Below are 144179 nucleotides of genomic sequence, written 5' to 3'. Positions count from 1 at the left end.
AACTTGCATCCACAAACTGGAAGGAATTGGATTTAGCACAGTGAGTGCGCTAAAGGCACATGAAAAAAATGTCTTCCTGAGCCTCAGGTGGCTGTCATGGGAGTCATTAGTAAAGATTCATTAGGTATGCCTTTGCTAGTGTTCAGGAAGAAGGAGGCGGTTACTTGACAGGTGGTAAAATGTAGTCAAACTTATTCCATCCTGTGGCATATGAATGTGATGGGTCCTTGTCTGGCAGCAGTAAGTTAATGTGAGTGCAGTGATTGGTTGGATTGGGCCCATGGCCGCTGGTATGAAAGGATTGTTTGTTGTGCGTGAATGGCGTGTGAATGGACCATAAAGAGGTTGGTGCCTGGACATGGCTTTATGGCCCACCTTCAGAAGGCTTGGTTTCATTATTTCAATACTTTGATAAGTATTCATGCTTTGAAACCATAATAAAGCCAACCAGTGTGAATGGTAAATCAACTTTAACATACTAGCATCAGGGGAGTCCAAGGGAGCAGGACTTGCGTGGTTCTCACCAGTTTTCCCTTCCCCCAGAATCCCCTTGAAATCACAAACTTTGCTTAAAAAAAACTTTTGCCTTGCATTTCAGTGAGGGGAAGTCCTTGAATTTGCAGGGAGTCACACATATTCTACCACCCAGCGTTCCACTAAGTCTCCAGAGAAAAATGTTTCCTCACTTTTGTGGATGGGCAAGTGACCGCAAAAGGGAAGTACCCAAAATGGATTGTGGAAATATCAAAATTAACTACTACAAAACAGCCTGGTTTTGTAAGACAGTCACCTGAGAATTTGGTACTGGCTCGGTGGCCATATAAGGAAACCTACCAAACCCAGACATTTCTAAAAACTAGATATTTGGGGCAGTCCACAAAAGTGTTGTGTGTTTGGATTTCTCAAAGTTTTCTTACCCAGAATACCCTGCAAAAGTGAAAGTTGATTAAAAACACTATTTTTCTTTGCTTTTCCATCACAGAAACTACAGGAGTGTGCAGGGATCCACAAAATTCCCACCACTCAGTGTTACCCCATTTGTCCTGATAAAAGCACAATCCCACTTGTGTGCCTGTGCCTAGTGCCTACATCAAGAATGGATCACTCCAGGGTGAACAGTAGCCCTCATGCAAGGACTACCATTGACCCTTGGGTGATCCATTCCTGTCCCGGGCACTAGCCTACCCACACAAGTGAGGGGCCATTCTATCAGGAGACTTGAGAAAATGCTGGGTGGAAGGAAGTTTGTGGCTCTCCTCAGATTTCAGAACTTTCTATCACTGAAATATGAAGAAAAGGTGTTTTATTTTGCCAAATTTTGATGTTTGCAAAGGATTCTGGGTAACAGAACCTGGTGAGCGCCCCACAAGTTGCCCCATCTTGGGTTCCCCTAGGTGTCTAGTTTAGGAAAATGTGTGGGTTTGGTAGGTTTCCATACATGCTTGCTGAGCTACAGAGAAAAAGCCACAGGTAGGCACTTTCCAAAAAACACAACATTTTTCAATGTAAAAATGTTATGAGTCCATGTTGCGTTTAGGGGTGTTTCCTGTCGTGGGCACTAGGCCTACCCACACAAGTGAGGTACCAGTTTTATTGGGAGACTTTGGGGAATACTGCGTGGAAGGACATTTATGGCTCTTATCAGATTCCAGAACTTTCTATCACCGAAATGTGAGGAAAAAGTGTTTTGTTTTTCCAAATTGTGAGGTTTGCAAAGGATTCTGGGTAACAGAACCTGGTGAGAGCCCCACAAGTCACCCCATCTTTGGTTTCCCTAGGTGAATAGTTTTAAACAATGCATAGCTTTGGTAGGTTCTCCTAAGTGCCTGCTGAACTTCAGCTCAAAATCCACACCTGTCAGTTTTCAATGTAAAAATCTGATGTGTCTATGTTGCGTTTAGGGGTGTTTCCTGTCGCGGGTACATGCCCTACCTACACAAGTGAGGAATCATTTTTATTGGGAGACTTGGGGGAATGCTGGGTGGAAGGATGTTTGTGGCTCCCCTCAGATTGCAAACTTTCCATCACCAATATATGAGGAAAAGGTTTGTTTTTTTTAGAAAGTTTGAGGTTTGCAAAGGATTCTGGGTAATAGAACCTGGTGAGAGCCCCGCAAGTTACCCCATCCTAGGTTCCCCTAGGTGTCTAGTTTTCAAACCTGCATAGGTTTGGTAGGTTTCCCTAAGTGCCATCTGAACTACAGCCCAAAATCTATAGCTAGGCACTTCCCCAAAAAAACAGGTCCGTTTTCATTAGAAAAATGTGATGTATTCACGTTGTATTTTGGGGCGTTTCCTGTTGCAGTACTAGGACTACCTACACAGGTGAGGTACCATTTTTATCAGGATACTAGGGGAAATGGGTGGAAGGAAGTTTGTGGCTCCCCTCCGATACCAGAACTTTCTATCACCGAAATGTGAGGAAATAGCGTTTTTGGTGCCAAATTTTGAGGTTTGTAAAGGATTCTGGGTAATAAAAACCAGTGAGAGACCCACAAGTCACCCCATCCTGGTTCCCCTAGGTTTGTAGTACTTAAACCTGCATACGTTTGGTGGATTTCCCTAAGTGCCAGCTGAGGTTCAACCCAAAATGTACAGCTAGGTTCTTCACAAAAAAAAGGTCAGTTTTCATAAGAAAAATGTGATGTGTTCATGTTATATTTTGGGGGGTTTCCTGTTGCGGGTACTAGGCCTTCCTACACAAGTGAGGTACTATATTTATCAGGAGACTTGGGGGAATACTGGGTGGAAGGAAGTTTGTGGCTCCCCTCAGATTCCAGAACTTTCCATCACTGAAATGTGAGGAAATAGTGTTTTTTTACCCAATTTTTAGTTTTGCAAAGGATTCTGGGTAATAGAACCTGGTGAGAGCCCCACACGTCACCCCATTCTAGGTTACCATAGGTGTCCAGTTTCCAAACATGCATAGGTTTGTTAGATACCCCTAAGTGCCGGCTGATCAACAGCCAAAAATCCACGGCTAGGCACTGCATAAAAAACAAGTCAGTTTTCATTAGAAAAATGTGATGTGTTCATGTTGTATTTTGGGGCGTTTACTGTGTGGGTACTAGGGCTACCTACACAAGGGAGGTACCATTTTTATTGGAAAGCCTGGGGGAATGCTGAGTGGAAGGAAATTTGTGGCTCACCTCACATTCCAGAACTTTCCATCACCGAAATGTGAGGAAATAGTGTTTTTTGGCCAATTCTGAGGTTTGCAATATATTCTGGGTTATAGAACCTGGTGAGAGACCCACAAGTCAACCCATCCTTGATTCCCCTAGGTATCTAGTTTTTAGAAATGCACAGGTTTGCTAGGTTTCCTTAGGTTCTGGCTGAGCTAGAGGCCAAAATTCTCAGCTAGGCTCTTTCCAAAAAACACGTCAGATTTCAATGTAAACGTGATATTTCCATGTTGAGTTTTGGGGCGTTTCCTTTCGCAGGCACTAGGTCTACCCACACAAGTGAGGTACCATTTTTATTGAGAGACTTGGGGGAACACAGAATAGAAGAACAAGTGTTATTTCCCATTGTATTTCTCTACATTTTTTCCTTCCAAATGTAAGACGGTGTGTAAAAATGAAGCCCTGTAATTCACATGCTAGTATGAGGACACCCAAATTCAGAGATGTGCAAATAATCACTGCTTCTCAACACCTTATTTTGTGCCCTATTTTTGAAATGCAAAGGTTTCCTTGATACCTATTTTGCACTCTTTATATTTTACCAAATGAATTGCTGTATACCTGGTATACAATGAAAACAGATTCCATGATGCAGCTCATTTATTGGCTATGGATACCTAGGGTTCTTGATGAACCTACAGGTCCTATATATCCCCGCAACCAGAAGAGCCCAGCAGATGTAGTGGTATATTGCTTTGAAAAATCTGCCATAGCTGGGAAAAGTTAGAGAAGAAAACATAGACAGAAATGGCTGTTTTTTTTAATTGTTTTTAAATATGTTTATTTTTATTATACCAACAATGCAGAGAAAGGAAGTTACAGTATGTACAAGTTTGCTTAATTGCCCAATTATTTCCATGCATCGACATTTATCCCTCTTAGTTTCACATATTAACAGTACAATTACCATTTGTCATTTAGGTAAGGATTTTGGGAACATTATGCACGTAATAATCATTCTTTAACTCGTAACATATGTGAAAAACAAAAAGGATACAAAGAGAATGCAAAAGGCTAAAGATGAGAGGGAAGAAAAAAGAAATTAAGGTAAAGAGAGGTCAAAATGAGTGTGCACGCGAGAGGAGAGGACAAGGGGGGGAGGAGGAGGAGGGCGGCACGCTCGCCGTGCTCGAGCAGACCCCTCGCCATCCTCCGGGCTGGGATGATATGTGTTCTTGGAGTGATATCGGGTCTGGACACGCAGGGGCAGCCCAGCAATCATACAGGCACGAGGGGCAAAGCCAAGAGGTGAGCCTGACTGTGGACCGGGGTCTCCGCGCCCAGGCCGGCACCGATAGGAAGTGCATTAATGTCCTTCCATCCATGCGCTCTAATATATTACGAGATGTGCCTGTGTCACAACGCGTCTGCCAAGATGTTACCTGTGATTCCTGCGGTTACAGTTCTTGCGTTCTGTGTGGCTTCCACCCTGCATTTGCTAGTGTGCTAATTGTGTCGACATTCCAAGTATGTACTATGATTGTTAGTTGTTATCTGTTCGTGACGTCTATTCAGGGGTGTAATTTATCATCTTTGCCTTCCAAAACACCCTTGACCTGGATCCCCATGTCCTGAAGTGATTGCAGTGTGTGTTTTTCTGCCTTTGCCCAGCGTAACAACTCCGTTTGCCATTGGTGTATGCTGGGTGCTTTCCAATGCATAGCTATCAAGCGTCTGTACATCACTAGTGCGAGTGCTGTGCATCTGTGTGTCTGCTTCCGGTTTTTAGATCTTGCCCCTATACCTAGAAGGCATAGCTCGGGGTTAAGGGACATTGGGATATCAGTCCACTCGGACAACAAATTTATTATATCATTCCATGTGCCCTGAATTGGTGGACATTCCCGTGTCATGTGAAAAAAGGAAGCTTCTAGGGCGCCGCACCTGGGGCAACTCTGTGGCATTTGGGGGAACATGCGTGCTAGTGGGTAAGGTGACAAATATTCTTGATGTACATAATTGAACTGGGTGTAGTGGAATCGGGGATTACGTGACACTTCATAAATCATTTTCATAGCCTGGTTCCATGCTTGCGCCTGGAGCGGCTCCGAGAGTACCTGATCCCACTTGTTTTTTGCTTGCTCCTGTCCGTGTTCAGTGTGCGTTGTCAGGATTTTATATATTCTGGATACGTTTAATGGGATTGTTGCACTATCTAACTAATCATGTAGTGGAGGGGCAATTTTTGGTTCATTTTGCCCACAATTCCAGGTTGAGCGAGCTAAGTGTTGTAATGCACTGTATGCTATGAAGCTTCCCTGCCCCAAATTATGGGCATTAGCCAGTGCATCGTATGTTGAGAAGCGTCCTTCGCTGTAGATATCACCCGCTGTTTGTATACCCTTCTCTGGCCATGTACACAGGCCTACCTTTCCTGCTATGTTTCTGATTTTTGGAATGACCAGTAGTGGGATCATGGGGGAGTATTGTGGCTTTTTATCCCCAGCTAGTGCGAAGCGTCCCCATATCCAGTGGGCGATATTTAATGGATGTTTTGTGTGTGTGTTGACCCTTCTCGGTTCATCAAATATTGTAGTATACTAGTGTGCCCTAGATCCGCGAGTATCATCTGCGTTTCAGCATTTGTGGGATTTCCAAGCCATTTAAAACCCATTGTAGCTGGGCAGAAGCATCATATAATTCAAATCTTGGTGCCCCTAGCCCTCCCGCTGTGAGTGGTTGATATATTTTCGTTAGCGCCACACGGTGGCAGCCCTTGCCCCATATTAGGTCTATTAGTATGCTGTTCAATGATTTAAAAAAAAAAGCGGAGAGTACCAGTGGGAGCGCCATGAAAAAGTACAGCAGACGCGGTAGTATTAACATCTTTGCTATAGCAACTCTGCCCATGGGAGAGAGTGGGAGCGAGCACCAGAAAGATAGTGAGCCCCTAACGGAGCGTATCACTTGGCCCAGGTTTCCATCTTTGAGATCCAGTGGATCCCAAGTATTTATTAGTGGTGTAGCATCATTTCAGGTCCCCCGGGCTGGAAGTCAAACGTGTATTTCGGGTACCGGTCGCATAGGCAGGATTTTGACCAATTTACTTTTAACCCAGACACCACACCGAATTTGTGTAGTAACCCCGGCAAGTCAGGTAGAGATTCTGAGTGATTTTGTAAAAATATTAATGCGTCATCTGCGTATAGTGACACTATGCGATGCGTGTGTCCGTCCAGGATGCCCCATGCCGGAGCCAAGGAGTATAGCCGGGCGGCTAGTAGTTCAATGGCGAGGGTGAACAGCAGTGGGGATAGCGGGCAACCCTGTCTGGTGCCCCTTTCTATGGGGAACTTCTCAGATATTATATCGCCTGTCTTGACTCTCGCTGTTGGGCTAGAGTACAAGATCCTAACCCAGCTTATTTATGTCTTACCGAATCCCATGCGGTTTATAGTTTCTATAAGGAAGGGCCATCCCAGAGTGTTGAACGCTTTTTCAATATCTAATGATACTGCTACTTGACTATATTCGCCCTCTGGGGTATTTGCCATTAGTCGCAGTAGATTCCGTATGTTGGTGAAAGTACTGCGGCCTGGTATGAAACTGGATTGATCTTGGAGGACCAGGTTAGACACCCATGGGAGCAGCCGATTTGCCAGGATTTTACCGAGCAACTTACGGTCTGTGTTTAACAGGGATAGTGGTCTATATGAGCGTACATCTAATGGGTCTCTGCCCGACTTGGGTAGTACCGCTATCAGTGCCTCCCTTAAAGTGGCGGGAAGCTGACTGAGTTTTAAGGCCTCAGTCAGCATTCCCAGATATGGGGTTAGTGTTTGTGCAGAGAATGTACTGTAGTATTCTATGGGAATGCCGTCATTGCCTGGCGCTTTACCGTGCGCTAGTTGTTGCAAAGCTAGCTGTATCTCCACCAAATCTATCGTTTTTTCCAAATCCTCCACCTGATCTGGGGTTAAGCGAATTAATTCTATCCCATTGAAGAACTTGTTTAACTGTTCTGTTGATGTAGGGGGTGGGGCCCTGTATAGTGTGCTGTAATACTCTTTAAAAGCGTTATTTATTTCCACTTGGGTGTTTACTATTATCCCCGTATCGGGGCGGATTGCGCCAATTGGGGAATTACGACTTTCATTCTTTAGCAACCATGCCAACAATCTACCAGGTCTATCACCTTCTGCGTGTGCACAAACCAGATAATGACAGTAGTCATACTGCCTTTGGTGCCAATCCGCCTTTCACCATTCTGTTCGGAGTTTATTAAGATCTGCCACTACGGTGGAGTCCTCTGCTTGTTTGCATTCTGCAGTTCTGACATCACGCTCTAGCTGATGGAGCTCCAGCATCAGTGTTTGTCATATTCCCACAGCCATCGATATACATGTGCCCCTTAGGACCACCTTGTGTGCGTCCCATTCATTTTCTCCAGAGCTTGTAGTCCCATGGTTTAGGGTAAAATATGAGGCAATATGAGTAGCTATGTCTTTTCTAAAAGGGGGATCCTGCAGCAATCTTGTCTGGAGACGCCAGGTTGGGATACAAGCATGCGGTCTTCCCCATTTAATGTGAACGACCAATGGGCTATGGTCTGAGATAACCCTTGCAGTGTATTCTGCGCTCATGATTCTATGCGTAAGAACTCGCCCTGTTTGATGTTCGGGACATATATCCCATTAATTACTAGCTTTTCACCATCTAGAGAGCCTACTATTTGTATGAACCTGCCATCTTTATCCGTTGTGGTGTGTTCTGCTTTGCATGGGACCCCTTTGGGCTACCCAAACCAGGATACATATATTAGTCCCGCCCATTGCTTCCCTATGTGTTTAATGTCTTCTGGTGTGAGATGCGTTTCTTGCAATATGGCAATGTGGATGTGATGGCGTTTTAAGTGCGCGTATACTCTATTGCGTTTGGACATAACCGCCATACCCTTCACATTCCAAGTTAGTATGTTATAAATAGACTCCTTGTGCATTGTATATTATAATGTAAACATTGCATATCCACATTGAGCAAGAAGCCCCCGATCCATGCCCGGCATCCACGCCGCAAGCCCCCCGCGGAAGCCCGCCCTCGTAGTCCCCCCCATACCAATCCCTGTGCAAGATGATATTGACCTTAAGGAGGTGGGATAGACCCCGAGATAGAAAAAAAGAGGTGAATAAACCAACATAAAAGGATATTTGGGCTGATGCCCAACTTTGAACAGAATGGCACAACTGGTGCCTAAACTTATGTCTGTACAGTTCAGTTCCATTCGGGTACCGTCCAGGTGGTGGGGACGTGGATTAACTGGCATCAGGCACTTGCCAGCCCACCCTCGCGATGCTTATTTCCACTGCGATAACCCTGGATGTGTTCGTGTCATCTGGTTTTGGTTTCTTGCGACTTGTAAAATCTGCACCTGGACTGGTCACGTTGTAGGATGCCCATGTGTGTCCGCTCACGCATGTTGGATGGGAGCGGGTGCGGCTCCTATTGTCCTAGGGGTTGGCGAGTTCTTTCCATACGCCTTCTGCGAGTCTTTAGATTTCGTCCGCCAGGTGTGGGGTGAGATCAGGGCCACCCACTAACTGGGAGAGGGAGGAGCTGGAGCCACTGCACAATGAACCACTTTCGTTTAAATCTGTTTCATCTTTAGTGTCTGGTGGTAGGCGCGTAAATATGCTGGTGTCACTCATGATTTTTGCTTGATCAGCCGCCATTTGTGATTTGGTTGGACGCACTGCGGTGCTTTTCCTTTTCTTTTCTTAGAGCTGGGAGTGATCCATTCATCTTTTGCTGTATCCTCGTTGGATGGTTCGGCTAGGCCTTTAGCATGTAACCATGTCCACGCGTCTTCAGGGGTTGGGAACATAAGAGTTTTTTCATACATTGTTATTCGGAGGCGAGCTGGGAACATAAGTGAGTAAGTGATTTTGTGCTCAAGCAATATTTGTTTGATTTTGATGTAGGATGCTCTTTTACGTTGTACTTCCACTGTGTAATCTGGGTAAGCGGTGACTTTGCTATTCTCCAGGCTGACTGTGCCTGTAGTTCAAAAATGTTGGAGTACAAGGTCTCTGTCTCTGTAATTTAGGAAATGCGCTATCAGAGGGCGAGGTGGAGCGCCTGGCCGCGTAGGTCTGCCGGGAATTCTGTGCGCTCTTTCTATCACTGGTATTTTAGTGGAGTCTTGTGTGTCCATTATGTTTTTCAGCCAGTTCTCTAGGAATTCCTCAGCGTTGGGTGTTTCTTTTCGTTCTGGTACACCGAGGAATCTAATGTTATTACTCCTGAAGCGGCCCTCGGTCTTGCGTTGTAGTAGCGTCATTTCCATTTCCATTTGTTGAATTTTAGTTCTCATGTCTGCGATCTTGGGTTGGACAGTTTTTAATGCTAGTTCTGTGTTGTTGGCATGGGCAGTGCAGGGGCCCCAAGGGGCCCAATGACACCCGCCAAGAACCGCCAGGAACAGGATGGCGGGAAGGGGGTCGGAATCCCCATGGCGGCGCTGCTTGCAGCGCCGCCATGGAGGATTCCTATGGCCAGGGGAAAACCGGCGGGAAACCGCCGGTTTCCCTTTTCTGACCGCGGCTTTACCGCCACGGTCAGAATTGGCCAGGAAGCACCGCCAGCCTGTTGGCGGTCCTTCCGCGGTCGATGACCGCCAGGGTCAGAATGACCCCCTTAGTGTCCATTATTGCCTGCAAGAGTTTGTCAAATTACAGAGAATGGGTACGCAGTGTTTCGTTCACCTGGTGAAGTGTTGCAGTTTGTGCGTCGGATTCACTTGGAGGGAGGGTGGGTTACCACCGTCCATGTGGCTCCCCGGTTTGGGAGGTTTTGGCTTGACCATTGTTGTCAGCGGCAGCGGTCACTGCTGGATTGCTCGTTGAGGCTGGTGTCGGTTAAATTTGCCTGTAGAATGCAGGGTATGCTGGTGTCTTACTCAGATTAATTTCGTAGGTGGGGACTATCTTGCAGGTTATACGAGCCACCTTGATTATGTTCCTCTTGTGAATTCCAAAGAGCTTGTTCCTCTATGATGCTTGTTTGTTTTCTTTCTTCTTTATATAATTATCTTATTATTGTGCTTATGGGGCCGCCTCCCAGCCCGCTCCACTCCTCTGCCCCTCCAAGGGCGGTGCGTCCGCAGCTCTCCACCTGGGGGCGAGCCGCCGACTCCGCATCACTAGGCTCGCACGCGGGCACTGCTCCCCCGGCGGCTCCCTTAGGGGGGCCCAGGCTTGGGCGCCCGCGACCCGAGGGACCTGATCCCGGTCACCGCCGCGGTGGGAGCAGGCCCAGATGGGGGGCCGGAAGGCGGCGCCAGGGACCGATGGCGTCTGCTCCCGCTCCGAGCAGCGTGGACCAGGCTCCCCCGGCTCCGGAGAGTTCAGGTAGGCCGCAGCATGAACGGCATATCACCTTGGGGAGCTCCGCGCCGGATGCGCACAGCTTGTCGGCCCAACCCGGCCCACCCAGGTAGCGAGGGCGGGCACGGGGAGGGACTCTGGGGGTTCGCGCACAGCGATGATCCGCGCTTACCACCCAGACGGGGCCCGCGGCCCAGGCCCCTTCAGCACTCGCGTCGGCCGCGTCGAACCCGCGCGGTCGGCGTTATTTTTCAGCGAAGCTTGCAGCGGCCCTACTTGTGTAGGGGTCTTCACCCATTGCGTGGATTAGTATCGGGCATCGCAGGGAACAGGAGTACGGCAGATTTTGGTAGGCCGAGAGCAGAGCTCTTAGTTCAAGCGTCCGCTCCGGCCGCCATCTTGGCCACGCCCCCCGAAATGGCTGTTTTTGAAACTCAATTTCAATATTATTTTATTTCAGCTGTTACTTTTTGTAGGAAAACCTTGAAGGATCTACACAAATTACCCCTTGCTGAATTCAAAATTTTGTCTACTTTTCAGAAATGTTTATCTGTCTGGGATCCACCATTGGTTTCACACACATTTCTGTCACTAACCTGAAAGAGGCTGAAAGCACAACAAGTAGTAAATGTGGGGTATGTCTCAGTAAAATGCCGAACCTGTGTTGAAAAATTTGGTTTTCTGATTCTAGTCTACCTGTTCCTTAAAGCTGGGAAGATGGTGATTTTTGCACCACAAACGCTTTGTTGATGTAATTTGCAGGAAAAAAACAGATGCTTACTTCTGCAGCACTTTTTCCCATTTAAAAAAAAAAAAAAATGTTATCTTTATTTGGGCTAATTTTTTGGTCTCCTCCAGAGGAACCCACAAACTCTAGGCACCTTTACAATTTCCAGAATGTTAGAAAAAAAGGATGCAAATTTGGGATGGATAGCTTATGTGGACAAAAGGTTATGCAGTCCTTAGTACAAACTACCCCAAATAGCAAAAACAAAAGGGCTCAGCACTGGGGTGAGGGGGGCGAAAGGCCCAGCAGCTAAGGTGTTAAAAAGACCCCACAAGAGTGAGATAAAGTTGGAGTGGCAGTGGCAGTTGGCAGTGTTGGATGGTGGAAGTTAGAGTCATGCAGTGGAATCATGACCAGAAAACAGTCGTGATATTTGAAACTCCCCAGCGTTTAAGAGCACATATGGTGGACTTAAGAAAAACAACCCTGCACGTTTTATTATTTATTTTTATTATTATTCGTAGTAGTCGTAGTAGTAGTAATATTGTTATTATTATTATCATCATCATCATTATTATTATTGTTGTTGTTATTATTATTTTTATTATTATTATTATTAGCGATAATAATAATAACAATAATAATATTGTTAAAAATAATAATAATAATAATAATAACAACGATGAAAATAATAATAATAATAATAATAATAATAGTAGTAGTAGAAGTAGTAATAGTAACATTTGTATTTTTTTTTTTTAACCATTTAAACAGATTGAAAGTGCATAAAATTACTGAACTCCTAGAATTTGTTTTAGGAAGTGCTATGTACCTTTACGACATTTTGAGCTGATTTACGGTTTGGCAAAGGGATTACTCGTCTCAAACGTAACGATTATCCCGTCCTCCATATTACAAATTCCATAGGCTAAGTGAATTTATAATATGGTGAACAGGATATCTGTTATGTTTGTGATGGAGTAATTCCCTGCGCCAAACCCTAAATAAGGCCGTTTGTCTTCTATCAAGCAGGGAGGTCTGCCAAATTATCATGGAAAGAATATTGTGAGATAAAATATCCTGTGTTAAATATCCGAATGTCAAAAATATTGTGGGTTAGAATATCGGAGAAATAAAAGCTTTTATTTCTCGAATAATTAAAATCATTGCAAACATGATATGACCAATTAAACTACAAGCTAATGTCATCAGCTCCTGCATGTGGGGTTATATCGTAATTGCAATGGGAATCTTTGTGGGGTTCTGAAGTTCAGCAATCCAAGCCTTCTGAATGCTTCTCAGTGCCACACCTACCCAGTTCTTCAATGGGCGATTTCATAAACGTAAAAAATCTGTAAGGCAATTTAGGTATGTTGTCCACATTGAGCTTCCTTTCTTTATTCGGGTCCATATAATGACCCTATCAAGCTTATTGCAGTAAGAAAGAAATATAGATTGAAGCATCAGTTTACAGCAAACGAGGTTCAACTTTAATCACAGATGGCCTTGGAAGTATGCATCTGGTAAACAAACAAGGGAGCGATAGATGTTAACCTAGAGTTTGTCAAACCAGGCAGCCAAACTGTGTCTAAATGTAATCATTCCATAAAGCAACACAGGCATAAGTTTGCATTCAAGGACTTTGAAAAGTTTAGTTGTATCTGGCCCAGTTATGTTTAGGTCAAGCCTAAGCTGCGAGCAAGTGCTGTCTGGAAGACTTGTTGTATTGAATAAAGGACTTTGCTCCCACCTGCTGCTTACCATTGTTTTAGTCCAGTATCGCTCTTCTTTGCTGCCTCCTAAGTAGTTCATGCAGTGATACCTCACTTCTGTTTTTTGCAGAGAAGCACAGCTCAACTACAGTTTCCTTCCACTTGCATTCTTAATCTAGTGCTGTAGCAAACTTTTTTGTAATTGGTGCAGAGCAGCATGCCACACTTTATCTTCAAGTATGGTTGCTGTGCTCACCACCATCTCCCGCCATAGAAAAAGCATTTTTTGACTTGCCTATATCCTTAGCAAAGTTTGACGCATCTTCACAAAATTTTCCCAAAAAAGTGTGGTGGTTATTCTTGTAATGCACAGCAAGTTTCCGGGTTATCTGTCAAGGGAGGGCTGAGAAAAAGGTGGTGGGGGTAAAAAAACGTGCGCTTCCCATGTTAATTCCCTCAGGAGTTTTGAACAGAACTACAGCCCAAACTGCTGGACGGGATTACACCAAATCTGGGAGAAAGCTAGCTTTTGGTGTGCAAATTGTGCTTTTCAGTATTTGGTGTAAATCTGTCCAGTTGTTGTTTAGCTATTAAATGGAAAACAAATTTGTTTATCTGTGGTCGTGATGTCTTTGTGAATAATAATGAGCTCGTGCAGGGAAATGCAGAGCTCTGTTTGGCTGTCAACACTTCAACCAGGTGTCATCTTGGAACTCAGCTTCAGGCAAGTCCCAGAAAAAAGTGAAATAAAAATACAAGTGCCCAGGGTAGTGACAGCCTGACCCCTTAGCTCTGGCACTGGTGTCCCAAAGGAACCCCACTGGAGCAAAAAACAATTTTAAAAAAAATGTTACTGAAAATTTGTGATTACAATAAAAAAAAAAAACAAGCCCGGTCTGCCGCGCTTGTTAGCTTAAAGCCCCTGGGTGGGCCAGGTCCCGGGGGCATGTTTAAAATAAGGAGGTGGGTGCATGGGCTCCCCCATGAGGCCTCTTCCTGTCCCAGAGACCGCCACCTTCCATGGGCAAAATGTGTTTTGTGTACTGGGGGACTGCCACATTCCTGGGCCTAACATAGACTTACGTGGGGGGACTACGCAGCCCCCCCATCAGCCCTGGGGACCACCTCCCCAGAGCAATTTATTTATAAGAAAGGGGGCTGCATGCCCACGCTGTAGCTCCAAGGACCACCATCTGCCCGGGGCTGGTTCAAAAAATGATGAAGGGTGTTCATTATGGACCCCACCCCCGGGATCCACTACCTACTCATGCTATTTTAACATTACGGGGGGCGCAGGACTAGCTCCTGCTATGTCCTGGGGTGCCCATCCACAGGACATAGCTGTTTGCTGTGACTTGGAAGGAACTTTGACAGTTCACAGCAAATACCCTGGTTCCAGCATCTGAAAGCTGTCAAACAGCTCTCGCTTGCTGGAAATGGAGGTTTCCTCTTAACTCATATCTGTGAGCAGGGTAACATAGGAAATAATTACTTTTACCACCAGGGAGCTGCATCTTTAGCAGCTCTCTCTCTTCAAAATCATTGGCGGCTACTGCAGGAGGCAGGGAGCGGGCTGGGACCGCGGGGAATTTCAGGTTCCCCCCGCAGTCCCCATCGCACACTGGGTGCCCTGCGAGGCACCCAGGATTGATGGCTGGGGGATGTGATCCCTGGGGCCGAAATTGGCTGAGGAAGTGGGCCCACCTCCAGCAAAAAGAAAAAAAGTACATGGTGACGCCGGAGCCTGGGTGATTGGGTGCCCGGGGCTGAAATCAGCCAAGGGAACGGGGGCCACATAGCCCCCTCTCCGAAAAAAAAATAATTTAATGACTGAGGGATGGGGTCCCCAGGGCAAAAAGTGGCCCCCTTTCCCCCCAAAAAAGAAGAAGACTGGGCAGTTCTGGCCATGATGCTCATTTCACAGAAATTGAACTTCAACAGAAAGCACTTATAAATATCTAGGTCGCAGGTGCCCCAGTTAAAGCTCCACTTCTGTGATGAACAAATGATCCTAACTCCTGGGCTTGGTGAAGGCAAAGCAGGTAAAGAAAGTCTGTTTATTCTGCAATTCTATATTATATAATAATCTGAAACCCTTCATAGAGGTGTATGGATCCTTTATCTATTAGAACATAATCAGACACTCTCACACCGAGACAGACACTCTCACATCCAGTCTCATGCCCAGAACACCCTTTCACACCTATTCTCACACCCAGAGAGACAGGTCCTGTGGCCAACCCTCGCCGCGTACAGCTGAAGGCCGTGCTTGCCGCATAGTTGGGTGGTTATAGGGGGTTGGTGCAGGGCCTGGCTGCAACCTCTGTTGCTCACCACCGACAGCCATGTACAGCAATTGTTGGATTAACATAGAGTAGTGTAAATTACTTTATGTTAAAAAAACATATTTATTCACTTAAAAAACAAAGGTTACAGGGACGTTAAAGTTAGAAAATAGAATTTAAAAAACCTTAGATATTCAGGTCAAAAAACAAAGGTTACAGGGACCTTATAGTAAGGTTCTGAATTTACTCACACAACACCTTAGAAATTCAGCAGTTATAGTTAGAGTTATTTCATGTAACTATCACTCGCAGCCTAAGGTAACCAGAACTCGTGCTCTTGCCATGCACTGCTAATTACCCCAGGTATTACAGCACTCATGGCAACTTTTATAACATCAACAAAAGCATCAATGCAACATTAGCAGTCCAATTATTGAAGAAGAAATTGTGGGAGGGCTAGGGCGCGAGGTATAGTTACCGTAGGCCATGAGTTATAGTTACTTGAAATAACTCTAACTAAAACTGCTGAGTTGCTATGGTTTTGTGAGAGTAAATTCAGAACCTAACTATAATGTACCTGTAGTTTTTTAAGTGAATATATATATACGTAAAGATATAAATGTATATATGTACATAGCTTTCAGCCACAATAAAAATTAAAAATGTCACAATAACTCAGTCATTCCATAAGGAAGAGGGTCACATTTTGCACCACTATGACACCGTTTTGAAAGCTGCTATTACAAAACTGTTTTTAGGAATCGGCATATTAATAACGAGGACTGTGAATTGGAATGGTGCTTTTTACCATAATTTTTTAACCAATATTGTTTTACAACTGGGGGCCTATTTAGAATCTCTGAAGCTCCTATATCACTTATCAATTTAGGAACCTGTGATTTTAAATGTGGGGACAGTTAAACTGAAGGAGGGCAGATAAATATTTTCCAGCACATGCACATTAGTACTGGCCATATTCAGTGCCAGACCTGAGACAATACAGAGATGCCATACTGGTTAGCGCTCTAGCCTTCCAGATTGAGCTCGTAATTTAATGAGCACTAGGACGTGGAGGTCCCATCTGCTAGGTAGCGTTTTACACAGTTGTATAACCATTTTGAAAGTAGCTATTAAGACACTGGCCCTCATTACAACTTTGGTGTTCTTTCAAAAGACCACAGTGGGGGCAATAATCCCCCTGCCCTATTAAGGTAAAAAAATTAAAAAGATGGCAAAATACAGCCATAAATCCAACACTGCCAGGCTGAATGACGGCAGCAGAGTGGCAGACCAACCACCCACACCACCATACCAGAAAAAGACCACCCTCCTTAGTACGACCCACAAATCATCATAGCGGTCTTAGCGCACCAGTAATCCATTGGCTGTCCGGACTGCGGCGGTTGAAATAGAACCTCCAATACAACACAACATCACATTGGGCCATTTGAATACCCCACACCTGATACACATACACACACCATACCCCTCCACACACACCACTATAAAAAACACACACACAACCCACAATCCTTTGCTATGGCAAACAACTACCATACATTGCATGACCACTCGGAAGATCGCACTGCGCACAGACATCACAGACACCTTCAAATAAGTTTCATTCACACAAGGTGAACTCAGTGGGAAACCATCCATGCACAACGGAGGACATAAGGAAGAGGTGGAATGACCTGAGGAGGAAGGTCCGGTCCATGGCATCCAGATACCAAATCACCGTCATGAAGATTGACGGTGGGTCCCCACCTCTCCTGGAGATTACATCATGGGAGAAGAAGTTGTTGGTGATCCTGCACCCTGAGGGTCTCAGTGGAATCCCCAGAGGACTGGAGACTGGTAAGTCACCTGTAATGCATGCATCCTCATTTCTTGCATGCCTACCCTACCCCACCAACACCAATCCCAAAGTCCACAATCCCAAATGCACCTAATGAATTTACAGCATGAAGCACTACAACTCCCACAATGCATCAGCCTTTAGCCACATAACAATGCACATTCCCCTTTTAGTACTACATCTGAGTACTGAAGCATGACATATAGCACTTACCTAGCTGCCTCTGTAAAGTACATCAGGTAGGTGAGTAACAATCTCTGTCATACACAGGTTCCACTGAGAATGTAATCAGTCAACCAGTGCTATGTAGAGCCAGTCCTCCACCAGATGAAGACCTCAGTGATGACAGCTACACAGGATGTCTGGAACTGGAAGACCTATGTGGTCCATCCGATCTCTCTGGGCAGTCCACCTCCACCAGCTTCACCCAGGACACTATAGAGCCCCCCACACGTTCAGCCACCACAACACCTGTCGACCAAGGCCCCCAAACCAGTGTTTCCAGGCCATGTCAATCCATAGTGTGACCACCTATACAGGCACCTGAGTCAGCACCCACAACACAAGACGATGAAGGTCCTGGTGTAAGAGGGAGTAGGCACACTGTGTCGAAGACACAGACACAGGGTGTTAGGGCCAGTGGGGGGACATGTAGGGGACACAAGATGGGACACCAAGAGAGCCATCTGCCCATGAGGAAATAGGACAAGTCCTGGGAGCACACAAGCAATCACAGGACAAGATGGGCCAGATTTTAGACATGTTTGGGGAACACCAGAGGCTGCAGAGGGAGTACCACTAGGAGGCCATGTAGCAGTGTCATTCCCTCAATGCCACCATGGCCTCCATGAAAAGCTTGATGCAGGAGCCCACCACAGTCCTGAGTGAGTCCTCCACCCACCACCAGGCCCCTTCCACTAGCCACACTACTGACCAGCCCTCTATATCTGGTGCAGCTAGTGGGATGGTGGCCATGCCTGAGGACTCACAAGCCACTACTGAGCCACCATCTGTAGCTGAGGAACCCCCCACACAAATGTGGTCACAGAGCCAGACATCCTGCAAGGACTGAAGCCAAGATCAACCCCACTGCTAGGAAATGAGCCTCTCCACAACTGTCTCCTTGTGTGCCACTGAGACATCTTGTTGACTCTCTACTGCCATAGTCCTATTTTCAAATGCCACTTTGATTCTGGACCTGTGCTACCTTCTGCTTGGCCTAACAGACTGATGTTTTCAAATATCAAGATCCCACTTCTTTGCACCCTATCCTTCCCTTTGTTATTCACAAGAAATACACTTTCACACAAGTTATGGTGTTTTGTGTTTATTGAACTAGTGCAACAAAATTGTGACATGTTAAAGAAAGTGACTATTAATACACAGTGAAGGTTTGAATGTATCATCCTGATATTCGGTTGTCTGCTGCAAAGTCAGGGGCATATTTATACTCTGTTTGCGCTGAATTAGCATAATTTTTTACGCTAATTCAGCGCAAACTCAATGCCATATTTATATTTTGATGCTAGACTCGTCTAGCGTCAAAATATTGGTGTTAACGTCATTTTTCGGATGCATGAAACCTCCTTGCATCAATGAGATGCAAGGTAGGCGATCCCGTCCAAAGAAATGACTCAAAAACCCTACCGCTATATTTATCAACTCGGGCAAAAAGATGCATGGGTGGGAGGCAGACCCAAAAAATGACATTAACACCGATTTGCATCAAAATGTAATGCCTGGGTCAGGACAGGCTTTAAAATGAGGCAAACACACCACTACTTAAGGAGAACACACAGAGGCAACATTATCAACCCACACGAGAAGATGGAGGTGATAATGATCCAGCTTGCAAGGCAGCACTGAGGACAGAAACAACTCCAGCAATCACCCCCAAAACAACGCGGCCCACAAAGGCAACGCAGAAGACAGGAGAGGGTCTTCAGAAACAGGACAACCCTCCTTGGCCTCAGGGACCTGGACATTCTTAGGACATACAGACTGAACTGGCAAGCCTTACTACACCTGCTGCACCACATTGAGCCACAAATTATGGCCAGCCTGCGGACCCCACACAACATACCACCTGTGACAAGGCTGCTAGCTGTCCTGCATGCTGACAAGTTGTTCCTTCCAAACAATCGGTGCACTGGTTGCTGGTGTCTCACAGCTGTCGACCTCTGCATTCCTGCCAAAGGTGTTAGACGCTATCATCTCCTTGATGCCCCACCAAATCAGCTTCCCCAACACCCAGGAAAGGCAGCAGGAGAACAAACAGGGGTTCTATCAAATCCATGGCTTCCCATATGTACTCGCCGCAATTGACTGCACCCATTTCCGGCTCGTACCACCTGCAGCAACAGAGCATTTATACCGGAATCGCAAGCACATGCATTCCATTAATGTGCACAGCATAGTGGAACACCGGGGAATATTCATAAACATTTTGGTCAAGTATCCTGTTAGTGTCCTTGATGCCTACATATTCCGGCACAGCAGGATCAATGAATAATTCCAGGAAGGGCAATTTGGAAATGGCCTACTTGTGGATAAGTCTACAAATCTAGCAATTTACACACAACACACCAACCCTGTTGGACACACAAGACATACACTACTACATTAACACGTGGCCGGCGTAACAACCATGTGCACATATGCACCATGCTGCATTACAGCACAATAAATGTGCACCACAAACACATACACCCACATTTATGTAACACACCTACAACTTGACAGGCACACCACGGGAAGGATAGGTGCAGACATGTACCCTTTGCTAACAGTAGAACTACACAGACCACTACAAGTGCCCACAGGTTGCCTACCTCATACACTTCACACACACTACACCAAACAAACGATAGCACAGACATGTCAATGGCATACACCATGCCCATGTCATGTAAGTTCCATATAGGCACAGATCCCTCAAGGCATGCCTTGCAAATCACTGCCAGAACAAATATCAAATACCAGACAACTTGCGCCTATACCAACTATATCTCATCAACACATACCTGACTTACCTGTAGTTTGCAGAGACATCTGCCTGACACATTGGTTCACACACATAGGAATACAAGATCAATGGCAATCACATACCATGTGCCAGATGTGTGATAAGTGGTACCACACCAGCTGTAGTGCCGCCTCACATGCAACACTCACTGACTCACAACACCATCATGTCTGTACCAGATAAAATAAATGGCCCAACATGGGGCAGAGTCACTGTCAGACAGTGCAGATCATGGATGCCATAGTGGGACTCAGTAGGAGAAAACAGGACATCACTGACCTCACATGCACTGTGCCAAGGGACACATTTGCTAAGTAGCTGAGCTGTATCCCATAGCCTGCACTGTGCATGTGTCGACAGTATAAATGCTGATTAATATTTTGGAATATAGGAGAGACACTGGTAGCTATGTTGATCATCCTGTAACAATGGGAAACACACCCTTGGACACCTCATGGCTATCACAAACATTAGCTGCCACTGTGGATCAGCAAGGGACCTATGTAATAACCCACAGTACCATTGTCACGGCCTGCACTGTATGTACAATTTGGCAGATGATCATTTCATATTGTCTTGAAGCCACATTGTAAATCAGCCACCCTCCCATGCTGTATGTAGTGTGGAAGGGGTGTGCAATGTGTGGCACTGCAGGTCTTTCACCACAAGATACATAGCAGGATGATGCTGACCCAGATGTAGCTGTCACCTAAAATCTGAGGAAGTGCCAACAACAAACACCACCCAAGGCGTTATGTATGCAGGTTGCAATAAGAAAGTAGACTGTGCTTTGAACTCAGATGATTGTGCCACCAATGCATGCTGCATATTGCTGCACACGGAGAAAGAGCCAATTGGTGACCAAAACGGCATATGTATAGGACGGTGTCCCTTCCTCCACAGATACATCCACCTCCACAAGGCAGCTAGCCAAGTACCCTGGTGCAAGGTAGGTAGTGTTGGTGCACAGCTGCAAATGAGCAACTGGCACAGGGGACAACAAAGGGTTGCCAAGTAACATGTCACACATGGGGCATTCTTGCATAGTCTAAATGTTGCAGGACAGTGCAGCCAATTTTGGAGACGTGTTGTGCATTCTCACTTACCAATTTCAAAGGCCCTAAGTGCCACACATCATACGCAATGACACATGTCAAAATGGATGGGATGTCCAGGCTCTGTAGTGCTACCATGTTGCCACCACATCTGATTTGATTGTGTTGTGAGGCTGTGTCATGTCCCCTCTGGTGATAGCACACTGAGACAAAGGTGCACTACACAATGCAAGGTACATACATTATGACCATCAGTTGGGAATTTAAATCATATGTCACAGGTCCTTGAGCCAAACACAAGATTGTCATGTCCAACAACCCAGTGCTGAGGAGACATTACACAGGGATATTACCTCACAACATACAACAAATACATATGAGTCACAACCAGCTCCAAATATCAACTGTCAAATACATGACATACCTGTTGCAAGCCCTAACAACAACTTACTCCATTAATCTTTTGCAGTGGATCCGGGTTATATCATACAGCCATGGATAATGACCCCATTTAACAACCCAAGCACAGCAGCAGAGCATGCATATAATAAGGGACATCGGAGGACACAGACTATTGTGGAGAGGACATTTGGCATCCTGAAGTCCAGATTCAGGTGCCTGGACATCACAGAAGGCAGCCTCCTACATGCCACACATATCGTCTGCAAGATAATTATGACATGTGCCATCCTGCACAATACATGTGTGCGGATGAATGTCCCTTTATTTGAGCACGTTGATGACCTGCATGAGGAGGAGGAGGATGGTGGAGAAGAAAATGAGGGGGGGACAGCACAACACAGCTGCTGGGATACGCCGCAGACTGCACATCATTGAAAACGTCTTCACTTAATAATCATGTAACTCACCTTGTACATTTTGTCAATAAACACCTCACTTATTCACAAAATCCGGCTTTGATCTTTTCAATCTACACAACATATACCACAGGATTGTGAGTCTAACCTAAGGGAGCATGTCACAAACACTAATCTGATGAGTACAGTAGCAACATCACATGTGATGCTTAAGATTGAACTGCTACCATCACACATATCACAAATAGCCTCATCACTTTAATGTGACAACTGGACACAATCTATGGACCACAACATATTATTTACATCCATGTTGACAACTTGTACAACAATAGCTCATCACACACAACTACAACATGTCCAAATAGGAGGTAAACAAGGAGCCCACACATGAGGCAGTGGATGTCAAAATGAGAGTGTAATGTTTGAACAGACCACTGACACAACTCATTGTGAGAACTGCAATGGTTATATGGAGCTTGTGTGACAAGAGGGGGACATCAATGGTGACAATGGTCATCATGATTAGCCCAGGTATGACAAGCAATGGAAGAAATTGAGCCTGCGCAGTGCATCCATGGAAATTAGTCCTGCCACTGCCGTGGGGCCCAATCATGACACAGGGTACACATGACCTCACACTTAGCACAGACACGTCTGTGGAAAGCACATCAGAATGGATGAGAACATATGCAGCTAGGGCTGCAGATCCACCACACAAAAATTAATATAACACTTCTAAATGTAATGACTTTGATCTGACTATTATGTTCAAAACATGATATGGGTGGAATGTAGACAGTGTGTCGATCAGAGTATGTACCAAATATGAACACATGTCAGACATATGTGTAGTCCACACACAATTCACCATATACTCAAGATCAACATATGGAGACAGTAGTCAGGTAACGTTTGCTAAATAGCATTCGTCAGCCATCATCAACAATGCCCGAGCTGAGTGACACAGGCCAGGAGGAGAACCTGGCGGGCTGTGTAGAGGAAGCATCGCGGTAGGACGCCTACCTGCTTCTTGGGTGGCGAAGGACAGAGGTGACGGCGCCGCTTGGGGGCGAGACCCCAGATGTGCAGGCCGGCGACGACATGGGATGGCAGTGAGGCGCTGCGTTCGGCTGAGAGACGGAAGGCGGCTGGTGCTGGTTTTGGGCACTGAAATCGTGCAGCGCTGGAGCTTCGCCACACATGCCGGGGAGTGGCACATATTTCCCTCCGGAGAACAACAGCAGCGGCAGCACAAGCAAGGCTGACGGCGAGAAGAGAGAGGAGCTGGGAGTGCAGCGAGGAGGAGCGCAAAAGGGGCTGCAGTAGCAGGAGTGGAGGAAGGGACAGCTGGAGGAACGCTAAGGCAGAGCCACCCCTAAACTTTTGAAAGCAGGGGGATTCAGGCAGAAGGAGCCGGGTAAGGGGTGGAAGGGGCACTTTGTGGCTGAAGAAATAAGGGACATAAGTAAAAATAAAGAGACTGAAGGAAGGAGAAACTGGGCGAGGAAGGGAGGCGAGAATAGACATAAATTAAAAAGTAAGCTTACGCCCTCCTTGAGAGCCTACTTTAGGGTTAGACCCGAGGTTATTGCACTTGTTACGGGGCAAGCAAAGTCTCACGATACCCAGGTGATGGAAGATCCCGGCCCACATATAATGGAACAGCTTGGCGTTGTTAGCGGATTGTTTGAAAACAGCGTCCTCTCCTCTCCCCAAGCTAATGGAGGTCTTAATGAGGGGCAGGCAAGAGGTGAGATACCCTCCCCTGCGCAGTACAGTAATGAAGAGTCTACTCTTCAGCAAGTAGGAACCCCAGTACTGGTGGTCTCCCGGTCACCTAGGTCTCAGGTTTTGTCAGAAGCTGCAGCTTCTACAGCTCCTATTGCCTCCTGCCTCACCCAAGGCTCCTCTATTGAGACAGTAATTCTTTCTGTTTCTGAAGATATAAAAAAAAGGTTTTGCAAATTCTGAGATGAACTAAGGGGAGATTAGGGAAGCATGCAAGGTATTAGAAAGGAAGTTTGATAGTGAGAACTCAAGCTCTAGAAGAAACGGTGGGTGGAATGCAGGAGGAATTGAGACTACATAAAGAAAAGATTTAAGTATTAAAAGGGAAAGAGTCACAAAACAGATTAGAGCAATTGGAGAACTATTCACGAAGGAATAACGTCAGGCTTTTGAAGATACCGGAAGCTGTGGAAGGGGGGAATTTGAAATCCTACGTGGTCTTCCTTATTAAATCTGCAGTCGGGCTTGAAGAGTTGAGAAAGACTTTCAGAGAGTGCATCGTGACCCCGTTATGAGGCAGCCGAACAGTAGTAAACCTCAATGAATTTTGATAAATTTGATAACTTATGAATTGAAAGAAAAGATCTTGTCTAGAGCATTAAAACAAAAAACTTTAAGAGTAGATGATGTTATATTTGAGATTAGGTCTGATTTGTCTAAGTTTACCATGGATAGGCAGTGGGAATTGGGGAAGAGTTTGGAGGAATTTATGAGCTGAGGGGCCTTGGCGCAGTTGAAATTTCCTGCGTCTCTCTGAGTTTTGTACGATAATAAAATGCATAATATGAAGGATGTAAATGAAGCGAATGAACTGTTGGCAGCTATTAAGAGTGGGCAGGCCGATCACCAGTCAAGGTGTTGCTTTTTCCTTTTTTGTTATCTCAGGTATACCCAGGAATGCAGGGGCGTTCTAAAAATGGAGCCAACATTAGCCTATATATTGGGGGAGTTCTCCACAGGAGGGGTGGGGGAGGTGGGGGAAGGGGGGTCACTGGGTGGGGAGCATTTGGGAGAAAAGATAAAAGATCTGTGTTCACCCAGGTTAAGTCTCACACCTTATTCTAAAGATAGCTAGTAGGGGTAGGGGTCAGGGACAAGAGGAGCAATATCGTACATCCTTTCTTGGAATGTTAATGGTTTGAGAACTAGAGGACGAAGAGACAGAATTCTGCAGTACTTAAGAGAGTCAACAGCACAAATGTTGGTTTTGCAAGAGACCCACTTGGCAAAAGATGAGTGTATGATGTTATTTAGGGCACAGAGGTGGGTCCAAACGCTTATTTGTACTGAGCACAATTTTTCATACGAAAGGTGTGGTTATTTCTTTTTAAACGGTGACAACAAGTTAACGTAGTATTGGATGTAAGATCAGACCCAGCAGGGCGCTGGATTATAGTTAGAGTACAGGTTGGTGGGAGAAATATTGTTTTGTTTGGGTACTATGGCCCTAATTGTGATGACATAGAACCCCTTAATCGGTTGTTTTCCCAGCTTGTTGAATTTTCAGATCGGGTTATCATGATGGAGATTTTAATGTTGTGTTAGACAATAAACTGGATAGGACGGATATCTGCAAGTCATTAGGAACTCCGAAATCTCAGCAATATTTGAGGAGGATGATGAGGGAATTGGGCTTGTGCGACATATGGAGACAGAGAGTTAAGAAAAAAAAGGATTTTTCTTTTTTTAACAAGAAATATAGACGTGCTTCCCGTATAGACTATTTCCTGTTAGATATATGGTTGAGAGAGGGGGTGGAGGATGTAGTATACCTGCCGTCTCATCTATCCGACCATGCATCAATGTTGTTGGATATTGTTTTAACTCAGAGGACAACTAGTAATAGATGGACATTAGACCGTTCATTATTATTAGACGATGAGATTGTATTTCAACTACGTAAGGAAACAGAGGTTTTTTTTAGTATTAATGTAGGGTCTGCTTCGCCATCAGTAGTGTGGGACACCTTTAAGGCAGTTATAGGAGGGAGGATTATGAATATTTCTAGTTACAAACGTAAGTTGTTTAGGAATTAAATAAAATCTCTAGAACAGGAAATGTTAAGGAAAAGGGATAAACTGGTGGGGATGGGGGAAACGGGTGAGATAGAGGATTTGAGGATAAAATTGGACGAATTGAGACAACAGTTGGAAAATGTATCACAAGGGAGAATTATAAAAAGATGGGAGGCAAGTAAACTGGTGCATTTTGAGTCTGGGGAAAGTGCGGGGAAGTTACTAGCTTAGGAGACCAGATTAGATCAAGTAAGAAATTACATCAAGGAAATTGAAGTAGACCAGTCAGGGGAGAGAGTGACTAATAGTAAGGATATCGAGTTTGTCTTTCAGAATTTTTTTGCTCGACTTTACAAAGAGGAGTTAGAGGTGGGAGAGGATGTGGTTGATAATTGGTTGGGTCCTGATATACTTCCTGGTATTTCACAGCAGGAACAGGAATTACTTAATAGTCCAATAACAGCAGAAGAAATAATGAGGGTTTTGATTGGGAGTAAGGGTGGGAAGGCCCCAGGGCTGGATGGTATCCCAGTGGAACAATATAGGGCATTAAGGGATGCTATTCTTCCAGCTTTAACTGAATTATTTGACGAGATTTTTGAAAATGGAATTGGTAATCCAAGTTCGTGGAATGAGGCGATTATTACACTAATTTTGAAACCAGATAAAAACTCTGCAAAATGTGCATTGTATAGGCCTATATCATTGTTGAACATTGATTATAAATTATTTGGTAAAATATTAGCTGATAGGCTGAATAGGGTAGTGAATAGTTTGATACACCCTGATCAGAAAGGGTTCTCTAGGGGAAGATATTTGCATGAGTTGACTTTCAATTTGATTGGAGCTATAGATTTGGCCACTTCCTTTGAGACACCCCTGGCGATTAGTATTATAGATGCGATTGGATCAGGTAATAGGAGTTATTTAAAATTGATTTTAAGATGGGTTTATTTGGGGGACAAGTTGTGTGGGATTATTGATCAGATTTATAGGGCCCTTTCGGCTAAAGTTTTGGTTAATGGGAACCTTACAGGATCTATTGCAACTACAAGAGGCACTAGACAGGGAAGCCTACTGTCTCCTGTACTGTTTAATTTCTACATTGAGCCATTAGCTAGGAAGATAAGGCAGAGTTTGTCAATCTCTCCTTTTAGTTGTAAAGGTTGGGAAAAAAGGTAGCTTTATATGCGGATGACCTCCTTGTATATGCAGATAATTTATCAACAGCTCTCCCCGCAGTCTTAAAATTGGCTGAGGGATTTGGCAGTATATCAGGATATCGAGTGAATGTTGAAAAAACTGATAGTAAGGCCCTCATTATGACCCTGGCGGATGGGGGAGAAGTGGCGGTAAAACCGCCAACAGGCCGGCGAAAAAAAAAATGGAATTATGACCATGGCGGTTACCGCCATGGTCATCCACCACTTCACCACTCCAACCGCCAGGGCGGTGACGACGGCTGGACTGGAGACTTCGGTCTCCAGCCCAGTGGCTGTCACCAGACCGCCGGCGGTATCAGGACCCTGCATAACACCATAGATTTTGGGTGGTTTGGAACCGCCACAAAATCCATGGCGGTAGGCACTATCAGTGCCAGGGAATTCCTTCCCTGGCACTAATAGGGGTCTCCCCCACCCCCTCCACCACCCTGAGTCTACCCCCACACCCCCCACCCCCCTGCCACCCCTCAAAGATGGCAGGATCCCTCTACCCCCAAAATGCACAGACACACACCCCTACACGCACACATACACTACAACAACACATACCCGCACACATACAAACAGACATGCACACAGACCGACCCGCACACATTTCCCATACACACAACACACCCCCTGCATGCATACACGCACTCACATACCTCCTCTACATACTCACACCCCCATGCACGCACACAACACCCCCTCCCCTAACGGACGATCAACTTACCTTGTCCGTTGATCCTCCGGGAGGGGACAGGATCCATGGGGGCTGCTCCGCCACCAGCTCCCCGTCACCAGAACACCGCCACACCGAATCACGTTCCGTGATTCGGTGGGCGGTGCTCTGATGACGGGGCGGTGGAGGTGGAGCAGCCTCCACTTCCCCGCCGACCGCCAGTATGGCTGCTGGCGGCTCTCAGTCCGAAAAAGGATGGAGGGCTGCCAGCAGTCATAATACGCCGCGCGGAAAACTGCCCGCACTGGCGGTCTTCAGCACTGCGGTACCTCAGCGGTCTTTGCAAAAGACCGCTGAGGTTGAAATGAGGGCCTATGTCTTGGAATATGGAGGGAGGTTCAACATATTGTAAGAAGGAAGTAAGGTATCTAGGTATATTGGTGACTCTAAATCTCGAGCAACTAGTAGAAAAGAACCAACAAAATTGTTAGTAGAATGTAAAGGTATAATGTAAAGATGGGCACACCTTCCATTGACAATACTTGGGAGAGTCAATTTGGTTAAAATGTCTATCTTGCCTAAGTGGAATTTTTTGTTTGCAGCTATTATAAACGATTTCATATGGAGGTCAAAGGGGCCAAGAATATCTTGGTAAACATTGCGTAGAAGGAGAGAAAAGGGAAGTCTGGCATCCCCAGATTTGAGGTATTATGCTTGGGCTTTTTTACTTATGAACTCAAGGATGTTATTTTTTTGTCCAGACACTACAGCAACGGGTCTTATGTTTAAGGCTATGATTTCAACTATTAAGGGGGCTTCAAGACACTTTTTATTCAAATTTGGAGACCCCAAGTTCTTTAAAAAGGTTGAAAACATTGCAGGGTCTTGCAAAATGTTGGTATCAGTTAAGTTCAGCAGCAAAGGCAACCTATTATAGTTGCAATGCGCCCATTTGGGACTCTCCGGGCACACCAGACTGTTTTAAAGATGTTCTGGCTTTACCAATTAAAAAGGCGGGAATGGAAGTTTGGGGAGATCTTTTTCATGAAGGTATCTTGCTTTCATGGGAAGAGTTGACGAAGGAAACTAGAGAATCCCTGTCTAGACTGAAGTTTTTGCAGATAAGGGAATGGGCAAAGAGGGTTAAGGGGGGGTGTGGGTGTTGCTAACACATTGGAAGACTCTCTCCAGTTGTTCTCCCCAGCTTCAAGAAAGGTTGCGGTTTGGTATTGGGAAATTTTAGAAGGATTAGATGGGGATTTTAAATTGCCTATAGATCTTTGGGGCAATTTTATTCCTAAGGAGATGGTTCACAGGTGGTGGAAGAAGTCTTTGGCGCTTTTGTTTGAGGTAGTAAAACCAGCCTCATTAAGGAAGAATCATCTTTACACTATACATAGAGCCTATATTTCGCTGGATAAGATGTCTATAATTAAAAAAGGAGAGGTGGTTAAATGTTTAAAATGTGGTCTTGAAGAGGCAACAGATATTCATATGTTTTGGGAATGCCAGGTCATTTGTTTATTTTGGGAGGAAGTATGTAGGGCGGCCTCGAGCATATTCGGTTGGGATATTATAGCATCTCTCCCTTTGATAATATTTGGGCAACCACAGGAACAGGAATTATGGAGTAGAAGGGGAAGAAATGAAGGGCTTAAACTTTTGTTTTATGTGATTTTGTTGGGCAGAAGAGAAATATGTAAGAAATGGTTGTCTGTTTTCCCTCCGACACTCTCGGAGTAGCTTAATGCTGTGTTTCATAACTCAGAACTGGACTTGAATTTAAGAAATATAAGGAGGACAAGGGTGAACTTTTGGGCCCCTTTGTTAGATTGGAGAGAATCTATTTGAAGCTTGTTTTAATGGGTGGGTAGTAGGTATTTTAATGACAATTGTTCTTTCGGTTGTCCAATGATTATACACCTCTCTCTAGGATCTCCTGCCAGACAGCGGTTTCCCCCCTTCGGCAGAAGATTGCATGAGAGTTAAACGGAGTCCTCTGGCACAGACCATTCTCTTGTCGAGAGGGTGAGAACGGCGTTTTGGAGGAGAGTTGGTTCAGGGGCCGTGGTGAATGAGGACATTAAAAAAACATTTTTTTAAAAACCAATGCCCGAGCTGTGTATGTCGTCTGAAATGTAATGCTCTGTAAGACAACTACACACATCACATAAGTAAACACAATTCACATCACATTCCATAACTGTTGCATAGTACTGACTGCCATACATATGTGGATATACTGTTGTCACACATGCATACATATGCATGATGTAAATACATTTGCATGCTGTTGATTCTGTAACAAACACTTTGGAGTAACAGACCAATGACACCCAAATCACATTGTTGTATGGACGACTACCACATGTGGCCATACACAAAATGCCACACTGCAGCCCAGCCCATTCAATATGTATGTTGATACAGGACACATCCATAGACAATTGACAAAATCATGAATAGAGTAAAAATTACGCAAATGAGTTAAAAACATCCGCAAACGCAAAGTATATAACCCATGGGCCATTGGTGTGAATCCCACCTTCGCACTCATCTCAATGCTGATTTACTGTTAAATCGATGCATAAAGGTACTGCATCAATAAGAAAATACGCACATAGGTCATGTGTCAAAAATACTCACGCAAATATCAGATGCGTCAAATAAATACACGCATTACCGAAAATGTGACTCACTGGCTCAGGAAGTGATGTAATAGGAAATCCTGTTTACAGGCATGGTACAGTGGGTGTACGTTCACTTTCTCTTTACAGTTTGTGCCTCTTTTGACTGTGTGGTTGTGTCTTGGAGTTGGTGGTGTTTCCTTGCTCTGTATTGTATCTTGTGGTGTCCCTTCTGTTGTGTTTTTTTGTGGAATTTGACTGTACTTTGTCCCAGTGTTAGTACATTTGTGTATTCTTTGCATCTTTCATTTTGCTTGTATTGTGGGGGTGTCTGTCAGGGATAGTGTCAGGGAGACCAGATCCTCGGGCCTGTGCACGCTCCCAACATGTCCACCACTAGACAGCTCCAAAACTCTGATAGGAATATCACAGAGCCTGAGAGAGTCCAAGGGGGGGAAAAGGGGATTAGGTAGGGAACAGCTGGGAAGGAGACCTGTAGGAAGCAAAAGGTTAAAAAACACAATATCAAGATATAATCACAGTTACTTTCACTAGACTATGGTTCTAAGTGTTCTCATAATGTAATCAAGGATAACCTAAGAAATTACTATCACTAGACCTCAAGAACTCTGGGTACCTGGAAAAAAATCAAGAATGGTTAATACAATGTTTTTTATGGACTTTTCATGAAATGTCACATACTGTCTAGGGATGCAAGAACCTTCTAGAATAATGTTTCAGAACAAACATTGCATTTCAAACATGAGGACAAAGGCAATCTGAAACATTCCCAGGAAAACATTAGGAATTGTATTAGGAACTTAATTCGCACAAAGAATGTCACATTTTGAGTTTAGCGTCTTTGCAGAAAATCCAGAAGCCCAGGATAAATGTGTGCACTTCAACAAACACTTCACCTCAAAGTTTTAATTGCCATGAAATGATCGCGCACACTGTTGCCTGATTTGAACATCAAGTTTTATATGTTGGAAATTAAGTGCACACACTGTCAATTCTAACAAGGATATGCAAATACCAAGAAATGATGGCGCAAGCTTTTGCCGATCTGAACACCAAGGTTTACATGCGGGAAATGAATTGCGCACACTGACGATTCTAACAAGAATATGCAAATACCATGTAATGATCGCGCAAGCTTTTGCCAATCTGAACACCAAGGTTTACATGCGGGAAATGAATCGCGCACACTGCCGATTCTAACAAGAATATGCAAATGCCATGAAATGATTGCACAAGCTTTTGCCGATCTGAACCCCAAGGTTTACATGCGGGAAATTAATCGTGCACACTGCCGATTCTAACAAGAATATGCAAATGGCATGAAATGATCGCGCGTGCCGCCGCCAATCTGAAAATCAAGTTTCATATGCGGGAAATGAATTGCCCACACTGCCGATTCGAACAAGAACATACAAATGCCATGAAGTGATCACGCGTGCCGCCGCCAATCTGAACATCAAGTTTCATATGCGGGAAAGGAATCGCGCACACTGCCGATTCGAACAAGAATATGCAAATGTCATGAAATGATTGCGCGTGCCGCCGCCGATCTGAACATCATGTTTCACATGAGAGCAATGACTCGCGTATTCTGAAAGTTACATGAGTAGGCCCAAAAACTCAAGAGTCTTTTGAGTTCTGCACCAGGACCTCTGAATAGTGAGCACGTGGAGCTGGGCTGGCTCCCTTATATAGAGTATGACCCAGCCCACAAACCACACCCAGTCATGCCGCAGGGAAAGCTTCTAGAAGGTCCTAGAAAGTGACCACACCTTAACACACTCAGTAAGCCTGCAGCAATACATTGCAAATGAACAGTTACTGCAAACATTATTAATAGTGTTTTTCAAGGTCAAAGTCTGCAATGCAAAAGGTTAACATTCTGCATATAAATACAATGCATGAATTATGCTCTTACATAAAGGCTGGGTCTTTCCATTTTTGTCGCCCGTAGAGCGCACACTGTCCTGATGTTGACAGATAGTTGTTAAGTTGGGTTAGTTGGGATTGTTATATTTAAGTTTCCTTTACTTAATTTTTGTTTAGAATCATAATGTTTGTCAACCTGTACCTCAGAGGTATGTCTGGTAGGGGGAGGATGACTAGGATAGTGGAGGAGAAGCTGGGAGGCTTCATGTGGCTGGTAGCCCACTACCACCCATTAATGTTGGAGATGGGGGGTGTGTGTTCCAGGGCTACCAGATGAAGGCGAGGTGGCTGCAGTGGGGCAAGGTGCTCTACCACCTGAAGAGGATGTGCTGCAGCAGCTGCAACGAGCCTCAGCTGACGCATCGCTGGGCAGATCGGGTGGCCAGGGAGCCGGATCTGCTTGACCATCTTGGTGAGGTGATTAGTGGTTCTTTTGTGAGTCTCCCATTAGCAAACTATTTACTGTTCACCGCACTTGAATGACAGTAGCAGATGTGTTGGCGTGCTGCATACAATGCTTGGGACAGGTTACATGCAAACAGAATGATGTGTAACTGCGTCAGTATAGACATGGAGTTCACATATCCTACTAATATACCAATGCAAGTCAGATGTTTGGTGAGTCATGCACAACCATCACTAAGTCACACATTTCAGGGGCTAATGCAACACCTGTGCCCCAGCATAGTGTCATTGATGATAAGTCAAGATACCACCAGCATACAACATGTAACTGGATTGTGATAACAAAGTAGGGCAATTCATGCATGGTGATACATTGTCATAATTTTACACACATCATCCCTGCCATTATGTTAGCATAGGGGGCATACCTGCCTTAGGGGTCACTGGCAATGGGGCATTTGATACCATCAGACAACTTTGACACATCAGCCATGGATTACTCAGTGCATGAACATTGCAGACAAAAAATTGAGCCGCTTGTCCTTCACAAAGTGCCTCTGTGTGCCTTGCAGGACAAGCCAGAGTACCTGAGTAAGTTGTCTTGCAGAGCACCAGGGTACTGCAATGTATCTGTCACCTAACTCCCCCTCATACCATGGAGTTCCATCTTCTATAGATTGCCCACATATGGTTGTTTGCAAGGAGTAGCACTACATGAGTCTCAAACCCAGTGTAACTGTGCAGATGTGTGGTTCTCACTCACCTGAGTGTCAGTGTCATCGTGAGTTTGCAATGGTGTGTCTGTTGCACTGCCTCAACCTGGATAATTAGCTCACTCCTCTAAAATAGTACACACTGTAATATGTTGTCCACTAGTAGTGACAGTGATATGATTCTAACCATGGTTTTCCATCCATATCTTACAGGTGGACCTCCCCCTACACCATAGGCGAAGTGACAAGATTTAAGGACCCAGATGTATCCAGTAAGTGTGATTGTGTTGGTCCTGTGTAGTGATTAAGGCTTTTGTGTGAGTGAGTCATGTGTGTTGCACGCAATGATAGAAGTGATGAGCTGTCAAATGATCAGATATCAAATTAGGCTGGATGGTGACACTGTATCCCATTTAACGGTTCCCCATGCACGAGCAGAGAGTCATATCTTGTGAGGCTTGTTGTGCTCAATGGGCAGCATCATATAAACAAGGTGCACTTTTCCCTCAATTTAATCACCCTTTTTTAACCGTTTGAGCATTCGCGTTTTACTTTGTATACATGCCGGCTTCACAAGGCCTTTACGCCTTATTCGATTCACATTTACGTTAGCATTCCGTTTTCCCCTTCACTTTCTCTTTTACAGTTATCTCCATTTCAAGTCTTCCGGTGCCAGCCATCCTGCTCTTTCATTATACTCTACTTTTTCTTCCCTGCTAATACTTTAGGTCACTTTTCAGGCTTATCAGGGCCTTCCCAATCTTCATTACCAAACAAGCCTTTTACCTATGCACCTGTAGCTGCTTGGCGCAGCCATTCTAATTACAGTTCTGTACCATCTAACTCAGGTATGTTCTCACTAACCATTTTTATTTCATATCTATTTATATAGTTTTTTCTTTTCTCTCCAATCTAACTTTTCTCACCATTTTCTCCTCCGGACTTGCTTATCTTTACTTTCTATTTTTGTCTTTTTCTACGCTTTTGTCCAACTGTCCTGTTACACACTATTACCTATCCCTTCCGTCTATTCCATTACTCTTTCTCTCTTTGTCTTATCACATTTACTTTTTTACAGCCCATTTCAGTGATCACAGAGATACTTCGCTACTATACGCCACCACTTACTTACTTAAACCAGCGGCCCCAGGTATGAACCTTACCCTTCCATTATGCCCTTCGAGACACACCTACCTCATTACTCCTTCTAGTTCTTATCATGCACCTAGCCGTATCTCCCCCCTTTTGTTGTCTCTACTTACTTTATCTCCCTGCTTTCTCTTACTCTTGCAATACTCTCCCATTTGCATACCTATTGCGTGCTTATATCACTACATAGTGCCTACAATTTTAACTTTCCAACACTTATGTCTTTTAGACATTTTCCACATGACCATGGGGATTTACCTAGTAATTTCATGTTGCCTAATTGGGTTCCCATCACTACTCACCTTTATAGCCATGTTTATCTATTGCTCACCTACACGAACTCGCACCTAGTATTTACGTTCTCTGGTTTTCACACCAGAGTCCAATACACAGATATGTATCCAATATTTGTTGTCATTACTGTATTACAGCCTTGATGAAGTCACCTGTGTGACAAAACACGTGTTGGCTGTATCTCCACGATGATCTAATGCTTTCTAAGCACCTACAAATAAAGACACCATCTACAAACAGGATTTGAGACTCGTTTCAACACAATTCTTCTCCCAACCTACAAAACCACACCAGCAATATCTTTGCTTGCTTCATTGTTGGACATTACTCTCTGTGTGCTGTGGCCATTTTGTCCCATTTTGTTCTAGGGTACTCCCAGTACCCACTTTGGTGCCTACCGGGCAGTAAGGCACCTGGCCGATTTGCACCGGACTTTACTCGTATTCAATTTATTTAAACTATCTGTTTACTGCCTAGAAGTGCGGCGCCTCTCACCCTTACTGCCCTTATTTCTCTTCTCCTTGTTATGTTCTTTCTGAACAGGGTGAGCCGCACTCTAGCCACACGTACTATCTAAATTATATTATCTGTGTTTCTTTGGATCGAAAGGGACACCCTTTCTCTAGGTTACTCAACATGGCTTCCTTTGACGATAACCGGGACACCCTGGCTGCAGAGCTTTTTTCCAAAAAAACCCTAGCTCCCCGCGCCACAGATCCCACACCTTCCACAGAAGGACTCAGACAGAAATTCATCAAACTAGAGAGGCTAAGAAAACAGGAACTAGCCCGTTGGTGGGACATTACCACCCTTAAACGTTATCTGGAAATAAAACAAGTACCCAGAGGCCTACGAGTGATTATATTCCCATCATTTGAAGATCTTGACCCTGACTTACTTGGGGAATGGGAACACCTTATCTCCTCCACCTCTGTTAGTATGATTAACATACTAATTAAACATTCGGACAGGAAACGTACCAAACTACTTCTAGACATCACATCCCTGGAGGAGGAGATTAAAAATCTCAACCTCCCAGAAGCAACTGACAAGGACTACACTATTATGAGGGAGATACTCACTGGTTACCAGCTATACATAAAAGATAAGAAAATGCGAAAACTTGTCAGAGATGACAATGATTACAACAATGGCAGGATCTACACTTTTGCACGGAATTCGATCAGGTTAACAAGGATGCTAGCACTAGACCCACCAATACCTATAAGCCTGCTGTGTCTATTACGGGTAGCCTATCAGACATTTCTAATATATCCAGTGATTGCTCAGACCCACCTAGGGAAGGGTCCTCTACCAATATGACCCCACAGAACACAACCCAACAGTCAAATTCTTTTTTAGAGGAGCTTGGCCGATACAGGAAGGGACTTCGACAGAATTACATCAGATCAGGCACAAACATAGACCCACCCGCAGGGGGGGCAGGAAACACCACAACAAACACCAGGGAGGGTATGACAACGCGTTCCACCACGAAAACTCAGAGACCATGAGTGATCCCACCTTGCAACCTACCCCCAACATTTTGGAAGAAACAGTTCAGGTTATGAATCTTTCCAGTCTAAAACTTTCTATGCATGAAATAAATGTCTTAAAAAAGGGTCTGGGCTTCTGTCCTTCTTCTAAACCTGACTACACTAACATACACATAGATCTCTTTAAATTCATACGTAACCTCAAACTGAAAAAATTCTTCCACAACAAACCTGACACCCACAAAACTGCTCACACAACACTACCCACTTGCAATCAAACCATTGGGGACCTTCAGGATATCCACACGGTTCTCTCTCTGTATAACACATCTTCACCACCACCCAGTTTTGATGAGTTATTGGTTGAACTCAATATTATACCCAACTTAGATGTCAACAGTGGGCTCAAACCTAACTCCATGTTTGTCCCAACGTTACCTCCAGACAATCACATTAACGTCTTCTACCAAGCCGTCAGTACGGAACTCTACAACTTAGAGGACAAAAAGCGCATAAGTACCCACAGACCTTCCAATAATCTCAACTCTGATGAACTCCGTGCGCTGCATAAACTCTCCACGTGTCCGGATATAGTTATCAGGGAGGCTGACAAAGGCGGCAATGTTGTTGTCATGAACAGGAGTGACTATGTTGCAGAAATAGACAGACAACTCAATGACACCCAGGTCTACTCTCTACTACCGAGTAATCCTCTTCCCAACATTACCAACATGATCAGAAAGAAATTGGCATTTTGGAAAAATGATTGTCTCCTGACTGATTTAGAACACAGATTTTTGTACATCGAGGCGCCCCGGGCTCCTTGTATATACATCTTACCAAAAGTCCACAAACCAAGGGGTTTTCCTCCTGGCAGACCCATCATCTCAGGAATTGGCTCACCTACGGAACATATCTCCGAGTACATTGATTCCTTTCTCCAACCCTTGGTACACAACCTTCCGTCCTACATACAGGACACCCGTGATCTGTTGTGCCAATTGGAAGACATCGATTGGTCAGAAGACTTTATGTTTGTATGCCTCGACGTCAGTTCCCTCTACACATCCATCCCCCTGGAAAGGGGACTGGAAATGCTCCAACTTACACTTAGTACCCGAGATGCCACATTATATGATCACACACGCATGCTACTTGACCTCACACGGTTAGTACTTGAGAACAATGTATTCTTACATGATGGCAGATGGTTTCGACAGTGTCAGGGTGTAGCCATGGGAGCTAAGTTCTCCCCCTCATATGCCAATCTATACATGGGTCAATTCGAGAAAATACACTTATGGTCCAACTGCCCGTCACACCTCACTGAACACATCCTGTACTGGGGTAGATATATCGATGATATTCTGGCTATCTGGACTGGCAACGCTTCGGACCTCAAATCACTCGTTGAGCACCTTAACACTAACGATTTCAACTTAGTTTTCACTCACAAAGTAGACACTACTAAAATTGAGTTCCTAGATTTACTTCTGTACATCACCAACAACAAGATCATGTCAAGACTGTACAGGAAACCTACTGCCTGTAACTCTGTCCTACATGCTCATAGCGCCCATCCCCTTTCACAGATTAGAGCCATCCCATACGGTGAAATGGTCAGAATTCGACGCAACTGTACTGACAATGATGTTTTCAAACAGGAGCTCAAAAACCTGACTTATCGCTTTCAAGCTAGAGGGTATACCAACAAACTCATCTCGGTTGTCAGTAAACGCATACTAAATAAAAACCAACACGATTCACTGATCAAGAGCCGCAGAGAACCATTCGCCAAGGATATTTCTAATATCAGACCGGTCTCCTTCATTACTCAATACGGCCCTGCTAGTAAGGATGTGCTACGTATTCTCAAGAAACACTGGCATCTGTTAATGTTGGACACATGCCTCAAGGACTCAATAGGCGTGTCTCCAACCATCGTACATAGCAGGGGGCGGACCCTTAGGAACATTCTGTGCCCTAGCTTTCTCTGTCCCTCACCTCTGACATCATCTACAGGATGGATTCCTGTAAAACCGAATGGTTTTTACAAATGTGGCTGTTGCATTTCCTGCCAACTAGCCCTTAATAAAACCATTTCCTTTTCCTACAACACCGTTACCACGCACCACATCAAGACTTTCATGAATTGCAACACTAAGTTTACTGTCTACTGCCTGATATGTGTATGTGGTCTGATCTATGTTGGCAGCTCGATACGCCCACTCAAGGAACGTATTCAGGAACATGTCAGGGCCATCAGAAACGCTAACACCAACTATCCTATGGCTGTCCATTTCAACACCTCACATGGGGAACAGGATCTCCTGAGCCTTAAGTTCCATGGCATCACTCAGGTCCCTAATTCACCGAGATGGGGAGACAGAACCAGAGATCCACGTAGATGTGAATCTAAATGGATCATTAAACTGCGCGCAGTAGAACTAGGCCTAAACACGGACCGTGAACTTCACTTCTTTCTCGCATGAGTCGCCATTCCCCCTGTCTGCAACATTGTACATACTAATATTTTCTAACCTCAATAAGACTGTGTACCACTGTTTATCCCAGTAATGCACGTTTACCTGTATACAAATGTATTAACGATTGCACCTAACCCAATATTGACTAAATTCTATTAATACTATGAACTACTGTATATCCCACTAATGCGCTTATGTTCATTTAAAAATGTGTTAACTGTTGCTTTTATTTACTGTACTTCACGGTCTTCACCTGTATATGTTTTACTTGCCATCACAATGGTACAGTGCACCCATATATATTGCTTTGATTGTTGTATCCTCTCACTGTAACACATGCTAATGGCTCATATATATCTCTTCTTTCGCCTCCTGCTGTCCCTGTCTTGCAATATCTGTGGACACCCTTACGCTATCACGTTCCTTAGTCTCGATTCTACCTTTCTCACTGGCTATCTAGACACTCTCTCGGTACCTAGCACCAACCTAGTCTTTGTGGCATCCTTACTTATTACTCTACTGCCTTTGCTTTTTCCCATTATCATTATTGCATGTCATCTCGGAGTCACACTTAAGATGGCCGCCGTCTTAACCTTCATAGCCCTGCTACACCCACGTTGGTCGCCGTCTTAGCCTTTTTAGACTAGTCCCTCTTTCATATCCATTACACGACCACCCTCTACTTAACCAGGTAGCTACTCCTCTCGCAGAACAATACACGTTCGTGCGACTACCGGACAGCTCACCGCTACGCTTCTTCCTGGTAAGTTTTCAACTCGCCCCACTACGTATCTCGCTGCGTTGGCTTCACCGCTAACAGTCCATCTATTATGCATTATGACTGTTCTAGATCAATACTCGCCTCTATAAATGTTTACATAGCGTTTTTCATACCGCAATTACCATCTCGTACGTTCTTTGTCATTACCACTATTCAATTTTTGATCCCTCAACTGCCGCCCACCACGATTCGGACCTTCTCTATTCCTCTAAACTTGTTGTATTTAATTTGGGGCCACATGCCCAGCACAGTATCACCGCGCGCCCCTACTCGGTTTTTATACAAACTGGTCGTAAATTTAACCTTTGGCGCACTTTTCCCTCAATTTAATCACCCTTTTTTAACCGTTCGAGCATTCGCGTTTTACTTTGTATACATGCCGGCTTCACAAGGCCTTTACGCCTTATTCGATTCACATTTACGTTAGCATTCCGTTTTCCCCTTCACCTTCTCTTTTACAGTTATCTCCATTTCAAGTCTTCCGGTGCCAGCCATCCTGCTCTTTCATTATACTCTACTTTTTCTTCCCTGCTAATACTTTAGGTCACTTTTCAGGCTTATCAGGGCCTTCCCAATCTTCATTACCAAACAAGCCTTTTACCTACGCACCTGTAGCTGCTTGGCGCAGCCATTCTAATTACAGTTCTGTACCATCTAACTCAGGTATGTTCTCACTAACCATTTTAATTTCATATCTATCTATATAGTTTTTTCTTTTCTCTCCAATCTAACTTTTCTCACCATTTTATCCTCCGGACTTGCTTATCTTTACTTTCTATTTTTTTCTTTTTCTACGCTTTTGTCCAACTGTCCTGTTACACACTATTACCTATCCCCTCCGTCTATTCCATTACTCTTTCTCTCTTTGTCTTATCACATTTACTTTTTTACAGCCCATTTCAGTGATCACAGAGATACTTCGCTACTATACGCCACCACTTACTTACTTAAACCAGCGGCCCCAGGTATGAACCTTACCCTTCCATTATGCCCTTCGAGACACACCTACCTCATTACTCCTTCTAGTTCTTATCATGCACCTAGCCGTATCTCCCCCCTTTTGTTGTCTCTACTTACTTTATCTCCCTGCTTTCTCTTACTCTTGCAATACTCTCCCATTTGCATACCTATTGCGTGCTTATATCACTACATAGTGCCTACAATTTTAACTTTCCAACACTTATGTCTTTTAGACATTTTCCACATGACCACGGGGATTTACCTAGTAATTTCATGTTGCCTAATTGGGTTCCCATCACTACTCACCTTTATAGCCATGTTTATCTATTGCTCACCTACACGAACTCGCACCTAGTATTTACGTTCTCTGGTTTTCACACCAGAGTCCAATACACAGATATGTATCCAATATTTGTTGTCATTACTGTATTACAGCCTTGATGAAGTCACCTGTGTGACGAAACACGTGTTGGCTGTATCTCCACGATGATCTAATGCTTTCTAAGCACCTACAAATAAAGACACCATCTACAAACAGGATTTGAGACTCGTTTCAACACAATTCTTCTCCCAACCTACAGAACCACACCAGCAATATCTTTGCTTGCTTCATTGTTGGACATTACTCTCTGTGTGCTGTGGCCATTTTGTCCCATAAACAAGGTGATGACAAGCCAAATGTAGGCCCATATGTGACTTGGATGTGCACCGTTGTGAAAATATTGCCACTGGGACACACTGTCATTTGCACAACACTATGATGCACCATTTTGTATACAAAGTGGTGCATTCCTGTATTGTAATGTACATGTAGGACTAGGTGGGCAATTGTCCTCTGGCATCGTGCCACATATATTATTATCCACTTATGTGACACTTATAAGGAATGTAATAGGTGTGCATGCAGGTCAAGTCCAAACGCATGCTGGCATGGATATGGGTGTGTAAGGAATGGTGTTGGCTGATCAGGTATTGATGGGTGTCTGCATCTAAACACATGAATGCAGGTGTGAAATACATATGGATACCAGCTTCCTTATTGTCAGCCGTCCTAACATATGGTCCACTCCCTGACTCCATGTATGAGTGGGCATGCCTTGGTGGATGACCTGGACAGTTGCAATGATGAAATACACAGCCATCCCCCCTGAGGCACAGGGGTTGAGAAACAACAAATTTGTAGGTAGATGTGATGCTCACAGTGTAGGTGACAGTCATTTTGACAAGGCTTGCATGTGTACCTATCAACACTGATCCCTTATGGTTACCAACTGCATCCCATACTCACAATAACAGATTTAAGTTACTGGTGATGTATGGTTGAAATTGGCACAGATGATGAGGAATAGTGGCCCTGATCTATGTGAAGTTGATGCTGCCTTTGCATTGTTACACATGGCACAAACTCAATGCACATCTAATTTTGCTTGTTTCCTAATCTTGTTGTGAGTGTTTTCGGTGTCAATGAAATGATGCAAAGGCAGCATTGTCATTTCATTCATCAGGGCCATTGTATTATCCAGAATGAGAGTTGGAGTGCATGTGCAATTCGATATGGAGTGTAAGCAAATAATCTGTACATACGCCACACAATGCTGACACTGATGGTTGCCTGTCTCAATTTAACAGCTGCCAACATGAACAAAGAGGAACTGCAGGCTCTTTTCAGAAGAGGGCAGTCTGCTATAGGCACATACTGACAGTGGAATCTGGGTTCTAGAGGAGGGCACGCCGTTATCGCACAGAGTGATCCACCAGGAAGTGTGGGCATTCACCCAAGGGGAATCCACACTGCCCACAAAGGGAGGACTGAGCACCACAGCTGTGCAGGGGGCCATATCTGCCACCATCACAAAAGCCCCAGCGGCTGCACCCTCAAAGTCTGTGCCACAGCCAGCCCAACCTGCTGCCATGGACATGACTGTTATTAGGGACCAACAGATGGATGTCACACTGGTCCTCAAAAATTAAAATTCATTGGGTACTCCCTTACTTCATGTTTCTTATGCTTGGGTCTCAGGGTCTTCCAGGGGTGTACAGTGAAAATTGTGTGTTGGCCTAGGGAATTCCGTCCTGCCTCCAGATCCCTCTCTTGACATGTTCATCACCTTCTTACAACTGAGCTGTCACATTGGCAGCTACAACACATCTACTTGTCTGTGCATCTGCCACCCAGTGTACCCACCACTCAAGGTGACTATGTTGACTAGGTATAGAACACGTAGGTGTGGTAATTCAGCTGTCATTGTTTGGGTCCTGTGTCAGAATTTTGGGCACAGTGGGACTTCTGACAGCAGCTTACATTTCATATATATCCTGCCAAACTGACCAATGGCAATTGCAGATAAGGTTGAGTCCCTCTCTTTTATACCTATGTGCTCTACTGGTACTCCCAGCTCACGATATTGCCTGAGAACTGTTTCACAGCCATTGCTGTCGTACGTAGTGGGTGTAGTATACATGTGTTCAACATTTTTCACATACTCAGTGAATTGCTTGTAGGGGATCAGACCAGCAGCGACATTCATCATGTGGGTACCATGTGCGTAGGTATGTGCCGGCATATTCATGCACTCTTGTACTGACACTCTGTGACTAAACACATGTTACAAACATCACAATTCATAAGCATTGTAGATGTGTCACAACACACAAAGAGATGCTGGTTGTGTAGGTGGTATTTAATTACAAGTGTCACAGTGCAATATTTACAATGTCCAGGTTTGTGACCCCATTCGTGGAATCCATTCCAGTTGTGACACAACATAAGTCCAGGTTTAATGGACATGTCATGGGACATGCTTGGGTAAAGTGTCTTTCAGTGCAGGGGAACATAAATTGCCAATTTAAATGTTAGAGACATTTGCAGTCCATAGCAGAAAGGTCAACAGTGTGTCGTGTAGAGTGCATATCTGCAACAGTGCTAACACTTGCATGATGTCAAGCACAGGACAAAGGAAAACACTGCCCATGTGGCATGGGCTGGTGATACCGGGAACTCCTACAAGTGAAGATGATCTGTTCCACGTCTTCATCCTCCGATGTGTGTGGTGTCTCCTCTACCCTTGATGGTGGGAGGGGGCCACACACACTTCAGTGGTTGGAGATGTGGACTCCTAACTCCTGGCAGCTGCCATCTGTGGAACTACATATGGCATCACTGCAGCAAGGAGGCGCTGTTGATTTTTCAGTATAGCATCAACATCCCTGTGGTAGGCAGCCATGTCTTCCCTGAGGGCGACCATTTTCCAGTGCATTGAGTCCATCTTGTCCTCAAGCACGCTGATGCCAGTTTGCGAGGACAGTTGTTGTGGCCTCTCCCTCATGGCAGCAGCTATGTCCTTCAGACACTCCTGGACTCCACGCATTGGGGCGTGTGTGCGTCGGTTGGCTGCAGTCTTTTCAGTAGCCGTAACCATGCACATGCGCATTCCCTCCAGGCTGGCTGCCATAGTTTGCATCCCCACCTAAACCTCCTTGGTCAGATCCCACTGGACTCTTACCACTGTCCTCTCAAAGCTGGTCCCTGGGTCCTCCGAGTCCTCAGCTGTGTCAGTCCGGGCAGGTCATGCTATTTGGGTGCTACGTGGGGACTGTGGGATGTCTGCTACATCATTACTCCTCCTTGCAACTGGAGGTGCTGTCTAGAGGTTTACAAGGACTTCTTGGAGTGTCTCTTGGCTGATGGTTGCCAGCTAGTCATCCAGGTCATCAGGGTACTCCAGGACAGGCAGATCTGCAGGAGAGCCATCATTCTCTGCAATGAGATGGTGTAAAATCAGTCTGTCTGTGTTGTTGCAGTTGATATGTCACTTCACTGATTTGATATTTGAGGCTCATTGTCATCTTAGTGCCAGATTTATGGAAAATTGGTGCAGCACGGTGCTGTACCACTTCAGTAATGCAGGGATGCACTTTATGTAAGTGAATGTGGCATACCCCCGTGCTGGTGCAAAATTCAGCTGCTGTGCCAACGCAGGCATCCTTGCACCATCGTGCAAGGATGTATGCATTGAGGGGTGTGATTGTTTATGTGCGTGAAGGTGTCCCTTCCTGCATATTTACAATCACTAATGGCACTTTGACACTTCTGAGTGAGCTGTAGAATGCAGCACACACAGAAGTGCCAAAGCATAATTTTCAAACGATTGTTTATGTGCAGGAAGGGACACCTTCATGCACATAAACAATTATTTCTGGCATTTTGCTCTTGCAATGCATGCTGCAAACTGCAGCACACATCGGAAAAGCAAAAAGCGAGGCGGTATAAACGTATTCCTCCTTGTTGCACCCCGTTAACGCCACCCCTTGGGGTGGTGTAAGATTTTGGCGCTGCCTCAGGTTTACAAAATTCCATTAATTTGAGGCAGCATCAAAATGCAATGGGTGCTGCTGTGGCATGCCCACAGCAACACCAATTGCAAGCCCCTTCCACACACAGTGATGCATGGGAAGGGGCTGTATTTACAAGGTGACAAACCACAAAAAGTGGCTTAACATCACCTTGTCAATAAGGCATAGTGCTTAGCACCACAGAGGCGTCACTAAAAGTGACGCCTCTGTGGTGCTACGGACCTATGATGCGCCCCTAAGTAAGTACCAAAGGATTGTTTCTGTACATAAATGCTGCAATCTACAGCCCTATGCCCCACCTGCATGTCAAATGAAGGGAAGTCCAGTTGGCACAATTTGCTGCATCATATCTTCTAAGTGTGATGTCTATCCTTTTTATGGTTTGACACCATCTTTTTTGTCATATACCCTTTCTATGCATCAATTTGCATGGTGAGGTCTTGCAGTTGGTGTTGCTGTGCTCATGCCACAGCACCACACATGGCAATTTGTTAGAGTAGTTGTGGGCTCAGTCTGTGACTGTTGTGACCTCCTGTTTTCTCTCTGTGGTACATATTTTCTGTAGTGGCACATTTCAGTTCAGCATCAAGATGTGTGGTTCAACACTACTTCAGTTTAGTTGGTCTGGATAGTGGCATGTTACCAATGATACAGGTCCAGCCTGCTATTCCCCCAGTGCCTGCCTAGTTCATTGTTTCATGCATCCAGGGGACACCCTGACTGCATGATGGACCAGTGGCTGCCTCATGTGGATGTGTAGTGTATGTGCGGTGTGGTGGTGCTACTGGCACATGCCTGGGTACGGTTGGGACAGTTCCAATGACTTGTGTGCTGTGAGATGCACACACATGCGTTGGGCAATGAGGCAAGGCAGTTGCAAGATGTTACTGCAAGGGACACCACCATGACGTAACCCTAGGAATGGTATTGACTGACTACCTGGTCTCTGCGGTCTTGGTTGTGTTGGTGGTGTTGATATGACTAAATGCAAGGGATGTTGTGATGACACAACCAGTGGCACAATTATTATACATGCCATCCATCCCATGTGCTGCATATGTACATGTAGGTATTTAGGCCTGGTGTTCAACGAATGTCTAGGTCGTGTATGTGTCATGGTGCATGGCACTACCAAGGCATAGGAACATGTGTAGCTTACGACGGCATGGTGCAACTTGCTTAATGTGCCTTGTGTCACTCTACGCTCCCTTGACATGCATTGTGTGAGTCCTATGTGCTTTCCCCTTCTTGCACTTAACATTTTAGGATAACTTTCCTCCATGCAACTTACCCTGCATTTGTGATGTTTCCTGGTAGTCTGCACTGTCCTGTCCTGCGATTCCTGTGATGATTTCATCCAGGATGACTGCTGCAATTATCTCATCCATCTCGTCCAAGTCCTCTTTTGGTGCTGGACTCCCACCTCCAGTTTGCAGTGCTGCCTTCCTGTTCCTTGCCAATTTTTCCTTTGTCCTTCGCTTGCAGTCATGCCAGCATTTCATGCACTCAGTTACAGTTCTCCTAACCTCTGCCACACTGTTAATCTTATTCACTATCTGCTGCCAGATTGCCTCTCTCCTTCCAATTGGCAATTTTGAGGTGACAAAGAGTTGATTTTGATGCTCACTACCTTTCGCACCAGTATTTCGTGCTCCTCTGCACTGAAACAACACTTTCTCTTTTTCTTCTCCCTCCCCTGGGTCTTGTCTGTGTCCTCCTGGTTGGTTCCTGGTTGAATGGAATCTCCCTGGGGTCTCTCCTGGCTTTCTGCCTCCATTTTGCCTCTCCTTTGCACTGTTTCCTCCATTTGCTTCTGTATTTGACACTATTGCGGGCAAAAATGGTGCATTTTGGTTTTGCGACATGTTTACATGTCGTAAACCTGATTAGAGTCATTTTTCCTCTGTTAACGTCATTTTGCCTTATTACAAGGCACAATGGTTAACGTCTGAATAAATGACTTTAACCTATTTTTAGAGCCACCCAGCATCATTGTGTAAATATGATGGCCAGATGCCATTAAAAAATGGTGCTAGTCGGCGCAAACCTTTTTGACGTAAAACTGCGTTAGTGCAGTTTTGGTCAAAAAGTATACATTTGGCCCTCAGTGTCCACACATCCCCAGATCCACAAGTAGCAGAGTGAAGAGTAGTCAAAAACCATCCACAGCACTTCAGGAATAGATAGCAAGGAAGGTACATCACATTTCAATAGCACAGTTGTCAACATTATGTACCTGCATATTATAATAGTTAAGGCGATTACAAAGTAGATTTACATATAGAGAGACAATCCAATGCCATTGAACACATGACCTCAATCCTGCTCAGGTTATATGAAACAAGATTATTGATGCATCTTACAGTAATTAACTGAGTAATACACACTCATTGTAGTTGTATTACCCAGCTCACATCTTTGGGTGCCAAGTTTATACATCAATTGAAGATGCAATAAGTAGCAACCAATGCACATGATAATGTGATATCAAAATATAATAGCCACAAATGTGTAAATAAGTAGACAGAATGTCTGAAGTATGTGCAACACAGACATGAACTAGATCACATCACAGTGGGACTGTTGACCTATTTGACAGACCTTTCTTGTATACACTCATCGGATACCCAAATGAGCCCAAAACCTACTCATATCAGAGATGGATAACAGGGTTCACACAACCTTTAATCCAACATGAGACATGGTATATGTAGATATGTACCTACCACAATGTTAGCTGAAGTACTGCTGGATGAGCTGTGTCCGTGTGATTACATCTTCCTCATCACCATCTTCGTCACTCAGATTTTCTCCCCCTTCTGCCATCAGATGCCCCTAACTCCTTCCTCCTCCAGCAATGGGATATTCCTCCTTAGTGCCTGATTGTGGGAAATGCAGCAGGCCACCACAATCTGGCACACCTTCTGTTGTGGGTACTGCAGGTAACCCTCAAAGCTGTGCAGACGTCTGAACCTTGCCTTCAACAGACCGAATGTCCTTTCTATCACCCTTCTTGTCCTCCCAAGAGCCTCATTGTACTGTTCTTCAACCCTGGTCCTTGGATTCCTCACTGTGTCAGTAGCCAGGAGAGATTGGGATAACCTGAATCACCTGTGGACAGTGGAAACAAACATTTACAATCCAATGTGATACATACAGACTGAGTAGGAAGGCTGGGGTAACAGTAATTTCACAAACACTCATCATACTCACCGATGAGGTAGTGTGAGAAACTGGGGCTGATTGCAGAGGCCCCATAACTTTTTGCCCCCATTTTCCACTTTATGCTGGTGTTTTCCTGACTCTGATGGTGCCCTGGGTACTGCTAACCAGTCCCAGGGCCTGTGCTCTGTGTAAAATGGATATGCAAATTAGGCTAATTATAATTGGCTAAGTAAACCTACCAATAAGTCCCTAGTATATGGTAGGGCATGTAGGTTTAGGGACCACAGCATAGGTGGTGCACACCTAGGTGCATTGCTGAGGTGCCCAGTGTCATTTTAAAAGCAAGCCTGCCTTGCTGGCTGCTTTTAAATTAAAGTTATATGCAAATTCGACTTTGGAATTAAAGGTACTTCCAAAGTCTTAAACTACCTTATTTTTACATATAAGTCACCCCTAAGGTGTGCCCTATGTGCCCCTAGGGCTGGTTGCCATGTAACTATAAGCAGGGACTTTATAAAAATAGATTTATAAGCCCTGGTGAGGTAAAAACAGCCAAATTCGTTTTTCCCTCATTGAAGTAAATGGCCTTCATAGGCTAGAATGGGCAGACTTTATTTAAAATTTTAAAGTCTCCTTAAGTGTTACATACCAAGAATTTGGTATCAAATTGATTGTTATAATAAATCCCACAACTTCCAGTTGTTGGATTTAATATAACTAGTGCAGGTAAAAAGTTTAGACTTTACCTAAAAAGTTGCCAATTTCAGCTCTGCATTGTTTTTGCTGCTGTGCTCTGATTGGCCAGCCTGCAGCAGCTTCTGCCAGGCTACTTTAATGAGGTGTGAAGTGGCCTGACTTCACACAAAGGAATGTGCTTGGGGGAGAGAATCTCCCCTCAGCAGATGGGGAAGCAGGAAGGGGGAGGGCTGCCAAACTGGTCTTCAAAGGCAGAGAAGGACATCTGGAGCACCCAGCAACACCCCCACATCCTGCAACCCCAGACAGCTAGGTGCCCCCTTGATTAGATTAGGAGAGGGCAGGAGAGGGGTGTGTTTATGATTTTTAGCCACACCAGTGGGTGGGCTCAGCCAGATCTCTCCTCTAAAAATCAGATTCATCCATTTTGGATTTTTAGAGACTGTTGCCTTCTGGGATGGATTTTTGCCACACTTCCCAGGAAGTGGTCATCACAGGGGGACGACCCTGTCCCTGATTGGAGGACCAGGGCCCCCCTGCTTTTCACCCAGGAGCAAGGATAAAACTGGCAGACCTGCACCCACGCCTCAGATCCCCACCAAATTTCAAGAAGAAAGAACTACAAGGAGAAGAAGGACTGCCCTGCTGGACCCCTGTCCTGCACCTGGACCCTGCACTCAGAAAGACTGCACCAGCTGCACACTTGGGCTTCACCACAAGAAGGACTTTGCCTGGCTTCCACTGGTTCAAGGAGGGACTCCCTGTTTGCTACAGGTGAAAAATTGCTAACCAGAGTCCCCTGCACCAACTCCTGAAAAAGTGACCAGCTGACCACTGTCCAGTGGCCAAAAAGGAGTTTGCGCCAGGTGCATTCTGGGAGTTGAAGTCCGCACTTCCCAAGGACCATCACAGAACTTCTGGACCCTTGGGGTGAGCTGTGGACCCCAAAAGAACTTTAAAAGAACATCTGGGTGAAGCCCCAGAAGTTTGGAAAAGATTGGAGAATTTTTGGAAAAAAGCTCCATAAAGTGACCGACCCGACGCGGAAATTCTAGCCGGCTTGCCTCAACCGCGACCCGGCCTGACTTCGTGGTTCGTCCCGGTAAAGAAAAACATCCAAAAAAGAGACTAAGTCCGAACGTAAAAAGTTGACCGGGACCTCCCAGCCATCGTATCCGAGAAGGGCTCCATGGACGTCGGATCAAGATCCAGGTTTACCCCGGTCGAAGGATTTTCATCTCGAAAAAAACGACTAAGTCCGAAGGTAAAAATCACCACCGAGGAAACCGACTTCGCGTATCCGGACAAGGGCTCCAGGAGGTCGGATTCAACTGGCAGGTTCGTCCCGGTGAAGAAAAACTTCAAAATAAAGACTAAGTCAGAAGGTAACTTTTTAACCAAGGCCTCCCGCGACTTGTAGCCGAGCAGGGCTCCATCGCGGTCGGCCTGAAAGTTTGACTTTGCCCCGGTCCTGGTGCAACCAGATGACCCGATTGGCGCTTTTTGTTTCTAAGCGCTAGAAAATAATAATACTTTAAAAATTCATATCTCCGGTTCCCCTGAACCGATTTTAATCGTTTTTGTGTCATTTTAAAGATAAAAATATAAGCTATTTTTATAAATTGGTTTTGGATTTTTAAACTGTTTCCTGTGTTTTATTTAATTACTGTTTTGTGATATTTGAATGCTTTACACTTTGTCTCCTAAGTTAAGCCTTGACGCTCGATGCCAAGCTACCAAGGGTAGAGCTGGGATTAATTTACTGAGACCTAACTGTACTTTTGTGGAGGTTTGTGGCTTGTTGCTAGGTGTAGGTACCTACCTGCCCTACCAATAACCCATTTTCCAACATAATTGGAAGCAGCGACGGGATCCTGTACTTGTGTTCAATATCACGTTACAGTTTTAGGTAAAACAAATTAAAAATCCTTTAAATTGTCCTAGTGCAAAAATTGTTTTTAATTTTTAATTTGGATTAATTTCAATTATTGAATTTTTGTAATTTTTTCTAAATTCTTGTTTCCAATTTTTGCAAAAAGTTTTTGTTGACACAAAACTAGGGAACCATGGAGCTTGATCTGGCTAGCCTACCCACACTGACAGTAGTCCAGCTTAGGGGGTTGTGTATTGAGAGGGGGTTGCCTGCAACCCCTGATCTCAGGAAGCAAATCCTGATTAAATCCCTGACAGCATGGGCTGAGGCACAAGAGGTAGAGACAGAGGAAGCTCCAGAGGAGGAAGAAAAAGAGGAAGATGCTAACTCTAACCACTCAGGGGAGGGAAGGCATCAGACCCCAAGTGAGGAAGAGGAGGAACGGTCCTCAATGGATACAGTCACTAGGGGCAGACCCAAAGCTAGTGGTAGGAAGAGGGTCCTTTCAGGAGGAGAGAACCCATCCATCAGGGAAAGAGAGCTGGAAGCCCAGCTAGCCTACATAGCTTTGGAAGCAGAGAAGCTGGCCCTAGAAAAGAAAAAGTGGGCATACAAAGAGAAAAGAGATGGAAGCAGCGATAAAGAAGCTGAGGTGTCCATGGGTGGGGGAGTTTGCCCCAGATTACCCAAGGGGGTGGTTCCTGCTTATGTAGAGGGGGATGACATAGATAAGTGGCTAGGGGCCTTTGAGAGGGCACTCCAAATGAGAAGGGTTAGGCCTCAATACTGGGGTTCCCTTTTGTGGGAGTTGGTCCCCAACTCAGGGAGGGATAGGCTTCTGACCTTAAGGGGGGAGGAGGCAGATTCATACCCTAGTATGAAGAGGTGCTTAGTCAAGAAGTTTGGTCTGACCCCAGAGCAATATAGAATGAAGTTCAGGGACACCCAGAAGGTCAGTACCCAGTCTTGGGTTGACTTTGTGGACACCTCACTAAAGGCACTAGAGGGCTGGATTATTGGCAACAAAGTAAATACTTATGAGGGGTTATACAATCTGATCATGAGAGAGCACATCTTGACCAATTGTATCCAAGAGAGGTTACGCCAGCATCTAGTGGACTCTAAGCTGACCAACCCTAGAGAGCTAGGGGAGGCAGCTGATGAGTGGTTGAGAACCAGGGTGGTTGTCAAGTCCCAGGGGGGAGACTCCAAGAAGGGGGGGATAGGTCCCCAAAAACCTAAGGAGGGAGGTGGTAAGCCCACCACAGAGACTCCCTCTGTACCCCAGAACCCTAAGAAGGAGGAGAGTAAATCCCACTCCCAATCTGACATGCAGAGACAGGGAGACCCAGGGTTAAAAAAGCTCTTGGACAGTAGGGCTTGCTTTGACTGTCAGCAGACAGGTCACTTCAGAGGAGATGCAGCCTGTCCAAAGAAAGTGGTTAGCACTGGGCTGTCCAGTGTAGCCATAGAGGAGGATTCCTCAGATGATGAAGTCCTCCTAGCATTGTGCTGGGAGACAGGACCAGATGGTAAGCTGGTGATCCCTGAGGGTGGGAGTAGGCACTTCCACCACATTCAAGTGAATGGGATCCCTACCACTGGCCTGAGAGACACCTGTGCCAGTCACACTGTAGTGAGTGACCGGTTAGTGACCCCAGACATGTATGTCCCAGGAAAGACAAAGAAAGTCAGGATAGCCACAGGGGAGGTCTCCTCCAAACCTGTAGCCATAGTGCCCCTAGAGAGGGAGGGTATCCTTGACTGGATTAGGGTGGTAGTCAGTGCTGACCTTCCCCTAGATTGTATCCTGGGCAATGACCTCCCAGAGGTGAGTCTGGTCACAGATGGGGTGGTCGCCCATGGCGCCCCCCTAACCCAAAGTCCTGGGGAGTCAGTCCCTACAGTTAGGAGACAGGGGTCCCCAAGAAAAGGAAAGAAGAAAAGGAAGGGTAGGCCACTCTTAAAGAGAGTTCCAGGGAGCCAAAGGCCTTCTGCCCCAGTAGGGGGGGAGCCCAGAGTTGGCACTGGTGAGGCCTCACCTGACCCCAAGGAAGTCCTGAGTAGTCAGGCAGCTGTCCAGATGCAAGGTGTTGCCCCTGCACTGACAGAAGGGAGAGAGGAAGGAGGGTGTCTGCCACAGGAGGTGGTAGCCCCCCACTCTAGACAGCAAGAGGGGTGCCAGGACCCCAAAGATGCCCCTAAAGCAGCTCAGCCACCTGTCAGTGGAGAGCTTAGGGTGTGGTTCTGGGTACTGACAGCTGTCAGTAGCCTCTGCTGGGTGCTAGCCTTCCTGGCAGCACTGTACTTGGCCTGGGAGGCAGACCCCAGAGCCAATAGCAAAGTAGGCCCCCTGACCCTATTGGTCATGGTGGGGTTGCTCAAGTGTTGGGTGACCTCTTTGGGTAAGCTAGGTGTTGCCCTAGCAAAGTTTGGAGTAGGGGAGGTGGGCACCTCACTACCCAAGTTGGCAGAGAGAGAGGAGGAAGACCCCCCTAGAGGGAAGTTTCAGTTTGAGTTGGGTCCTTTTACTGTTGGGATGGCTTCACTACCCAGAGGGAGTGACCCTGACAGGGGGATGTAAGGCAGAGTAGGCCCTGCAAAGGGACAGCCAGTTTTCTTCACTGTCTTCCTCGCCTAACAAGCCAGGAAGACTCTCCCAGGGTTGGGCTGAGTCTCCTGGGCGTGTGGGCTGGGGGGGGGTTGTGTGAGAAACTGGGGCTGATTGCAGAGGCCCCATAACTTTTTGCCCCCATTTTCCACTTTATGCTGGTGTTTTCCTGACTCTGATGGTGCCCTGGGTACTGCTAACCAGTCCCAGGGCCTGTGCTCTGTGTAAAATGGATATGCAAATTAGGCTAATTATAATTGGCTAAGTAAACCTACCAATAAGTCCCTAGTATATGGTAGGGCATGTAGGTTTAGGGACCACAGCATAGGTGGTGCACACCTAGGTGCATTGCTGAGGTGCCCAGTGTCATTTTAAAAGCAAACCTGCCTTGCTGGCTGCTTTTAAATTAAAGTTATATGCAAATTCGACTTTGGAATTAAAGGTACTTCCAAAGTCTTAAACTACCTTATTTTTACATATAAGTCACCCCTAAGGTGTGCCCTATGTGCCCCTAGGGCTGGGTGCCATGTAACTATAAGCAGGGACTTTATAAAAATAGATTTATAAGCCCTGGTGAGGTAAAAACAGCCAAATTCGTTTTTCCCTCATTGAAGTAAATGGCCTTCATAGCCTAGAATGGGCAGACTTTATTTACAATTTTAAAGTCTCCTTAAGTGTTACATACCAAGAATTTGGTATCAAATTGATTGTTATAATAAATCCCACAACTTCCAGTTGTTGGATTTAATATAACTAGTGCAGGTAAAAAGTTTAGACTTTACCTAAAAAGTTGCCAATTTCAGCTCTGCATTGTTTTTGCTGCTGTGCTCTGATTGGCCAGCCTGCAGCAGCTTCTGCCAGGCTACTTTAATGAGGTGTGAAGTGGCCTGACTTCACACAAAGGAATGTGCTTGGGGGAGAGAATCTCCCCTCAGCAGATGGGGAAGCAGGAAGGGGGAGGGCTGCCAAACTGGTCTTCAAAGGCAGAGAAGGACATCTGGAGCACCCAGCAACACCCCCACATCCTGCAACCCCAGACAGCTAGGTGCCCCCTTGATTAGATTAGGAGAGGGCAGGAGAGGGGTGTGTTTATGATTTTTAGCCACACCAGTGGGTGGGCTCAGCCAGATCTCTCCTCTAAAAATCAGATTCATCCATTTTGGATTTTTAGAGACTGTTGCCTTCTGGGATGGATTTTTGCCACACTTCCCAGGAAGTGGTCATCACAGGGGGACGACCCTGTCCCTGATTGGAGGACCAGGGCCCCCCTGCTTTTCACCCAGGAGCAAGGATAAAACTGGCAGACCTGCACCCACGCCTCAGATCCCCACCAAATTTCAAGAAGAAAGAACTACAAGGAGAAGAAGGACTGCCCTGCTGGACCCCTGTCCTGCACCTGGACCCTGCACTCAGAAAGACTGCACCAGCTGCACACTTGGGCTTCACCACAAGAAGGACTTTGCCTGGCTTCCACTGGTTCAAGGAGGGACTCCCTGTTTGCTACAGGTGAAAAATTGCTAACCAGAGTCCCCTGCACCAACTCCTGAAAAAGTGACCAGCTGACCACTGTCCAGTGGCCAAAAAGGAGTTTGCGCCAGGTGCATTCTGGGAGTTGAAGTCCGCACTTCCCAAGGACCATCACAGAACTTCTGGACCCTTGGGGTGAGCTGTGGACCCCAAAAGAACTTTAAAAGAACATCTGGGTGAAGCCCCAGAAGTTTGGAAAAGATTGGAGAATTTTTGGAAAAAAGCTCCATAAAGTGACCGACCCGACGCGGAAATTCTAGCCGGCTTGCCTCAACCGCGACCCGGCCTGACTTCGTGGTTCGTCCCGGTAAAGAAAAACATCCAAAAAAGAGACTAAGTCCGAACGTAAAAAGTTGACCGGGACCTCCCAGCCATCGTATCCGAGAAGGGCTCCATGGACGTCGGATCAAGATCCAGGTTTACCCCGGTCGAAGGATTTTCATCTCGAAAAAAACGACTAAGTCCGAAGGCAAAAATCACCACCGAGGAAACCGACTTCGCGTATCCGGACAAGGGCTCCAGGAGGTCGGATTCAACTGGCAGGTTCGTCCCGGTGAAGAAAAACTTCAAAATAAAGACTAAGTCAGAAGGTAACTTTTTAACCGAGGCCTCCCGCGACTTGTAGCCGAGCAGGGCTCCATCGCGGTCGGCCTGAAAGTTTGACTTTGCCCCGGTCCTGGTGCAACCAGATGACCCGTTTGGCGCTTTTTGTTTCTAAGCGCTAGAAAATAATAATACTTTAAAAATTCATATCTCCGGTTCCCCTGAACCGATTTTAATCGTTTTTGTGTCATTTTAAAGATAAAAATATAAGCTATTTTTATAAATTGGTTTTGGATTTTTAAACTGTTTCCTGTGTTTTATTTAATTACTGTTTTGTGATATTTGAATGCTTTACACTTTGTCTCCTAAGTTAAGCCTTGACGCTCGATGCCAAGCTACCAAGGGTAGAGCTGGGATTAATTTACTGAGACCTAACTGTACTTTTGTGGAGGTTTGTGGCTTGTTGCTAGGTGTAGGTACCTACCTGCCCTACCAATAACCCATTTTCCAACAGGTAGGCTCTTACTTTTTGTAGAAGCACCATGAACCGTGGGACACTGCTATTCCTGAGGATGTAGGAATCATGTACAGACTCAGAACATTTAGCAGTCACCTGGGAGATGTACTGGTCTGCTAAGCAGACCATATGTGTTTTAATAGAGTAAAAGCTCTAACAGTTTCTATACACTTGCTCATCATCCCTGGGTGGTATAAATGCAATGTGGTTGCCATCAATGGCCCCCTATCAAATGAGGGATATGTCCCATTGCATAGAATCCAGCCTTCACACTGGCTATACGTAGTATGGGAAATTTTAAAGTAGCTTTCCACATGTTTTAGTAAGGCAGACATGACATTCTTCAACACATTGGACATTGGTTGAGACATACCTGTTGCTATTCCCGCTAACCCCTGGAAGGAGCCAGTGGCCAAGAAGTGGAGGACCGAAAGCACCTGCACAGTTGGAGGAATGCCTGTAGGTTGTTGAATGGCTGGCAACAGATCACACTCCAACTGCATACAGAGGTCCCTGATTGTAGCACAGTTCAGATGAAAGTTGGAGATGATGTGGCATACTTCCATCATTGGTAAGTCAACTAGGGTCCAGTAAACAGGTGCATGTCTCACTCTCCACAGTGGTCCGTATCTACACATGGCAAACAACACAAGAGTGACAATGATTACACTTCATTAATCCTACTTCATGGTCACAAAAGGAGGATGAACATCACATCTGCTACCACTTTTTGCATACAAAGCAGACGTCGAAGTGCAGAGCTGCTGTTATAATACTTATGTATCTTGCACATACATCTGGGTTTTACATAGGATTACATCAGAAAGATGGTTATCTGTCAAAGCTGGTGTACAGTCAACATCATTATGTTTTTTTTTAAATCTGTCATAATGTCATCATCTGATTCTGTGCACTGTTAAAGCTTATACTGCCTGATTGTTTTGTACACAGTCCTAGACCTTAAGTTATCACATGTCCATGATGATAATGATTAGTGACGCATTTTTATTAGGTTTTGTAACACTAACAGTGTAAAATGTCTGCTGCCTGTCCTGCATGCAGGGGACAGATGACAGTGAGCTGATTCTGCCAGCGTATGCCGTCATGGTGGTAGGGGGTCAGAACCGCAGTGCAACTCCTCATTTGTTAACATTGATGTCTATGGCATACAGGGACCAATTACGATTACCGCTGGCGGTGACGGTGCAGACCACTGCGGCTGTGACCGCCAATTTTTACATTGTGTCTCACTTGACTCCTGACTCTCCAGCCATCAAGACCTGCACTAAGTGTGATGTTGTGTCATGTTCCTGGGAGCCACGATGGCGCGTGTCACAGAGGATAGGGCCCCTGCCTTCACTACAGAAGAACTCCAGAAACTTGTGGATGGGTCCTACCACTGTACACAAAGCTGTATGGGGCTCCAGAACAGCACGTAGGTCGCATTATGGTATATTTGTTGCTACGTGTGTATATAAGGGAGTTAGAATGTGTTTGCAGGACTTTCCAGTGGAGAGTGTAGCTTCGGATGTGACTGCTGGGAATGCTGTGCAAGTGTGAAGTCATCTACAATCATGATTTGTTAGCAGTTTGTAGGCCAAACAATGTAGTAGGTTGTTGGGTCTACATATATGTGCCTTTCCTTCTGTGTCTCCCATGCAGGTCAGCGACCATCAAAAGATAGGATTGTGGAAAGCCATCGCGAAGGAAGTGCGTACCCTGCAGGAAGCAGTGGGAGAACCTGAGATGCTGGGCCCAGAACACTGCAGAGGCCCAGTTGGGGATGGCCTCCCAAAGGGGAAGGGGTGTCCGTCAGATCCTGACCCCCCGAATGGCCTGCATACTGGGTTGGCCTACCCTTAGTTGGATGGACGCTTGAGGGAACACAGCAATAAGGCAGTGAGTTACAGAGTTTATTTCCTGTGCTGTTTGCTTTAGAATGGAAAGGATGTGTTAACCATAGGATAAAGTATGTCTAGTGTAACTATGACAGATAATGTAGGTAGGATACAGTTGTGATGTAAATATTAGTTGCTGTGATAGGTAAGTATCTGTGCAACAAGTTGTCATGGCTTTTGTAAGGTGCCAATTTGTAAGATATGACAGAGATATTCAGAATCTTAAGTTGGTTACAATACCTATCTTTTCATGTCCACTAAGGGTGATACAGGTAGGTATGACACTGTACAAATGTCACTTATGGACTGATTTTTCACAGTAATAATCCTGTATGCAAGAGCCATGACAGTGTAGAGTAGTACCCGAGTGTTATTGTAGAGGTTTTATTATGGAGTATATACCTTAGAGAGTATCACAGTAGGTGTGTAGATATGTCTATTGACGTTGTAGTGGGTACATTCAGGAATTTCAAATGATTTATGTTGTTGATTTGTTCAAATGTGCAAAGGGTATTTGTATTTACCCCATGCTCCCATCATTTTCACCCCTCCCCTTCTTTTTGTTATATCCTAACTTTGTGTGTATTATCATTAGCAGGTGAAGGAGTAGGGGTACCGGTGAGAGGGGAGGCTGTAGCCCACGGGACCCAGGAGGCAGAGACCACTGAAGCCAAGGAGAGCAGTGGGTTGGAGGGCGAGGGGTGCACCACGGGGGAGACTAGAGCAGATACAACAGATACATATTCCTCCTCAGATGGAAGCTCCCTGGTGGTGTCAGAACCTTCAGGGACCATCCCAGCACCATCCTTGTCCTCCACCCCTCTTACCAGCACTGCCCTTCCAGTTGCCCGTGCCCGCTCACCCAAGAGGTTGGGCATTTCCTGCGCCACAGGCACCTCAGCCTCTGCCCCAGTCAGCCCTGCTGCTCTCAATGCTGAGGCTATTAACCTCCTGAGGTCCAACTCTGTCGGGCAGTCAACCTTTGTGGATGCCATCCAGGGCCTGGCACCCCAGATACAGCAGAGTAATGCCTACATGGAATGCATTCACAGGGCCTTGACTAGCCAACAGAGATAATTTCAAGCTCTGGCCTCTTCATTGACAGCAGCCAGTGTCCCTAGTACTTCCGTCCTCTCTCCTGCTACCTGTGCCCCATCTCAGACGTCTCTCCCTCTCCCGGTCAAGCCACACATACAGACAAGCACTCACCCATAGCAACAAACAAGGTAACAAAGACAAACAGAGGCACCACAAATCAGATCACAAGCACTTAACACACAAAAGCAGACACAACATCAGCTGCTACATCCCCTGTCTCCCCTAGCACTTCCTCCCTAACAGTCACATCACCATTCACACCTGCTAGCACTGCATCCTCACTCCCAGTTCCTGTCACCACTTATGTTTTGCCCTCAGTCACCACAATGGCAAACACTCATACATGCACCCCATGCACCACATCCGAACTCACCACAGTCACAATCACTGATACATGCAGCACACCCACCTTACATGCAAACACCATCTTAACATACATCTACATGACCTGTCTATCCTCTTCCAGCCTCTTTTCCCCATCCCAAAACACATAAATGCCCCAACTCAGACACTCAACATTCCTTCACCTCACACAGACATACTTTGCATACATCTGCACCCATATCCAGCATACCTACATGTCCTTCAATCACTCCCTCTACCTCCACTCCCAAACCAGTTTCCCAATCCATCCCCTGTGTTCCTAAGAAGTTTTTCCTTGCCCGCCTTGACCTGTTCCTGTCGCACCCCGTGTTGCTCCTCGCCGTCATGGTTCCCTCCCCAGGACAAGTCCAAGTCCTCCCAGGACCCACCTTCTACCTCTGCTGCCCCTTCATCTGCCAAAAAGCCTCCTGCTGTCCCCAAAAAATCACCTGCCCCCAAACATAAGTCCAAAGCCCCTCCATCCAAATCAAAGGTAAAACCCCCACCACCTCCCAAACCAAAGCCAAAGGACCACCCTCCCAAGCCAAAGCCCAAGGACCCGCGCCCAAACCCAAACCCCCACCCACAGACCCTTGAGGTGCTTGCCTGCCCCATTGATGGCCATTAGGCTGTCAGGAGTCAAGTTGGGGCTTTTTTAAGGCACACTGTGCCTTAAAGACTTTTGTACATTGGTCTGGCCTAAGGACCTTACTTGGTGTTTTCATTCACAATATACATCATTTTTTTGATTTCTATAAATCTGGCCATCAGAATTCCTGTTGGTATTCTTACATTACATTTGTCGAGTCTTTTTGTTTCAAGTAAGATTCCACTCGTCTATTATGTACTGTACAATGTGCATTTCTATGCATTTTTTCATTCAAGATCACTGTTGTTGCTTGTATTTGGCCACTGTATGTTTTCTTGTGTATTTGCATTGGTTTGTGTGTCTCAGCTTGTTAGTGATATTGGAGTGGTTGTGTAGTTTTGATCCTGGGTGTGTGTATGTGTGTGTATGTGGTGTGTGTGTTTGGAGTGGCTGTGTTTTGTGTGTGTGTGTGTGTCTCAGAACGGGTGTTGAGTAGCGTGTGTGAGCATGGGTGCACGTTGGAGTCCATGCATGGTGTATATGTTGTGTGTGTGTGTAACTCGGCCCTTTCCCTCTTATGCGCTCTGCAGGTGTACTCTCTGATGGCGTCTTCGTTAGTGGTCATGGAGGAGGAAGGCAAAAAAGAGCGCTGGAAAGACTTCAAGGTGGCGTTCCATGGCTTCTGCGGAGTCGTCTGTGTTCCAGGAGGTCTGGGTCCTTTTTTACTTGCTGTTTCCACCAGGCTTTGGGTGGTAGTCGTACCATTCTGGAAACCATGGCAGTCTGCAGAGTCATAATAGGGTGGGCAGTGGAGTGGTTGCCGCTGGGCTGGAGAGGGCAACCGCCGGCGGCGGTGGTCAGACCGCACTGGCGGTACTGGTGGCAAACTGGCTATGTTTCAGTAGGAAGACCGCCGTGGTCATAATATGGCGGTCTGCATCGCCCACCTGATGGTGGTCCAAACGTCATCGCCGGCATGGTGGTACCGTGACTGCCAAAGTCGTAATGAGGGCCACTGATTTTAGTAATACCCATATTATTAGTGAAGACTGTGAATTGGAAGGGTGCATTTATTAACCTCATTCAAAGCTAGTCTAAACCACGTAGTGACAGCTTGGAATTGTTTTTTTTAACTTCACTCCCAGGAAGAGAGAGATAGCAGAAATGGACTCCACATTTGAAGACTGGATAGAAAACTCACTTGAGCATCTAATCCCTTTGGAAACAGAGTAAGATAGCCACTCCCAAGTCCATATTCCATGGTTTTCAAACAATCTCATCATCTTAAAAAAGGAATGTAAGAGAAAAAAAGAATGCAGAGAAAACATTATGATACATCAAATAAACAAGTCTATAGGTACACAGTGAAGAAATATCATTATGCCATTAGCAAGGCAAGAGTCTCCTTCTTACTGCCAAGACTGACAATGCCCCCAACTCTGCAAAGGAGCTTTTCAAAATTGTTAATTCATTCATGAAGCCAACTACAGAACAATCGGGTCCAACAGCTTCTGAGGCTAGATGCAATATGTTAGCAGATTACTTTCAGGAAAAAGGAAAAAGTCAGTACAATCTGTGTCTTCTTGTATAAGGATCCAAGTGCTGCTGTCAAAACAAGGCACCAGCAAGGGAAATCTAAGGCGGACCTATTAGACTTCCCGAACATTAGTTTCCAAAACATTGAAAACATTCTTATCTCAATTAAAACGTGATCCCCTTTGGACCCAACCCCACCCCCATAGTCTCATGAAAGGTGGAAAGGCCATCTTTTCATCTTAACGTACTTTGCTTAACCACTGTCCATAAAGTGGAACAATGTCCCCTGCATGTGAAACATGACATGTTGAAACCACTCTTGAAAAAACCATTGTTAAACCCTACATTAGCCGAAAACTTCAGACCTATCTCCCTGCTCCCAGTTGTCAGCAAAATTGTGGAGAAATTTGTTATTAAGACTCTCTTCTCATTTTTGAGGAACTAGAAATGTTTCAACCCACCCAAACTTATTTCAGAGCAGATAACAGCATGGAAACTGCCTTATTAGCCGTAATAGAAAAGCTTAAAAGGATTTTGGATGGAGACAGATCAGCAGCTGTTATATATCTGGATTTAAGTGCTGTTTTGTATACTGTATCCCATCAAACACTTATCAAAAGATTGGAAGACGTAGGAATTCAGGGTACAGCTATTAAATGGCTTGCCTCATTCCTAAGTAACAGGAGATTCCAAGTATGTTAGGAAAATGTTGTGTTCAGACCTTCGGGCTTTGGAATATGGATACCACAGGGATCATCATTAAGTTAAGACCATCCTTCTTTAATGTCTATGTTTGACTGTTGGCTGATATTATAACAGAGCACGAATTCTCAATGGTGTCATATGTGGATGATGCTCAAATTAACATCTCAATAACTCCAGAAACTGCAGGTCTCCCCATTCAACTAAATGCCTGTCTAGGCAGAGTAACTGACTGGATGTTGAAAAGCAGTTTGAAACTTAACAGCAATAAAACAGTGGTCTTGGTATTGGCAACAATCCGTCTCGCTGGGCAGAACTAAGCTGACCCAAATTCTGGAAACACCCCCCATAGAAAAACTGAAATAAAAAGAATTGGCTTCTGAATTTATAGAAATCTGACCATGGAGATTCAGGTGAGGAATCTAGTAGCCTGTTGTTTAAGCTTACTCAGGACTTTGAGGAAGGTTCTGAGTTGGTTTCCTCCTGCCACAGGTAGAACAGTTGATCAGGGTTTCGTGTTGTCCCGTCTTGACCATGGCAACTCAGTCTATCTGGGTAGTCACTTATGTGTGGTTAAGCAACTTTGAGTGGTTCAGAATGCTGCTGCACGCATTCTACTAAAGATACCAAAACACTACCTTGCTGCTTCCTATAATATGTCCCTCCACTGGCTGCCAGTATTCAAGAGAATTAAGTTCACATCTCTCTGCGTAGCCTATAAGGCTATGCATAATAAGAGTCCTCCTCTACTAGAGAGGCCACGAATGCCTTACAATCCTAAATGGCCTCTAAGGTCTGCAGAACAGATGCTTTTCAGTGTGACTTTAAGAAAGGTAGAAGCATTGGATGCTCATTTGCGTTTCTGGCCTTAAAGCTTTGGAGCACTCTTGCATTGCCTCTCAGAATGATAAATGAAAAACTCATTTTTAGAAAACATCTCAAGACCCACTTATTTAGGTAATTTACTTATCTAATATATGCTTTGTGACAGACATGACATTTAGCACTGGGAGGCGTGGCTGGGTAGCCATACGTTTTATAAATGCCTAATATAGTATAGAGGATTAATATGCCTGCTTCAAAGAAAAGATCTGTATTATATGTGGACACCTGAGTAGATTAGTGACACCAGCCTTTACTAGCACTCTAAAACAAATTAAATGTATGTGAGAGTGGGGTTACAGAGAGATCAGGGGCACTTTTGCTGGGTGGTATTGAGGGAATCCAAGGAGGGTCATGCAGTGCACTAAAAGTGAATGTTGGACTGGGCGCCACCAGTGCTTAAGTCTGTGATGATGGGTATGTGGCAAGGTGAAGTAATACTGTGTTATTTTTTGTCTTTTTTTAGTGTCTTTGGAGACCTTGTAGATTTAGGAAAGAAGATAAGGTAAGTTGACTTTGTCTTTATTTACTGTTGCACACGTCTATTATGCACACACCCACTGACTGTTTTAGAACAACAAATCTGCCTTCTTTGTAGGATAGTGTTTTAGAAGGATGGTTTTAGCCAGTAGCAGAGATGGTATCTTGGTGGATGGCTGCTGCCCAAGCCCTAACTCAGATTATGGAGATCAACTCTGAGGCCAGATCAGAGACTGAGACAGCAGACACTGAAACAGCATCTGAGGGAGAGGAAAATGGAGCAGACTCTGGAAGTGATTTTTCAGTCGGCAGAGTCTCAACCAACTACTCATCTTCCAGTGATTCTGAGGGATATGATGACTGCAGTTGTGCTGTCCCTTCGCAATCACAGTCTGTGCAACAAGGAGACCATAACAGGTTAGATCGAGCCAGAGAGCAGGCACATTCAGTGGCAAGCAGACCCCCTATTTAGTTGAGACCCAAATTCTATCTTTCACTTGCAATGCTGTATATAAAGTCAATGTGGCCAATTTTTGCCCATTGACTATGTCCATCTCTTTTTGGATGTTGACTTCCTTGAGCAATTAAGCAGAAGACAAATCTGTGTGCTAAACAATTTCTAGGGTAGCATGGAAGCACTTTGGGGCCTCGTTCTAGAGCACTCCAGTGGACTCCCACTTCACCTGAGGAATTGAAGATATTTATGGGCCTTACGCTCAAAATGAGACAGTGCAGAAACCAACATTGCAGTCCTGGTGGTCTACTGGCACGGTTTGGGTAACTCTCATCTTTGCATGGTAAATGAGAAGAGATAATCTCTTGCTATTGCAGCACGTGCTAAATATCAATGACAATTCTGCTGCATTGCACTGGGACCACCCAGATAATGACAGATTGTTTAGAATTTGGCCTATTGTGGAACATTTGTCTGCCAGGTTTCCAGAGATTCATACTCCTGGAACAAATATAACCATTGATGGAGCCTTGATTCGGTTCAAAGGGCAGCTGCTGTTCAGGCAACACATTGCAAGAAAAAGATCTCACCATGGCATCAAGCTGTATATGCTGTGTACAGTTTGAGAATGTATACACGGAAGGACTGCACTCTGAACCATGTAGGGTGTCCTCCCATGCTAGGACTCACAGGAAAGTTTGGATGGGAGATTGTCCAGCCATTCATTCACAAAGGGCTTAAACATTATGTATACAATTTCTATATGAGAGAAGAGCTCTTCTGTGAGCTGTATAAAACTGGCACTGTGCCTGCAGTACAGTTTGTTGTAGCCACAAAGGATTCACACAGGAGCTTCTTTGTAAGAAGCTCCAGCAATCCCAGAGAACTGCATTACATTCCAACAAACTGCTTGCAGTGAAGTTCTTGGATAAGCATGATGCGTACATGCTCACTACAATTCATAATGAGAGCACTTCCCCACCGTCACGGTTTGGGGTCAGATGGTCAAAGTTCACAAGCCCACCAGTATACTTGATTACAACAAGTACATTGTGCAGAGTGGATAAGAATGACCAGGTTCTTCAGCCATGCAATACAAGTTGCAAAATGTGCAATTGGCACAAGAGACTGTTTACCCACCTGATCCTGATGCCAAAATATAATGTGTATGTTGTTTATCATCAGGCAACCACAGGAAGACTCATGTCGCTCTGTGAATTTCAGATGTCCGTCACTGAAAGTCTTACTGCTATAGAAGCAGCAGCCTCCACTCCATATGTTCTGGAGGACGTGGCAAGGCTACAGGAACTACACTGATCACATTCCTTAAACAACGAAAAGGCTTGACCATGCTGTTGTTGTAATGTCTCCTTCAAGCAGGGAACCAGGCAGGAGAGTTGTATTTACTGTCCCCAATGCCCACCTCAGCCAGCCCAGTATTTTCCTACTTGCTTTATGCTGTATCATACAACAGTAAAATACTGGAAAATTGTCTTAGGTGAAGCTGCCGTTAGGGAAATACAGCTTTCAATCGCTGTGAGTGGATACCTACCATTGGGCCACTACTTCACTAGGCAAACAGTCGCAGAATTTTAGTTCCTCTACTTGAGAAAATCATAGACTTCCCTATGACGTGCTCAACACCTTTATCCACCATCAACACATGGCAGGTGTTCTGTTTGCTGATTAACAAGGGCATTTTAGCCGTCACTCTGCACATAATGTTGTACATAACATATGCCATGTTGTTGGGGAGTACCCTGTGTGGCTGACTTGACTTAGCTTTTGAAGTGGCTTTTAGGGGACTTGTGTATACTGCACAAGGACCACCCTGGTTGCCCACCAGAACCACAGAAAGTGTAATATGTCAAACAAATGTCCAACATTTCTACTTTCTTTGAAAGTGTGAAAACTCAGTTTGTAACTTGAATCATAAACGATGGTATTGAAAAAAGGGTACAGGGCACAATATCTTGTGTGATGATTGTTTTCACATCTTTGGAATAAATTGTGAAACCAATCATTATACAAGATATTGGGCCAGATGTATCAAACATTTTTGCGATTGCAAAATTGTATTTTGGGATGTATCAAGTCAAATTTGCGATTCGGTAACGTGTTACCAAATCGCAAATTGGATTTGCAACTACATACTGATTCGGTATTACGAAGGGGCGTGTCAAGGGCGCCCCTTCCTAATACCAAATTGCAGACATGGTGATCTGCTGAGCCCAGCAGGCCACCATCCCTGTGATGTAGCCATTCGCAATGGGTCACAAATTGCGACCTACCTCATAAATTTTAATGAGGTAGGTCCATTTGTGAGCCCTTGCATTCCAATAGCGATTAGTTAATTGTGATTCACAGAAAATCGCAATTTGGTAATCGCTATTGGAATTAATGATACATCTAGCCCATTGTGTCCTGTACCCTTTTCAATAACATTGGGAATGATGCAAGTTAGTAATTGAATTTTCACACTTTCTATGCAAAAACAGAAGTGTTGGTGAATGAAACCCACAGGACATTTGTTTGGCTTTTTACTTTTGGGAACTTAGGCAGTATTTCCCAGCATGCTTGTTTGAGTTTCAATGGTAGGTATACGTGATCAGTTTGTGCAATGAGTCCTCAGAAGGCATACTCATACACTCTCAACTTGCATCCAGAAACAGTAGGAAGCTGGATTTAGCACAGTAAATGAACTGATGGCTCTTGAGCGTGAAGTAGCTAGAGACGGAAGGCATTAGTATAGGTTCACTTGGCAAGAATACAGGATTAGCCAGGACTCTGATGAGGACATAGACATGAACGGGTAAGAAAATCTTGCAGTATGTATTCTTCACAGGGATATTGCATAGGTGGAAAGCAGGTAGTAAAGGTGGTACAGATACACATGCCATGACTTAATTTTCATCTACTGATTCAAACTCATTGGTGCTGCACTCGCCCTGATTCTGAATTACTATGGCACATAAGGATACATTCTTAAACTGCTTGCCATGTTCAGCCTCCATCAGAACTTAGGAGATGTTCACCATACTGTATAATACGGTCATTATAGTCACAGAACTGCACATAACGGTGTATGGGTCATTTGCTATGTTCTCATGGAGTACCCTGTGTGTCAAAAACTACAGTTTTTCATAGTTTATGACATTCACTTTAGGGAAGTTCTGCAGTAATCCCCAGCATGTTTGTCTTAGTTTCAAAGGTAGATATGCTTGCTCAGTTTGAAGAATGAGGGCCTCGGAAGGCATACTCCGACACCCACAACTTACATCCACAAACTGGAAGGAGTTGGATTTAGCACAGTGTGTGCACTAAAGGCACATGAAAGGCATGTCTTCCTGAGCCTCATGTGGCTGTCATGGGTGCCATTAGTAAAGGTTAACTAGGCATGCGTTCGGTAATGTTCAGAAAGAAGTAGGTGGTTACTTGACAGGTTGTAAAATGTAGTCAAACTGATTCTATCCTGTGGCAAATAAATGTGATAAGCCCTTGCATGGAGGCGGTGTATTGATGTGAGTGCACTGATTGGTTGGATTGAGCCTGTGGCTGGGGGTATGAAACTCTTGTGTGTGGTGTATGAATGGTATGTGAATGGACCATAAAGAGGTTGGTCCCTTGACGTGGCTTTATGGCGTACCTTCAGAAGTCTTGGTTTCCATATCCAGATACTTTGATAAGTATTCATGCTTTGAAGTCATCATTTGTGGAGGTGCTAAAACTAACCAATGTAACTAGTGGATTAACTTTAAAGAATTAATACCAGATTTATATATGTTGTAGTAAAATAGCTCGTCCTAAGAACTCCTTTTTTTCTCATTATTGGTACATGTGGATTTTGGGCCCTAGCTCAGCTGGCACCTAGGCACACCTGGACATTTTTTAAATCAAGACAGCCATGGGAATCTAGGGGTGCATGACTTGCGTGGCTCTCACCAGGTTATATTACCTAGAAGCCCTTGCAAATGCCAAACTTTGCTAAGAAACATAGAGTTTCATCACATTTGAGTGATGGAAAGGCATAAAATCTGCTTGGAGGTACAAGTTTCCTACCGCCTTGAGACTCAGGATAAGAATTGTAGTCCACTTGTGTGGTTTTCCCAAGTGATAAGGACACGAAAGGCCCTATATGTCTATGTTTGGCGATAAGAGATAGGGGTAGGTGCAGTATGTAGGGCCATGCTGTGGCGCCACCTATGCAAACCTACAAACCACAGACTTATCTGAAAACTAGATAACCAAGGCAGTCTGGGGAGATGTGTCCTGCATGGATCCCACAAGCTTTTCTTACCCACAATGTTCTGCAACCCTCAAAGTCTGATTAAAATCACATATTTACCTTCCATTTCTGTGATGGAAAGTTATGGAATCCACAATAATTCACAAAATTCCTATCACTATCCATTACCCCACTAGTGCTGATAAAATATGTTGCCCCACTTGTGTGGCTGGGCCTGTTGCCCACTTCAGGAATGGCTCAAACCAAGGTCAACAGTAGCCAGCCCTTGGGGACTTCCATTAGCCTTGGTTTTATCTGTTTCTGTCTCGGGCACTAAGCCTACCCACACAGATGAGGTGCCATTTTTATTGGGGGACTTACGGAAATGCCAGATGGAAGGACATTTGTGGCTTCCCACAAATTCCAAAACTATCCATCACAGAAATGTGAGGAAAATGTTTTATTTTAGTCAACGTTTGAGGTTTGCATGGAGCTCTTGGTAAAAGAAGACGTGGGTGAGACTCAGTCATCAGTCCACCATGGAAACTCAGAGGTATCTAGGGGCATATATATACTCTGTTTGCGCCACATTTGTATAATTTTTTATGCAAATTCTGCACATTGTTGCTCAATGAACAACCATTTTTGTTGGCTCTGGGTGCTTTAGGGTCTTGGTGAGCCTACAAACCCTGTATATCTCCACAGCCAGAATGGTCTAGCAGATCTAATGGTATATTGCCTTTGTATATCAGCCATCGTGCCAAAAAGGTACAGATGAAAATGTTGTACAAATGCCCATATTTTCCTATTCCTTTGAAATATTTATTTATTTCAACAGTTATTTTCTTTGAGAAAACCTTGGAGGATCTACACATATGACTCCTTGCTGAATTTTTTGTCTAATATTCAGAAATCTAATGCTTTTCTGGATCATCAATGGGTTTCACACTGGTTTCCACAAAAACTGAAAGTAGGTTATAAGCACAAAAATGGGGAAAATAGGCTACCTCTTAGAAAAATGCCCAAACTGTGGTACAAAATTAGGTTTTTTGATTCAGCTGTGCATGTTCCCGGAAACTTGGAAGATGATGACTTTAATACAGCAAACAGTTCATGGATGCCGTTTTTAGGAATAAAAACAGGCATTTTTATCTGAGGTACTTTTCCCCTATTTTCCCAAAATTAACTCAAAAGTTTGCTATATTTTGCCTATTTTTCTCAGCCCCCTCAAGGGGAATCCACAAACCCTGGGTACCTTTAAAATCCCCAGGATATTGGAAAAAGAGCACAAATTTGCTGTGAATACCTTATGTGGAAAAAAGTTATGGAGCCGTAAGTTCAAACTACCCCAAATAGCAAAAAAGGACTCAGTACTGGGGGGGAAGGCACAACAGACAATGGGTTAAAGAAGGTGGCAGGAATTCCATTGGGGCCAGGGGCTCAATTCCTCCAAAATGATTTAATGGCTAGCTCGCCTTCAGTCCTCTCAGTCTTCGACTTTGCAAAAGCCGTGGCCATCAGCTGACAGTTTTTTACTGAGAGCTTCCAAGTTTGATCTACTCAGGTGGCAGAGTGTTATCCAACATGTAGACATATAGGGGGTCATTCCGACCCTGGTGGTCCAAGACCGCCAGGGCCGGGGACCACGGAAGCACCGCCAACAGGCTGGCGGTGCTTCCCAGCCCATTCTGACCGCGGCGGTAAAGCCGCGGTCAGAAAAGGGGATCCAGCGGTTTCCCGCCGGATTTCCCCTGCATGGGCTGATTCCGACCCCCTTCCCGCCATCCTGTTTCTGACGGTTTTTATCGCCAGGAACAGGATGGCGGGAACGGGTGTCGTGGGGCCCCTGGGGGCCCCTGCACTGCCCATGCCACTGGCATGGGCAGTGCAGGGGCCCCCTAACAGGGCCCCATAAAGATTTTCACTGTCTGCTTAGCAGACAGTGAAAATCGCAACGGGTGCAACTGCACCCGTCGCACCCCTGCAACTCCGCTGGCTCCATTCGGAGCCGGCTTCCTTGTTGCAGGGCCTTTCCCGCTGGGCCGGCGGGCGCTCTTTTGGCGGTCGCCCGCCGGCCCAGCGGGAAAGCCAGAATGGCATCCGCGGTCTTCTGACCACGGAGCGGCCATTTGGCGGTTCCCGCCAGGCGGGCGGCTCCTGCCGCCCGCCAGGGTCAGAATGACCCTCATAGACTGCTGATGTAAGTGATCAAGGTAGCTGGCTGTTTCAATGACATGCCAGTTTATTTTCCAAATTCTTTTGATTTTCGCTTGCGATCCTCGCAGAGCGTGTGGGTTGTAGACCACTCGGTTATTAAACGATACAGCGATTTTCTGTTTGAGGTTTTCACTTTGTAGATTGGGGACAATTGTGTAGCCCATGATGTCATGAAAATCCTTGATGGTTATCGTTGTGCTGTCGATGGTAGCCAATCGTAGTGAGATATGGATGTTGCAGTGGGTTAATTGGATGTTCAGGAGCACAAGGTCAGCTGCTTACGCCAAATGTTTTTATTATTACGAGAACATGTTATGCAATGCAGTTGATAGCCCATCCCAGTTTACCGCATGGGGAATTTTTGAATGGACCGCACTTCCTAAAGCCTTTTATTTCAGAAGTGGTGACCATTAGGTTTACATCCAATAAGTCGTTCTCCTTGCAGTCTTTAGCAGTATTGAATAGTTAGATAACGACTCTCTGTGTGTAAATAAACAAGACTTGTAATGACGAAAACAGTTGGGCATTTCAGTGGTAATTGTTGAACTATTTTAATGCCCCTTTCCACAAGCTATTTCGTGTTATCTCGTAAATGAGTGTTGATTTTTTGGCAAACGTGGCAAACATACATTTTTGTTGATTTCCCCCTTCTGTGGTGGAATAAAGGTATTTATTTCAATGTCTTTAGAGAAGACTATATTGATGCGTGGGAGGGCTTCGCAGAGTTTTTAAAATGTTACTTCTATTTAGAATGTACACTTGACTTCAGGAGCGTCATTCTGGATATGTGATTACATCCATTTTGTTGTTGTCGTTGACGCAGTTTGCTGTTGTACCCCGCTTTGATGCCCTAGGAATTGCATTGGATGATGGCCGATTAAGCATGTTTCTATTGTTCTACTGTTCTGTTTTGGATAGTTGGTAGCCACCTCTGTAGAGACCTCTTATTTTCCAAAGTATTTGTTTGTGTTGGAAGTTTGGGTAATGGATCTACTTTATGAGGAGTGTTGGTATAGACTATACTGACTGATATTTGAGGTAGAATAAATGATCATGTTCCTTCATGAGGTAATCGTTTGTGTTGCTAGTGCTGAAGAATGATGTGGTGCTTTTCTAGCCATGAGAAGATTGCCTCGGAGCATCTAGATTTAATTGGAGACATCGGCCACATCCTTCAAACTTTTTAATAGTGTAAATTGCTGAAGAAATTAGTTGATTTGGTTTTGTCTTTAGGGTTCTCTACATAAGTGCACTTGTTCTGTATTACAATTTAATGAGAGAGGTGTCTCCCAGCCCGTGGTGAGCAGTGAGAAGAGCTGGATATGTGTTGGGAACGAGTTGAAGATTAAAAAATCTTTAAAACTTTTTGACCAGTTGGCAGGCAATTTTTAAACCTATTTCAGGCTTTTATTGGCCTTTTAAAAAAATTCAGCCAGTTCTGATTCTTGTTGGACAGAGTGCATTTTTCCTGCTTTGTCTTCTGGCCCAAAGCAGGAAAGCGAAGGAGAGCGCTCCACTCGGCTGCTTCGGGCAGGATGAGTAAAGGTTATTTTTAACTTTTTGAACTCTTGTTAACTTTGACTTTTTAATCCTTTTTAATCTTTTAAATATATTTTTAAATATATTTATATCAGGGTTGGGGAAACATTGCCTGGGGGAACGATGTTCTGATTTTTTTTCTTAAGGGGGCTTGTCTTACCTTTTTCATCGTCTCTGCAGTCAGGCTTCGTTCCAGAGCCTGCACCGGAAGTGAGGGTCAGTTAGATCCCTCCTTCCGGCCTTTCAGAGACTTTGCACCGCGATCTTAGCGGTCTAGTCGACGTCGGGCTCTTGGCCCGGCGCCATAAATGAACCAAGCTGAGCGGCCTGGCCGCTGGCGCACCAAAGGCGCGTCTAAGGCAAGCCCGTCTGCACCCGTCCGCGCACAAACAGGCCCAGGGGCCAGAGATGCTGCCCTTTTTTCTAAATGTGTGTCCCCTCAGGGGTATAGTGGCGATAACATGATTAAGAACAGCCCTTGTAAGTATAAGGCGCCATCCGAGTACGGGATCACTTGGACTTGTGAGGAATGTAATTGGAAAGCACAAGCTCCTTTAACCTTGTACGAGGCCAGAGCTCAGTACAAGCGGCCTATGATGTCTGGAATGGCAGCTCAGGAAAAGACGGCAGCTTGCGACCGGCCATTTCGGTATGCCTTGTTAAATGTCTGCTCACTCCCAAAGCATAAATTGGAAATCTGTGAAATTATTGATACCTGGCATATCGATTGTTTGTTTTTAACTGAAACCTGGGGCAAAACAGAATCAGATCCTGATTTTGTTGCAGCATCTCCCCCAGGGTATACTTGCTACAGATTAGATAGGCCCCACAATAGGGGCGGGGGCCTGGCTATCATCTGCAGGGCGACTCTAGTGTGTGTCTGGTCTGGCCTCTCCGCTAAAAACATGCAAGATAATGGCTTCTCCAGAGTGTCCCTGGGTTTTGCCATCTTGGATTCCAAGCTGGTGGGGCCCTCTGGGAGCATCTGAGCGGCCAGTGCCAGCAGGTGATGTCATAGCCCTGCCCTGATAGGTGCTTACCTGGTTAGGTGACCAATCCCCCTTTCAGGGCTATTTAGAGTTTCTCCTATGGGTGTTCTTCAGATTCAGATTGCAAGACTCCAGCAGGAATCCTCTGCATCCTTTACTTCATCTTCTACTGACGGAACCGCATCTGAAGTCTCCACGAACTCCACAAACTGCAATAAAGAAGCAAGGACGACTTCTGCAACATTGTAACTTCAGCTCCTGTCAGCAACTCCAACAGTTTCCAGGTCATGCCTCCTCCGCGGACTGCCTGTCTTCAGCCTGCACCGGAAGAACCAAAGGAATCTCCCGTGGAGTGATGGAGTCACTTCCCTGCTTCAGCAGGCATCTCTCTCCAGCGACGACTAGTGGCGTGGGTCCCCTCTCCAGACAACGAGCATGGATCCAGCAACATGGGTGGTGGACTAAAGTGACCCCAACAGTCTCAAAGTCCAGCTGTCCAACTTTGGTGGAGGTGAGTTCACCACATGACTTGCAGTTGCCAAACCTTGTGTGCGATCTTCCAAGAAGTTCTTTATGCAGAGCACAGCTTAGGCCCCCAGCACTCCATTCTGCGACGCACGGCTTTCTGAGTGGTTCACCGGCGGCGTGGGATCCCTTTGTGTTGTGCTGCATGGGCCTATATTTTTGCACCTTATTTGTTCTCGTGCTGTAGGAATCTTGCATGTGATGCCTGGTCCTCTGAGGGCTCTCTGAGTTGCTGAGAGCTCCCTCTGTCTCCCTCTCTTGGGTAGAGGCCACCATGTCCCTCCTGGTCCCGGGCCATATTCTGCCAACCGCAAGTTTTGAATGTGCAATGGCTTGTTGGTGGAATCCAGCAACACAAACCAGACTGCAATCATCCATCCGGTGTGGGATATCTTCTGAACCAACCAGGAACCTGCATCTGTCTTCTTGGTGCATAACTGACTTTGTCTTCTCACTGGTAGTCCTTCTTTTGCACCTTCATTCAGGTTAGCAGGGGCTCCTGTTCTCCCTGGACTCTTCAGTTCTTCTTGGACTTAGTCCCTTTTTCCACAGGTCTTCAGGTCCAGGAATCCATCATTGGTGTCGTGCAGTCTCTTCTGGTTCTTGTATTATCTTCTATCACAACTTCTTGTGTGTTTCAGGAAACTTACAGTGATTTACTCCTGCTTTCCTGGGCTCTGGGGTGGGTTCTATTACTTACCTTTGGTGTTTTCTTACACTCCCAGCACCACTCTACACACTACACTTGCCTAGGTGGGAAGCCGACTTTCGCATTCCACTATTTTACTATATGGTTTGTGTTCCCCCTAGGCCCATTGCAACCTATTGTTCCACCTATAGATTTTCACTATTTGCACTGTTTACTGACTGTGTACTTACCTGTTATTGGTTACTAGTGTATATTACTTACCTCATAAGGGAGTATAATCTCTGAGGTATTTTGGGCATTCGTGTCACCAAAATAAAGTACCTTCATTTTTGTAACACTGAGTATTTTCTTTCATGTGTGTGAATACTGAGTGACTACATTGTTATTGCAAGGGTTTTGCATGTCTCCTAGTTCAGCCTTGGCTGCTCTGCCTACAGCTACCTATAGACAGCCTGGCTTCTAGACACTGACTAAATTTCACTAATAAGGGATAACTGGGCCTGGTATAAGGTGTAAGTACCTTTGGTACCCTCCACAAACCAGGCCAGCCTCCTACACAATGTCTGATGCATATCAACATCCTGCAAGAGTCTGGGGTGTGAATTGTGAAGCAAGTGTTCAGTGGGTTAGCTGGATTAGGCTTCACAGCCCTTGTGATGCCATTCTTTCCAGGGTTATCGTGTTACTGTTGCAGACAAGGGTTTCAAAGTTTTTTTTTTTTTAACTCAAACTTTATTTTGTTTTAAGCACATTCAACAAGTTTACACAGGAGTATATGCTTCCATGTGCATGTACTGTACATCTCAGTTACCTCGTTGTCATGCTTAGGGTGTTCCTAGTCTATTATTTTTAAACCGTCCACATAATATTGTTGAGCAAGTTTCCTTCTCCCTCTCCCAAATTCCTCCGTCTCAAAAAGAGAAGAGAAAAGAAAGAACAAAACAAAAAAAGACAACAAAATATTGGCTGTCATACTGTGTGACCAGTGACTTTGGTGCGGGTAATCCTCTTGTTCTGTGTGTTGTCCTAAAGCTTAAGTCTTGTGTCCATGGTCTACTGACTAATCGGGGCTCGGTATTAGCAGACATCAAAGGGTTCGGTTCAATCTTTGTTCTGTTAGGGGGTCATGTTGTGTGCCTTAAAAATTCCTAATAGCAGATTCCACTCCATAGAGATCAGGATTTAAAAAAGGAGCTCTCTGTATTCCTCCCATCTAACAGCTGAATTATCTGCTTGGCAATAGTTTTTCATTTCTGCTCTCCAGTGCCCTGGTCGAGGGGGAATTGCTGTCTTCTACTTCCTAATAAGTTGTTTCTATGCTAGCAATAGTGCTAGGTCTTGGAATTTCTCCTTTACTTTACCTCCGTGTGGTTGTATTGGTATGCCCAGCAGAAAGCATTCTACTGTATGTGTTTCAGACTGGTTACGTCCACTAAGTCAGAAAATGTCTGTGTTATCTCTGCCCAGTAGGATGCCCGCTTGGGGCATGTCCATAACATATGTAGTAAGTCAGCCTGTTAGAAATGGGGTCTTTGGTTGCCAGTCAGGTTATTCCCTGTCCAAGCAAGGAATCTCACTCTAGTCAGAGTGAAGGAGAATCACTCTTAGCTAATCCCCGGTCACCCCCTTGGAAGCTTGGCAGGAGCAGCAGGCTTAACTTCAGAAGCAATGTATAAAGTATTTGCACCAACACATATAGTAATAGAGTGAAACATTACAAAATAGGCACCACACCAGATTAGAAAAATAGGTAATATTTATCTAAGTCAAAAAAGACAAAAATGACAAAAATTAATCATACGCAAGATATGAATTTTTCACAAGAATAAGAGTCTTAGGCCCATATTTATACTTTTTTAGCGCCGCATCTGCGCTGCTTTTTGACACAAAAACGGCGCAAACTTACAAAATACAATTGTATTTTGAAAGTTTGAGCCGCTTTTGCGTCAAAAAGTGACGCAGATGCGGAACTAAAACAGTATAAATACAGGCCATAATCTTTAGAAAACAGTGCAAATGCTGTTGTTACCAAAAGTACCTGTTTAGCGTCAAAAATAAAGCAGCACGGATGAGCATGCGTCAGAAAAGTCAGCGATGCGTTGATTCCTTACCAGCAAAAGTGACCGTGCATCATTTCCTTCTCCGGTCGGGTCGGCGATGCGTAGTTTTTTTTCCTCGCAAGAGAGCGATGCATCAATTTCCGAACAGGACACCTCAGATCCGCGCATTCGGGTTGACTTTGACGCCGAAAAACGATGCGTGGAAAATCCGGTTGCACGGTATCAGAACTACGCTGCGTGTGGTTTGCGTTGTTATCAGCCTCCGTAAGCAAGTGTTGCATGTCGTTTCTCCAGCCTCAATGCAACAATCCACCAGCCGCGATGCAGGTGGATCATCGATTTTAGCGGCGAAGCCGGCGGCTTGTCGTTTTTAAACCGCTTTGTGGAAGGTCCATCATAAATCTGTGCGTGGATTTTCAGTTCTTACCTGCCAATTTCACCTTTCAAGGGCCCAAGGACTGGATAGGGCACCACTTGGCAGGACAAGAGTCCTAGCAGAAAGTCCAGGTGCTGGCAGGGGAAGTCTTTCATGGCTCTGAGACTTCAACAACAGGAGGCAAGCTCAGTTCAAGCCCTTGGAGAACCTTCTCAAGCAGGAAGTCCAGTCTTTGTCCACTTTCACAGGCAAAAGCAGCAACTGCAGGATAGCCAAACATAGCACAGTCACAGGCAGGGGCAGCACTTCTCCTCAGCTCTTCTCCTTGGCACATGTTTCTCTTGAATCCAGAAGTGATCTAAAGTTCAGGGGTTTGGGGTCCAATACTTATACTCCTTTCTGCTTTTGAAGTAGGCATACTTTGAAGGAAAGTCTCTGTTGTTCACAAGATCCTGCCTTGCCAGGCCAGGCCCCAGACACACCAGGGGGTCAGATTCATTGTGAGAGGGCAGGCACTGCCCCTTCAGGTGTAGGTGACCACTCCTCCCTTTACTGTAGCACAGATGGCTCATCAGGATATCCAGGCTATACCCCAGCACCCTTTGTCTCACTGTATAGAGGAGAGGTGCAAACAGCCCAACTGTCAAAATGACCCAGACAGGGAATCCACAAACAGACAGAGTCACAGAATGGTTTAAGCAAGAAAATGCCTACTGTCTAAATGTGGCATTTTCAAACACACAATCTAAAAACAAACTTTACTAAAGCATGTATTTTTAAATTGTGAGTTCATGGACCCTAAACTCCATATTTCTATTGGCTCCCAAAGGGAATCTGCACTTTAATAATATTTAAAGGCACCCCTCATGTTACCCTATGGAGAGATAGGCCTTGCCCAGTGAAAACTGAATTTGGCAGTATTTCACTGTCAGGACATATAAAACACATTAGTATATGTCCTACCTTAAACTTACACTCCACCCTGCCAATGGGGCTACCTAGGGCCTACCTTAGGGGTGTCTTACATGTAAAAAAGGGAAGGTTTAGTCCTGGCAAGTGGGTACACTTGCCAAGTCGAATAGGCAGTTTAAAACTGCACACACAGACACTGCAGTGACAGGTCTGAGCCAAGTTTACAGGCCTACCCATGTGGGTGGCACAATAAGTGTTGCAGGCCCACTAGTAACATTTGATTTACAGGCCCTGGGCACCTCTAGTGCACTGTACTAGGTACTTACTAGTAAATCAAATATGCAATCATGGAAAGCCAATTACACATACATTTTACATAGGAGTTCTTGCACTTTAGCACTGGATAGCAGTGGTAAAGTGCCCATAGTATTAAAAACAGCAAAAACAGAGTCCAGCACACATCAACAACCTGGGAAAGAGAGGCAAAAAGTTAGGGGAGACCATGCCAAGGATGCCAAGTCTAATACAGCCCCTTCTTCTTGGTATCAAGGGCTTTTTGCTGCTGTTGTGGGGTATATCTTATTGATCACTTGTGATGTTTGCAGTATTGGAAATTGAATAAATTTAAATCTGGTATTATGAGTATTTCTCCCAGGGAATTCTAAAGCTTTTGCCCATTCTTTATCCGTAATTTCTCTGACTAGGTTAGTTTCCAGTTCCTCTTTAACTGTGACAGGGAGACTCCAAAGTGCATTTTAAGGCCTCTATAGAGCCATTTCACTACTTGTCGACCTTCACCCATCAGCGTTATCAACTTCACTAATTTATATGTTTCATGTTGTTGTCCCTTGGGTGCCCTCTGCATTGGTATCAGTCTGACAATATTAGCATGTACAAGAATCCGGAGGTTATGTGCATTTATAAAGTCATAGTGAGTCATTAATATCCCCTGCATTAATAAGCTTCCCAATGTGGTAACACCTTTTTACCCATCCCTCCAGTCTATGTTTTGGTAAGGTTCCTATTGCTGTAGGAAGGCTCGCAGGGAAATGTTAGGGGCATAGGGAGCCTGGGTTGCTGTAGATTTTTTTTCCAATCGCCAATACCGTAGAGCTACACGCAGTAGCAGTGGGTGGGGATGGTCTGGGTTAGTCTCAAAATAGAGGTGTTGGTGGAGGCAGCCTTGGTTAATATGTGTCAGTGTAGTTAATCTTGAATCAATTGTGGCCCGCCAGGCAAAAGGACAGCCATTGTTGTTGTGCTGCATAACAGTAGGCCTTGAAATCTGGCACTCCCAACTCCCCCTGTTCTATCCTCAGTTGCAGCTAAGCCAAACTAATTCTATGGCAGTTTTTCCCCCAGATATGTTCAATCAGTAACGTACTGAGATAGCGGAATGTTGCAATGGGTACTACAACGTGGAGCTTTACAAAGTAGTATAAGAGGCGCAGGAGTATCACAATTTTGGCCAGTGCTATCCTGACGATCGTTGACAGTGGAGGGGGATAGACCAGAATGATATTTGCGATTTTAGTGCCGTAATTGTTCATATTAAGTTCCTGTTCAATGTATCCTCATTCATTCGGTATACCTGTATTCCAAGCTAGCAGAAGGTAGTCGGTCCTACTTGAATGTCCTGGTGTCTGAAATGAATTTGTTATGGCCATGTCAATGAAGGGGTATACTTGAGATTTGACAGTATTAATATGGAGGCCAGATAGTTTACTAAAGGTGGATAAGAGTTGTGCCAGGTCCATATCGATAGCATGAAGATCTTTAAAGTATGTCAGCATATTATCTGCATATAGGGATAGTATATGGACGGTTCCTCCCAGGAGGATACCCTTATGCACCATTTCCCATCTAAGAATCTGGGCGATTGGCTCCATCACCAGTACAAATAGGATCAGGGACGGGGGCATCCCTGTCGTGTTCCTCTCCCTGTTGGGTACGCCTGTGGTATATAGGGGCCTGTGCATGCTCTAGCTATTGGGGTTTCATGTAATAATTTAACCCAGTCCGCATAGCTGTGTGGTATTCCATAAGCAAGGAGTACCCCCACCATGTAATTCCAGTGAATAGTGTTGAAGGCCCATTGTATATCGAGAGTTAAACAGCCTGCGCATGGGTAGATGATCTTGCTGGCATCCTATCTGAAAAAGGTGGCGAATATTGAAGGAGGTGCTGGGGCATGGAACAAAACTGCTCTGATCTACATGGATCAGTCAGGGAAGCAAGGGCAAGAACCTATTGGCTAGGAGTTTGCTGAGAACCTTGTAGTCCGTATTAGGAATAGATAGGGGGGCAAAAGGTTGACAGATCCATGCTGGGTCTATTCGATTTTAGGATTGATGTCACCAGCGCTTCCCAGTAGTGGAAGGATGCAGAGCTTTTTCTCATGACGCATTGTATAAGTGCAGTAGTTGCTGACCTAATTGTGTAGTATATGTATTATAGAACTCTACTGGCAAGCCACTGGACCCTGGGTTTTGTTACGCGTGAAGGTTTTAAGGGTTACCTTAACGTCTGTCATTGTGAGTGAAGCTGCTAGCAGTTCATTGTCTCTGGGTTGTGTTGTGGGTAGATGTGCTCCGACTAAGAATCTTAGTAATGAGTCTCTCTGGGTCTGTGGGGGTGCAGCGTACAACTGCAGATAGTAATCTCAAAAGGTAATATTGATTCCTCTCTGCATGGTGGCTGGGTTCTGCAAAGGGTTGTCTACCCTCATGAATGGCATGGGGTTCAGTGGTGGATGTATTGGTCTTGCCAGTAGCGTGCCTGGCCTGTCCACTTCGGTGTGTATTTTTTTAGTGTAGTGGTTATAGTTTACTACTCTGAGGTGATCTAGTAGTTCTGCTTATTGAATGTGGGTGTCCTGCAGTTACTGGGCTTTTTTTTCGGTCTTGTACTGCCGCTTGTTCCAGGGGTCCTTGTGAGTCTCCTATATCCTTTAATTCCTATTGTATCACATTAGTGGCCCCAACGGTCATACCAATGATTGCACCATGTACCACCACCTTGAAGGCTTCCCATTCCACTATGAGGGTGGAAGTGGTATTCGTATTTTCCGCAAAATACGTGGTGGTAGCATTGCTACTTTTTCTAGTACTACTTGACCTTCGAGTAGTGAGCACTTCAATCTCCACATGGGAATCTGGGCAGGAACCTGGCCCCATTGCATTATATTCTCTAGAGGTTTATGGTCAGATATGGCCTTACCTAAGTAAGAGGCACTTGTAATTTGTGTTTGCATCTGGTTGTGGCATACAAAGCTATCTATCCTAGAATGTAAAGCATGGGGGTACAAGTAGAATGAGTATTCCCTTAATCGCTCATTGCTGCCCCGCCAAATATCGCAGAGATCCTAATCATTTAACCATTGTTTTGGGATATGGGCATGGTGAGCCGGTATCGTCCCCGAAAGGGGGGTGATGTGATCTATCCAAAGTAGTGTCCAAAACTGCATTTAGATCTCCACCTAGTAACCAAGGATATTAGGCCCAGTCTGCTAATATTGTGGATAAATGGGCATAAAAGGCTTTTTGCTTTGTATGAGGGGTATAGATACTTCCAAGGACAATCGAGTCTTTGACCAGAGATCCCAATACTATAACATATCTCCCTGGGGTATGTGTTTGTGTACCTAGAACCTTGAATGGTACTCCCACCCTAATCCATATTGCAGAGCCCCTTGCATCAACAGAGTATGAAGTGTGAACTAGCTGGCTTCTACCTATTTCAGACCTTATCGGCCTCCTGTGAAAGCAGGTGTGTTTCCTGTAAGAAGGCGACATGTGCCTGCTGTCTATGGAGTTGTGCTAGAACCTGTGACGTTTTTGAATGTTTCCTCTTCCCCTTATGTTCCAGGTCTTAAACTTATATTCATTTACTACTGATGTCATGGTCTGTTAGTGTAGCTATAGGACAATCCCCAGTCAAATCTATGTGAGCATCGTGCCCTCCCTTTATTTACTAAGAAACAGCCATGTAATCTAAAACCTTTACTGAATTCAGGGTCTAGCAAGAAAACATTGCTCGATCAAACATGTAGCCTTAGTTGGAACTTAAAAAACATCATAGCGAACCAATAGCACTTGCATAGGGGTCATCTGTGGCTTAAAAGACAAGTCACGTTCATCTTGTTGTGGTCAGTTCGGTGCAATTTGTACCTCATTGGGAAGCCTGGTGCCCGGACCCCTGCCATAGTATGGCGTTCCTTGCCCCAAAGATAGTTTTTCCAAATTCAGTGAGGGCTCTTTTGTTGTGGAGTGTGGGTCTCCTCATTTCCTTTGTTTTTTTGTTCTCCTTCAAGTGTTCATGAAGGTGGAGTTCTAAGTAATGACAATGGTTGCAGCTGTCTCAAAGGCAGTCAGTTGATTGTGTTCCTGTATGCTCGCTGTCGCCCTTTTTATTATTGATGTTCCTCATTAAAGTGTCTCTGCTGTTTGGGGTGTGACCTCGCTGCCATTTGTTTCCGATTCAGAGATGCTTTCTTGAGAGGTACTTGTACTACCTAGAGGCACAGCGTCCCAAGGGTGGTCGCCAATTTCAATTCTCCTTGTCTGCTTTCCATAATCTGTAAGGCTATTGGGGCTCCTCTGATTTGCAACTGGTGGATCCTGTTGGGTTGGTGCTGCCAGCGCCTGGCGGTCCATCGAGCAGCAGGAGGGTCTCTTCTGTCCTGAGCAGTTACCTCTGGGTAGGCTTGTTCTAGCCGTTGCAGTGCTTCTTCAGGAGAATCATAAAAGAATACCTGTTCTTTATGGCAGATTTTCAACTTTGCTGGAAAAAGGAGGGCATATGTGATATTTGTTTTTTGAAGCAGTTGTTGACCATTTGGTAAGAGGCCCTTTATAATCTGGGAAAGACAAGACTTTCACATTCTCCACAGTTATAGGAGCGCACATCCGCACTTCCTGTAGTAGTAGGTCCTGATCTCTATCATTCAATATCTTGGCGTCTATCAGGTGTGGGGGTGCTCCCGGGATCAGTTTCCGAGTCGGTACACTGAGCCAGCTCCACTGTGAAGTGTGATGATAGGCCTGTGGAGGCTAATACTGTTTGTAGCCAGTCCTCAATAAAGTGTGTTGCATTCAGTCCCTTAAAGCCTTCTGGAAGCCGGACGATTCACACAATATTGTGGCAGGACCTACCCTCAGCATCTTTGGCACTTTCCTGTAATTGCTCCACTTGCAGTTGCAGTTGCTTGACCGTTTTCATCAGATCTTCTTGTCTAGATGTCAATATGGCAAGTGATCCCTCTGTGATCTTGACTCAGGCAATTTGCGGTGATCATATCTGAGCAAACTTACTTCTGTTGTGATCGCGCCTAGTTTTAGCTCCATTAGCACTCGGCTGTCTCTTATCTCCTACAGGATAAAGTCTAGTTTATCCTCCTGTAGGGGCTTTATCCCAGTGGAAATCATGAGGGAGGGCATTGCGATCGTCGAATTGTCAGACTGCGATGACTGCATTATCTGCTGTTGCGATACCTGTTTCTGTTTGGCTTTTGTCCACCCGATTCTTATTTTAGATGTCTCCATTTTCCGCAACCGAGCAAAGCTGTACCATTGTGTGACTTTCTGGGCTGTCTGTAACCCCTGATCAATTATCGTTTCCCCTTCTCTCAAGTCCAAATGTAGATAGTAATGACGTTCTAAGGTCTGTGGAGGGGGGACCTGGTTATGATCTGTTCATTGGTGGCCAGCCATTCAGAGCCTCCCTTCGCTTTGCAATTAGGTTTGCATCGCAGCCCACCTCCCAGCACTGAACATCCAACAGGGTACTCAGGAAAGCAAATTTATCATGTGGGTCTTCTATAGTCTATTAGTCAGAGCTATTAAACAGAAGCTCGCGATATGTGCTCACATGTCTACCGCTCATATTTTATTCTGTTGAGGCCTCCTATCTTCTCTTGCAATCACCGCACCTCCACCCACCACTGGGCATCACAATGCCCCATCTCAAGGTAGTACCAGCAATCCCGGGGGTCATCCGTATCTCAGGGGACTCTCTCCTTCCATTCGGTTCCTTCTGCTGCACGGCCCAAGTGGAGTTCGACAGGCCGAAGGGTCTCCTGGTCTCGGCCCCATTCCCAGCTGACAGGCCATCTGTGAAGGGTTCTCACGTCAAAACACCCCCGTGCTCTCTTGTGAACTTGTGGCCGTTGATGGTTCCGAGTGGTTTGTGGGGCAGCGGCGTCATGGGTTCCATCTGTGTGTCAGCATTCCCTGGGTCTCCGCGCCCCGGTCCCCAGTTCCAGGCCTAGGACGCCAGGACCACTCACACCATTCCACAGCTGCAGCAGATGACTTATGGAGGAGGGAGTGGTAAGCCCGCCAGTGGCAATTCACTCACCTACCTCCTCAGTGTGGATGCGTTGTCCATCTTGGTTCCTTATTGCATCCAGCTTAGCCACTGCTCCCATCGGCTGCTATCTTAGGAATCTCTTGGGGCTGTCTGCATGAGGCCATCCATGCTGTTAAGGCACCGTAGGGACCCCCAATTTAGATATTATTAATTGCTTGAGGGACAATCTGCATTAATGGCACTCACAATGAGCTCTTTCGTTGGTTGAGGCCACAGTTTGACTTCGATTCTTGGGTCCAGCCCGCAAGCACTGCCCTGACATGTCCGCTATCTTCAACAGTTAGCTGTGCCCCCAAGTCTTTCAGATATAGTTATCTCTTTATAAAGAGACTCAGCTTCTAGAGAATAGCGCGAATTGAACCACAAATCATTGCTCTTTCAATCGGGCCACACTGAAGGTTAACAGAGGAGTTCGGCCTTGTATTCTTTATTCTCCTTATGTTCCAGCTTCTTTCCTTCAGATTTAGCCATGTCTACTTCATTGCTTACATGAGCAGTCAACTTATATTTGTTTGATTCCGGATTCTGCAGTTTGCCAGTGAGGGGGTCCCACCCGAGTTGCTCAGTAGTATGGCAGTTCCTGTAAATGCAAGAGATGACTGCTAGGCCAACAGAGATCTCTAAATTTAGCAGGCAGAGTACCCTCACCATATTGGTAGTAAAGTACTCCCCATGGCGATGATACATACACTGTTCGCCAAACTCTAAATCAGGCCCTAAGTTTTTATTGGGAATTGTAAATGCAATATCCCTAAAAAAGGGCTGGAATTTGTTTTGTTTTATTGCTGCATACATTAGAAAATGTTAGTAGCTTGTAGTAGAAATTATTTGATTATTAATATATTTTCTGTAAAATATAACTTTTTAGGCTGTATTGTTATATACATTTTCTAAACATCTCATTTAATATAATACCGTGTTTTACTCTGTATTATTTTTTAATAATTACAACACGTTTTTTGATATTTTTATTTGGAAGAAAAAAAAATCCCTTCTGAATAATTGTAATTACACAGATGATACAGTTGTACCGTAAATATTTTATCAGTCTTTTTCAAAACATATTTCTATACAAAATATTTGTGTACATTTTTAACACAGAAATCTTGTTGTTTACTATGGAATAAAGTGCCATTTGTTATATTGATTTCGAATGGATGGAAGCCTTTTTTTAATTTACATTTTCTGCCATTTTTTCAGTCTCTTTGAATTTGTAGTTTTTTTTGCCATTTTAGGCTTTTCATAGAGTTTGCTGTCCTGATTCTTCATTGCTATTCTTCGGCACTCTGTAAGACTATTTAAACTTATTTTCTTTGGTTTGAGTTTCGAGAGAGGTGTTTAGACTAAGTTAGGCCAGCTAGGAAGCTAGAAGTTCATGCATTTGCTTAGTTTGTTTGTGGATTTTTAGTTTGAGTAGGGGAAGAGATCGTTAATTTCTTAGCTCGTCTAGCTTTGTTTTTTTAAAAGTATTTCTAAGAATCTTTAGAGTCTATGGTGGCTTCTTCCAAGTATTCCTTGGAAATAATTGTGCCACCCTTACCCTGCATTATTTGTCTTTGTGTTTTTGGACATGACCTTGTCATAGACAGTCAACCAAATTTAGTTGGCATCTGTGACAGGATCAGTGCAAGCAATCAAACAATGGATCTTGAAAATAACCCATTAGTGGAGCTAGTTTTGATTCATGATGTTGGTAGTGGACGGATTCAATTAGCATATTTTAATATTTAGTGACTTTTGTCACAGGGACCCATATTAAAACTATTAGCGTTTTATTATATGTGCTAATTCTAGGTTAGTTACATATTCTACACTCAGAGTGGAATTCTTAGATGCCTCCAAATTAAATCTAAATTTACAGTTAATTTGTTTTCTACATTCATGGTGAATGATAACTTGGGTTTTCTTCACATATATGTGTTTAATGCATATATTTTTTATTGCAATCTATTTTTTTTTTTTATACATACCTAATTTAATATTGTTTGTTTTATTTACAAATATGCTGACATTCTGGTGTCCGATACTATGGATTTTGTGATTTTTGTTGTGTTTACTTAGTTTTAATGCATAGACAATATTTTTTATTATCAATTTTTGTTTTCTTATTTATTTGTATTTCAGGCATTTTTTCCGCAAAGTATTTGTGATCAATATTTGTGTCTTTAACGTTTAATAAAGGTTTCGCTATATTTATGCTTTTTAAATTTTTGTTCAATGTTTGAGTATGTCAATATTGCTTTTCTTAATATAATAATCAGACAATATCAGAATAAAATAATATATGGCACAGCAGTGAAAATAAATTTTGTCCAATACCAGATGATATTTACTGCAACTATCAAAATATAAACACATTCACACACAATTATTAGTACACTGAAAAGGATGAATTTCAGTTTATCACTGCAGTTGAGCAATATTGACTAGAGAAAAAACACTGTTTCCTGCCTCTCAGATGCCATAGTACCATCACTTTATACAGGAAAACAACTCTTCTAGGAGTCTGGAGGTCTCTTCAATGTAATTTTACCTTAGTAAATTTAGCGTTTTGCATCCTGGTGTCATTTGGCACAAACAAAATATTCTCTCTGCTGGTGTAATCCTATGTCATTTGCAGCATTTCACATTACCCTTGTTGAGTAAAATGTCTGGAAATATGACATTATGCTATGTCACATAATTTCAAGCCATTTCAAACGAAATTGGAAGAGGGGAACAACCCTAAGGAATAGAGGCAGAGCGACTGTTGTTCACTGCACTTGTGTTTTGGGGCATTTGTTTTAGCGTGCAATCAGTCCACGAGCCCAAAAAGGACATAAGGATGCATTTCATGCTGAAATATTGCGATTAATTCCAGATTGGTGATTCATATAGTTTTGATAAAATACCAGTTTTCTTTTTTTCTTTTTAAATCAGTGAACAAGAAGTTATGCATTGACATAAATGTTATATGCAGATGCGCAGAGTGTTTATTTACATTTTTGAGGGAAAGAAGGGACATCATGACACACTCAAAGCTTCGCATCTAGTGAGTCCAGACACTGAACAATGGTAACAAAGAGTACATTACACTCTGCGCGTCTTCATATATACTATTTACCGAATGAGACACAATATATAGCATTTTAGTTAACTCGTGGCAATTAAACAACGTGAGCAAGGTAACAACGAGCTCAATAGAACTACAGAAATGGAAGAATTGTTGTGGATGATGGTAACATTACATTTCTCATCATTGAAGCACATAAACCTAATTCATATGCACAATCAGTTCCCCGTCCAGCTGAGAGCGAGCATCTGCACTTGACAGAGCTCTTCTCACGATCCCTCCCGTCCTTCGTCTTAATTGGCATATCGTATCTATCTGTTACTCACAAATAACACAAGCTTACAATCAATAACAGCTTGTCTGGGAAGAGAGCCAGCAAGATTCTCCAGGAATCTAAAGTGAAAATAATGGGACTCCCCAAAGACTCACCAAACCTCAAGTGGTCAAGCTATGCCAGATCAAAATATTAGAAACAAACCACTGGAATCTTCCAACAAGGAACCATGCATTATTGATAAATCATCATGCCAGCTGTCATAATTGTGCCAAGAGGAATTGCCTTCCCAAATCCCAACAATACTCATTTAGCTTTACCAGCTTTTACTTCTGAAAGATATGTTTAAGGAGGACAGGCAAGAGATGGCTTTTTGCTGTGAACTGTTCCTTTGGCAGATGCTGGACTCACTTGGCTTTAATTAAACTTTTTGTATGTAGGTTATCTCTTATCATCCTACATAACTTTATTGTCATGTTTTGTACATTCCATCTCTCCAATATCAGAGGCCACTAGCTTAGCAGAAGGCTGGCTTTTTAACTCTTTGAAGAATTATAGTTGTTTGAGTTGATTGCCTCATAATCCTTTCACGTGGATGTTCTTTATAGAGAGTGTGTGGGCCCATCACTTTTTGATTAAAGTTTGAATTCACAATTTCCTACATTTATTATCCATGCATCACAAACACTGTCCTTCCCTTTTATTTTCTATTACCATGACCATGACAAATTTTTGCAGAGTACTATTTACAGAAAGGAAAACATCCTGCCCAAAATGGTATCACCTCTGTATAATCCAGAGGAACAGTTTGTGGATAATCATGTGCATACACTATGTACATTTTGCTTTTTATGTGGCTAATCAGTGCAGAATGTGCACAATATGGCTTTCAATAAAAGAACAGGACAAATAGTTGTAACATTTATGGCTTAGGATGCCAATGTCAGCTTTAACCCTGGGCAAATATTTATATTTCTGTCTTGCAGTAATTTTCAAAGAAATTCCCTCAGGTGGGCTGCACCGCACCAGAAGCCAGGACATCAGCAGGCTGAAAATAAAAACCTGCAAAAATGAAAAACCAGATGACAAGACTTCTCCATGTATCCTCCCAGGATCTGGAACAACACGTGCACCAACATCAGAACTGCCACAACATCCCCTGTAATTCAGGAAGGTACTTGAGACCAACGTATTTAGAGAAATCTAGGGGCCTGATTTATAATTTTCTAGCTCCGTATTTGCGCTATTTTTTTTACGCAAAAGCGGCACAAACGTACAAAATATTATAGAATTTTGTAAGTTTGTGCCGCTTTTGCATCGAAAAGCGGCGCAAATGCGGTGCTCAAAAAGTATAAATATGGGCCTAAGAAACAATAAATAAGGCCCCTAGGTCTCCATAAAATAGAATTCACCTCTGTGCTTCATTGTAAACTAGATGAATCGTACCGTGGATCCCCTATCTTTGTTAAGCTCTCCATTGCTCTCTAGCTAGGTCTCCACTCTACAAACACCTATATATATATATATATATACATATATATATATATATATATATATATATATATATATATAAATAACATGGATGTGCACATGAAAATAAAGTATGTATTACAATCTAAGGGTCAGATGTAGCAACATTTAGAATTGCGACCAGCAAATTGCGAGTCAGAGCAAATCGCAATTTGCGAGTCGCAATTCTGAATGTTGGATCGTGTCCCTGACACCATCTGCGATTCGCAACGAGGTCGCGAATGCCCACCTCATGAATAATCATGAGGTGGGTTACAATTTGCGACCCCCTTGCGAATGGCGGCCCTCACAGGGATGGTGGCCTGCTGCGGACAGCATACCACCATGTGTGCGACTGCTTTTCAATAAAGCAGTTTTTTTTTTGTAATGCATCCCGTTTTCCTTAAAGGAAAACGAGATTCATTACAAAAACTAAAACATTTTTGCTTCATTTTTTCAGAGCAGGCGGTGGTCCGTAGGATTACTGCCTGCTCTGAAAAAATGTTTGCAATGCCTTTCCCTTTTTCAAAAGGGTGCAAAATGCAATTGGTTTGCGATCGCGTTCGCAGTCACAAACCAATCCTGCATTGCACTGCGACTCGCAATTAGGAAGGGAACACCCCTTCCTAATTGCGACTCGCAAACCCATTTTGTGATTCAGTAATCAGGTTACCGAATCGCAAAACAGGGTTTGTGCATTGCAATTTGCACGTCGCAAACAGCGAAATTTGCTGTTTGCGACGTGCAAAAAGCTTCGTACATGTGGCCCTAAGAAACGTCCAGCGATCGAGAAGAGCTGCCACATGTAACCTGAACACAGGCCAAGAGGGTAGCTTGTGGAAAGGTTGGCAAATCATCCCAAGAAATGTGCAAGATCTCGGAGGATGGGAAGTTGTCTTGTCCAGTGACATTGAATAAGCAACCTTCTCCTAATCCTCCCTCTGTCTAAGCAGTTTGAAAACTCTTGGAGACCACCGAATCGAAGGATGACACAACTGGGGAGAAACTGATTAAAGACCAGTAAAAGGGTGCACGAAAGAATACCACAGAGGAACTTCATATTCATCGAGGTGTCCTGTTTCCAAATGCACTGGGAGGAGCATTGTTGATGATTATTATGGAGAATGGCAATGGAGCCAAAAGTTCACACCCACAGGTACTTACAATTAACACTTGCTGAGCGACTCAGTCTGTCTATTTATCAGTGCTTAAATGCCTTTAGTGTAGGAGAGCTATAAGGAACCCTGAATTTAAAAAAACTCACTGTGCTGTACCCCAAATGTATGGGTACTTGTTCGCATCTTTTTTTCTTTTTCATCGTTTTAAAAATGTGCGTATGTAAATTGACATTCTCTAGAGGTGATGTATTGTGATCTTCTGTGCTACATTAGTCTAGCTTAGAAAATATGAATATCAATAGGTTGGCTGCATTTCACTTCAAAACACAGTGCTAGATGTGAGATGAGTCAAATGTATTTTAGAGCTCATTTGCAATTTTAATAGGTATAATTTTCTACGTATGCGCATTGTTCTGCTTACATTTGTATAAACTGATTTGTATGTGTATGCAGAGTGTGAATAATTTTTATAGTAATATTATTTTTTAATTTCTTTATTGTGTTTTAAATATGTGTTTTAATATTTGTACAGTGCTATCTAAAAGGGTTTAATATGGTATATTTAGTTTGGCAGCTCCTCGGACTAAAACCTCTTGAAAAGTGGATATATCATCTAGCGGAGAGACACATACTGGTGGAATGTCCGATAAGGTTAGTGATTAGTCTCTTGTTTAAGAAGAGAAATGAACGTGGGACCACTGCCTGGTCATAAAAATTATTTTGTTAAACAACCTCAAAGGGGAAGGGACCCCATGGGGACACCCTCCTGTTTGCAAATGGTTACCATTACCGTGAGAAATTGTGTTTTTGGTTGTGGAGGTTGTGAGCCCTTCTCAAGCAACAACCACAGTCCTCATTAGGGTGAATAACTAAAGTTGCTAATTTAACCTGTGGTTAACCTTCCTGTAGCTTGGCACAAAGCCATCCAGCTTAACTTAAAAGCAATCTGTACAGTATTTATTCAGCCCACAAACAGCAATAAATTGAAAGCACAACATAAGACAAAATACAAAACAATTTAGAAAAAAATAGAGTAACTTTATATAAATGATTTGACACCAAAATGACAAAAAATCTAGTTACTAGAACTGGAGTTATGCAATTGTAGAGATTTAAGTAAAACAAAATAGTGTGTAAAAGTACAAAGCGCCAACTGTAGTTATAGGTTTGCGCAGGACCAGAATAAAGACACAAGTTCAGGCGACCGCAATTGAGTGAAGGCAGGGTACAAGGACCAAGGCCCATATTTATACTTTAATTACACAGAATGTGCGTCATTTTATTTTACGCAAATTTGGCGCAAATCTAACTCCATATTTATATTTTGATGTTAGACACGTCTAACGTCAAAATATAGGAGTTTGCACCATTTTTTGGATGCGTGCAATACCTTGCGTCAATGAGATACAAGGTAGGCATTCCCATCTAAAAAATGGTGCTATCTTCATATTTCCCCCCGTGCTAAACTGACGCACGGGTGGGAGGAGAGGCTAAATAAAGGTGCAAAGCTTGCTTTGCATCATTATTTAATGCCTGGGTCAGACCAGGCGTTAGGGGACCTGCAGACCCATGTCCATGGTGAAACACCATGGAATGGGTCTACAGGTGCCCTCCCCAAGCCCCAGGAACACCCCCACCCGCACCATAGGGACACCAGAGGATGTGGGACCTCTTCCCAGGTAAGTAGGGTAAGTATTGTTAAGTATAATTGTCATTTTTTTTAAGTGCCATTGGGGACACTAACTTGGGGCTCCCTGCATGGCACAGGGTGCAATGACCATGCTCAGGGGACACTTGTCCCCTGTGCTGGCCACTGGGGTGGTGGCCATGACTCCTGTCTTTCCTAAGAAAGGAGTCCTGTATTTGGTGGTTGTGCGTCAGGAAATGGCACTAGTCTGGTTAGATGCATTTTATTTTGCCTCTAACCAGGCTAGCATCAATTTTTGAGGCACAACCTCCTCTTTACCTACCGCCACCCCACCTGGGTAGCGTTGTTTCTCAGGACACTAGCTGGGTCTTACCACTGGCTTGCTCCATTCTATATATATGACTTCCGGCATGTGTCTGAGAATGATGCAAGCCGGCAATAAGGTTTTTGACGCAAAACTGGGCTATGGCAGTTTTGCACCAAAAACTATAAATATGGGCCCAAGTTAGTCCAGCTCAGAAATGCTTAATTCCAGTTGGGGAGCATTGTCCCGAGCACCACGATTCCTGTGAAGCAATGCAGGCTTGTTTAGAGGCTGCATCATGCTGCATCCATTCCAATGAGAAATTGTGAGGTCTGCATCAAGGATGTTTTGCACTGTAGTGGTTCTGATGAGCTAGGCAGGTTCTCAAGAAGAGATGCGAGGTCCACATAGAATATTCATGGCACCGGTGGTACCAATGAGGTGTGTAGGCTGTGATGCAGCTTGAGTCAGGACTGCATTTGTTTTGTTGAGGTACTGCATACGGCTGTGTAAATTTTGCAACACGCTGATCCAAATCTCATTACACCATTGGGCTAGCAGAGCACCTTTAACGCCACTTCAAAGTGTGCAGGACTGCAGGGGCACCACTTGGGGGGGGAGGTTAAGACTCATAAAAGACAGAGTGCATATGCAGGGTTCAAGATAGTTGAATTCTTTTCTGTCCCTAAGGCTCTGATCAGGAGGCCAGATAACTAGCCCTTGGAGTCACTCTGGTGAGCTTGGGTTCAAGATGGAGTCCAGTCCTTCTCACTCACACAGCAGGGCAGCCGAGTACAAGGGCAGCACAGCATTCTTCTTACAGCAGAGCAGCACTCCCATTCTTCTTCTGAGTTTTCCACTGGTACAGAAATGTACTGAAGATTTGAGTCCGAAGGCCCATTATTTATACACTTTGCCCACTTTGAAGTGGGATAAGCTTCTAGAGTCCTTCCACTTCAGAGGTGTCTGGAATTTCCTGCTGCACTGCCCGTGCCCTAGCTTGTCTGGGGGTGAATAAATACTAGGGAAAAACCTTTTGAGAGTACGCTCAGTGAGTCTTTGGTAGGTGACAGCTTCAACACCCTTCAAGTCAGAGATGGCCTACCTTTCCAACACCTATTCCCCCTTTGTCTCACTGTCTAGGAGTAATAAACAAAGACTATCTGCCAGCTACACCTAGTCATGTGACCCATGATAAAGGCCGCAGGTATCAACTGGTTGGGACAAGAACATTGCCACTTTCTAAAAGTGTCATTTTCAGAATTGTCACTTAAAATCTGACTTTGCTGTTAAAGAGGGTTTTAAATTGCTATTCTTAGACACCAAACTCGACATTTCCACCTATTCCCAATGAGGCTACATAAGTGGGTGGCACAAGGGGAGCTAAAGGCCCACTAGTAGCGTTTACTTTACAGGCATCAGCTACATGGGGTTCCACTTTACTAGGGACTTACAAGTAAATTAAGTGTGCCATTTAATTGTAGGCCAATTTTATTATGTTTAAATGAGGAAAGAGCATTAGCACGTTATCACTGGTCAGTAGTGGTAAAGTGGCCAGAGTCCTGAGGCAAACAAGAACAAAAGTAGAAAAAATACGAGGATGAAGGTAAAAGGTTTGGGGATGACCTTGCAGAAAGGGCCACGTCCAACAACTGCCTTCCAGTAGTCGGTAAAAAAAAACAGGGCCTCATTTACAAGGAATGATGCATCGCTGCATGAAGGCAGAGGTGCGTCACATTCACTTGCACTGCACTACAACAGTTCACAATGCCTTGAGCGCACCGTATCTGCAAGACAGCACACCATATCACAAGCCCCCACAGTGAGTCAGTAAAACTGATGTATCAGTGGGAAGGCGCACGCAGCACAACAGGGCCCAAGGTGATGCACGACTGAATATGGACCTACGATAAGTGCAAATTCAGCAATGCGTCCCGCAACAGAGGCGATGAGTGACCTCAGAGTGACGCAACTGCCCTATCATGTGGGGACAAATATAAGTGCAATAGGTTGAGGAATACTCACATTGAACACACTTCTAATGGGCCACGATGCATAGCAGGCAAGTCTACATTATGCCTATGTGTGACATTACATTGGCCATAGTCTGCTTATGTCTAACTTTCAACAGAGTTGGTGTGACAAACCCATGCTGCTTTAGTTGATGATATATATATAGTCCTATGGCCTCATGCTGCTCTAGGGTTCCAATATTTACATAGGGACATACATATGGCCACTGACAATGGAGGTAATGTGTTTAGTACATTAAATGGGAAGTACAAAGTTACTTCAGCTGGTCACTTTTCCATGTACAAGCCACTGTGTCAGTTCCTATGCCTGGGTTACAGTGGCATAGGTATTCAGACGCATTGCAGACTTAGAGTAATGCAGAAAGATGCCATTGCCAAACTTGTAGATACCGATGCATCAGTTTTCTGATGACTTATACGTGGGAAGGCCTATCTTGTATATATTAATATCTGCATGGCACAGGTGGTTGTGTCGCAGGTATTTTCCAATGCATCCATTGGAAAACTGAAGCACTGGCCCAAATGCATAGCCTTGTAGATGTGGTGATCTTCCCTGCCAGAGCATCAAAAACAAATTATGCAACTGCAGCAAAAGCTTCTTGTAAATATGCCCCTCAATGTTTTGTAACCGTAATTTTTTACAAAAACCATTGACGTATCACTGTGAAACAGTAGTTGGAAGGAACACCCTAAATACTCCCCATCCAAATATGAAATTGCAAACCCAATGTGTGATTCAGTAACAAGTTTATGAATTGCCATTGGGCTTTTGTACATTTAAAAATGCTTTTTTGCAGGCACAAATGGTTCAGTTCTGCGAATTGGGCTGCTTATGACCTCCAGCAAAGCTTTCTACATACTGCCCTAGGATCTTTAGTTTAAAAGTCCCAAAAAATATTCCTAGAAAAGTTGTTAAATATTTTAACTGTAGTTCTCCAAACCATTTCTGCCAGGCGGACACCTTCAGCAGTGTCTGTAAATACATTTTCTCCAGACCAGAGATTTGCCATAAAAGTGTGTACTATCGGCCTAGTGTATAATTACCCTTGTGATGCAGCCTCCCTGAAGTGCACTATTATCAAGCTAGTGAAAATATAATTCTAGGAGTTCCTACTCTAAAGAAACAACTACCTATTCATATCTGATGGTTGTGAGGGGAAGGAGGGAAGCTGAGGCAGCTGTCCTGCTCAAGAACAGGTAGATCTTTCTATGATTTCAATCCCCATGTCAAAGGCAGGACATGGTGAGAATCAATTTTGGAGATGGTTATCCCTTGGGTGCATTAAGGAGAGGACAAGTTTGAGAACCTTTTCCGCTGGTAAGGAGTGGATGGTATTTGATTTTAATGGACAAGCCCATGAGCAGGCTTGTTTTTTGAGACAAGTTAGAAATTAGGTCTCTGGGAGGTAGAGGTATGTACCATGTGCAAGTAGAGACCACAATCCTAGACAGGGTAAGTCAGGTATACTCTCTAAATTAAACTGTGCTCACCCTTTGGTAGCTTGGCACAGAGCAGTCAGGCTTAACTTAAGAGGCAATGTGTGAATTATTTGTGCAACAACTTAGTTACAGTAACACAGGGATAACACAACAGAAAGACTCCACACCAGTATATGAAAATAAAGTATCTTTATGTGGTTACAATAAGACCAAAACAACAAATATCCAATCTATATTTCTCAAGTTATACTTCATTAAAGCAGGTGAAGAATCATAGTGCTTTAGAAAACTTGCACTTCTCTTAGGGTTATTATGGCAATTCTAGTCCAAATACATTGCTCTTCGTCAGGGGATCGGAAAGCAGGACTGTCAGGTAGGGGAGTGGGAAAACAGGGTCTTGACAGTCCTGGGAGTTAGTGTGTTGTTGCAAGAAAGGGGGAAACTGTGTTTCAAAGGCCCTCCCAGCTGCCTGCGATACTCTGATTGACAGCAAGGACCACATAACCTCACAGTACCTGAGCTCTGGCTGGAGCAACAGGAGTGTCAGTCTTCTGGGTCAAGGCTGGTCACACAACAATCTCCTTGAGCTGGGAGGCAGCCTGATGACAGTCAGAGTGGCTGATGGACTCAAGGCAGATTAACCTGGCGTCCCAAGTGGACCACTGGCATTACCCTTCTGAGCGTGGCTAGGGCTGGCACTAAATCAAGTAAGGAGTACCTAGTTGTCAAGGTGATGCTGGGGCCCGCACACAAAGGCTTTCCTCAGCACGTCAGCATTGGCTCACACACTGAGTGTACAATTACAATTGGTGCAGAGCACAAATTGCTGTAGTTTGTACTTGGCGGACAGACAGCAAATGATGGATCTTTGCAGAGTGTAATGCATGATCTAGTGAAAACAAAGACTTTGACAGTCCTGAGATTTCGACAACAGGAGGCAAGCCAACAAGCTTTAGGAGTTCTTAGGTAACAAAGAGATGGCAGAGGGCAGTTTCAATCCTCCCTCACTGCCAGAGGTAGCAGGACAACACAGCAAAGCAAGTAGCAATGTGGCATTCCCTCCTGGCAGCGCAGCTCCTCTTCTTGGCAGATTATCCTCAGGACTCCAAAGTGAACTGATTTGGTGGGGTTTGGGACCCAGTGATTATACCCAACTGTGCCTTTGAAGTGGGGGACACTTCAAAAGAGGCCTTGGAAGATCACAAGGTCCCTGCCCTTTCTTCCCTGGCTCCAGACACTCTAGAGGGGGTGTGCAGACCTTTATATGAGGAGAGATACAGCCCTATTCAGCCCAGGAAGACCCATCCCCTGGTAATGAGCCATCGGGATGCAAATGTCACAACCAAGCTCCCTGTATATGTGACTGTCTAGAGGGAACGCACAAAGCCTAGCTGTCATTTACCCCAGACTTGTATTGAGAGACAGGCAGAAGCACAGAATGATTAAAGTAAGAAAATGCCAACTTTCTAAAAGTGGCATTTTCAGACTTACAATTTGAAATCTGACTTCACCACAAATTGTGATTTTAAACTGTGAGTCCAGAGACCCCAAACTCCATATTTCTATTGTGTCTAAATTGGAAATTATACTTAAAAGATGTTTTGAGGGAATACAAATGGTAACCCATGGGAGAGATAGGCCTCTCAGAAGTGTAAAATGAATTTAAGAGTTTTTCACTAGTTGGACATGTTAAAGTTCGTTCAAAGTACATATCCAACTTTTCCACTACATTGCACTCTGCCTTTGGGGCTAACCAGGGCTACATTTGGGGTGACATACGTAATATAAAGGAAGGTTTGGGCCTGGCAAATTGGTGTACTTGCCAGGTCACTATGACAGTGGCAGGTCTGAGACAAGTTTGCAGGGCTGCTGTAGTGGGTAGCACAATCAGTGCTACAGGACCACTAGTAGCATTTAATTTACAGGCCTTGGGAACATATAGTGCACTTTACTAGGGACTTACAAGTAAATTAAATATGCCAATTGTGGATAAGTCAATGTTACCTGGTTTAAAGTACAGAGCATATGCACTTTAGCACTGGTTAGCAGTAGTAAAGTGTCCAGAGACCTTAAACCAACAAAAACATGATCAGAAAAAGAGGAGGACAAAGGCAAAATATTTGGTGATGACCCTGCAGAAAGCGCCTTTTCCAACATCCTTCAACCACATTTGAAACCTGGAGAATGGTCCTTTCTGGTGACTCTTTTGTCATTTGTCAGAAGAAGTACTGAAAGGCTCCAGAATGGGAAAACTGACATCACTGCATCCACAATTGTCATATTTTGTTACCTCTTTACACTGGGGCTCCTAAAACTCGAAATCAGGCTGCTTTTTGAACATGAAGAAACCAAAACAAAATGTGAAATAAATGTCCCAGTCACCTGAGAAGGACTCATGGAAATATGATTTCTCTTGAATCTACACAACTCAAAAAGCAAAACTAATGGGCCACAGATGTTTACCTTGTGCCAACTCACAGGAAGAAGAGGTTTCAAGTACTGATCCTGCAGATGCCACTGGTGTTGACTGACTCGCCGTTAGGCTGGAAGGAGGTGGAAGGCTTAAGGACAGAGGGCCTCATTATGACCCTGGCGGGCGGCGGAGGCCACCCGCCAGGATGCCGCCCTCCAAAATACCGCGCCGCGGTCAAAAGACCGCGGCGGGTATTACAAGTTTTCCCCTGGGCTGGCGGGCGGTTGCTGAAAAACCGCCCGCCAGCCCAGGGGAAAACGACCTTCCCACGAGGATGCCGGCTCGTAATCGAGCCGGCGGAGTGGGAAGGTGCGACGGGTGCAGTGGCACCCGTCGCGTATTTCAGTGTCTGCAAGGCAGACACTGAAATACTTTGCGGGGCCCTCTTACGGGGGCCCCTGCCGTGCCATTGGCATGGGCACGGCAGGGGCCCCCAGGGGCCCCGCGACCCCCCCCTACCGCCATCCTGTTCATGGCGGCTTTCCCGCCATGAACAGGATGGCGGTAGGGGGGGGTCAGAATCCTCATGGCTGCGGAGCGCGCTCCGGAGCCATGGAGGATTCACACGAGCAGCGGAAAGTCAGCGGGAGACCGCTGACTTTCCGCTTCTGACCGCGGCTGAACCGCCGCGGTCAGAATGCTCGTTGGAGCACCGGCAGCCTGTTGGCGGTGCTCCCGTGGTCGGTGGCCCTGGCGGCCACCGGCCGCCAGGGTCAGAATGACCCTCAGAGTGTGCTGTGCTGCCTTGGAGGGAGCCAGAAGACTTTTATGAAAGTGGACTTTTGGATTTAATCCTGAAGAGAGAGACTGTAAAAAAAAAACTTGACTTTTCACGATCGCAACATCGCTTTTCATTGCGCTGACACTTGCATGACTAGTGTGCTTGGAGCAGTCATGCGCATTGTTACTAAGCGCTTTCCTTTGTCCTTCGCCAGTATTTTTTTTGTTTTAATGCTGCTTATTTATGTGCTGACTCTTGCATGATCAGCATTTTTGGGGCGGTCATGCGCGTTGTTGCTCAGTCTGCCCAGGGCCGGCTTTTGGGCAGTGCGCTGACCTCTGGGGGGGCACTGTGTTTAAGAATAACTTCCGAAACTTGCGATTTAAAAGCACCTGCCGAAAAGTTGATTGTGCGTTTAGCCTTCAAGAAACAATAAAAATGTCAAGACACCTCTTGTGATTAATGTTCCTGCTAGAGAGAGAGAGAGATGGGAGTTTTACCTAGTGGCAGCCTTAAACATAAAGAAGCATAGAGGGTTAATATGCTTGCTGCAAAAAACAGAACTCTGGGGCATATTAAAGAAAAGTGGCGCTGCACACAGTGCAGCACAACTTTTCTTGCACCCCTTAGCGCCCCCCTAACACCACCATGTGTGCGTCATATTTAAAATACGGTACACCATGGCGGTAGTTAGGGACTAGCGTCAGAACTTTTTATGCTAGTCCGGCTCTTTGCAGGATTAGCATAAAAAAATGTTACGCTAATCTTGCAAAGTACCCAGAGGCCAATTGTAACCAATGAAAGGCTCCATTAAATGCCTGCTCTGAGCAGGCATTAAAAGTGTTGGAAAAAAATGACGCTTCATTTAGTTTTTGGCCCCCCTAATGGGGGGGAGGTCCCCTTTGCATACATTATGCCTGGCATAATGTAACGCAAAGGGTTACATAGTGGCGCAATGCATGCATTGCAACTCTTTGTAAATATGGCGCAGCGTTTTTGGCCTTCGAATGCCACATTAGTGTAAACTAATGACACTGTTGTGGCGTTAGAATGGCACTAGGGGCTCTTAACTACGCCCCTGTGGCAGTGCTTAATTTGTGCTTGTTGTTTCCGGTGTGGAGCACTGGCACTTATTTTTGAGGGCCGGCGCTTATTTTTCTGCCTCAAGCATTTACTGCGAGAAAAAGACACATATGGGAAAGATGGAGGAAGAGAAAAACTAAAAAGCGTCACAATGGGAAAAAACAGAAATCCGCAAGAGTTAGCTGAAGGGTCAGGGAGTGCCTGTAAATGGATTGAAGAGGTCCTAGATGGCTTCAGGATTATGCTGCCTCTGTATTCTGTGTTCACACATTTAATTGTAGCAGCCATGTGTTTAAGAGGAGGGCTTTTTTGGGCACCGGCAGTTTTTATTTACAAATTAAGCACTGCCCTATGGGCCATATTTGAAAAAAGTGGCGCTGCACACAGTGCTGCACCACTTTTGTTGCGCCCCTTAGCGCCCCCTTAACGCCACCATGTGTGCTTCATATTTAAAATACGGTACACCATGGCGGTAGTTAGGGACTAGCGTCAGAATTATTTTATGCTAGTCCGGCGCTTTGCAGGATTAGCATCAAAAAATGTTACGCTAATCTTGCAAAGCACCCAGAGGCCAATTGTAAGAAATGAAAGCCTCCTTTTAATGCCTACTCTGAGCAGGCATTAAAATTGCTGGAAAGAAAAGGACGCTTCATTTAGTTTTTGGCCCCCCTAATGGGGGGGAGGTCCCCTTTGCATACATTATGCCTGGCATAATGTAGCGCAAAGGGTTACATAGTGGTGCAATGCATGCATTGCAACTCTTTGTAAATATGGCGCAGTGTTTTTGGCCTTCGAACGCCACATTAGTGTAAAATAATGACACTGTTGTGGCGTTAGAATGGCACTAGGGGCTCTTAACTACGCCCCTGTGGCAGTGCTTAACTTGTGCTTGTTGTTTCCGGTGTGGAGCACTGGCACTTATTTTTGATGGCCGGCGCTTATTTTTCTGCCTCAAGCATTTACTGCGAGAAAAAGACACATATGGGAAAGATGGAGGAAGAGAAAAACTAAAAAGCGTCACAATGGGAAAAAGCAGAAATCCGCAAGAGTTAGCTGAAGGGTCAGGGAGTGCCTGTAAATGGATTGAAGAGGTCCTAGATGGCTTCAGGATTACGCTGCCTCTGTATTCCGTGTTCACACATTTAATTGTAGCAGCCATGTGTTTAAGAGGAGGGCTTTGGGCACCGGCAGTTTTTATTTACAAATTAAGCCCTGCCCTATGGGGCATATTTGAAAAAAGTGGCACTGCACGCAGTGCTGCACCACTTTTGATGCGCCCCTTAGCACTCCCTTAATGCCACCATGTGTGCGCTGTATTCAAAATATGGTGCAACGTGGCGGTAGTTAGGGGACAAGTGTCAGACTTTTTGACGCAAGTCCAACACTTTGCAGGATTACCGTAAAAAAAAGTGATGCTAATCCTGCAAAGCACTCAGAGGCCCATTGTAACCAACAGAAGCCTCCTTTTAATGCCTGCTCTGAGCAGTGCTGGGAAAAAATGATGCAAAGAAATATGTCAGATTTCTTTGCACCATTTTTTTGCCCCCCCCTTAACGGGGAATGCCACCTTTGCATACATTATTTCAGGGGCAGGCATAATGTAGCGCAAAGGGATACAAAGTGGTGCAATGCATGTATTGTGCCACTTTGTAAATATGGCACAGAGATTTTGGCCTTCTAACGCCACAATAGCTTAAAAAAATGACACTAACGTGGCGTTAGAATGGCGCTAGGGGCTCTTAAATTTGCCCCTATATTTTAAGTGGCTAGCTGAGTGGATTAGTAAAGCCAGGCTTCGCAAGTGCTTTAAAACACATGAATGTATGTGAAAGGGGAGCGATGAGGGACACATTTGTCAGGTGATAGTGAGTGAAACCGAGGAGGAGGTGTGAGAATAGGTAGGGATTCTAGCAATTAGAATGTTAGGCACGTGCGGGCAGGAACGGGCGGACGGTTGGAGGCGGTGATGGCGCTGTCTGTCGGTGCCGCTTGCTTTGCTTAACTTGAATAAACATCCATGTTGACCCCGCCTATGCCTCACCGTTTCCTGGATTTCTCTTCAACATTGGTGACGAGGATGGGATCCGTCAGCGGCACCGAAGGCACCGTTACGATTGAAAAGACGCATCTGTTGCCATGACCTGACCTTCGTCAGACCAGCATTTAAGGACGTTATTCAACGATTTCATCGGACTGCCATTTATCTTCCTGTAGTCGTGGATGACGATGTATTCATTTAGATGCTTATTGGCAACTGTGAGGCTAGGGGTGTGTACATCTAAAATCTAGAGCGCGTTTTTCAACAAAAATAGGAAATAGGAACAACGGCGGCCATCTTGAGGTAAAATTTGTACATTGAACTTGTGCTTATCATCTGGTACATGTCCAAGGAAGCAGCGGCGACCATCTTGACTTAATTCTCCAGTTTTACTTTACTGCTCAGCCATTGCGTGCTAATCCACAGTGGATATTGTTATGCATGTGCAACTTTTATGATGCTGGGTTATAACGCATCATTGTTTTTACTTGCTTGCTAGTTTTGTTTCTATGTTTTTATTTCTTTTCTTCTTTGCCATTTTGGAATTTTTGATTTTTAGTATGTCGAACATCCATCCTCCACCATTTTTTCTTGCTGAACCTGGTGAACCTCCTATTCAATGGGAACTATGGATAGACTTATTTGAAGCTTATGTGGAAGTTTTGGAAGAGCAGGAATGCCCTCCTGAAAGACATTTGGCGTTATTGAAGCATAGATTGGGCGCTATCGGATTGAGAGAATTCAAGAACTTGCCACCAGTTGAGAACGCTGGAAATATTAATGTCTATGAACTTGCTTAGAAGCAACTTCAGGAACGGAATGGTAGAAAGATAAATGTAGTATTGGAACGCTACAAATTTTATTCCAGATCACAACAGGATGAAGAATCTATTGATCAATTTGTAGCTGCTCTTAGAGGTTTAGCTGTTACTTGTAAGTTTGAACAAATGTCGTATGACCAAGTTTTGCGGGATCAGATTCTGATGAAAACTAAATCTCGCAAAATTCAAGAGAAGTTGTGGTTGTGTGGTAGCGGCTTGTCCCTGAACCATGCAATTGATGTAGCGCGAACAATGGAAGTGTCTGAAAAATGTATTCAAACAGTAAGGAAGAATATGAATGATACTGAACATGGTGTGGTTGATGTTAGCGCTATTACTAAAGACTCGAAAGGTGTTGAAAAGAGAATTGAATGGAAGAAGAGTACTACAAGGAATTGTTACAGATGTGGTGCTGCTGACCACTTAGCAAATTCTAAGAAGTGTCCAGCAACTAACAAGTGTTGCAATCTATGTAAGAAAATAGGACACTTTAGCAAAGTGTGTAAGAGTATGAAAGGGGTCAGTTATATTTCTAGGCAAGAAGATCACGATTGTGTAGGGGTGCATGAAGTGGTTTTGAGTGTGTTACCTAATGATGATCGAATGTCTCAGGATCGGTCGGCTGGTTTACCCACTTGTGACTTGCGCATAGATGGCGTGATGGTCACTACCATGGTTGACTCATGTGCGTGGTTTACGATCATGTGTTTGAGTAAATTTAAGAGTTTGTGGCCTGGTAGGAAGTTAATATCTTCAGATGTGAATCCTGGGAGTTACACAGGGCACAAAATTCCTATTGTTGATTATGTCAACGTGCACATGGAGTTTGGGAAAAGACAGCGTGCAGGTAAGCTATACGTAGCTGAAAGGGGTCAAGCAATTTTAGGATGGCCACACATAAAGAAATTAGGAATTAAGATTGATCCTACGAAATCTCATCCCGTGTATGCAGTGTTGAAGCATGATTTTCTGGGAGAGCTGCAATATGGCAAATTAGAAGAATGGTATCCTACAGTGTTTTCGAAGTCTTTAGGTAAATTGGAAGGATTTAAACATACAATTATATTACATGAAAACACCAGTCCTGTGAGGCACAAAGTACGCAATGTTCCGGTAAATTATAGACCTAAGTTAAAAGAATTGTTGAAGGATTTGTGCGACAAAAATATTATCAAACCGATTGAGAGCTCTGATTGGATATCACCAGTGGTTTTATCTCTTAAGAGAAATGGGGATCTCAGATTGTGCGTCGACTTAAGATCTTTAAATGAAGTGATCTGGGTTGATACATTTCCATTACCAAATCTGTAAGAATTGGTTTCTTCTGTGTGCCAAGCTTCAATCTTTTCTACTATTGATTTATCCAGTGCATATCATCAGATAAAACTGGATCAAAAAAAGCATTACACTGCATTTGTAACGACGGAAGGTGCGTTTCAGTATATAAGAATGCCCTTTGGTCTTGCCAGTGCATCTGCAGTATTCCAAAGGGAGATGAGCAAGATCTTTTGTGACGTGAGTAATGCGAGGGTGTTCCAGGACGACATATTGATATATGGCAAGAATAAGGTGGAACATGACAAAATTCTCAAGCATGTTTTAACATTGCTTGACAAAAATGGCTTAACTGTAAGGAAAGATAAATGTAGATTTGGCCAATCCCAAGTGGAATATTAAGGACATGTCATTTCATCTGAAGGTATCCGTCCCAAAGTGAGTCATGTAAAAGGTATAGTGGACGCACCTATACCAGAATGTAAGGAACAATTAATGTAATTTTTGGGTCTCACTTAATTTTATTCTCGGTTCATAGAGAATTATGCAACCAAGGTGGAGAATTTGAGAAAGATTTTAAAGAAAAATGTTCAATTTGTGTGGGAGCAAGAACAGTCAGAATGTTTTGACTGTATCAAACGAGAAATTGTGAATTCACCATGTCTGAAACCATTTGTAACGAATGCTGATTGTATAATTGCAGTTGATGCAAGTAATTATGGCATTGGGGCTGTTTTACCGCAGAAAAATAATGGTGAGAATTGGATTGTAACTTATGCCTCACGCACTTTATCTCAATCTGAAAGAAATTACTCAGTGATTGAGAAAGAACTGTTAGCAGCTTCATGGGCTGTAGAAAGATTTTGAATGTATGTGTGGGGAAGAAAATGTAAATTGCGTACAGATCACAAACCTTTAGTAAATATTCTACAACTGGGCGGTGGACGGAATTTGTCTCCAAGATGAGCAAGACTTGCTTCCAAATTGCAAATGTATTTCTTTGAAATAGAGTATATACCTGGTAGAGATAATTTTATTGCTGATGGATTGTCCAGGTTACCTATTCAAGAAGCACATGAAGATGCGGAATGTGATGTTGCAGTACGTATGCTGATGTAATTTCTGGTTCTGAGATGAATTGTGGGACAGAACAAACAGTATTAACTGAACAAGTATGGGAACGAGAAATGATGAAAGATAATGAAATGCAATTGATTAAAAAATATATAAGCGATGGGTGGCCTAGTGAGAGATCTCTGAGAGGTGAGAGTGCAGTGTTATGGAAATTGCAGAGTGAACTTAGTTTAGAAAATGGTATAATCATGCGTGGTGACAGAATAATTCCTCCGAAGGGAGTACGTGATGTGATTGTGCAAAGAAGTCATGTTGGTCACAGCGGAATGTCTCGGAATAAACGACAAGTAAAGGAATTTTTCTGGTGGCCAGGTGTGGATGCAATGGTTGACAGATTTGTGCGAAATTGTGCTGCTTGTGCCCAAAGTGACAACAGTGCCAAACCTTGTTCTGCACCGATATTGCCAGTTGAACTACCTGATAGGCCTTGGAGGAAATTGGCTATTGATTTAATTGGTCCGTTCTCCACTTTACCAGCAAGAGAAGCTTACGCTGTTGTTTTGATGGATTATTTTTCCAAATGGCCTGAGGTTGAGTTTGTGAGCAAAATTTCCACTGAGGTTGTCATAGAGTTTTTGGAAAATGTTTTTGCTAGAGAAGGGGTTCCAGAGACATTAGTATCTGATAATGGTGTGCAGTTTACTTCTACAAAAATGGCAGCATTTTTGGAAAGAAACGGCATTAAGCATGTCAGGGTAGCTTTGTATAATCCTTCTTCTAATGGATTGGTTGAACGATTTAACAGAGTTGTTAAGGAAACTATTCAACTAGCTTTAAAGTCTGGAATTCCGTGGAAGGAAGCAGTAAGAAAGATGCTTTCTTCCTACAGGGCATCGCCGCATTCTGTGACAGGGAAAATGCCTTTTGAACTGTTAAGAGGAAGGAAGCCTTCTACCGGTTTGGTTCCTTGGTGGTTGATGGAAAGAAATCATGGGAAATTCAAGGTAGTTTGTGATGAGGAGATGAGGAGCAGGGTGCTAGAGTTCCAATCTCAGGTTAAGTTGTGCCATAATATCAGATCCAGTATTGGTGGACTGAAAGTGGTACAAAGTGTCCGAGTCAAGTTACCTGGATTTGTGGAAAAAGGGAAATCTCAATGGTCCGAACCAAGGAAGATTGTGAGAGTCTTGAAGAATGCGGTAAAATTGGATGATGGCAAAGTTTGGAATGTAAGGCGTGTGTCTATATGTAGGCGAGAGCCTAATGTTGTGATGCGGGATGCAGAGTGTAGAGAGGAATGCAGTAGATATCTATTTGGAAGCGATTCTACTGGCGTGGTTGAGTCTGGGTGTCATGATGATCATGTCAATGAGTGTAAAGTGCCACGCCGTAGCGAGAGGGACAGAAAGATGCCCACATACTTAAAGGACTATGTAATCCACAAGTGAAATGTTGTTCTTTGTTTTTGCCTTATTATGCGGCATTCATTGTATGCTATATATTTCAAATGTATTGGGGTTGGGTATTGTTAGGGTTAGTTTTGTTGTGTAGTTATTTATATTTTTGTTGTTGTTGTATTTTTCTTTGTTGAGAGGGGAATGTGTGAGAATAGGTAGGGATTCTAGCAATTAGAATGTTAGGCGCGTGCCTGCAGGAACGGGCAGACGGTTGGAGGGGGTGATGGCGCTGTCTGTCCGTGCCGCTTGCTTTGCTTAACTTGAATAAACATCCATGTTAACCCCGCGTATGCCTCACCGTTTCCTGGATTTCTCTTCAACAGGAGGTCATAGGTGGGGGGCGCCACAATAAACTGTTGCCACCAGTCCTAAAGCCGGCCCTGAGTCTGCCCATTCAGCAGACATTCTGGCTTTTGCTCATAGTCCTGATGTTTGAAGGCCCAGCCCCCCAGACAATTTTACCCACTCCAGAGGGATGCACTTCAACTTTAATGGTCCCCAAGGTATGTCTTGCGTTTTGAGCACACATGACGTGGTTAAGCACTATGTGTATAACTCCATAGCTCTGGCGCTTGTCATTTCCAGGCAAAGCAAGTTGGGGTAGGTCACAGGCGCTCAACGCGCTGTACTACATGAGTAACACACCTTTAATGCCACCATAGAATATTCTCAGACCTCTGGGGACACCATTTTAATTTTTTGCTTATCCTTCTCAAATATTATGTTACAGCTTTGCTACAGCCATGCGGATGACTTTGGCTTTGACATAAGGGGCTTAACAAATCAGTCCTGCAGGATAAGACCACTACTCTCCTTTAGGGGATTTGAATTTTCTGCCAATCGTGTATTTTGTCTTTCTTTGTTTTTATGCCATTGTGTTTTCCAGATTTTATATGTGTGATCACCTGCCTGGAGTGCTGTGTGCATGGTCACTTACCACCAACAACTTTTGCACACTTTGTGCATGTAAAACTACTTAGGAGTGGCTTCCCTACGTTTTCATTGAGGAAACACTTATTTTGACATTGATCATTTGTTCTATCCATTTCTTTAAGTTAGAAGATACATCTTTGAGGTATTTATTTGTTAGGAAACTATGCTCACTACCTCACCTCCCATTCAGGTGTATGGTAGGATTATCCTGGTCCTGATTAAATGCCATGGATCTGGTGTGATCTCTACATGCTAAACATGTCAACCCTACATTACACATTATACACGTAGGCTATCTAATCACCCTCCCCCTTTAGATATCCTTTTTGCTTTTAACTCTGTCCAGGAAATCACTGAATTAAAATATCACCAGTATTCCTGAGATAGATTTAATTTACTTTTTCTTTTTTCACTTCCCCCACACTACACATCTTATCCCCTCACACACACACACTCATCATTATGGCTGATACCTAAAAAGATCTCCGAGAAAGAGCCCCTTACCTGGGCCCGTAGAGCATTGCAGCACCGGCCCGGAGTGGAACATGCCCCATGATGAAGCATGACACCCATTTGGGTGTGTGAGGGCATCTCTCTTTGATCTTAAAGGTTTCCCATCTGACGTTTCCTTCCAACCTGCTCTCTTCCTTCCTGTTCTGTAGGATTTAAAGTTTATGATCTTGGAGCACAGGCGCTGGACCAGTATTTGCTCACGTTCTTCATCTCTCTTGCTGTTCATAACCCAAAATCCATGACCTGGTCGCAAAGAAGAGCCTCTGAAAATGAGTGCCCATTTGGAGCATCCAGGAAGAAAATATGCAACTTTTGATAAATTTGGTGTTTCGAAATTTTCAAATCATAAAGACACAAAAAAAGATGTATCCACTTTTTTAGCTTTTTATTTATTTTAATGTTTGTCACCAACCAGTTTATAAAATACACTTGCATGTTTCAATAGGATTTCATCATTTCACAATTCCAATTCCAGTATAATCATGTTAAAAGGTCACAGAGGATTGTTTTCAATAAAAGTTACATTTACAACATTCGATCAGTCACATTGGGGGTCATTCTAACTCTGGCGGGCGGCGAAGGCCGCCCGCCAGAGTTCCCCCCTCCGAAATACCGCACCGCGGTCAGTAGACCGCGGAGGGTATTCTAAGTTTTTCCCTGGGCTGGCGGGCGGTCGCCAAAAGACCGCCCGCCAGCCCAGGGAAATTCTCCCTTCCCACGAGGATGCCGGCTCGTAATCGAGCCGGCGGAGTGGGAAGGTGCGACGGGTGCTGTTGCACCCGTCGCGTATTTCACTGTCTGCCAAGCAGACAGTGAAATACTTGTAGGGGCCCTCTTACGGGGGCACCTGCAGTGCCCATGCCAGTGGCATGGGCACTGCAGGGGCCCCCAGGGGCCCCCTCGACCCCCCCTACCGCCATCCGGTTCCCGGCGGGCGGACCGCCTGGAACTGGATGGCGGTAGGGGGGGTCGGAATCCCCTCTAGCTGCGCCGCCTTGGAGGATTCCAAAGGGCGGCGGTACACTGGCGGGAGACCGCCAGTGTTGCCGGTCCGACCGCGGCTTTACCGCCGCGGTCAGAATGCCCTGCGGGGCACCGCCGGCCTGTCGGCGGTGCTCCCGCCTACCCTGGCCCCGGCGGTCTTAGACCGCCGGGGTCAGAATGACCCCCATTGTGTCTAAATAACAATACAACATTAGCTAATTGTGTTCATTATTATCACCAACATTGCTCCATAAACACAGGGCAGCAGATAGTCAACTTTAAAAACTAACAGGCCAATTCTTACTAGACATTGGTCCTCAAGGGACCAGGAGTGTGAGAATAAACTCACACCTAACATCCTCCAAGAAGCAGGAACGTAAAATATATAGGGCATATTTATGATCCCCTAGCGCCACCTTGCGCCACATTAGTGTCAATTGTTTTGACACTAATGTGGGCCAATGAGGCCAAAATCCTAACACCAAATTTACAAAGTGACGGAAATCATGCACTGCTCCACTTTATAACCCTTTGCGCTACGTTATGCCTGCGCCTGGCATAATGTATGCAAAGGGGGCGTTCCCCCGTTAGGGGGGCCAAAAAAATGGGCAAAGAAAATCTAACAGATTTCCTTGCGTCATTTTGTACAGCACTTTTAACACCTGCTCAGAGCAGGCATTAAAAGGGGGCTTCCATTATTTATAATAGGCCCCTATGTACTGTGCAGGAGTAGCACCAATAGTTTGGTGCTACTCCTACAGAGTACATCAATAGCGTCATGAAAAATGATGCTATTGCTCCCTACCCTATGCCATGGTTTGCCGTATTTTAAATACGGAGCACACATGGTGATGGTAGGGGGTGGTAAAGAGCGCAAGAAAAGTGGTGATGCACACAGTGCAGCGACACTTCCTTGAAATATGCCCCATGGTGTCTCCATTCCCATATACAGCCTGCAGGATCTTTGGCCTCTTTCAAGCCCGACCCAAGCAACAGCCATCTCAAAAAAGGCTCAATTACCCACTGAAATATCATACATGTACATCTTTTCCAGCTAACCGCAGGGTTAACTGTACATGAATGGATGGATTCTTCTTATACCACTGCAACAGACATACATACTATCAGTGAGTCAGCTCTGCAGGAAGGCCAAGTTTCCAAACCTAGTATATATACTGATATGAGTTTTTAAATTGGTCAACAGTCAACCTCTTTATTTTCACAGTACAATTGCACTCTGGAGTATAAAGTTGAGTTCTTTCCAGGTTTGTCCTGCATGACACTTTTGAGAGTGATATGCAAGACTATTGCAGGTACTTGCAAAGAAGGTATGCAACATGGTTGAACTCTGAGGAGAACCCAGCTTTCTCCGATGTGTTGGCTTGGATAAGCTTTCATAGGCTAAAAGTAAAACTGTTAATCATTACGAGCCACTCACCCTTACAGGACCCTTGGAATATTACCGGCCAGCTACAGGGGTATTAAGTGATGGTTTAAAATACAGTTTGAGCTGGGCAAACCTGTAACTCCTGCCGAATCTCACTCCGCCCATAGACAATTACAGTAGGTGTCTTGGTCCCTGTCTGCTGTGTCCCATCAGTTTACATTGATTTCATAACCAATTATTTTTAATTGACATTTTTAAAAACCAATAGCACGAAAACAGAAAACATATTCAGTAGGCATAAATGATTGAAAAATGTCTGTAGGAGAGACAACTTAAGGTTGTGCCAATGAACACATCTATTTAATACTGGAGAGTCATGAGACTGTATCATGGTTGTCAAATACTAACCTACTGATATCTGAAAGCTTTCTAATACTGTTGAAGAAACAATGGCATTTTCAGTCCTTCCTCGTGAAAGATAAACGATAATGTACGGCAAAAAGACCAGCACAAGGTCAGGATAAAATGGGTGCCTATTTTCTTCTGGCTCAAACTGGCTCAAACGAGGAAACAACAAGATAAGGTTTGGGTAAAAGAACGAGTCCGGTAGATGCATCTTAGTTCCCGAAATTGCCAGGGACAAGAATAGCTGTACATCAAATCAATGTCAGGTAATAAGTTAGCCAGAACAGTATCATAAAAAATTTCGGAAATATCACAAGAAACATGAGAGAGTGGGTGAGTTAAAAGCCAAACTATCCAAAACATGAGAGGTTTCACTTTTTCTTTTCTACATTTGCAAAAGAATCTTTTATGACCCAATAGAAATCACCAGTCATCAATGCAGCAATCTCAGTCAAAGTTAAATTGCTCATAACGATGTAGACACTCATCCAGCCAAGGGCCTGATTAAGATTTTGGCGGGCAGGGTACTCTGTCACAAACATGATGGTGTACTCGGTCTGCAAAAAGCTTGGCCTGAACGCTCAAGAATGAGTCAGACGGGCCTCAATTTTCTAATGGCATTGCCTCCGCTGGCTCTACTGTCAGAAAGCATACTCTGACGGCCAGCCCTATTTATAAAACACAGTTTGATGTCCTTCATTTTCGGGACATCATTACCAAGTAGAACTTGGTGTTCACAAATAAAAAATAATAACCACCTCAACACAGCCTGGGGAAAAAAAATCACATCGTGTGTGCCCGTATTTTGTTGGTATTTTTCTGGAACAAAATGCTCCTGGACTTTTTTTTATGAAACACAAGAAAAGGTTTAGGCCCGTATTTATACTTTTTTAGCGCCGCATTTCCGTCGTTTTTTGACGCAAAATCGTCGCAAACTTACACAAAATCGTCGCAAATTTACGAAATACAATTGTATTTTGTGATTGCGCCGATTTTGCGTAAAAAAACGACGCAAATGCGACGCTAAAAAAGTATAAATATGGGCCTTAGTGTACAGCCATCGGAAAAATGAAAGATGCAATCTTTTGTGACTTTACAGGAGTCTCCTCGATTGTGACTCCTGTGACGGCATAGAGATCACCCCAGAACTGGCGTGATCTGTTAATTTGGCAGTCCAGGCAGGATGTAGAAGAGATGACCTCCATAGCCCTGATGGGTGATGGGGTGCCTGCCAGGGTCTAATAAGGCCCAGAGATGTCAATGAAATAGGAGAATGCTGAGTTGAGCAATGTGAGTGAAACTGTAGTGGTAACAGTATTTCTATAATGTAGTAATCACTGTAAATGGCCTTTAGTTGCTGATCTTGGGAGGGAATCATTCATCTTATGTATCTAAGTTACAAATATTGTTTAAGAAGGAATTCCAGATTTCTGTCTTTGGATTGGTGAATGACTCTGGGAGAAGTATTATATTTTGAGTCCAGTACTGTGGTTATCTTTGCAGGACAGACACTTGTTAACAGAGAGGAGGGGGCTATAACATGCTCACATTTATATTAGATATAGGCAGGTGTGAAATGGGTCCTTCCTCTCACCGGAAGCCACTAGGGTGACTTTCTGATCTTTTTTCGTAAACTCAACTAACTTCAGGGATTTGAGCTGCTCAGAAATTATTTGGATAATGGCAGATATGGACCTTTTACTCAGACCATTATTCTGGTCTGATACAGAGTTTAACATCACCCCATATACTATGTGCTCTGCTATGAGTGGGTAGTTACATGTTTTGTATTATGTACTACATGATCTTCTTCCACCATCTACACGGAAAAAGTACAAAAGTGGATCCAAATTTCCAAAAGAGCATTTTTTTCAAACCATCCTAGGTAGAGCTTGTTTTTATACAATTGTTGTTAACTAATTAGCAGTAGTTGTAAGAAAGCAGGGTTTAGTATTTGAAACCCCTAAATGTATTTATTTATTTTTTATTTCTTTATATGAGATTTGATAAAAAAACAAGAGTGCACTGCGTGCATCAAATGTGGTTCATAATGGTTACAGCGCTACGATTTCTGAGATATAGTCAATAGTTTTTTATCTATTCCACACATTGGATCTATAGGGGCACAGGAAAAAAGGAGGTGGGTAGAGCTACTTAACAGTTAGCCTACTGAGACAGTTGTGGTGATGTAACTGTAAAATTCAACTTGATCATGAAGTGGTCAGCTCGGTACCCCAGGGCCCAACACAAGTTCCCATGGGACATGCACTGCTGCAGTAGTGGTCGAGAGAGATGCCGAATCGTTGGAACTCGTAGCCTCGTCCAGTTCTGGCTGGGCGTTAAGGTAGTCACCAAAGGGGATCAGATTTATTTGGTGTGGTTTTCCACCAGCATCAACTCCCAGTAGGCAGTGAGTTGCTCCTGGGAATATATTGCATCCTTAAGCACATCAGGCGCCAGCCTCAACACATGGTCATCCGGCCCTTGGCAAGCAAGAGAATTAAAACTATATAACTTATGCAGGTATTTAAAATGTATAAGGTGCAGCTTACGGTTAGAGAAAAGCGCACATAACGGGGTACAACAATACTGCCATCGATCATGAGTGAGACGAGGTGTTCGTTCTGTGTCCTATGCGCTGCAGCTAGTAGGAATACATAACAGCACTGTCCCTTGCAGTTCGACATATAGCCTTATGATAAAACTACGAGGGGAAGGGTGGTGAGAGTTGCTTGCTTCAGGAACCTGAAAGACAGAGAGCACCTATGGGAGTGAGCTGTGGGTCGACCAGACAGCCGCTCATAATTGTTAGCATGTGAAAGTATCTAGGAGAGTGGACCTAAAAGAACTTGTTGCCGTGATATAAAGTTCCCATCTGGGTATATCGACTCTATGGGCCTCAGCCACATGTTTCGTAATCAAGTGCGAGTGCCAGCATCTAGAGTGGTGGGAAACTAGGGATGTCCTATAAGGAGCACTGATGGGACAAATAAATGTACCAGACCGGCCCTCCTTTGGAGCTCCCTCCAAACTCATACTGTGCATGGCACTGTGGGGCATATTTATACTCTGTTTGCGCCGGATTTGCGTTGTTTTTTTTGACGCACATCCAACGCAAAACTAACTCCATATTTATACTTTGGCGTTAGACCCGTCTAGCGCCAAAGATCTTGGGGTTTGCGTCATTTTTTAGCGTGGGCACCTTCCTTGCGTTAATGATAGGCGTTCCCGTCTAAAAAATGACTCCGAGGCATGTGCGCCGTATTTACACTCCCAGGCAAAAATGACGCCCGGGAGTGGGCGGGTCGAAAAAAATGACGTCCAGCCGATTTAGCGTCATTTTTTAACGCCTGGTCAGGGCAGGCGTTAAGGGACCTGTGGGCTCGGAAGGAGCCCAGAGGTGCCCTCCCATGCCCCCAGGGACACCCCCTGCCACCCCTGCCCACCCCAGGAGGACGCCCATGGATGGAGGGACCCATTCCAGGGAACTGAAGGTAAGTTCAGGTAAGTATTTTTGTTTTTGTTTGGGGGTGGCATAGGGTGGGTGGCCAGGTGGCCACTATGCCCAATGACCATACCCAGGGGACATAAGTCCCCTGTGCAAGGCCATTGGGCAAGGGGGCATGACTCCTGTCTTTGCTAAGACAGGAGTCATTTAAATGGGGGTTGGGAGTAAAAAAAAATGGCGCTAATCGGGTTGAGGCAAAAATTTTGCCTCAGCCTGACTTGCCCCATTTTTTGGCGCCCAAGCTCCATTTTCCCCTACGCCGGCGCTGCCTGGTGTAAGTCATTTTTTTTGACGCACACCAGGCAGCTCCGCCGGCTAACGTCATTCCATAAATAAGGCGCCCGCATGGCGCTTTGGAATGGCGTTGGCGCAGTTGTGCGCCAAAAAGTATAAATACGGCCCTGTGTCTTTCTGCATCCTCGAGCATTTGGCGCTCTGAAAGAGCACCACCTGTTTGCGGCACGGTGCAGCCTGATTGCATTGAGGAGCCGTGCAAGTCTGACATTTTGTAGGGCCGAGCCAATGGTGTGCGAACTGCGCCTGAGCTGTTAAATACTATGGCCCATATTTATACTTTCTCAGTGTCATTTTTTGACGCAAAAACGCCGCAAACTTGCAAAATACAATTGTATTTTGTAAGTTTGCGCCGTTTTTGCGTCAGAAAACGCTGCAAATACGGCGCCAAAAAGTATAAATATGGGCCTATAGGTCCATACCTGGGGCCTCAGGCTTCACTGTTCAAAGGGAAGTGTCAGTATTTCCCAAGCAATCTGTGGCTGGTCACCAGCCCACATAAGGGACATCAAGCGCGAGCGGAGCCACCACTAGAAGTATAGGGGTAGGGGGAGCTGCAGATTAATAAACAAGTATAGACTTTCTGAAGGAATCACCATTTTTGCAATGGTCAGCCTGCCTATTAGGGATAGTGGAAGTCTCTGCCAACTCTCCAGCCACATCATTAAGCTCTCATAATTGGCCTTCCAGAGATCATCAACATCCCTACTGAGCCATATCCCAAGGTATTTTATTCGTCCGTCCGCCCATTCGAGCGGGTGTTCAGGAGAGAATTTGACATCATGCTCCTCAAGGGTAACAGGACAGACTTCGCCCAGTTGATGGTGATCCCTGAAAGCCCTCCAAATCTTGTAAATTCCCTAATTAATGATTCCAAGTTGGTCTGTGGATCTCTGACATACAGGGTTACATTGTCTGCATACATTAGCACTACAATCCTGTGGACATAATTGCAAGGACTGCTTATGCATGGTGCTGTTGCATCAGGGCCACAAGTGGCTTTATAGCTATATCAAATAATAATATCCGGGACAGAGGGCATATCTGCCAAGTCCCCATTGTCACTGCAAAGTAGTGTGTTATCCTCCCATTGACCAGCAACTGGGATACTGTTTGACCTTGCAAAAGCCCAATCAATCATGTAAATTGAGAACTCATTTTGAGGCGCCATAACAAGGTGAAGAGGTATGGTCACTCAAGCGACTCAAATGCCTTAGTGCCATCTAGGAACATCGCTGCTTCGCTCAGGGTTAGCTTCATGGTTTAGAGAATGGCAAAGAAGGTGAGCAGATTGTGAGATGCTGATGTGCCTGGATTGAAACCCAATTGGTCCTGGCACACTATCGTCAGCAATAACGGGAGTAGTCACAACGTGATCAGTTTAGCCAGGATGTTATTATCCGTATTAGTCATTGAGAGGGTATGGTATGATTTGCATCACTGGGGGTTCTTGCCCGGTTTAAGGATAGTCACAATCAATGCCTCCCTTAAGGATGGTGGGAGGGAGGAGACAGACGGTGACTCCTCTAGATTGGCCAGTAGATGTGGGGCAGGTAGATGGGTGTAGACCAGGCGCTTTGTCAACTGGCATTGCGTTAATGATCTGGAAAACCTCCTCAACTAGAATGGTTCATCGGGAATTCTCCTGTGGCTGTCACCCAGTCACAACAGCTGTACAGTGTCAAAATATTCAATAATATTTAATGATATAGGGGTGGGGCAGTCTGCTTTGTCTAATACAGTGAAGAGAAGAAATCAGTCATCACCCCCGACCACCTCACTGCCGATGAGCTCATGGGAATGTTCAACTGGCGTTTCTACAATGTAGTCACTTGACCAGGGTTTGCGCAGCATGTGGGCCAAGGTCTTGCCTGCCCTGTCCCCTTCCCCATTTCCCTGTGCAAGGGCCTCCTTGCTAAGAGAATGGGCTTCCCTCTCCTGACCCTCCTTGTATTCCTCCAGTTGGCCCCGGATGTCCGCTAACATGGCTGCACTAGCTTGTGCCAAATACCAGAGTTCTAGTTGTCTGATTTCCTTCAGTAGATGCGCAACATATTCCACTATTGAAGCTCTAATTTCCTCCTAAAACACTTGGTCGTGCAGTGCTGCAGATGGGAGTCTGCATGCGAATGCTCACGAAGACTTTCTGGGAGGGATAATTCGAGCAGAACCTGAGCATGATTGGACACAACCCAGCGCAGATGTGAAACTCTTGTGGTCCACGCATTAACATTTTACAATGCCAACCAATGGCCAATGTGCGACCACATGGTATGCTCCACCATACTGCATGTACCTTCAATGTTGCTTGAGTGTCAGAGCACCATAAATCCGACAGATTAAAGTCATCCATTAGCAGGTGCAGTTGTGCCACTGCCTGTGAGTGTGGGCACCTAGAATCACTTGATCTGTCTGCTGCTGTATCTAAAACAACATTAAATTCTCCATTGAACAGAATCGTGCCTGGGCCTAGGAAGCTCACCATGTGCCACACTTCTCCAAAACACTGAGGGCCATATTTATACTTTTTGACGCAAAACTGCGTTAGCGCCAGCTAACGCCATTCTGAAGCGCCATGCGGGCGGCGTATTTAATCAATGACGTTAGCCGGCGTTAGCCGCCGGCGCTGCCTGGTGTGCGTGGAAAAAAACGACGTACATCAGGCAGCGCCGGCGTAGGGGGATATGGGGCTTGGGCGTCAAGAAATGGGGCAAGTCAGGTTGAGGCAATTATTTTGCCTCAACCCGATTTGCGCCATTTTATTTCACTCCCAACCCCCATAGAAATGACTCCTGTCTTAGTAAAGACAGGAGTCATGCCCCCTTGCCCAATGGCCATGCCCAGGGGACTTATGTCCCCTGGGCATGGTCATTGGGCATAGTGGCATGTAGGGGGGCACAAATCAGGCCCCCCTATGCCACAAAAAAAAAAAAAAAAAAAACACTTACCTGAACTTACCTTAATGTCCCTGGGATGGGTCCCTCCAGCCTTGGGTGTCCTCCTGGGGTGGGCAAGGGTGACAGGGGGTGTCCCTGGGGGCATGGGAGGGCACCTCTGGGCTCCTTCAGAGCCCACAGGTCCCTTAACGCCTGCCTTTTGCAGGCGCTAAAAAACGGCGCAAAAGCGGCCGTATGTCATTTTTTTTGACCTGCCCACTCCTGGGCGTGAATTTTGCCCGGGAGTATAAATCCGACGCACATGCCTCGGAGTCCATTTTTTAGACGGGAACGCCTACCTTGCATATAATTAACGCAAAGTAGGTGTCCACGCTAAAAAATGACGCTAACTCCATGGACTTTGGCGCTAGACGCGTCTAACGCCAAAGTATAAATATGGAGTTAGTTTTGCGTCGAAATTGCGTAAAAAAAAAACGACGCAATTCCGGCGCAAACGGAGTATAAATATGCCCCTGAGGATCATCAACATTAGGCCAGTACACTGCACTTAAGCTTGATCCGGAGGCCCTGAAAAACTCCAGTAAGCAGGACATAGTGCCCCTGCAGGTCGTGTGCCATGTGTTGTGCACACCAAAGCAGGCCCTTGCGAATGATTGTTACACCTGGCAGCTCTTGGCGTGGTTTCTCAGTACTTTTTGCTTCTAACCTCCTGTTTTTGCATCCTGTGCTGTCATTCGTTTTTACTGATTTTGATACTCTGCAAGTGCTCTCTGTCTAGGGATACTGGTAATTGGTTTATCCATGTTTGTCATATTCAGTTTAGTAGTAAGCCCCTAGTAAAGTGCACAAGAGGTGCCGATGGCCTGGAAATCAAATGCTACTAGCGGGCCTGCAGCACTGGATGTGCCACCCACATGAATAGCCCTGTCAACATGTCTCAGGTCGCAGTGTCTGTGTGTGCAGTTTTTAACTGCCAGTTCAACATGGCAAGTGTACACACTTGCCGGTTCCAAACCTTCCCTTTAACTTCATGTAAGTCACCCCTAAGTAAGGCCCAAGGTGGCCCCATGGGCAGAGTGTGGTGTATCTAAAAGGTAGGATATGTACTGGTGTGTTTTACATGTCCTAATATTAAAATAATGCTAAATTTGTTTTTCACTATTTCAATGCCAATTTCTCCCATAGCTTAACATGGGCATTGCCTAGAAATACCTTCTAAGTGTAATTTCCCATTGGGAGCAGATTGAGATTAGGAGTTTGGGGTCTCTGAACTCACAATTTAAAAATACATCTTTTAGGGAAGTTGGTTTTTAGATTGTGGGGGTCATTCCGACCCCGGCGGGCGGCGGAAGCTGCCCGCCTGGCGGGAACCGCCAGAAGACCGTACCGTGGTCAAATGACCGCGGCGGTCATTCTGACTTTCCCGCTGGGCCGGCGGGCGACCGCCAGAAGGCCGACCGCCGTCCCAGCGGGAAAGCCCCTTCAACAATGAAGCCGGCTCCGAATGGAGCCGGCGGAGTTGAAGGGGTGCGACGGGTGCAGTGGCACCCGTTGCGATTTTCAGTGTCTGCTAGGCAGACACTGAAAATCATTATGGGGCCCTGTTAGGCATGGGCAGTGCAGGGGCCCCCAGGGGTCCCACGGCACTTGTTCCCGCCATCCTGTTCCTGGCGGTTTTTACCACCAGGACCAGGATGGCGGGAAGGGGGTCGGAATCCCCATGGCGGTGCTGCGAGCAGCGCCGCCATGGAGGATTCTTTGGGGCAGGGGTAAACCGGCGGGAAACCGCTGGTTGCCCTTTTCTGACCGCGGCTTTACCGCCGCGGTCAGAATTGCCCATGAAGCACCGCCAGCCTGTTGGCGGTGCTTCCGCGGCACTCTGCCCTGGCGGTTTTCAACCGCCAGGGTCAGAATGACCGCCTGTAAGTTTGAATATGGCACTTTTAGGAAATGGGCATTTTCTTGCTTAACCATTATGTGCTTCTGCCTTGTTTCTGAATGTAGGTCTGGGTCTGACTGACAGATGGGCTGTTTGTGAATTCCCTCTAGACAGTGACACACAGGGAGCTGAGGTGTGCCCTGCATTTCCTGATGAGTCTTCTGGGGCTAGAGTGGGAAGGAGGAGCTGACACCTGCACTTGAAAGGGCTGTGCCTGTCCTTTCACAATACATCTCCTAGTATGTGTCTGGAGCAGGGCAAGGAAGAGGCAGGGTCTTGTGCACTACAAAGATTTTCCTTTGAAGTTTGCCTGCTTCAAAGGCAGAAAGGGGTATAAGTATTGGATCCAAAACCTCAGACTTTTAGATTACTTCTGGATCAAGAGGAACCTCTGCCAAAGAGAAGGGCCTGAAGCTTGAGAATGACCTGCCACTCTACATGTTGCTTTGTTGTGCTGGCCTGCTGCTGCTTTTGCCTTGGGAGTGAAAGAACTGGCCCTTGCGTTCTGAAATCCTACTTGTGAATTTTCTCCAAGGGCTTGAACTGAGCTAGTCCCTTGTTCTGAAGTCTGAGGGGCATCAAAGACTTCATGTACCAGCACCTGGGCTCTCTAGCTGAGACCCCTGACCTGCCAAGTGGTGCCAGATCCAGTCCATGGGCCCTTGAAAGGAGGAGTTGGTGAACCCAAGGTGGAAATCCATGCACTGGAGCCGAGTGGCAGAAAATCAACGCAGCACCCGCACCGTGGCTGTAAAATCGCCACAGCACCCGCCTTGATGCTGTAAAATCAACACAGCCCTGCCACGTGGCTGCAGAAATTAATGCATTGCCTGTTCACCACGGATTTTCCATGCATCCTCACTTGGCATTAAAATCTTAAGCATAACCGCATGGACCTGAGTCTGCGGGCCCTGAAATCAACGCATCGCTGTCCCTTGGAAAAAAGAATTGGCGCATTGCCTCACTTGCGAGTATGGAATGAATGCATCACTTGCTTTTCTGATGCAACCCCTTCGCTTGTGGCTTTATTTGTGATACCCACAAGGCACTTTGGTGGTCATTATGACAATGGCGTTGACTGTTAAAGTGGCGGTAATACTGCCAACAGACTGGCGGTAATTACCGCCAAATGATGTCCCTGGCGGTGATAACTCCCATAGACAGCTAATGTACCACACCAACCACCAGGGTGTTAACACCACTAACCACTGCAGCAGCCATCAACAGCCAGGCAGAAGACAAGGTACCGGCCACCATATAATGACATAGCAAACCGCCATGATTTCCCGGGGTGGTACTAACACCATCAAGAGCCTGGCGGAAACAGAACACAGAAGATGGATGACTCATCACCAGAGAAACAGAGAAGATCAATGCCGCCATGGAACCAGAACTTCAAGTCTTCCCAATGCTCCTCTGCGCCATGCTCCACCTGGAACATCAATGGCGATGAAGATGACGACGGTGAGTACAGCCGCCTATGGAGGGAGGGAGGAAAAAGAGAGTGACACACAACACACAACATCCACACACACACCATACACACTACCAGCTGAAGAGGAAAACCAACCTCACAGGACCCACGTCATAATAATGCAAGGACAACATTTAGCTATAACTGATATTGTAATTTGATGCCAACAGCCACCATATTGTCCATGTGATAAGAGAAATTTTAGTAAATGTTCAGAAAGGGCAAATGGCCAGTCCAAAGTACAAAAGGCCCACATGGCCACAGGGCACAGACCAAGCCCCAACTTGTTCCCTGACGAACTCTGCACTACACTGTGCAGGGGCATCATGTTGGAAATAGCCAGGCACCTCAGGAGGAAGGGGGGTTGGGGGCACCTCAGCTGAAGTGGAAAACTTTCCCACTGGTTCTGGAGGGGGCTCCATGTCCATTATCCTTCGCTTGGGAGTGCAAGGTCAAAGTCTCTGAGGTGGGTGAACTTGCCCACTGGTTCTGGAGGGGGCTCCATGCCCATTATCCTTTGCTGGGGAGTGAAAGGTCACAGTCTCTGAAGTGGGGAACCTGCCCACTTGTTCTGGATGGGGCTCCTTGTACAACAGTCCCTGGGGGGTGGGCTACATGCCATCTGCTGTGTCCCAGCTGGAGAAGAGGGCTGCTGTGTCCCAACTGGAGGTGAGGCCTGCTGTATCCCAGCTGGAGGTGAGGGCTCCTTGCCTACTGCTGTTGGAGGGGGCCTCTTGCCTCTCTTAGTTGGTGGAGTAGGAACCTTCCCTTTCATGGGTGGTGGAGTGGGATCCTTCCTTCTTTTGGGAGGTGGAGTGGGATCCTTCCCTTTCTTGGGTGGTGGAGTGGGATCCTTCCCTCTCTTGGGTGGTGGAGTAGGATCCTTTCCTTTCTTGAGTGGTGGAGTGGGATCCTTCCCTTTCTTGTCTCCACGACCAGGAGGTGCCTCCACTGTCCCCGTAGACTGTTTGGCTGAGGTGCTGGGCAGGGTAGTTGTTACCCTGCTCTTACGGGCAGGACGTGGAGGTGGAGGGGGAGAGAAGAGGTCAAATTGGGCAAGGAAAAGCTTCTTAGGCATGGTGGGGTGGGCTGAGGGATGAGGGATGGGAGTGGAGGTTGAGGGAGTGGTTGTGGAGGTGTATGTCTGCTGGACTTGGGTGCAGGTGGATGGGCAGAGTGCTGATGTGAGGTGGATGGCTGTTGGGAGGCTGAGTGTGTTCATTTGTGTCTCTTAGGAGGGGGCAGACAGGGTGGGAGAGGACACAAGGGATGCATGGATGATGTTGTGGAGGTGTCTGCAAGAGAGGTGTGTGTGCTGCTTGGTGTGGTGATGGTGATGGTGGATGTTGATGCAGTGCATGCTGGTGTGAGTGTGGATGTGACTGTGTGGGAGGAGGAAGAAGAGGCGGAGGGTGAGACAGTGGAAGCAGTGGATGTTGTGTGTGCAACTGTCTGTTGTTTCTGTGAGTGCTTGTGACCTGCGTTTGTCTGTGCCACTCTTGTGTGATGTTTTGTGTGCATGCTTGTCTATATGTGTGCATGGAATTGGTTGGGGTTGAGAAGACTGGGACTGGGAAGTGGTAGTTGAAGGGGGGACGGTAGGAACAGGGACAATGGCTGCCATCAGAGAGGAGGCCAGAGCATGGAACTATCTCTGTTGGGCTGCCAATCCACCGTGAATGCCCTCCAGGAATGCATTGCACTGCTGCATCTGGGATGCCAGCCCCTGGATGGCATTCAGTTGTTGACCGCCCTACAGAGATGGATCTCAGGAGGTCAATAGCCTCCTCAATGAGGGCAGCAGGGCTGACTGGGGCAGGGCCTGAGGTGCCTGGGGTGAAGGACATGCCCACCCTCCTCGTGAGCGGGCAGGGTCAACTCGGTGAAGGGCGAATGGGAGGGCGGTGCTAGTATAGGGGGTGGCAGCTGTACCTGTAGCTGGTAAGGTCCCAGAGGTGTCCGCCACCACCAGGGAGCTTCCATTTGAGGAGGAATCAGAGTCAGTGCTGTCACCTCCTGTCTCCGCCATGGTGCTCCCCTCACCCTCTGTCCCACTGGTTCCCTCAGAATCGTCCGACTCGGCTTCCTGGGTCCTGTGGGATGCAGCTCCCTCTGTTGTTGGTGTTCCTGCTCCTCCACCGGATGATACTAATGCACACATGGACAGGATGACAGAAGTAAAAAGGGGGGAGAGAAAGGGAGCACTGGGTCAAATACAGCACTAACACCACAGATGGCATACAAATTACCGTCACACACAGGGATCGGGATTGAGAACCAAGCATGATGCTGTTCCTCCTGCAGCTGCTTAGTTTCATACATGTTGGTACATGTTAGCCCATCTTGTCCTGGGATTGTTGGTAAGCCCCCAGGACATTAGTGAGTGCCTCCTGGAGAGTCGGTTTCCTGGGCCTGACCACCCCCGGCGCACAGCGGTCCTCCCAGTGTCCCTGTTCTCCTGTGCCTCTGTCCCCTGAAGGGTGTGCCCACTGCCACTGACCCTAGGTCCTTCATTGTCTTGGGTGTGAGGTGTGGACTGGGGTCCCTGTACAGGTGGGCACACTGCTGATTGACATGTCCTGGGGACAGAGGTGTGGGGATGTTGGGTGGGTGCTGTGGTGATGGATACTGATAGGGGAGGCTCTGTGGTGGACTGTGAGTGGGCTGGGGTGGCCAACTGACCAGTGGTTCCTGATGGGCCAGCTAGTTCATCCACATCCTGAAGTCCAGAGTTACTGTCATCACTGGGGGCATCTTCTGTTGGGGGACTGGATAGTTGTGGCACCTCCTCGCTGCTGACATTGGCTGTGGCACCTGTGTGGATGTAAGTGATGTATTATGCTTCATGTCTGTGACATATTGTGCATCCCTAGCTTCTCCTCTATTGTTTCTGTTGACCTGCAACTTTTTGTTTGTGTATGGTGATGTATTGTGGGATTGTTAGTTCTCCATGCTGTGCATGCTTTGGGATGGGTGTACATGCAAGGCTGGGAGGGCTGTCCATGCATTGGTATGGCATGCAGGGCTTGGCATTGGGGTTAGTCAGATGTGCAGGTGCAGTGTGGGGGATGGAGTGAAGTGATGGGAGCGAGGGGGTGTGATTGCATGCAGGTATGGGAGGTGGTAAGTAGTGTCCAGCCCCCCGGCTACTCTAGTGAGTCCCTCAGTATGCAGTATTGCCAAGACTTGCTCCTCCCAAGCTGTGAGCTGTGGGGGAGGTGATTAGGGTCCACCTCCAGTCCTCTGGATGGCGAGTTGGTGTCCTGCTGCTATGGAACGTACCTTCCTCCGTAGCTCCTGATGTCATCCCTTGTTCTTGGATGCTGTCCCATGGCATTCACACTGTCCACGATCCTCTGCCATAGCTCCATCTTCCTGGCAATGGATATTTGCTGTACCTGTGCTCCAAACAGCTGTGGCTCTACCCTGACTATTTCCTCCACTATGATCCCTCACTCCTCATATCCTCATCAGTGAAATGGGGGTGCCTCAGTGGGGACATTGGTGTTGTGTGGTGTGTGTTGTGCAGAGGGTGTTGAGTGATGTGGTGGGGTGTGGGATGTTGAATGCATGACGGATGGATGGTGTGTTTGTGGTGTGTGTGTATAGTTCTCTCAGTGGTCTTCGTGTTAGTCTTGTGGCGATTATGGGTGTTCGTAAAGGGTTGTGGGTAATGTGGGTGTGTGTTTTATAGTGCTGTGGGTGGGTATGTGAGGTGCGTGTATCAGTGTCAGGTGTGTGATTTTCATTTAGGCCAATGTTGTGTTGTTTTGTATTTGGGTGGCCATTGTAAGTGTGCAGGTGTGTACCGCCAATAGTTTACCACCACTGAATGTCCGCCGTGGTGATTTGTGGGTCATAATGTGGTGGGTGTTGTTTTGTTGGCGTAACGGTATGGGTGTTCATACCAACACTTTAACACTGACCTTTGGGCTGGCAGATTTGTGTATGTGGCAGTATTCTGTCGGTTTGGTGTGTGTGTGTCATAGTATGCGACCAGATATTCGCCACTGCAGCAGTATATTGTCGGTTGTCACCGCGGCGGTAAGCAGCATTTACCGCCAATGTCATAATGAGGGCCTTTTTGTTAAAACAACACATCCATTGATTTCTATGGATTAAGACTCTTTTTACTTTAAAAAGTAAATTGATATTTCTTTTTGTGTACGTTGGATTTTTGTCATTTTGGTCTTGTTTCATTTAGATAAAAGTTGGCTATTTTTGTCCTTTTGTGGTGTTTTCACTGTGTTACTGTGTGTGGTTGTACAAATACTTTACACATTGCCACTGAGATAAGCCTGACTGCTTGTGCCAAGCTACCAAGGGGGTGATCAGGGGTTATCTTAGGTTTGTGACTCCCTTACCTTGACTATAGAGCGGATCCATACTTCGCCAGGGTGTATACCGACTGCCAACTAGAGACACCATTTCTAACAATGATTATAGCCACTCAATGGACATTGAGTAGTACACTGTGTGTCTTTCTACCACCCATCACACCCGCAGCTGCACCTTGGTGCTCTCAGTAAGATGCTGCTCTTGCAGGAGGCAGATATCCACAGAGTGTCTCTGCAGGCAAGCGAGGACATGTTGCACCTTGCACCAATCATGTCTAAGAACATGGAGCGGACATCCAGTTCTGGGAGCGTGCCATCCTTGCCACTCTGGCCAGACAAGGGGTCCGTGACCGGGCTGTCCATCGTTCGCATCTGTCTGCAGATGTCAAATGAAAGATTCACTTGCTTAGCATCGGTTTTCGCCATTGTTCATTCAACTAGGCACTCCAAACTGAGCAGCACACACCAATCAGTGGCTGGACAAAGGCTGCCGTCAGGCCTCCATCTCCCTCAGGGCGATGCCTCATCTCCACTGGCAGGCAACAGGGGGGCACAAGCATACAGCTCACGGTCCCATCAATTGTGAACACTGACCAGCCGAGCATTCAGTGACTGTAGTGATCAATGTTGTAGACCAACAGGTCCGCAATTATAGTCAGCTCACTAGTTACCAGGCCCTGTCTTTCCTCAGGGACTCTGGGGGCATGAGCAGGCCTGAGCACCTTGCAACACTCCCACTGTTTGCAGGGGCTTCAGTCTAGGCTTGATCAGCAAGCACCCTGGTGCTCCAAAGCCAGCTAAACTCCAGATTCCAGGGCTAGTTCTCAGTGCCTGCGGTGGGCCACAGGGCCAGCAAAGCTAATAGGACCAGGATTGGGCAGCCCTGAAAAGTCCTGGAGCCCCAAGGGGTCAGTCCCTCACCATCATGGAGATCAGTATGGCCCACTCTGCCTCACCACAACAGTGCACCGCAGGATACAGGTATCCGTGCAGCGGGAGATCAAGCCGGTCAATGCATGCAGCAACGCAGCAAAATCAGGTGTACCCCCCTCTGTGCTGTTCTTAAGCTATCTCCCAGCCCGATCTTGCTGAAAGCTCCCCGAGCCCGAGGGTCTAGGGACTCACCTCAATCATAGCAGGCTGCCACACTCATTGGTACTCCCCACCAATGCAGGTCTCTCACCTCGCCACTGGTTCCAATGCTGGAGTACTGGCTCCAATCTGCCCGCCCGCCTGATTGCACTTACTGGAGTGGAATCTCTCTTTACTAGGGGGAATGAGGCAGTGATGGTCTTGTATGGCAGCGGTGTACATCCTGGTTCAGATGTACTTCTAGCGACAATACGAGACTCGCCTCAGCAACTCAGCTCTGATCACAGGCCTCCAATGTTGGCGGCAATTCTCTGTTTAGTCACTTCATTCCGAGGGTGCAAAAATGGGTAGTCTGATGTGACAGGGTCTGAGGGCCTCTATTTTAGTTCAGCAAACTTCTATGCCCTGGCAAATGCTGGATAAAGAACAGATTAATTACTCTGGCAGGCAGAGCCTCACAGTGTGGCGGCCATCTTGTAGTTGGGCTCTCTAGTTCCCCCAAAACCTCAATTTATTTCACCTTTATTTTATTTCACTTCTGGTTTTTAAACATTCACAGTAGTGTGTTCAACCACATGAATGTCTCACCCACTCTGAGCTCAATGATAAAGTAATTTTGAGCTGTAGCCTCCAGTTCTCAACTTTCAACATTCTGTTAGGCACTTCTATTGATATAGCCCAATCAGAAGTGGTAGGAGAATGCCATTTCCCCATGACTTGCTAGGTACAAAAGAACTAGCCCTTGGGCTTCAATAAATAGCTTATCAGTGAAGTGAGCCACCCCACCCCTGCGGCACAGCCATCATCCGGGGAAAGGACCACACTGTCCCCCCACACTGACCTGCACCTGAGAGGGTGAGTAGGGAGAGAAGGAATGGCTAGTTTATTACCTGGCAGAAGCTGCAAATTCCCTGGAGGTTGAGGAGCCACAGCAGTCACCACCATCTCAGTCAGGAGGAGTGTGTGCATGTGTGGCCCATAGAAGGGACATCTACATTAAGAAGTCGAACAGCACGACAGCCACATCAAAAGTTAGCCCGAAGGAAAAGTAATGATTGCCTCACACAGCTGGAGCCACATCAAGCGAAATACCTTGAGGCAAAGGAGCACCCATATGCCCCTGAATCTGTCCAAAATGCATATCTCATTTGCAGGTGTCCTTACAGGGACAGAGTCACTTGCTTTGCTGTGAAAGTGGTGTGGGTGTTTTCAGGATCAGAGGTTATTTGCCACCAGACTTGGGAGAAAAGCACAAGCACCAGTTCTGCCAGGAGGGAGAACAAGAATACGTGGTCCCAGGAAAACCTGGACTCTGTTTCAAGCCACTCCAGATAATTCATTTTTGTGTTTCCATGGGAGTAAGGGACCTTGTCTGTTTTGAGATCTGAGTGAATGGTTGGCAATCTGTTGTAAGGTGAGAAATGTTCTTTTTTTAGTGTAATGCTAATTTTTAATGATGAAAAATAGTGTTAAAGTCAGCTTTTTGATCATTTATTGGAAAGGTTTAGTCGATAAACCTGTAAGCTGTTCGTTCTAAGAGTAATTTGCAAAGAATGCAGGCCTGATCTTTTAATGACGCATACCATTTTGGGGTTAACTATAAGAGCTTATAGGGTGTATTATTGTTTTAGGAGTGAGAATCTAGTGATGTACAAATTGTATAAAAGCCCTAGAAATATGAGGTTTAGCCTAAATTGGGGTGAGTTGTCCATTGTGACCTCTGTTTAGGAGATATAATTTACACTTCAGGTAGTAGTGAATATTTGAAATTTTGTGCAAAGTATTCAGTTGTGTGGGTTAGAGTACTTTTACATTTTAAAATACAAAGCTCTAACCGGACAATTATTTATTTATGTTATTTAATGTATTGCTGAGATCTGAGATTGCTTTAGTTAGCATCAGACTGCTATTCCTCACTACCCTAACAGGCAAATGTTAAAAGATGTAATTGATCCCCAGTTTGAAGGTCTGCAGTATGGGGTACCAGGATATCAGAGAAGAAAGTTCCCAGTTGACACAGTTGAAGCCCAGTAACTTCTAATTACCCCAACACCTCCCAAAACAGATTTTTCTTAGTGATCCTCAGGTTTTTATCCTAGGTAGGAGGAAAGAGGATGTCATCCTCATATTATTCACAGACCACTGTAAAAAAGTACTTAATTTAGGGAAGAAACATACAACGAGACGTAGTTAGGCAATTTTGTGGTTGGTTAACCCTTTTGTTTGCAGGATCTTCGAAAACTTAGACAAGAGGCTGATTAAACCGACATTTCCCAATTTCAAAGGACTCAGTAACTACTCCATCAAAACAAGCTAACAATCCTTTCCCCAAGCCATTAATTTATTTGACCATGTAGATGGGTGTTTTGAGACTTTGGGTCGTTAATAAATACACAATGTCAATCAAGCCAGAGTTCATAAGTTAGTGAAGTGGAGTCAGTGCTTCTAAGCTATTTTAGAAGGTCTTGATTAACTCCAAATGAAAAATGATTCCAGCAGAAAAGTGAGCACGAAAGATAAGTCAATAAGAATTGTAGTAGAAGACCCAAGTGAAGGGCCAAATCCGTACTCTGGGAACGTTTCTTTTCAACTGCTTGCCATCCGAATTCCATTCTGAGGCATGTGGGTGCATCATAAACTGTCCTCTGATTTGATTGGAGCTGTTAGAAGGTGGTGATTGTGAACAGTGCAGTGCTTGTTGCAAACACCTTCTACCACAGTATAGTGACAGAATATTTGTGAACATTGTAATGCATGACAAGACCATTTATTTGTAAACAGATTGTCAGCACCAGTGGAACAGCAACAAAATACACATTAGCAAATTCCACAAAAACAATACATTACAATTACACAATGTTAGAAATTGGGTTTCTAGTTGGCAAAGGTATGCACCCTAGTCCAAGTAGGGATCACAACCCTAGTCAGAGTGAATCACAACACAATCCAAATTATCCTGTGTCCACCCTCCGGTAGCTTGGCACTGAGCAATAAGGCTTAAGTTAGAAGGCACTGTGAAAAAACACAAAAAGACAACAAACAGGTTTAGAAAAATATATGATATTTATGTACTTAAATATTGATAAAACGGTGCAAAATCAATGTACAGTAATTAAATTATGAGTTCTTTGAGGTTTAAATCCAACTACAGTAATGAGAAGACACAATAGCTCCAACTGGGGCTATCACAGCGTCGCAAACGGAGTCGTTCCCAGCAATTCGACACCACTGGTGCCGGTCACGGAGTCGCACAGACCCCCAAGTACAGCACCTTGTACAATTGATGCAAACGAAGAACAAGAGTGCCGCACGGTGTCGGAGAGAGGCGTCACTGGAGTCTGTGCAGCATCAGTCCTTTATGGCGTCCAGAGAAAGAGGTGTTGGTTCCACGCTGTGAGGCTGGTAGGTAGAGGTGAAGCGTTGATCCTGTCAAGATGCAGGGTTAGATGATGCAGCATTGTCAGAGATGCATCAATCCTTTGTAACCCGGTGGGGTTGCTTGTTCTGGTCCATCAGCACGTGATGTGTCGACTTTGAAGTGTTGCCATGATCCTGTGTGACATCAGCGGAGTTGCGGCAACGTTGGACTTGCATTGCAGGCTGCTGTCATTGTGGGCAGAAATGTCCATGGAGTAGGAGCAGGCTGCAGCATTGCTGGCATCGCTGAAGTGGTTTCCGAAGTCACTGAAGTCGGTGTACTAGCAAAAAGCTAGCAGTGGAAGTCTTCATAGTCCCTGGGACCCCAAAACGGAAGGCAAGCTGAATCCAAGCCCTTGGAGACCCCTTTTGGGGGAAGGTAGAGTCCTTCCAGAATAGTCAGGTGCCAGTAGGGCAGCAGGGCAACAGCAGGGCAGCAGTCCTTTGTAGCAAAGCAGTCCAGTGAGTCCTTCAGCAGCTAGGCAGCGCCTCTGACAAGGTGCAGATGTAGGTCCAGAAGTGTATGAGTTGGTGGGGTCAGAGAACCAGTTTGTATACCCAAAGCTAGCTTTGAAGTGGGGGAGACTTCAAAGAGTGGTTTTGAAGTGCACAAGTTCCCCTTACAGCCCAGTCCTGTCTGCCAGGGTCCGAGTGGGGGGTTATCAGTCCCTTGTGTGAGGCCAGGCCACTGGCCTTTGAAATGTAAGTGTCAGGCCCTCCACCCTCCGAGCCCAGGAATACCCATTAAGTATGCAGATGAATGCAGATTTTACTGAGTGTCCTGGGTTTGTGGTTGTCTGGGTGAAATGCACAAAGGAGCTGTCAACCAGCACAGAACAGACATTGATTGGAGACAGGCTGTAAGGCACAGATGCTTTTAAGTGCAGAGAAATGCTCACTTTCAAAAAGTAGCATTTCTAAAATAGTAATATTGAATCCAACCTCACCAATACACCAAATTTTCTATCACCATTCTGGCCATACTAAATACGACCTTGTTACCCCTTTCAGATCAGAATCTACTACTCAAAAAGTATCAGAGGGCAATCCTGATGCTAATCTATGAAAGGAGCAGGCCTCTCAGCAGTGGAAAACAGACTTAGGAGTTGTTCACTACCATGACAAATAAAACACATAGGCACATGTGATGCCTTTTACCTACATACCTACATAACACCCTGCCCCATGGGTTACCTAGGGCCTACATTAGGGGTAACATATGTAAAAAAGGGGAGGTTAAAGCTCTGCAAGTATGTTTAAATGCCAAGTTGAATTGGCGGTGAAACAGCATAGAAAGGCCTTGCAATGGCAGGCCAGAGCCATGATTAAGGGGCTACTTATAAATGAAATATGCCAACTGGGGAAGGACCAATTTTACCATGTTTAAGGGAGAGAGCATGTGCACTTTAGCACTGGTTAGCAGTGGTAAAGTACACAGAATCCTATAACCCTCAGAAATAGTGTCTGAAAAGTGGAGGGAAGGAGGCAAAAAGTTTGGGGATGACCACCCTAAGGCTGTCAGGTCTAACACACAACATTATCACACAATGAAACAGCACATTAATGTAGCAACAAAAAAGCCATTGCAACAAAAACACAAGAAAATCCAGCACACCAACACAGCACAATAGCACAGTGATAAGATAAGAACACAATACAACACACTAATACAACACTCCAACATAAAAGAAGTACATGACAATGTAAACACAGATAAAGCAGCAACCATAATACATCACCACCCACAGCTAAGTGATAGAGCAACATTCCATCACACCATCTCAGTAAAATACAGCAGTACAATAATGAAATTGTGTTGACTTTTATTGTTTTGTTAGGTTGAATGTGCAGCTATTTTATTTTTCTGGTACGTGGTTTTGTGTTATTAACCCTATCAGTGCGTGAGTTGGCCAATGGCTGACACACGCACACCCTCCCTGGTTTGGGCCACGACCATTGGCCGACACCAGGGAAGGGTTTTTGAAATCCACAAGTGCTTTGCACTGGAGGGCTTTTTAAATTAAAATTACCTCAGGAGACACACAAGAGCTTCCACTTCTCCCCCCGCCCATCTGTGACGTCAGCACACTACGAGGTTCGTTGATGTCACAAATCCACACTGGAGCGGCCATTGAGAGCAGGTAAGGTGTGCTTTTTTGTCCAGTTGGGGGCATCCCCTTTTCAGCAATGCCTCACACAAACACATTCCTGATCACGGATCCCACTTGGCCACCAGGGATAGAAAAGGGGAGGGGGGTCAGCCCACGTGGTAACGGGCTAGACCCCCACACTAGTCATATTTAAAAAAAAAATATCTGTGTTTTGTACCCTGGGAGGGCGTGAATACATTTTTAAAAAATGTCACTGAGGAGAAACTAGGGTGGGTCAGTCCACATGGTAATTAGCCAGCCTCCCATCCGGGGGTATATTATTTTATTTGTACATGTTTGTTTACCCCCAGGGTGGGTGTGACTGCCTCCCTAGGGGTTCCAGGGTGGGTGTGACCGCCTCCCTAGGGGTTGAAAATAATCATTAAAAAACTCAAATACATTTTTTTACGCGGGTTACCCGTGAGCAGGGCTGACTCCCTGTGGGAGCTAATTTTTGTTTTATAGATGTGTGGTTTCCTTGGGGGCCCTAATCTCCCATACAGCAAATTATTCAACCACTCATTGACCCACTTACACATCCATTCACATATCGATACAACCACTTACACTCACTGGATGATGTCATCAGTGATGTCATATGATATGTCATCAGTGATGTCACTGACCATGTCATGAGTGATGTAATATGTGAGGTCATAAGCAGTGCATTACAGGAGCGCAAGTTATAATTAGCTCAGGTTACTTTAACTGCTGAATTTCTACAGTTTGTATGAGTAAATTCAGAACCTAACTATAAAGTCCATGTAAACTTTGCTTTTTTCATTGAATTTCTAAGGTTTTAAAAAAATTCTATTTACTAACTATAACATCCCTATAACCTTTTGTTTACATTCAGTGAATGTTTAAGTTTTTTTATTCTATTTCCTAACTACAGTATATCATCTATGTAACTTTTATTTTTTGAGTGAATTTCTAAGGTTTTTTTAATCGTATTTTCTAATTTTATTGTCCCTTTGAACTTCTTTTTAATGAAATGTCTAACGTTTGTTTAGGTGTATTTTAAAACTATAACTTGTGTATAATGGTTGGATTTTTAAGGTAATTGCATATTTTTTCTTTTATATACTTAGATATTAACTCCACAAAACTGTTAGGAATCCGTTCATTAAGCTTTCTGCCACAATGTAATATACTGACCCTGTACAGTGTTGAAAATTGAATTGAAAAACCTAATTCTTCTTATAAAGTGCAGCTGATACTGTTTTAAATTTTAGTCAGTATTTACACAGTTCTATTGTAATATTGTAATATTTTTTTTAACTTAATTTTGGAACCACTGTGCCATCTGCTGTTCCACAGAAGCTGATCGACAAAGCTCAATGTTTTCTGTTCTGATCACGTGAACGGAATCAATCAGTTTTTCAGATCCTCTGATTTGCAATAATGTTTGAAAAAAATTACAATATGCACTCCATTCTTTCCCATATAAAGAGAAGACTGAACATATTTACAACTCACAAGCAGAAGTCATTTATTTACAATAGAACTAGAAAATTGGAAAATAATCGCAACTCTAGTTCAGAACCGTGGAGCCAATCGATGTATGAAGAGCAATCTGGCATTTTATTGGTTACTGTATGCAATCATGTGGTCCTGGATTTGTCAATGCATGCATCATTTTGCATTTGGGTCTATCAGTGTATGTAGTAGTATCTGTATTGATGTATCAGTGATTTCATAAGTTTCTACATGACTGTCTTAGTGTATGCATGAGTTTCTGCCTGGCTATGTCAGTGTATGCATCAGTGTGTGCTCATGTGTGGTAGTTTATACATCAGTGTACTTTTAGGTGTGAGAGTGTCACTCTATCCATCTTTCTCTCCCTATTGTCTCAGTGTTTACATCACTGTACATCTGAATGATTCTCTGAATACATCAGTGTCACTTGGCTGCACCACTGCATGTACCAATATGTGCCTGGATCTCTCAGTAGATGCATAATTGCATCCCTCGATATGTCAGTATATGTAAAAGAGTATGTCTGGATGTATCACTGTATACATCAGTGCGTGCCTGGCTCTCTCAGTCTATAGGTAAGAGTGTATCTCTGTGTCCCCCTACATGTATTACTGCATACCTAAGTGTCTCAGTGTATATGTCAGTGTATCCCTGGATGTGTCAGTGTATGCATCACTGTCACCTATGTATTAGAGTGTATGCATTACAGTGCACCTGGGTGTCTCAGTCAGTGCATCAGTGTTACCCTGGTTGTGTCACTGCATGCAACAGTGCATACCGGGGTGTGTCACTCTACTCATTAGTAAGCGTTTGGGGATGTAGTCTATACATCACAGTGTGCATAGGTGTGTCAGTGTACAGATCAGTGTGTGCCTAGGTGTGTCAGTATATGCATCGGTGCATCTCTGATTGTGTTATTGAATCTATCAGTGTAATTCCTGGTGTATGGTTTGGTATATTAGCATCTGCAATGGTGAATACACAAGTGACTTTATGACCATTTCACTAGATACGAGACTGACTATATTTTTTCCCTATTAGCTATATAAGTACCATATGTTCTAGTAGAGTGCATATATACCTGGGCATAAACCTCTACAACGTTTCATCTGAGTTAGTAAAACTCAGAACAACGCTCTTCATCTTTTAATAAAAATACTCTCTCTTATTTAGTGTACAAGCATCTCACTTAACCTCTTCTGTGCCTTGGACGAGGTCACCTCGTCCAAGGCTACAGTTCCCGTGTGCCTTGGACGAGGTCACCGCGTCCAAGGCACGGGAACTTGGGGGAGCGCTAGCGCACGCCCCCTTTGCACCCCCCTCCCCCCCCAAGGCGGGGATGGAAGGGGAAGACCTTCCCCTTCCACCCCCACCCCCCCCTGTGACGTCAGCGCGCGAGCACGCGCTGATTTGTCACAGGGCCTCCCCATTCGCGCTGGAAGCTCTGCTTCCAGCGCGATTGAAAGAGAAATGCTCAGCATTTCTCTTTCAATCACGTGGGGGAGGCCCGGAGGGGCTTCAAAGGGAAGGAAATGTATTTCCTTCCCTTTGAAGTCTCTCCCAGGGTTTCCAAAGCCGGATTGCTTGCAATCCGGCTTTTGAAATCCCACTAGACACCAGGGATTTTTTTTTTCCTGAAAGTGACATAAGGGAGCGACCCCTTGGGCAAGGGTCGCTCCCGGGGGGGGGGGGGTTTGGGAAGGCCTTTTCTGCCCCCCCTGGGGGCAGATCGGCCTATTATTAGTACCATTTTTATCGAGAGACTTAGGGGACATTTTTTCCTTCCAAGTATAAGAGAGTGTGTAAAAAAGACATCTATTTGAGAAATGCCCTGTAATTCACATGCTAGTATGGTCAACCCGGAATTCAGAGATGTGCAAATACCACTGTTCCTCAACACCTTATCTTGTGCCCATTTTGGAAATACAAAGGTTTTCTCGATTGCTATTTTTGACACTTTATATTTCAGCAAATGAATTGCTGTATAACCGGTATAGAATGAAAATGCACTGCAGGGTGCAGCTCATTTATTGGCTCTGGGTACCTTGGGTTCTTGATGAACCTACAAGCCCTATATATCCCCGCAACCAGAGGAGTCCCGCAGACGTAACGGTATATTGCTTTCGAAAATATGACATTGCAGGAAAAAGTTACAGAGTAAAACGTAGAGAAAAATTGCTGTTTTTTTCACCTCAATTTCAATATTTTTCTTTTTCAGTTGTTATTTTCTGTAGGAAACTCTTGTAGGATCTACACAAATGACCCCTTGCTATATTCAGAATTGTGTCTACTTTTCAGAAATGTTTAGGTTTCTGGGATCCAGCATTGGTTTCACACCCATTTCTGTCACTGACTGGAAGGAGGCTGAAAGCACAAAATGTTTTAAAAATGGGGTATGTCCCAGTAAAATGCCAAATTTGTGTTGAAAAATTGGGTTTTCTGGTTCATGTCTGCCTGTTCCTGAAAGCTGGGAAGCTAGAGATTTTAGCACTGCAAACCGTTTGTTGATGCCATTTTCAGGGAAAAAACCACAAGCCTTCTTCTGCAGCCACTTTTTCCCATTTTTAAAAAAAAAACAAAATTTTCACTGTATGTTGGCTAATTTCTTGGCCTCCTTCAGGGGAACCCACAAAGTCTGGGTACTTCTAGAATGCCTAGGATGTTGGAAAAAAAAGGACGCAAATTTGGCTTGGCTAGCTTATGTGGACAAAAAGTTATGAGGGCCTAAGCGCGAACTGCCCCAAATAGGCAAAAAAAGGCCTGGCACAGGAGGGGGAAAAGGCCTGGCAGCGAAGGGGTTAAAGGGTGACTTTTCTGACAACACACAGTATAAACATACTTAAACACATTTTCTAATGGCAAGTTTATTTAAAAATTAAACTGTGTACCTATCCTCACAATTAGTACCTGCAACCATATTTAAACCACAATTTATATAAATAAGAATCTATATAATAAATCTACAAAACTACATATTGAATTCAGTATATTACATAATAAATAAATCTCTTACTGCAACCTAGTACTTAAACTCTCTATGTCTATATCAATACACAAGTGGTTGTTAATGTCTCTATATGAATTATTTGTATTATTTTCTATCTCCTTAACAGTATCCATTAGACTGTATACATTCACCTTAACATAGCAAGTGCATTTTGAACAGAATAAAAATTAACAATACTTGTAGTCACTTCCTTACACACAGCAACTGCCTCTTCAGTTTACAAACAGTATATCTGACCCCTTCACCTTCAACAGCAAGAAACAATTCAAGCGGCTCTCACCCAATCTTTTTTTTTAGGTTTTGAAGTAATACACTTGTCTCATATTGATGTCTAACTCATAGTGAAATAACCTCTATCATTTCTCAATACATGTGTGAATCTGCATTAATTCAACATTGCTTTTACACATACTGGTTGCTGTATAAACAAACAAATTACATTTTTAGAACTCAATGTAACATTTTAACTATTACATTACTCAGCGCATTCTCCATATTAGCTTAAGCATACGTGAGGAATCACTTTAATATACTGATAGAAACTGTAAACATCCTTACTTAAGTTCAGCTGAACACCTTTCTAATAATGAATTACTTGTATATTTCCTTTACATAAATCACAAACCTTGTATTTATATCTTTTAAAGCATGTTGCGAACACATTGCTCACTTTCTTGAACCTAATATTAATTTGTTCATATACTAACACTTTGTAAAATAAAGTACATTTCGCTACACATACCTGATGAATCTCTGTCTTGTGCTTCTCTTTCACTACCAGTTAGAATTTCTTCTAGCTGAAAAAACGTCACTAAATCAAAAACAAGACTGGAAGTCTACTCTCATAGCAGGCAGTAATGAAAACCTCTTCAACTCTCTTTTCAAGGTTACTTAGTCAGTAAACTGAACACAATCCCCCTTTCATGTTGATACATTGTTCTACAACTTCTCACTGGTTTTTATAGTTAACCCTTTGCAGTGCTCCTGAAAAGTTAGCCAATAAAATGTGAGTTTTGCCGGATCCGCGGATTCACCTCGGCTCTCAGCGCAACCCCCTTGTGTAAATTCGCGAGTGGATCCACGGATCCCTGGTGGAAGTTCAGAAATTATTTTTTGATCTTAGAAAAAAAACACATCGATTTAAACACTTTTTTGTAGAACACTAAATCATAGTATCACATTAAATAATCTTTATGAATCATTAATGCCTCTATATATATATATGGCAGAACAAAGTCACATTCTAGTCTTTTTTTCTATTCCCATCCCCTCATGCTCCTCTAGCTCTGTTACCATGGTTAAACAGTCTGCAACATTCTGCTGCACCAAGCCACATGTTCCTAACCGTTTCTGACTGGAGTGTGCTTAATTTCAAGTCACATTTAGCCAGTGTGGTTGAATCTTTCAGAGTAAACATATCACAGCTATTTTTACTGCTTTCCAAATTTTCTAAACCCAATCCAACATATACTTACAATTCTCATAAACTCACTACCTATCTTCACCCCACAAAGTATCTACAACAGCCAATAGAATCACTTCTTCCAGACTGTACCAACTACCCTCCATCTCAACTGATTTTAATTTTATACCATCCTTGTTCAGCTGCATCCATCTCCTGTGTGCTTCTTCAGATTACCTCCAAGATGCTCAGAGTGTGGATTGTAGGTCACAGCTTTGCGTTTTGGGACTGAGAGATTTAAAAAAGAAGTGGTATTGACAGGGACCTCGGTTTTTCTAATGTGAATATTACTTGGATTGGCCAAAGAGGGTTAAAGTGGCATCAATTACTTCCTTTGGTTGAAACTATTAAGGATTGCCAGAATCCAGACCTTATTATTGTACACTGTGGTGGCAATGACCTAGGTGTACTCTCAGGAGTTGGTTTGGAAATCCTAATGAAGGAAATCTCTGGAAAATCAATGGCACTCTTCCCACACACTGCGTTGGTTTTTTCACACATTTACCAAAGGCAAAAAATGGAACTGGTCAACTCAGTTCTGCCCACAAATAGAGAAATCCACGAAACATGTTAATAAAACTGTTTCTGCATTCCTGAAAGACAATAATATGATTTCTATATACCACAACAACTTACGATTTGATATGTAGGGTATATACAGAAATGACGGAGTTCACCTAACAGAGAAAGGCAACAAACCTTTCCTGCATAACTTCAGAGAGAGTAACCTCTATCATGGTTAGTAATCACCTACCCATCGAAAACACAAAGGCTCTTTTCAGAGCCAATCTATTACATATATATATATATATTTTTTTATTTCAATCTGTGAATGGCTCCATGGATCTAATAAAGGGGGAAAACACTTTTTTGAATACAAGGGTAGGTGTAAGAGTGTCTCTCTGAGTGTGAGAGTGAGTGTGAGACTTTATGTGTAGGTGTGAGAGTGCTTGTAACAGTGCCTGGATTTGAAAGTGGCTGTCTGGGTGTGAGGGCTTGTGTCAGAGTGTCTCTGGGTTTGACACTACATGTGAGAGTCTCTATGTTAGTGTGAGACTGAGCATAACAGTCTCTGTCTGAGTGTGAGAGGGAGTGTGACACAGTTTGCCTGGATGTGAGGGTGGGTAAGAGAGTGTCTGTGTACATGTGTCAGTGGATGTAACAGCATCTCTGTAGGTGTGAGAGTGGCTGTCTCATTGTCTGCCTGCATGTCAGACTGGGTGTGAGAGTGTCTCTCTGTGTGTAATACAGAATGTGAGAGTGTTTTTTTTTTATGGTTTCCAGGGCCGTTCTGGACCTCACAGATGAATCAGCGGATCTCGCGAAGCGCAAAAAAATAATTTTCAGTATTTTAAAGGCATTATTTGTCCCATCACCACAGCTATATCACCCCCATGGAGTCAGGGAACATGTACCCTGACCCCATCAACTCAACTGCCCCTGACATTTCAGCCCTGGGGACCGTTTGCCACGAAAATAAAAAAAATTCTCTCCGGTGTGGGCAGCCAATAAGATTCTTCCTGTGGCGCGTGGATCCACAGCTCGATCCACGGTGATCTGTGGCGGATCCGTGTCCCTTTATATCTATATTTTTTGGCCTACATTTCTCCAAAACTACTGAATGGATTCACACCAAATCACAAAATTTGTGATCTGCAGAACGGAATCTAGCTGTGTGCCAAATCTGGTGTAATTCCATTCAGTGGTTTGGACTGTAAGCGTGTCTAAAGGTGCTATGGAAAAATTTATTGGGAAAACACATTTTGGGACCACCCCCTTTTTCTTGGCCCCTGCTTGACAGATCACCTTGAAACTTTCGAAAACAGAAGCTGAACTTAGCAAAGTATATGTTTTGAACATTTCATGAAGATTTGTTAAGCTGCGGCGCCAAAGTTATAATCAAAACAAAAAACACTCTTTCTGTAGAAACTAGGTCCTAACTAAATCTACCTACTGGCAACCACTAGTAGCTTATATATAGATATATACAGAGAGAGAAAGACTATAAAGGGAGATAAATCTCTCTCTCTCTCTATCTCATATATGTATATATGTTTATGAGTCAGGCATTATTTGGGTGAGACTCTTACTATAAAATTGTTTCCATGTATTGTTATGGTAGTTTGGAGGAAGGCCACGGCTTTCAGCTGAAACTCGTTACTGTGTTTGCCATGTAGCTAGAATAAAGTCATATAGCGTGGTGAACCTGAGCATTTGGAAGGCTATATATATGTACAGATATATATAGATATGTGTACATACAAGAGAGAGAGAGAGAGAGAGAGAGAGAGAGAGAGAGAGAGAGAGAGAGAAATCACTTTTGTTAATGCATGTGTGGTTTCCCTGGTGGCTGCAATCGGTCCCCAGGGAAACCACACACACATATAAAAGGTATCTCTTTACATATACATATGGAGAAAGAGACACTCTCTCTTTTTACATGTGTATAGGATATATATAGATATAGATATATATAGATATAGATATAGCGTTTAGGCAGCAATAAAAATGGCAAGACAAATCTTGTGATTATGTTTCTGCTAGAGAAAGAGAGCAGACTTTTGTCTAGTGGTAGTTTTGAGGCCATAAAGTATTGCAGAAGGTTTCTATGCCTGCTGCAAAGAACAGATCAGTATTTTATGTGAAAATCTGAATGGAATAGTAAAGCCAGCCGTTACCACCACTTTAAAACAAGTGAGATGTATGTACTAGCGGGGATGTAGAGGGCAATTTTGCTGTGCGCTAGCGAGGGAATCCAATGAGGAAGTCATGGGAGGGGGAGCGGCAAAAAAGCTTGTCGCACTTGGCACACCAGCGCTAAAGACTGTAATGTGGCAAGGTCAAGTAATAGTGAGTCTTTTTAGTTTTTTTCAGTACCTTCACAGAGCATGCTGATTGAGAGAAGAAGTGAAGCTAAAGTGACCGACATTTACTGTTTCACACATCACACACACATCCTCACAATTTTGTTACTATATCTGCCTTCTACATAGGCTAGTGTTTTAGAGGGACTGTTTGCCAGAAGCAGAGATGGTGTCCCATTGGATGACTGCTGCTCAATCCGTAACTCGGATTATGGCAGTCAGCTCTTAGGCAGGATCAGAGACTGAGAAGGCAGATACTAAGACAGAACCTGAGGGAGAGGACAATGCAGCAATGGAGCAGAATCTGGGAGTAATTTTTCAGTGGAATGGAGTTCCAGCCAGAGACTCTTCTTCCAGTGATTCTGAGGGAGACGATGAGGACAGTTGTGTTGTCCCTTCACAAGCATAGTCTGTGCATTCGGACAAGAATGGGTTAGCCCAACCCAGAGAGCATGTGCATATGGCGGCAAGCACAGACAGAGTGCTCTTGTGGCAGCCCCCAAATTTAGTTCAGCCCCAAATTCCACCTTTTACAGGTGAAGCTGGATGTAAATTCGATACGACCAACTTTTTGCCAGTCAACTACCTAAATTTCTTTTTAGATATTGACTTCCTTCAGCAAATTGTGTAGCAAACAAATTTGCATGCAGAACAATTTCTGAGGAGCATGGAGGAACTCTAGGGCCCCGTTCTAGGGCATGTCAGTGGACTCCGCTGCAGAGTTGAAGATATTTTCGGGCCTTGGGCTCAAAATAGGGTTAGTGCAGAAACCTACCTTGCAGTCCAACTGGACGACCCCCATCTTCCCACCGTACATGAGCAGAGATTGTTTTTTGCTATTGCAGAGCATGCTGCATTTCAATGACAATTTTTCTGCATTGCCCTGGGACCATCCAAACAATGACAGGTAATTTAAAATTTGGCCTGTCATGAAACATTTGTCTGCCAGGTTTCCAGAGATCTATACTCCTGGAAACAATATAGCAGTCGATGAGTCCTTCATCCTTTACAAAGGGCAGCTGCTGTTCAGGCAGCACATTCCGAGCAAACGAGCTTGCTATGGCATCAAGCTACACATGCTGTCTGAGAGATTTTCTGGCTATGTGTACAGCTTGAGAGTGTATACAGGGAAGGACTCCACGCTAAACCCTATAAGTTGCACTCCTACTTTAGGGGTCACAGGAAAGATTGTATGGGAGCTTGTCCAGCCACTCCTTCACAAAGGTTATAATCTTTATGTGGACAATATATATACAGGAGTAGAGCGGATCAGTGAGCTCTACAAAGCTGGCACTGTGGCCTGCGGTACAGTTTGTTGTAACTGCAAATGATTCCCACAGAAGCTTGTTTGCAAGAAGCTCCAGAAATCCCAGAGTACTGCGTAGCGTTCCAATGAACTGCTCACAGTCAAGTTCTCGGAGAGGCATGATGTCTATGTGCTCACTACAATTCATGATGAGAGTACTTCCCCATCATGGTTTGGGGTCAGACTGCCAAAGTCCACAAGCCCACCTGTATACTTGATAACAATAAGTGCATGGAAGGGGTGGACAAGAGCGACCAGGCTCCTCAACCATACAATGTGTGTCATAAAACTCCCACTTGGTAGAAGGAACTGTTTACCCACCTGATCCAGATGGCAACATACAATGCACATGCTGTTCACTGCCAGACAACCACAGGAAGACTCATGTATTTCCTTAGCTTCTAGTTGTCTGTGATTGAAAGCTTCACTGCTGCTACAGAAGAGGCAGTCTGCACTTCATATGTTCTGGTGGATGTGTTAAGGCTGCAGGAGCGACACTTTGCCAATCGCATTTCTAAAACACCCAAAAAGGATTGTCCATGTTGTCTCTGTAAAGTGTGATCGAAGCATAGAAAGCGGCAGGAGAGTCTTTATTACTGTCCCCAGTGCCCATCTCAGCCAGGTCTCTGTTTTCCTACTTGCTTTATGTTCTATCATACTAAAGCAAAGTTCTGGGACATCGACTGAGGTGGAGCTGCCGTTGGGTAAACCTTTCAGTGGATGTGCTTGGATATTTTAATTTATCTACTTCAGAAAATCGTAAACTTTCTTATTGCTTGCTCGACACCTTTATCTGCAGTCAGAATGTTGTAGGTGTTCTGTTCGATTAACGTGCATTATAGGACTCATACTGCACATACTAGTGGACAGAACATATGCCACATTGGCACAGTTTACCCTGCGTGGCAAAATGTTTAAGGTGAGACTGAATTTTTATGTTATTGTTAGGGAACTTATGTATGGTACACAAGAACCACCCTGATTGCCATCGAGAACCAGAGTAAGCGTAATATGTCAAACAAATGTCCTGTGGGACATATTCATCAACATTTCTACTTGTCTGAAAGTGTGCAAACTCAATTTGTAACTTCACTTTCAAAGCAAAAGTAGAGGTGTTGGTGAATGAGCCCACAGGATATTTGTTTAGCTTTTTACTTTAGAGACCTTAAGTAGTATCCACCATCATGTCTTCCTTAGTTTCAAAGGTAGCTATGCTCTCTCGAGGAATAGGCACCACAAAGCATACTCAGACTCCCCCAGTTTGCATCCACAAACTGGAATAAGTTGGATTTACACAGTAAGTGTGCTGATGGCGCATGAAATACATGTTTTCTTGAGCTTCAAGGAGCTAATGGCAGAAGACAATAGTATAGGTTCGCTTGGCAATTATACAGGATTAGTCAGGACTCTTATGAGGACAGAGACATGAAAGCACAAGAAAAGCTTATGTAGGTGTGCTTTCCCAGGGATATTGCACAGGTGGAAGGCAGATAGTAAAGGTAGTACATATGCACATCATCTACACCTATGGATTCAAGCCCATTGCTACCAAGCTGGCACAGAAGGACAATGACACATATAGGTCAGTGTTTGCCCTGCTTGCCATGTTCATCCTCCATCAAAACTTAGTAGATGTTCAATTTGCTGTATGATACGTGCATTACAGTCACAGCACTGCACATAATGGTGGTTGGAACATGTGCTACATTCTCACAGACCACCATGTGTGCCAAACACCACCCTTTTTCATAGTTCATGATGTTCTTTTTAGGGAACTTCACGAAAATTCTCCTGCATGTCTGCCTTAGTTTCAAAGGTAGATATTCTCGCTGAGTTCAAGGAATAGGCCTCACAAGGCATACTCTGAAACCCCCAACTTATATCCTCAAACTGGAAGAAGTTGGATTTAGCACAGTGAGTGCACTAAGGGTGCATGAAAAACATGTCTTCCTGAGTCTCATGTGGCTGTCATGGGAGCCATTAGTAAAGGTTCTTTACGCATGTCTTCGGTAATGTTCAGGAAAAAGAAGGCGGTTACTTGACAGGTGGTAAAATGTAGTCAAACGTATTGCGTCCTGTGGTGTATGAATGTAATGGCCCTTGTCTGGCTGTGGTAAGTTGATGTGAGTGCAGTGATTGGTTGGATTGGGCCCATGGCCAGCAGTATGAAAGTGTTGTGTGTTGTGCGTGAATGGCGTGTGAATGGACCATAAAGCGGTTGGTGCTGTGAAGTGGCTTTATGGCTCACCTTCAGAAGGTTTGGTTTCAATATTCAGATACATTGATAAGTATTCATGCCTTGAAACCATAATTTCTGAAGGTGCCAAAAGCAACCAATGTGAGTGGTGGATTAACTTTAACATTCTAGTACCAGGGCAGTCCAAGGGTGCAGGACTTTCTTGTCTCTCACCAATTTTCCTTCACCCAGAACCCCATGTAAGTTACAAACTTTGCTTAAAAACACATTTTTCTTGCATTTCCGTGAGGGAAAGTCCTGGAATCTGCAGTCAGACACAAATTTCCTACCACCCAGCATTCCCCTAAGTCCCCAGAGAAAAACAGGGAGGGGCCCAAAATGTATTGTGGAGACATCAAAATTACCTACTACAAAACAGCCTGGTTTTGTAAGGTAGTCACCTGTGTCTTTGGTCCTTGGCTCAGTGGTCTTATGGGGAAACCTAATGAACCCAGACATTTCTGAAAACTAGACAACAGGGGCAGTCCAT

Source organism: Pleurodeles waltl, chromosome 7 (assembly GCF_031143425.1).
Source record: "Pleurodeles waltl isolate 20211129_DDA chromosome 7, aPleWal1.hap1.20221129, whole genome shotgun sequence".
Classification (NCBI taxonomy): Eukaryota; Metazoa; Chordata; class Amphibia; order Caudata; family Salamandridae; genus Pleurodeles; species Pleurodeles waltl.
Note: the sequence above shows the minus strand (reverse complement) of the source record.